The sequence below is a fragment of the Polyodon spathula genome, unplaced genomic scaffold (assembly GCF_017654505.1).
Source record: "Polyodon spathula isolate WHYD16114869_AA unplaced genomic scaffold, ASM1765450v1 scaffolds_784, whole genome shotgun sequence".
NCBI classification, from domain to species: Eukaryota; Metazoa; Chordata; class Actinopteri; order Acipenseriformes; family Polyodontidae; genus Polyodon; species Polyodon spathula.
Genome location: NW_024472272.1, coordinates 285,799 through 417,369, shown reverse-complemented (window position 1 = coordinate 417,369; position 131,571 = coordinate 285,799). Strand labels below are relative to the sequence as shown.

The window sequence follows — 131,571 nt, the reverse complement described above, 5'->3', positions numbered from 1 at the left end:
AGTTGCAGGTACGCTGCGGCTCTATTATGTGTATAGCGTAGCCGACCATTGCCGTGGTTAGGGCTCCCTCTGCCGGTGCTGTGTGAGAAGCGCTCCTTCCACGCACAGGATTTATAGTCAAAAAGCATGAATTTAATATTTGTACTGAAACTAAATGGTTATTTCTGACACTTAAAATTAGCCAGGCCGTAGGAATGCAGTATGCTAATCAGTTTGTAGCCAATTATATAATACAATATAATAAAATATTACATTTATTTTCGGTGCTACGGTACAGCCGAATGGGTGTAGGTAGCAAGTAAAAACGTTTTCATCATGTTCACATACGACTGCTGGGCTACGTGTGAATGTATTATTATTTTTTTAAACGTGCAAACAGTGAAGGAGTTCAATATTTTCTTCGTCGGGTTTCTGCAGAAAAAGTTTGGATCGCTTCTTTACAGCTCACGCGCCGGACCACCCGCTTTCCGCCTGACCAACACGCCCCAGTGACGTCACCTCGCATTCATTGCCAAGAGGTTTGGTACCTAATACAGAACAGCGTGCTGCTCATGTGGGATACCGTATCGTTTTCAAATGCAATACGATTACCCCATCTGTGGATTTCAATCTTTCACCTTTTCAAAAGTACCCCCCCCCCCACCACCCCCTTAAATCTGCCAGGGCTTGCTGTCCAAACCCACTTCTAAACCAACCTGAAATGACACGGCTTCCTAGCTACCAATTTACCTGACACGCTCCCCAGCCCAGGGCTTGCACTGCTGCTGATATATCACGTCTGATTACAGGTTCGGCTTTAACTTTTATCATCTGACACACAGCCCTCATTCCCCGGCGCACACACACGCACAGCCCTCACCCTCTCTCCCCAAAACGACCGGGCTTTGAAGTAGCTTTTAAATTGCCATCGTTCTGAGAAATGCCCCCTAATTATTATTAGCGCTCCTAAGGGTTGAATGTAAGCGCATGATTTATAACTCAGGTTACACTGCCTTTGTCTTTCTTAAAGGCTCTGTGGTATTCAAAGGGTATTTCAAGTTCTGATCAGTGTTTGAAAGCGTTCCAGGAGCGCTTCTGTTGCAGCAGTGCTCGCAGGCGCTTATTTTATTGTATTTATTTTATTATTCTTTCTATCGCTGGTTTTCAGCTACATTTTCTGCGAAGCATTTGCCGCTAAAGGAGTGCAAAGTTCCCCAGCGATAACTTTGGCTTCTTCAATTCAGAAAGTCACATGATCCTGCTGCCCCCAACCTTTCAACCCCTTTGGGTACAAACTGCACTCTGGGATAGAAAGCTTTGCAAACCGGAGGATCTGGGGCTCTGCAGGACCAGGGCTGCTCTCTACAGTCTAGAAAACAAGTGTCTTCATACTTCTTCTTCTTCTTATTATTTCAAAACAAGATATTGAAAAATAAATGCTTGTCAAATACTAAGACACTTCTAGGCTAGAAATGGCCCTTAGCAGCGGTCGAAAGATTGAAGTATGGAGGAGATCTTGAGCTGTGAATCAACAGCGGCCACTGCATGTAATTAAAAAAAAAAAAAAAAAACATTTGTAAACTTTGTAGAGGGGGAATGGGTCTTGCAGACAACAGCAGATTTCCCTCAGCAAGTTTTTAACACAATAACAAAAGTTAATGGCTTTCTGCGCCCCCTTCCCTGTGTGCTCAGCCATACCGTGTCCACACTCCCCAGCGGAACAGCCTCCCACTCCCTTACCGCATCCATCAGCCCGGGAGCTCTCGGGTCAAAGGAGCAGGGGACCTTCATTACTGCAGTGACAACAACTTCCTCTGCAGTAAATCAAACCCACGCCCCACCCTGCACGCCGAGTGGACGATACATGAAGCACGAGGAAACTTCCAGCAGCTTCAAGCAACTAGCTGTAGATGCCATTGCAAGCTTTCCCTCCTACTCTCCTAACAGCCTCCCTCTGCTCTGTGCTGGTGAAGCAGCACAGAAACAGAAAGGGAGGCTCTTATACTCTCCTAACAGCCTCCCTCTGCTCTGTGCTAGAACCTCTAAAAGACATATTTTTAAAGAGAAATAAAGTTTCTCCTGAAGAAACTGTCAACAACAAACTCAGTGATCTTGCTAGTTTCATAACAGCTGCAAATTCTTTCATTCCACGGGGGTGCCAAGCTGGAAGCGATGGGAACCTGCGTGATGCCCGCCAGCACGGTGCCTGTGATTACGAGGAGCGAGATGCACAGTAAAGCTGCCCTCCTCCGGCCGCCTGGCTCTCGGTCTCAAACCGCACATTTCTTTGACATGACGGAGGAGATTGACAGGGGCGATCTCAGTCAAGCGGCAGAGGGGAAGGTGGGTAATGACTCGAGACAGCCTGAAAGCCACTCGGAGCGAGGCAGACTGACAGATAGAAAGATGGGTAGATTATTCCCTGTTGAAGTGCAGCACCTTCAGTTTCATACCCCAAAACAACACAGGGATAAGAGACCTTTATAAGGAAACTTGCAGGCAACTGATTAAAGGCAACTGCTTAAAGACACCCTATTGGACCACAGTGCACACACGTTAAAGACTCAGCCCCCTGCTGGTGAGATGAAGGCAAAGACTCACCTGCAGATGAACCTGGCTCTTCTGCACAGCGGTTAAGATGCTCGCTTGCAGTGTGTGCAGGGATGCAAATGAAGGCTCCCATTGCATAGCATGTGGATCTGGTTTTACTAAGTTTAATAAGACACACACCTGAGCTTGTTCCCTATACACTGCGGCTTGTATTAAAACCTGGAATGGGTGATGCTGCTGTGCAATAGGAGTCTTGTTATTTTCACCCCTGGGAGTGCGTGGCTGTTGGTTTGATCCCAGCCGCTAATGCTACATTGTGTGCCCACCACCACATACCTGAAGCCAGACTGCAAATGAAGAAGCATAGTTAAGATGGCTTTAAAACTAGCTAAACTCAGAGAAAGAGGGAGAGAAGAGAGACAAAGAGAGGGAGAGAGAGAGAGAGAGAGAGAGAGAGAGAGAGAGAGAGAGAGAGAGCCATTAATCTGTTAGAGTTCACCAGTATGAGTTTTTTTTTTCTTATCAAATTCCATCACCACAGGGCACGAAAAAAAGAGACCTTCGCTTTCATGCGAAATAACCGCTAATTATCCGAGCGAGGTGATAAAAACTAAAAAGGTAATTTATATTAATTATACAGGAATGAGCATAGCAGTCCAAAACGCGACTGCATGACACTCTGCGCATAAACCACCATAAAAGTGCCAGCGGTGTGTGTGATAGTCATAAACGTGTAATTGATGCATGCGTATGGCTAGTGTGTGTGTGAGTGTGCGATCCATCTAGAAATTAACAGTCAGTAAGGTTTCAAACTATCCAGTGTGCCTGCCAAGAAAACAGAGTTTAATGCACCTCTAAGCTCTACATAGGACAGGGATTTTAAAAAGCAGAGCACTCCCACTGCAAAGTGTATTGGGCCGCGTCCCCCCCCAAGTTACCCCCTTATTCAGTAGCATGATTTTGAACTGAATTTTTTCTAAATGCTTTAGTTCTTGTTTTTTTTTTTAATACCAGAAACTTAGCTCCCACTCTGTAGAGTTTTTAAGTGAAGATGAACTTGTGCTGGAGCATTGTTAGCACGCTGTAGTACTAACACGGGCTAACTTCTCTGGATATTTACACTCAGTCCAGCAGTTAGCATTCACACAGCTGCTCTGCCACCCCACAGTGTTCCCTGATATTTCCCTGGAAAACTGTAAGAACTGTTTGCCCCGATTTTGACTCCCTTTTTAAATAAAACAGCGAGACTGAAGGTAACGGAATACCGGCTAGGCTGCACACACTGATCCATCACTTCCTCACCACCTACCCTGGCATGAGGACAGAGGCTCGGCTGAGCAGACTGGTTTCACACTGGCATGCTGTGCCTGTGTCATGCCCGGCTTACTGGATCTGTGGGAGTTCTGTATGGTGTTCAGGTTGTAAAAACAAATACTGCAAATTAACAAAAAACTGAAAAAATAAAACCCTGTATAAATGCCTAGCTTTAACACAAAGTTGTTGTGTGTTGTATGTTATGTATAACGCTGCCCATGGGTCGTGTTTGGTGTCATTTTGTTCAGAACGGTCCCAGCTCTCTAGATCCGTTGGTTCCGTGGCGTGTTCGTGTGCCGGTTTTGTTTTAGTTTCGGTCCTCGATTCGGGAGCCAGTTCTCCAGTGCCGCGGTGCTCTCCCCCTCGCCAGCCTCACGGAATCCCCAGCGGGCCGCTCGGTTGTTAAAGAGACAATTGCTTTTGGCAGATTTACCGCCGCCGCGCCGCTATTGGCCGCCTGCGTGACAGCTCTGATTTAATGCTCGCTCCTGACTGGCTGAGAGATGACAGGGTAATTTATGGTCTCCCTGCGATTGGCCGCCGGGTGCTTTTGATGTGAATTACGACCCTGTTGCTGATAGGACACAGAAACGGTGTCGTGTTACTGCTGTAAAAAAACTGAAAGACTGTTCCCCCGAGGGGAGAGAGAGAGAGAGAGAGAGAGGGAGAGAGAGAGAGAGAGGGAGAGGGAGTGGGGGGCATTTCAGTATTTTAAGTCCAGTGTTTTTACAGTACTTGTTTTCGATCGGTTTGGTTTAATATATACCTACCCATTGATCATAAATTCTACACATTGTTTTGATTTTATAAAATATACAATAATAAAGGATCTTTCTTTTTTTTTTTTGGCTTTGTTATTCACCTGTTTTAAGTTTAGACAACCTGTAAAACAGTTTCAGTTGCGACAGCAGGTATCATGTAAGGTCCATCCACAGAAACGCGTGTACAGGGTGTATGGCAATGCTGCTTTACACACCACAGGGCTGGCAGCTCACAAGGACTGTTTGGTGTTAAAGCGAGACCACACCCTCAGTAACCAGACCTGCTTTCCACTGGAGACTCTCAGGGTCTGCTTTACTGCAATCTGCTTTTTATGTTGCTGTTGTTTTCAGTTTTACAAAACGAACCGTATTGTATTTTCATTTTTAAGCCTGTAGAAATCTGTTTTAACGTGTCTTCAGTTACTTCGTGGTCTCGATGTGTTTGAGTCAATAAGGGTGCGTAGTATATTAGTAACACCTTCTTGTTTGTTATTAATTAGGCCTATATTACTATCCCCTTAAATTAAAAAATCATGATCAAGAGGGTTTACAGGGGTGCAGAACTCTCATGAAAAGGGGTTTTCTTACTGAAACCCTCTTTTGATGAGAGTTCTGCACCCTGTAACAAGGGGTCCCCCCCCCAAATCTGAAACTGTATGGCCTCGAAACGGGGGTCCCCTGGGGAGTTTGAAAGACTGAAACCCATTAGAACCAGCTTGTCAACGGCAGTGTATTTATACTGGTAGGAAGAGACAAACACAAGATGTCTGTGCAAGCCACTGGGACTTTGAACTGACACTGGAACTGTCTGAGCTAATCCCCATTTCTGGGGATTGCTGAGGCACATTCGAGTGATCTAAACGCTGCGGATTTTAACTCGGATTCCCACTCTTGTATAACGAACAGGAGCCACAAGGTTGCAGAACATCGAACCGTGCACGTTAGTCCCCTTGCTCACTTATCTGTGTAAAAACACAGGGAGGAAAAAAAACTGTGAAAGGTTCAGAATTGCATGATTTAAATCTAATGGCTTTAAATGATATTGGTGCTTAGATTCCATAAGCAACTGAACAGAGTCCATTGTGAACAAGGCTGTTAGTTTTAGAGAAAGCATTAAAAAAAAAAAAAAAAAAAAAAAAAATCTTTTTTTTAATGCAGGAGAGAACCAGCGTGAGAGGCGAGCTGTTTGTGAAGGTGGCGTGCCTCTCCTCAATGGCCTGTCCTGCAGAAATATACTGCGGACAGCAAACCCACTTTGATTACCTCGGGATAGAGGGGCACCCTGGCGGCACTATGTGTTTATGTGGACACTAAAACTTTATTCCAAGCTCGGGGGTCAGCTATTTCAGCTCGGAGGGGGGATGTAAAAGCAAAGTGTTAGCAGACGGAGGCTTATTGCAACATGCAAGCAGGGAAACAATCTTTCACTTATTTACCACCATCCCCCCCCCCCCCCCCATCTCCTGTGCTTTGGGTTTCTTTATCCTGAAAACAAAATGCGTTGACTCCCGAAGGAAAACTTTCTTTTAAAACAAGCAAGTTTTTTAAAGTTTCGATGCACACTTTAACTCTGTAACGCTCACTAGTGTTTTACTTTTGACACAATACCTCAATACCGTGCTGTGTCCTCAATTCCACTCTCAAAAGGTGTAATGTATTATATATGCAATGCAGAATGTCCTTTCTATTCTTATATAGCGGACTCCTGATACGGTTGTGATGCAGCAATCTGTCATGTCTTCGCATCAGATCGTTAGTATCAGATCGTTATCAGACGGGGATGACGTCATGATCGTCGTGCTGCTTAATTATTCCTACACAGTACAGGGTGCTGTAATATACAAGCTGATTCCCTCTCTACTCTAGTTCTACCAGAAACCTCTCACTGTTCAATAACAGCTTATAGCACCATAGCTCCCATACAATACTATATACATATATATATATATATATATATATATATATATATATATATATATATATATATATATATAGAGAGAGAGAGAGAGAGAGAGAGAGAGAGAGATAACATATACTTATACTGAGACTTGACCTGCCCTTCTGAAAAATGTGAGAACATAATAAAAATGCCAAGTCAGTCTCAACTGTTTCTTGTTTTAGTTATAAATCATATTTATTGAGATAATTCACCTTTTTTTTATTTTTAAATATGGTAAATGTTGTACAGATCACATCACACAGATCATATCTTTGTATAGTACAGCTGATCTCTTTTTCTAATGTGTCTGTTTTTGCACAATGAATCAGTTTTGGTCAGATATTATAATTGATATATGTAAGGAGTTTACACTACTGAACGCTTGTGCTACCAAGCCCCAGTAATGAGACATTACTTACAAAGGGCATTGATAGAAACCGACCAGCGCATAATACCGCAACTCATCACGGAACCTGAAAGTGAAAATCTGCTTTGTCTCCAAGACTTGAATTACATTTTTCAATTATAACTCCCACCCACCCCTGGCTCCCATAATTTACCCATCTCTGGTATAGGATTTCTCCTGAATGGCCACACCACTTTCACACTGAGCCAGAATTCAATTAACTTTTCAAGAGAGGTTTTTTTGTTTTGTTTTGTTGTTTTATGAAGAAAAAAAAAATGACAAATTCATGCAATTACCTCCTGTGCTTCTTATCTGATCAATCACAGCTATGCCTGCCTGTCTCTCTCTCTCTCTCTCGGACTGGACCCCTTCCTTCCCACTGGAATAAAAACGAGAGGACCGAACCAGAGCAGAACTGAAACTCTGAGACTCTGAACTCCTCGGGTCTGATTGATTATATACTGCTGGGTTTAACTTCTCGAATGATCTTCAGCGGCAATGCAGGCAGGCTGTAGCACTTTGGTAACATTAACACAGCAGTGTATTGGCTCTATAAGAAGCCGTGCAGGTACAGTACGGCCCGTTTCAAATAATCTGTCAGCTGTTATAATACATATGTTATAATATTATATATATATATTTTTTTTTTGTTCATCCCCCAAACCCCCACCTGAAAAAAAAAAACAGAAACCGTTCGTCCTACAGTATTTACAAATAATTAAGCGGAGCAGTTTCCCAGAGAATTTTAAGTGGGTGTCACAAACTAATTAACAGATATTTAAAAAAAAATAATAATAATGAACGGATTAAACAGTAACCTGTTTCTGTTAAACGCAGCCTCCTCGTCCTCCTCGGGTCGATATGCTCCGCACTTCAATCTCACTCATATCAATTATTTATGTATTTATGTATTTGTTTATTTGTTTGTTTGTTTTGTACTGTGTGTTGTTTCGTGTCGGGTCGTCTCGCTCCGAAAGCGCGGGAATTACGAGACCAACCGCCGCCGTCACGCTCCAGCTGTCTGCGGCTCTCGCGCTCACCGGGGCGCCTCGGACCGGAGGCGGCGGGAAGAGATCAGCTCGCTCCCGGTCATTTCGACCTTTTACTTTAAATTGATTTTATTTCTTTTTTCGCTTCGACACACTCGTTATTTTTGGTTTTAGGTACATATTTAAACGTGTTTTTTTTTTTTATTTCCCCACAATCTTAACGCGGTATAATGATCCGACATGCGGTAGACTTACGTTTGTTCTTTGTTTACTATATTTTTTTCGACAAAAAAAAAAGCCATTTCCCTGGAATTAGATTTCTCTCTCTCATATTTCTTTGGTGACATTTTAACCTTGGCATGAACGCATCAGCACTGCTGCCGGGGCTGAGAAACAGGCAAGTCCTGAGGGAGAGTTCATTACTGAGGGTGCCACTGTTCAAAGGCTAGCCACTCGCTGGACCTGTATATTATTATCATTATTATTATTATTATTATTAGTATTAGTATTAGTATTACAGCTTTTGTAGGCATCGATTGGTCAAGCACTAGACTTATATTAAAATGTATAATAATAATATATAATTCTGTCTGTCTCTGCCTTCTCTCTCTCTCTCTGGTCCCCTCTCTGTACCCGGGACACGCACGGCCGGGATGCAGCCTGTGGGAGGCACAGAGATTTTTTAATGCCGTGCTGGGAGTGATGATCAAGCTGCAGTACAGCACTCTGCTTCCTCCTGCTCGGGGAACCAGGGCTGCCAGGATTACACCCGCTCTCTCCATTAAAGCAATCCTGTCAGCTCATTCTTTGTTCTCCATGCTGATCCTGGTTTAACAGACCAGTACATTAAAAATAAAACCCCTGACCATTCACAACTCCCTCGCCCCTAAGAGAAAGGGTCCTCCCTGCAGTCCAGGGCGGGCTTGAGGCATGCAGACTGAACTGCTCCCTCCCTCACCCCCCTAAGAGAAAGGGTCCTCCCTGCAGTCCAGGGCGGGCTTGAGGCATGCAGACTGAACTGCTCCCTCCCCCTCCCTCACCCCCTCTAAGAGAAAGGGTCCTCCCTGCAGTCCAGGGCGGGCTTGAGGCATGCAGACTGAACTGCTCCCTCCCTCACCCCCTCTAAGAGAAAGGGAGCTTCCTGCAGTCCAGGGCAGGCTTGAGGCATGCAGACTGAACTGCTCCCTCCCTCACCCCCTCTAAGAGAAAGGGAGCTTCCTGCAGTCCAGGGCAGGCTTGAGGCATGCAGACTGAACTGCTCCCTCCCTCACCCCCTCTAAGAGAAAGGGAGCTTCCTGCAGTCCAGGGCAGGCTTGAGGCATGCAGACTGAACTGCTCCCTCCCTCCACCCCCTCTAAGAGAAAGGGAGCTTCCTGCAGTCCAGGGCAGGCTTGAGGCATGCAGACTGAACTGCTCCCTCCCTCACCCCCTCTAAGAGAAAGGGAGCTTCCTGCAGTCCAGGGCAGGCTTGAGGCATGCAGACTGAACTGCTCCCTCCCTCACCCCTCTAAGAGAAAGGGAGCTTCCTGCAGTCCAGGGCAGGCTTGAGGCATGCAGACTGAACTGCTCCCTCCCTGTCCCTGCTCCAGGGAAGACAAGACCCTCTGTAAACTAATCTAACATACTAAGTCTGTTCTTTTTTTCTTCATATCCAGTATAATACACAGATTTATTTATTTATTTATTTATTTATTTATTTATTATCTAATCTTCCTAGGGTACTGCAAAGTAGAGTGAAATAGTTGATTCTTCTTCTAAAAAAAAAAAAAACTTAAACACATTCGTGGGAATTCTTTTCACATTTCGATAATATTTGTTTTTAATGAGTTCATTTCTGAATGTATTATTATTACTATTATTATTATTATTATTATTAGTTTTTTTCTCTGTTAAAAGGGGTGAGCGAGCCGGCACACTCCCCCACTCCTCACAGCCCTGGCTCAGGAAGATTGATGCTCAGTGCGACGGCTGCCATGCACACACACACATAGCAACAGAACCGCATTACATAATCAATAAATGATTCAACATATTTATAGTAAAACTCTACTTTCAATACAAGGCTTCTCAATTACACACAAATATATTTTTCTTATTCTACTGTAACTACTAGATCCAAATATCCTTGGCTTCTAAACATTAAAAAAAGATACAGTTCATATTTTTAAGACCTTCCAACAAGCAAAAGCAATGGAACTGGATAGAACCGGGACCCTATTACAGCCCCCCCACCGCCCCCCTTCACTTGCAGATAGGAAGGGCCGTGCTTGAGGACTTGACCGCCATCCTGTCTCCAGCCCGACCCTGGGGGTCACCAGGGGTCACCTAGTCCGCTGAGATGAAAACAAAGCACCTTTGACCTGGGCGACCCGTGAGCAAATATGAGTGCAATGCATGTGGAGGAGAGAGAGGCAGGAAGCAACAGCAGCACTTTAATGAAGAACAGCACAGCGAAGCGGGCAGAGCCGAGACAAGGACCAGCCCTGTCAACTCACTCTGCAGATCAGAGGCAAGGTGCGGACAATTCATTAGGAAAGACTGGGTGAAACGCCCATCATTCCTTCTGTCTGAGGGGGTTAATGTAGATGTCTGTCTGTCTGTCTGGGTTAATGTGTGTGGCAGTCTACCTGTGTTTATGTGTACGTGTGTGTGTGTCAGTCTACCTGTGTTTATGTGTGTGTCTGTGTGTTAGTGTAAGTGTGTGTCTGTCTGTTTGGGTGTCAGTGTGTGTTTCTGGGTGTCAATGTCTGTGTGTCTGAGTGTCAGTGTGTGTTTCTGTCTGTCTATGTGTAAGTGTGTATCTTTATGGGTGTCAGTGCATGTGTGTCTCTGTATGGCTCCCTCCCCTCCCCTCTCTGTCACCCTGAACCCCGCCTCTGCTCTGAAATAAACGAGAGGCACTGCGGAGGTGTGGGGATTCAGGTCCCTCGCTAATTAATCTCCATCACCGCTAATTGGCCAGAACCTCGTTACTCATCCCGTCTCCCGCTGTCATCTCCTCCGCTTCCGAACGGGAACGTCAGCAAAACCAGGAGACAGGCTCTCCGGTGCAGGCAGCTCCACACGTCAACCCGGCTCACTTCACACCCAGACACTCACCGCAGAATGTGCTGCGCTCAGGAGCCTGAGATCCACATTCAACAAATAAACAAATACATAAATAGGGCAGCAGCAGCTCGGCAGTGCGAAAGCCACGGCTCAATCAAACGTCTGCTATTTTATTCTTATTATTTCTGTATTGATTTGGCAGACGCCTTTATCCAAGGCGACTTGCACATGTGCTACAGAGCAGTACAGGGTTCCAGTGCAAGCTCAGTATTGAAATACAGTGCAGTTTAGAGTGAGTGCAAATAATAATACTAGTAAAATACTATATGAACTGGGATTACCACAAGTGATATCTAGTCACGGTTCATCCATAGCTATCAAGCACTCAATAGTCTGAAATTAAGAAATGCTAGAAAAAAAAATGTAACAAATTTGACAACAAACGTTTTTGATCGAAGACACTGAGAAAGACTTCTAGCCGAAACGTTTGTCATTGGATTTTTTTTTTTTTTTTTTTTTTTTTAAGTTTCTTTTTGGATTTCTGTACCTATCACGTGATTGTTTTGTTAAGTTGTGCAGGTTGACCCAGTAAAGCGGAAACAGATGCAAAATATATACAGGGTGATTAAAAAATGAAGTTAGCATCGGATAAATAACAAAACAAAATGATGACAGAACTTGTCTTCTTCCTTTCACGTTTCCTGTAAGAGTTGATCATGGCACATTTCTAGTCTGTTCGCCTCCTCCCAGATCACTCTTTGAAAATGCTGCAGCTTGTTCAATACGCTGCAACTGGAATACTTACCCAAACCAAGCCTGCCCCTCACACTGTCCCCGGTTCAGAGGTCTCTGCATCGGCCTCCACGAAAGCATTGCACTGCTTTTAAAACTCCTCGCTTGTAAAGCTGGCCCCTGATCCTGCCTCCTTGCGTGTGTTCCTTACCCTTTACAAGCCGAATCCCGGGATCTGCGGACAGCGCGCTCTCGTGATTCCCAGACTGAAAAGCTCTAAGGGTTTATGAGGGCATTTGGTTCTCAAGCTCCTTCACTTTGGAATTAGATTCCAGATTCCATTGGGAACTGCTCCCTTCCTCCCTCACCCTCCTAAGAGAAAGGGTACTCACTCCAGTCCAGGGCAGGCTTGTGGCATGGAGACTGAACTGCTCCCACCCTCACCTCCCTAAGAGAAAGGGTGCTCCCTCCAGTCCAGGGCAGGCTTGAGGCATGAAGACTGAACTGCTCCCACCCTCACCCCCCTAAGAGAAAGGGTACTCCCTCCAGTCCAGGGCAGGCTTGAGGCAATGTAGGTCAACTCCCACAGCTCAATTTGATTGCTTTATTTTTCTCTGCAGGTAAGCAACGTTTCTTCCATTCTCGGTCTGCAGCGTCGACAAGCAGGCTACAGTTCCTGGGAATCACCTCTGATTGGCTAACAACGACCCCTTCCCGGGCCAATGGAAGCTTGCGTACATCATCGTGTGTGGATGGAACCCCATTGGAGTGTGGGTACAGGGGGGTGGGGGGGAGGGAGGGTTGGGCTTTTAACTGAAATCTCAAAAGGTTTTTCCGAAAGGGGTCTAGGAGGGCTGTCTCAGTTGTGTTTTAAGTCGGGAGGCGGGACGGGTTGCATGCAAAAAGCAAAGAACCTTATAAGCTGGATCTGAGTGGCCCCTGCTCACCCAAGCGGCCTGACTCAATCAGGGAGCTCCAAAGCAGGACGACTCTACCTGGCAGCTTGCAAGCGGACCAAAAAAAAATAAATAAATGGATTGCGGAAACCAGACAGCGGCCAAATAAACAAATAAATAAATACATAAAACATCAGTTAAAAAATTCCGTCTGGGCTGACAGATGGCGGATGGACAGAAAGTCTGCTGTTTGTCAGCGATGACCCTGCCCGGGAGGGAGCCCCTGTGTGGAGAGGAGCAGCGCGCCCTCCTGTCTGCACCCCCGCCACGCACGGGACTCGGATTTGAGGGAAACACCTTGGGGGGAAACTGGCTGTTTATAGCGCTGATCTGCAGATGGGCGGAAGCATCGAGGCTAAGGGGAGATCAACAACAGGCAGCATCATTCGAAGAATGTTTCCCACCAGAGGAGAGAGAGAGTCGTCTGCAATCCTGGCAGCTCCGGGGATCTCGCAAAGCCAGCGCGTGGGAGAATTCAGGAAGGGGAATTCCGGGAAGCAGTCAACTGTCGACCGTTCAATCAGAAAACTGCTTTTTAAAAAAACGAACGTTTAAATGAAAAAATGTACAATGTATTTTCAGCCCCCGATGCCACAGTTCGATGGAAGCTGCTGTGCTGTGATATTCTACGGATCCCAAGGATTTATCACAGTTTACGAGAGTTACTCCATGAACAGAACTGGAGCACAGGGATGAGTCAGAGGATTTCTGAAATCTGTTGTGGAATTGCACAAAATGTCCTAAAAAGCCCTTAACTGGAGCCTTTTAGATATAGGAACAGTGTGTTTTGTTGTTTTAAAATGTGTTTGCTTCTTGCTATTGGGTGACTGTCAAGGCGTCTGGAGTCCATTGTCTTCTGGTGTGCCTCACCGGTGGCCATTTTGTCTCTCCTGCATGGAGCTGCAGTGGCAGGGCTGTCTCCCCGCTGCACTCTTCAACACAAAATGGCTGCCTTGCCTCTGGCTGTCATCCCTCCACTGATGTGGCCCCTTTGGGAGTTTCTGCTGCTGGGGTTTTATTTTAGGTTCCGTGGCTCTGAACTGACTGCTTCCGCACAATGCCTGCTGTAACCGACACCAGTGTCAAAGCACAGGGGCCTCTGTGTATTAGAGAAAAGGGGGCATTGTTGAGTGCAGTCCTAAATCTGAAGCTACTGCAACGCCACTAAAACACAGATTTTCTTAAACAATAATTATTTATTACAGTACGAATTGTATTTGTGTGCCTGACTTCCAGTGCTGACGCCATACTGTCTAATGCAGGTATGAATTTATCGCTCTTCTGCAAGCATGTCCACAAAGTGTCTTTCTCCTCCATCTTGTCAGCATGTGTTACTTTATTTCCGTGACTCGTGTGTGTGTGTGTGTGTGTGTGTGTGTGTGTGTGTGCGCGCGTGTGCGCGCGCGTCGAGGGCTTAGTTTGTGTTTGTGTCCTCTTGTCGCTGGTTGGTGCGCTGCTGCTGGCGTCTTCGTCAGCATTTCCAGCTGTATTAAAGAGCTAGTTTGTAATAGAAGAGGTTCCTAATGCTCTTTTCATTGCATTAAGAGGACTGACTGGATCAAACAGCTGTGCTGGAGATGCGAGTCATGTGACTGAGCTTGCCTGGTCTTATGCGAGTTTCGGCTTGACCACTGGAGATTGTTTAGGGTACATTCACCACACTGTGGTCCCATTCTACCAGCCTCACCCCATTGTAGCTGCCCTATACTTCTGCTACAGACTATAGCATAATACAGAACCATTGCATTGCCATTATATTGCCACTGTCGGCCTGCGTTTCCACATAAGATCGCTTGGACCGGACCGCGTTTTTCTGAATTCCAAATTTAAAAACAGCTTTAATACCGGAAATTTAATAATAATAATAATAATAATAATAATAATAATAATAAACATGCAAATCTGAAAACCCTGTAGAAGCACCTCTTGAGAATGCTGATGCAGTGCAACCCAGACAGGCTGCCCTGTCATCCGCTAGCAATGAGGCTGCCAGGCACGTAAATCACCCGCTAATTCATTCCTCAACACAGCAGATTGAGCTGGAACAAGGCAATCTGCTCGCTGTCGTATTTCCTGGGCCAAATGCTCTAATGCGGGCTGGATTATGAGTAGTTCGATTCTGTAGCACTAACTGTCGAGGAGGTGCCAGTGCTACGCAAAGGTTTGTCTGAAAAGAATGAATTATTGTGGCTCGCTGTGCTTTTACCTCTGTGAAATCTGCATGCATGCCAGGGCTTAAATCACTCCGGCGTCTGTTGCTAATGCAGATTAGGATGAGAAGAACAGGAGGCTGCAGAGTTTATCTAAGATGCTTTAAAAAGCCCAATTAATCTTGCCCTATCTATTTATTTATTTATTTATTTTCATTTTCATTTTCATTTTTCATTTCAGGTGAAATATGACATTGCGCAAAAAAAAAAAAACTTAATTCGCTTTTAAAAAAAGAATAAATACATTAATAACCCCATCACCCTCCTCCCATCTCCAGCACTGTAAATCTGCACAACGCTCTGCTTACTGGTGGAGACACCTGCTGGTAGAGAGGTGCAGGTGCAGCATGAGAAAAGCAAAACAACATTTGAACTGAACCTAATGGAGTTTTCATTTTATGGAGGTTGCATATATATATATATATATATATATATATATATATATATATATATATATATATATATATATATATATATATATATGTATGTGTGTGTGTGTGTGTGTGTGTGTGTGTGTGTGTGTGTTTACTGTGGCAGACAGGAATGTAGTAACACACGCCAGGCAGCCTGCTCTTGTGCACAGGGCTCTTCTGTAGAACTGTGCTGTGAAGATATTTGCTGCTCGACATCCACCTTTCACCAGCAAGCCATTAATCAAGAGGATGAGGAGCTAATTAAACCTACGAAGGGAGCGAGAGAGAGAGAGGGAGCTACATCTCTCAAGACATCCCAAAGAGATCCCCTGGAACTGACAAAAAGGAGGGGATGGGGGAAAGAGAGAAGAGAAGGGGAGGTTTGTAGGGGAAGGCTGTTGGCTTCCTCGAAGGCTATTTGAGTATTATTTGAATGCAATGATTGTTTTTCTTCTTTATAAAGATCACGTCTCGGCTGTACAGTGCAGTCCCCGAGCAGCCAGTGTGCTCTGGGCTGTCAGGTCAGGCCCGTCGCCATGGGGACGCCTTGCTGCTGCAGCAGCTGGCTGGGGCCTAATTACAACTGCTGGTAATCAGAGCCTCCCGCTCGCCTGTCCACCTCGTGTCGACAGAGCTGTTGTTATGGTGATGAGGGACCCCTGGAGGAGCCAGGCAGGTTCCAGGGGTATCGGTCAGCCCTGAAAACAGGAGGCTTGGTGGTCCAGTGGTTAAAGAAAGGGGCTTGATACCAGGAGGTTCAAATCCCGGCTCAGCCACTGACTCACTGTGTGTGACCCTGAGCAAGTCACTTAACCTCCTTGTGCTCCGTCCTTCAGATGAGACGTAAAACAAACAAGGTCCTATTGGAAGTGACTCTGCAGCAGCATGTTGATGCATAGTTCACCCCCAGTCTTTAAGTCGCATTTGGATAAAAGCGTCTGCTAAATGAGTAATTAATTATTACTATTAATAATTATATTAACTGTGATGGAGCAGGGTCAGGAGTTAAAGGAGGACTCTTCAGGGGGGTTGATTGAAATATTTAAAATCTTAGAAGGAGCTGACACACCCACGAGCCACTGATTTGAGCACAGCCCACAAAACAGGATCAGAAGACACAACAGCTGGAAATGAAGCTGGAAGCTTCAGAGTGAGAGACAGAGGCCAGGAGAGCGTTCTTTGCAAAGAGATCTACGAGGATAGGGAACGGGTTATCAAGGGCATTACCCAGAGTGATAACCCTGCGCAGTAATAATAATAATAATAATTATAATGATCATCACTCTGCAGAAATTGCTCGCTTTAATGTGCTGACTCACTGCAGCAGGGAGTGCAGCTTGTGTCCTCGACAGCTCTAACGAGATTATCTCTGCTCAGCTACAAGCACTCAGCCCCTTCGTTACAGGAGAGCTCTGAGTTTCTCTGCTCAGCTACAAGCACTCAGCCCCTTCATTACTGGAGAGCTCTGAGTGTCTCTGCTCAGCTACAAGCACTCAGCCCCTTCGTTACTGGAGAGCTCTGAGTGTCTCTGCTCAGCTACAAGCACTCAGCCCCTTCGTTACTGGAGAGCTCTGAGTGTCTCTGCTCAGCTACAAGCACTCAGCCCCTTCGTTACTGGAGAGCTCTGAGTGTCTCTGCTCAGCTACAAGCACTCAGCCCCTTCGTTACTGGAGAGCTCTGAGTGTCTCTGCTCAGCTACAAGCACTCAGCCCCTTCGTTACTGGAGAGCTCTGAGTGTCTCTGCTCAGCTACAAGCACTCAGCCCCTTCGTTACTGGAGAGCTCTGAGTGTCTCTGCTCAGCTACAAGCACTCAGCCCCTTCGTTACTGGTGACCTGGAGAGCTCTAACGAGAATGTGTTTGAAAACACACAGTGGAGGTACATCTAGGATTTAGATTCCCTGGTAACTACACACACTGAATTCTATTTAAATCTGCTGATGTGCTTGTGAGGGCGTTCACTGCACAGCTGCGGATGTAACAATCTACTATTCCTGTCTATTTAACCCTTCAGGCATCGTGCTGTGGAGTCGGTTTAGCCATTTGTTTTGCATGTATTCTTCTGCACTGTACAATATCTGTAAATATAGATTAAAGACTCACGCACACAGACTGTTTGAGACGCTGATTTCAAAGGGCTTTACAATGACGGCAGTGTTTAGGTCAGACTGCAGTGTCTCCCAAAGGTTTTGAATGATAATGAGGATCCCAGACACGCTACCTGGGAGAGAGGTTTTTTCTTCTCTTAAATATCATAACTAATTAAGATCCGAAGCCGAGCTGCCAGCAGCGGATGATGGATGGGAGGGATCAGGCTGAGGGGCTGATTAATTCATTAATTAACCATTAAATGGGAAGCTTTCTTCCAGACAGGGGAAGGAGGGGGGGTTCCAATGGACTATACATAATTTATTACAAGACCTCAGATTGCATTTGGTGTGCAATTAGGGATGTGGCTTGACAATGGCAATGCAGACAGACAGACAGACAATGGCTCTGCAATGGCAATGGTTCTGTATTGAAGGGCAATGGTAGCACAAGCATAGGGCAGCTACAATGGGGTGAGGCTAGCCATTGGTGGAATGGGACCACAGTGTGCCGGCTACACCCTTCCCAAGTGATCTTCAGTGGCAAAGCAGTGGTTCTAAAAGATAGATGGCAATGGTTTTAGATTAGCAGGCAATGGTAGCATCAAAGTATAGGGCAGCTACAATGGTACAGTTTTCCTCCGACCCACAGTGGCAAGTCCAGATAAACTCCTGTTCCTGATTCACAGAAGCAGTGGCAAGGAGGTTCGAAGAGGGAGGAAGCTTCTGTAAAAAAAAAACACAATAAATAATAAATAATAATTTCAGTCAGGGATGATTTTCTTTACCACCGAAACACAGAAACACATAGAATGGGTTCAGGAGCGACTCTCTGAACAGGCTGCATAAAACAGCAGCAGCTGCAATAACCTTTAGGACGGGGGAGTTTTAAATGATATTTCAAAAAAAAAAAAAAAGATAGCTGACTGCCGTCCTTTAATCAAATCCGCTGACTCTACAGAAGCAAGGAGCGGTGCATATTTTTACAATTTCAAGAGACTATTATCTGAGAGGTGACGACGCTCCAGTTATCGGTATGATCGTATTACCAGCGAAGAGGAAAACGAGACTGCGGCACGACGGGCAAACTAAATACACCTCAACAGGGGGTGCAGGGTTATCTATAAGAGAGACGGCACACCCTGACGTGGAGGCGGCACGGCTAGGCTGTATCAAATGGAAATGCCATCTGTACTGTTAGTTATTTGTATTTAACTACATGTGATTACAGGAGTGCAGGGGTACCGTGGGAGACGCAAGCTGGCTTTACAGGCCTGGGGCAGTAGAAATCTGCATCAACCCATTGCTGACAAGGCTTTAGACAAGTACAGAAACACTGAATAAAATAACGCTGTACCAAAAAGGTGCAGGGCAGCTCCTGGATCCTAAAAAGTGTTTCAAATGCATTTATGGAACCAGGACAGGAGCCTCGAGACAAACATCTCCTTTCTCATGTGATTCACCCATTGAGCTCCACCTGATGTGCCTCCAGCACCCCCACAGTGGAAGGTTTAGTTTGGGTTGGGCTTGCTGGTCCAGTGGTTAAAGAAACGGGCTTGATACCATGAGGTTCTGGGTTCGAATCCCAGCTCAGCCACTGACTCACTGTGTGTGACCCTGAGCAAGTCACTGAACCTCCTTGTGCTCCGTCCTTCAGATGAGACGCAAAACAAACAAGGTCCTATTGGAAGAGACTCTGCAGCAGCATGTTGTGATGCATTGTTCACCCCATAGTAACTTTGGATATAAGCGTCTGCTAAATGACTTATTAATAATAATAATCAAATTTAGGTGTACCATCAGAACATCAACCAGTTTAACCTTAAAAATTAATACTAATGTTTCCATCTTAACTGCGGTAGAACTACCACACTGAACAGAATTTAAAAGGTACTAAACGGCATCATCTAGTGGCCTTTATTATCAAGTGCAATAGCAGCGGTTCAGTGGAGTTTTATTATCGGCTAGAGAGCAAGCATAGAAGTTAATAATAATACAGAGTCTAGTACAGTATTTACATTCAGCCACTAACCTTGTAAAGCAGTCATTTCATACATATACAGTGCAGTGCTCATAGCCCTTTCAGCCAGAGCGTGTATAATTGTACCAGGTTAAGTTTGCTATCAATGTATCTATTTAATAATGCATGCATGTATGAGTTTTTTTTTTTCAAAGTTTTGGCAGGCAACTTCTCGAACTGTGTAGAGTTCACGCAAACTGTTTAAAAATAATTAATTAGTTGGGATATTGTTTCTGGAGCTATTGCGACCTCTGCTGGCAGTAAGGTGCGATTGCAAAGGTTTTATTGTCTGTGCTGCTCCGGTCTCTCATATTCACAAGAATGCCCTTGTCGTGCTATCGGAACCTGTTTGCAGTTTTCAAATCCCTGCCGGTGCGCTTACAGCTGAGGCTTGCCACTGTCAACACGTTTACTCAAGTGCACTGCATATGCTAAAAAGACGAGGAAGGCTTCATAGAGTGCAAAAATAATAATAATTATTATTAAGCCACTGACGAAATTAATGAATTGTATGTATTTGTAAACACAAGCAAACCTTCTCCTTCAGAAACTCTTCGTTTGACCTCCTACCTGACGTTACAAACAACAGCTGATTCCCTCGACCAATGACAGGGCGCCCTGTGTGTGGGGTGGCCTTGACCTTACCAAGATGGCGTTGTCCAGGGCCGGGATCCGTGGCGGTTCTGCGATGATGTTGTTGTACGGAGTCCGGCAGGCTGGATTCTCAGGCGGCGTTAACAGCGCGATAAAAACCTCGGTCCTGCTCAGGTGATGCGTCCGGCGAGCTTTCTTATTTTACTGCGGTGTCGCTTTTGTCTGAATGCTGTCTGGCACTGTGCTGCCCGTCAGGCTGTAACGCACAGAACAAGACGCAATAACCCGCACGGCTGGCCGCCCCGGGTCTGCGGTCTGTAAGGAGTTGTTTTCAGTCTCTGACGCTTGGTTTTGCCTCACAGGTCCAGCAGCCAGCAGTTATGTGGGTTTTCCTCCAAGGCCAAGCACAGCGGCTGGGGCTCCCTCATCGTAGGCAGGCTGAGGCTCGTCAACGAGAAATACGAGCGATTCCTGCAGAGGAACTTCCCCGCTTTTCACCAGCTCTACTGCACCTTCTTCAGAGGCAAGTGGCGGGACTTCGCCCCCAGCGGAGCTCGGAGGCGGCATGCTCCAATAGCACCTGGGTTACTAAGAGGATCAGCAAACCGCTCGCATTGAAGAAGCCGTTTGTTAGTCAATTAAACGCGCTTCAAATGAAAGCAGTTGAATAATCACAGCGATTATGTCTCTAAAATGTAAATTCCGGTTCCTCTGAAGGATGTTGCCCGGTATATGGACACAGCCTATCTGTGTGTCGCTTATATTCGACACACGTCTAGATAAACGTTGGATTCAATTGTGACCAAACTTGGCTAGGCTGTGTTTAGCACAAGTTACTGAGAATCTCTCTGTCTGCCAGTCTGTTGAATGCTGTCTCCCTGCCTGTCGGCCTCAGGGCTTCGGCTGCTGCTGCAGGATGGCTCGGAGGTGCGCAAGATCAAGGTGAAGATGGCGAGGCAGGGCCTGAGCAAGGAGCAACTCCCGTACCGTGACATGGAGACGCTGCGCCAGGCGAGTCTCACAGCAACCCCAGAGCAGCCAGCATATATATATATATATATATATATATATATATATATATATATATATATATAAGTTTATATTTATCTGAATGTGTTGTCGCTGCTTTAATCTATTGCTTTGAATACAGTAAAACATTACATGTGTGCTGGCAACAAACCTTCCCTAATTTCACTTTTATTAAAAATGTGCTCCCGCAGTCGCTCGGTTCAGTCTCTGTGCAGTATATATGCACAGTTTCCACGCCGTCCACACGTGCTGCTGTAAACATGTCCACAGCGAGAGCTCCTCACACTGCCACGGAGACTCACAGAATTCCCTTCCTGTCTTTTCATCCTTAGTTCCGGAGAGACATCATCAAAGCTCTGCCTGTGGCCCTGATCTCCATCCCTCCCTTCGCTAACTACCTGGTGTTCGTGCTGATGTGAGTGTGTGAGAGTGGTGCAAGCACGGTACAGCCCTGCAGTCGTGTGGATCGGTTCACAGCTGCTCATGCTCTGTAGGAGTACACACAGCCCTCACATTTACCTCGATCAGCTGTAGAGGAGCAGGTCCCGCTGAGCAAAAATTCAAATAAATCAATCAAACAAGTAGACTTCCTCTCTGTCTCTGGAGAACCAAGCACACTCACCCTCTCCTTCCTTTCCTCCCTCTCCCGTCTTGCAGGTATTTCTTTCCTCGGCAGGTTCTGATCCGACACTTCTGGACCCCGAAGCAGCAGGTTGAGTTCCAGCAGGTGTATCACGGCCAGCGGGCCCGTCTGTACCCGCAGCTCGTCAGCTATCTCACCAGAACCGCCCCGGAGGTGTCGGACCGGGACCTTCAGAGCGAGCTGCTCCAGCTCTGCAGCAAGGTCAGTGAAAAAGACAGATATTAAAAACCTACATAAGAAATTGAGCTTGTGTAGATCTAGATCATCTAGAACCCTGAGCTTAAACTCCCAACTGCAGCTGAAAAGAAAAAATTGAACTTTTAATACAACAGGGATGGAAATCGGACTCCTATTGCACAGCAGTGTCACCCGTTCCAGGTTTTACTAGCAGCTTGATCAGCCCCCAGTGTGTCTAGCTAACAAGCTCAGATGTGTCTTAATATTAAACTCCTAGTGAAACCAGGAATGGATCAAACCTCTATGCAGTGGGACTCTTATTTTCATCCCAAAAACAAACACATGAAACAATTACGGTTTTGTAGTTCTTCTGACTCTGTACAACATAGCTTTGCAGAACCTCTAAAACTAGAATTCCTACCTGCTCGTTGCAGTGTGTGTGTAGGTGTTCGGGTTGCAGCATGTGTAATGTTTCTCTCTGTGTGTAGGTGCAGGGGGGCGCTCACCCTGGTATCAGTGAGATCCAGGCCGTGCGACACCTCTTCACCGGACCCCCCCTGGGGATGAAACGTCTCCAAGTGGAGCACATGGTGAGGGGCTTGCTTTCTCAAGCTGTTTTAAACTGGATCCACAGCTCGCCCCCCTGCTCTCTAACCTCTCTCTCCTCTCTCCCTCCCCTCCAGCGCTTCCTCAGCTCTCTCTTCTTCCTGACGTCCCGCCTCCCGGCCGCTCTGATTCGCCGCCGGCTCTGGAGTCATTCCGTGGAGCTGCTGCATCTGGACCGCGCGCTGAGCATGCTGGGATTGCACCAGCTCTCTGACCCCGAGCTCAGAAACGTCAGTACCGCCTGCCTGTCTGTCTCTGTCAGTGACAAACATTGACAAGTTTTGCATTGCCTCTGCTCGCTGTGTGTGTGATTGTGCCGGTCTGTGCTCACGTGTTGTCTCTTTCTGTGCAGGCGTGTTACCTGCGTGGTCTGAACTCCACGTGTCTCAGCACTGCTCAGTGTCGAGAGTGGCTCTCCCAGTGGCTGCAGCTCTCCACGAGACTCAAAGGTATGTCTATGCAGCGTCACTGTAATAAATAAACAAGTCAATCTCCCTCATTGTTTGCAATTCAGAATCGCTCCCCTAATGACTGTGTTAATGATTTTGTTCTGCTCGATTGAGTGAGTGAGTGGGTGTTCAGGTTCAGAATCCCCAGTGATCTGATTTTCTTTGCACGGTTTTTAGATTCTGAGGCTTCTCTGCTGCTCCACAGCATGGTCCTGCTCTCCATGAACTACCCAAGCCATTCCTGAGCGTTGGGGAGAGGTGGAGAGGGGGAGTCAGAGAGCTCCCTTGCAGCAGGAAGAGACTGGAAGAGTGGAGATTGAAATGTAGGTCCAACCAGGAATCTGGGACTCCTGTCAAACCGGAAAACATGAAGGATGACTCTGATCCCAGGCACCTGGCAGCTTGGAGCTATTTTCAAATCGCACGGTCTGGGTTGGTGGGTGGGTGGGTGCGTGCGTGTGTGCGTGCCTGGATGTGTGTGTGTGTGTGTGTGTGTACAATGCTCCTCATCAGAGGTACGTTTTTATATTGTATTCTTGTCTTTCCTGGAAGTTTATAAGAGAGAGTATCCTTTTTGTTGTTGGCCTGTTTATAATAATCGCATGCCTTGTCCTGTCGTTCAGCATCATTTCTGAGGGGATAGAACTGCTCACACGTCAATACATGGCAGCAGGGCTGACTCCGGTCCAGAACTCCATTCCAGCTTTCACAGTTCTGATTGATAAAGGTGCTTCCAGATGGCAAAGGGCATGGTTGGATCAAAGACCTGGACTGGATGTACCCAGGTGACTGGCTCCACAGTACAGTCTGTATATATAGTCTCCTATCTCTGGAACCGTTCGAGCGGCTGACTCGAAGCTGAGCAGCTGGAACAAGCTCTCTTGGGGGGAATGTGACGGGAGACTTTGAGAGAATCTTTTGGCTTCTCATTACCCGTTTTGTTCCAGGAGTCGCTGAATGTGTTTCCGTCCAGTCTGAGTGACTAATGCACCCCTGTCTGCAGAGACGAGATGTTTTGGAGTGCGACGCTGCGAGTTCAGATTGCTGATTGGAATCCTTTATTTATTTATTTATTTATTTAAAATAAACCAATCGATTTCCGTTCGTACCGATCCAGGCTGATTATGGGCATTTGCAAATCAATGTTTTGTCGTGCTGGTAAACAAGCCAGTGCTCCTCCTATCGGAGGTCTGCAGAGTCAGTGCTGTTCACAGAACACTAGGCGCTGTTTGAAAGACTTGCTTAAGGACTGGCTTTATTAGATAAACTGAACTCAACTCTGAAACCGTTTATTCATGAACTGCAAGCTAAAATTATCAAAATGGGCTTTTAAAAAACGCAGCCCGAAGGATTTTGTGAGCAGGGTCCAGCGTATCATCAGTGTGTCAGCTTGTTATCTGGAGAGAGTGTTTTTGATGTGCTGTTAGTAGCTGTGATGCGTACCCAGTTAACTGAAGCTGTGCAGTTCATCTCTATGCAGGACATGCTTCCACACACACAGAGCTCCTTACCGATTCATGTGGCTCTTCTCTGCAGCTGGAGAGATTCTGTCCTTGTTTGCATCGTGTGCTTGTTTGAGCTGCCTGTGGCTCTTCCAAGCAGGTTTTGTATTCGTGTCTGGGAGGGGGTGTTTTTATTTCTTTCTGTACAGTAATGTATAAACAATATTTAAAGAAAAAATAATAATGAAAAATGTTATTCCAACACGCGTGGCTGTTGTTTTTTGTTTGTTTGTTTGTTTGTTTTTTAAGCATGCAGTAAGACCCTGAAGTTTTGAAAATACAAATCGTTTTCGGATGAAATCCAGATTGCTACAGACACACCTACAGCGCGAAGACTGAGAAATATTCGAGCCTGTGTTCCTCACGGCTGCCAGCAGAGGGCACTGCTGCTGCGCTTTTAAACCTGATCCTCAGTGGCGGTTGTCTCGGCTGCAAGCGCACGATAACAAGCCGGTGCCCATACAGCAGCACAGCGAGCTCAATACAGCGCGTTTACAGCAGTATTATTTATTTATCAGGCAGTCGTCTTTATCCAAGGGGACTTGCAGATTTACAGGGCAGTACCGGGTTGCAATGCAAGCATCATATTTAAACACAGTGTAGTTTACAGTAAGTGCAAATAATAATAATACAATATGAACGAGGGTGCAACCATTTAGGATTATAACAAGTTATATCTACAAGGACATATTAGCAGTGCAATAGTGCAAGGATAGTGAGGAGGCTATTAATTTATAATAGTAAAAAATAATAACAACTTCTACCTGTTAAAGTAAACCATGAAGCCGAGGGAACACGAAGCCGCTTTGAGGCTTGCAGCTTGGTTTCAGGAGACTAGGTTTCAGTCCTCAGTACGTCACGCAAGACGCAAAGGAAACACCAGCATTAATAAAAATAATTGAAACACATTCCACTGCAGGAGCGTTTCTCTCCTCTGCTGAAAGAGGGCCGGGCTGGCGTGTCGATCGATTGCTCAGTACGTGTTTTAATTGAATGGTATGAACGATTGCTGCAGGGCTGGCGTTAGACGTACGCGAGGGCTGCTTTGTCGTGAGAGAGAGAGAGCGAGAGCGCTATAGCTGTAAACGTGTGCAAGCCTCGCAAAACGAGATCAAACCAGCTGGGTTTAGAAACTATGCGTGTGTTAGAGTGTGTGTATATTCGTGTGTGTGTGTGCTCTCATTACTGCATGCACACACCAGAATGCAAAAACCTACATGTGAAGCTGAGCAGTGTTTAACGAGTGATTATAAACTAACAGCCCTGGCTCCAGCCCACTACACCCTGAACAGAGCGGCTGTTACTGTAACTCTGTAAAACATCGTCCTAAAAACAAACACACACAGAGTCCGGGAGCTAGAATAATAATGAGAATGATGATTCTTCTTATGTGCAGTTATTGTTGCTGTGTTTTCAGTATCCTTGCTGTGCATCAGTGTGCTTGTGTCTCTCGTGTCTCAAGCAGTGATAGAGCTGCCAAGACACTGAGCCCTCATGCACCCTCTCGACTGGGGAGATTTCGCTGAGGCAGGAAAAGTTCTGTGGCATCTTGATTAATTCCTACCTCTCGATATATTATTGACCAGCCAGCGAGGAGCGATGAAATAGAGAGGAGAGGGAGGAGGGGGAGAGGATGAAGAGAGGGGGGTCAGGAGAAATAAGGGATGGGAGAGAGGTGGGAATAGACAAAAAGGGGGCAGAGGGTTAGGAAGGGAACATGGAGAGGGGGGATAGAAAATGAAGAGAAGGGGGTGAATGAGAGGCGTAGGAGGGAGAAAAACTACTGTAGTAGAGAGAATGAATGAGTTGGGTGTGTGTGTGTGTGTGTGTGTGTGTGTGTGTGAGAGAGAGAGTGAATGCAGTGTGTTTTTTTCATGAGCTAAGGACTGCTGCAGTTCTGTCAGACTGTGTGTGTGAGAGAGAGAGCGAGAGAGAGGGAGAGAGAGACAGAGAGAGAGAGGGGGGAGAGACAAAGAGAATCCAGCAGATATTCGTGTCGACCAGAGAGTTGAGAAACCAGCCCCAACTGGGAAAGTAAAATCCAGAAGCACAGAGCAGCGGAGCACTCACTAACTCACTGCAATGATGATCGCCACCACCCAGCAAAACATGAGCAGGGAGCTGGTAAGAGCGCACATTTTAATAGCTTATACTTGTTTGTATTCGTTATTTCCGATCAGATCGATTGCCTTTCATAAACTTCGCTCGCGGGTATGAGGATAAGACTTTATTATTATTATTATTATTATTATTATTATTATTATTATTATTATTATTATTATTATTATTATTATATTAATGTATTTATTTGGCAGACTCCTTTATCCTCTATTGTAAGTGTTCTTTTAGCAGTATCCAGGATCAGAGAGACCCAGCCATTGATTTTTATTAACCTGTTAAGTGCCCTGGTCCTTATTTAAGGCTTCTTTGTAATCTGCATCTATCTGTTGGAACCTATTTGAATTTTCTCTCTCACTGTATTATGATAGCGGACTCTAATTTTGTTAACCGCAAAAGTTAAGTCTAAATGCAATGGATCAAATTACATGAATGCAGCTCCCGTTCGGAGAGAAAAGACAAAGGATATGTAATGGGTTAATGCCTTGTCTCTTAGTGATCAGTTAGCCTAGTGTGATCACTGTGTAGCGAGCGGGAGAGACTGCTGCACGATCATCTGGGTGTAGTGAGGGATGGGTTTTGTATGTTTAAATATTCTTTTTTATTAAGTTTTATGAACTCTCTACACACAACTGACTCACTTCAAAATCTGCCCAACCCAGTCCTGTCTCAGAGCCGTCCCATTGAGAAGGCGGTTCTTTATCAGCAGGGCATCATTCAGCAGCTTTCATTGTGACTAAGAAGCAAAATGGGCTTGTTCTGTAGGAGCGTGCAAAACCTTTGGCCACAGCTATACAGACCTTTTCAAACCAAGGTACATTTTTCATCTCTAAATCTGCTTATTGGGGATCTCAATAAGCCTTGTATGGATCAATAGCCATTCGCTGGGCAGCTCAGGGTAACCCAAGAGATACAGTGATTACTGGCCAGCGCTGGACAGCTGACCAGGGCATTTTCCCAACCTCCAGCGGTTTATCAATTCTTAATTAATAGTTGAATTAAGGACTGGGACTGCTGACTGCTTCAGTAGCCACAGCGTGACCAGTGGAAGAATGCCATTATAATCCTGGCTTGCTATGGTGTCTACGGGCATCCCTTGAAAATCAGACAGGGACTGCATTTAATAACCCGTTTCGCTTGGGACTTTGAGGTTTACACCCCAGTGTCGAAGCAGGGGTGAAGGTGGAGAAGTGAAAGGATAGAATATCAGAGAGAGATTGATCTAGCGCTCTGTCAGCCTCTGGCAGCTCCCAGGTTGAAGTCCTATCATTTATTATAAGCGGGTGCCAGTGAATGAAGGGACTATCCGCTGTGTTTAATGGCCAGTCATTAGTAATGATGATTAGTGGTTCATGTTCAGGGAGCTGACAAGCGATCAACGAGACGAGTGAAGTGAACCTCTTAGCAGGCAGAGGAGGGAGGGAGGGGGGGGGGGGGGTCACAGGGCTCGCTGATACACGAGATTCTTTTTTTTTTTTTTTTTTTTTTTTTTACCAGCGATGCAGTTTTTTTTTCTGCGTGCATTCAGTCCAGCGACACACATTTAAAGCGACCTCCTGCGTGTAAATAGCTGGTAAATAGCTTTACTAACCAGTCTGTTTCAGGAGACATTTTTATTCATTTCTCAATTTGGTAGCATCATGTGATAAACGCTCGGGAAGATATATATTAAGCATGCAAATAAGAGCATGCAAAAATCCCCCTTCAGGAAAACCAGATACTGTGACATCTTTCTGTATCCACTGCCTTCCACACTGCAGCCTAGCGCTTTCTTTATCTGATCACTGAGCTCCTCAAACCCACTGCCTTCCACACTGCAGCCCAGCGCTTTCTTTATCTAATCACTGAGCTCCTCAAACCCACTGCCTTCCACACTGCAGCCCAGCGCTTTCTTTATCTAATCACTGAGCTCCTCAAACCCACTGCCTTCCACACTGCAGCCCAGCACTTTCTTTATCTAACCACTGAGCTCCTCAAACCCACTGCCTTCCACACTGCAGTCCAGCGCTTTCTTTATCTAACCACTGAGCTCCTCAAACCCACTGCCTTCCACACTGCAGCCCAGCGCTTTCTTTATCTAACCCCTGAGCTCCTCAAACCCACTGCCTTCCACACTGCAGCCCAGCGCTTTCTTTATCTAACCACTGAGCTCCTCAAACCCACTGCCTTCCACATCTAACCATGAGCTCCTCAAACCCCACTACTGCCTTGCAGCCCAGCGCTTTCTTTATCTAACCACTGAGCTCCTCAAACCCACTGCCTTCCACACTGCAGCCCAGCGCTTTCTTTATCTAACCACTGAGCTCCTCAAACCCACTGCCTTCCACACTGCAGCCCAGCGCTTTCTTTATCTAACCACTGAGCTCCTCAAACCCACTGCCTTCCACACTGCAGCCCAGCGCTTTCTTTATCTAACCACTGAGCTCCTCAAACCCACTGCCTTCCACACTGCAGCCCAGCGCTTTCTTTATCTAACCACTGAGCTCCTCAAACCCACTGCCTTCCACACTGCAGCCCAGTGTTATACCGTACCGGAGTGTACTGGAATGTGTTGGAGTGGTTGGCAGAGGAGAGTGGCGTCGCGATCCCTCTGAAGTTTTCTCTTGCCGTGTTTTGTTCTTTTTCCCATTGTGTGTTCCAATGTGTTCCCATTTCAGGACAGATCTGTTTATATAATCCTGGTCTTTGTTCCAAACCCTGTTCTAAATGCAGTGGAATGGCTCTCCAGTATTAGGATTGGGCTGAACAGCTTGATTTGCAAACACAGTTACCCTGGAAGCCCGTCTCAGCGCGATGCAAATCCAGTGCAGCAGGCAGCTCTGCATAGTTATGAGCTACAGCAGAGAGAAAAGGGCTGGGGGGGCGGGGGGGTTCTGGCAGCAATGGGATGGTAATAATTCTGGCACCGCGCCCGACTGCACTGTCTTTAAAAGCTCCCCCCTGTGACAGATGGTAATGAAAACTCTATGTTATTACCTCAGCAGGGATGTCTTTCATTAAGCCAAGGAGTGAGAGACACCGGGCCCTGCCCAGATCGTTTTAACGACCGTTGTGTTAAGGATTGTTTTTTTTTAAAGATCATTTTGATTGATTAGGTTTGCAGTCCGTGAAAATGTTTTATTTTTTTTTCAACACTGCAGCTCAGCCTATCCAGGTCAGTTTCAATGCAATCTGGACGCAGTGTTTCGGTAAGTGTCTTGGGGAGTGTATCGTTCTGCAGTTGATGCACCGAACAAATAATGTGGCTAGCCTGGCCTGGCCTGACCTCTGTATGTCTCTCCAGGACCTGGGGGAATCGAGCCGGCCGCCGCGGAACTGGAAGGGTATCTGCATCGCTGTGGTGGTCATCGTGGTGGTCATGTCCCTCGTCATACTCTCCATCATCCTGCTCACCCCCGGTAAGACCCCCAGCTCACCCCAGCTCATTCCCAATCCCAGACTGGGTGGGACAGGTGATGCAGAATCAGCTGTGGAAGTAGCAGACTTTTCAGATGTAGTGTTGAACACCAGACAATTGCAGCAAAGGATATATGTGGTTAAACCCTTATGAAAGGTTATGTTTTGTAATGTGTCTGCGATGCTTTTTTGTGCTTCACCGTGCTTTCACTGCGCTGGATCAGTTTGCTCTGTTTTTACTAAGGGAGCCTCAGATACACAGCCCTGTGAATTCCACAGCTTACAGGCTCTCATGCAATCCCTGCACACTAGTACACAGCTCTGCCCTGCCTGCAGCTCTGCCCCGCCTGCATCTCTGCCCCGTCTGCAGCTCTGCTCTGCCCTGCCTGCATCTCAGTGTGTTTTTCATTGCTCTGTTCTCTTCTTAGAAGAGTCTCGCCTCTCTCTGCAATCCCCATTCTCCCTGGAGGACCTGATGAGGGAGGAGTTCAAAGTTCACGACCCTGCTGTGACCTGGGTCAGCGGTGAGTGCAGCCCAGCTCCCTGTACCCCTGAATCCCAGGCCCCCAACCCTGACCCCCCCCCCAGATAAATCTGCCTGTGCTGTCTCTGTTTCACCAGAGTCCGAGGTCACGCTGCGCACCAGGGAGGGTCATGTGATCAAACGCAACGTGAAAACCAACGAGAGCACAACGCTGGTGGAGAACAGCACCTTCGTAAGTTATTATTATTAATGTTATTATTATTATTATTATTATTATTATTATTATTATTATTATTATTATTATTTATTATTATTAAGCAAAAGCTTTTATCCAAAGGAACTTAGAGGTGAACTATGCATCACAACTGCTTTCCCTATGCTTTACCTTGCCTCTCTGTACTTTACAATGCTTCCCTATGCTTTACAGGACCTCTCTGTGCTTTACAATGCTTCCCTATGCTTTACCATGCCTCTCTGTGCTTTACAATGCTTCCCTATGCTTTACCAGACCTCTCTGTGCTTTACAATGCTTCCCTATGCTTTACCAGACCTCTCTGTGCTTTACAATGCTTCCCTATGCTTTACCAGACCTCTCTGTGCTTTACAATGCTTCCCTATGCTTTACCAGACCTCTGTGCTTTACAATGCTTCCTTATGCTTTACCAGACCTCTCTGTGCTTTACAATGCTTCCCTATGCTTTACTAGACCTCTCTGTGCTTTACAATGCTTCTCTATGCTTTACCAGACCTCTGTGGGGTTTCCAGTGCTTTCCCATGTTGACTGTGCTCTATCACGCTTTGCTATGCTTTTACTATGCTAAACCTTTATAAGGGCAGTCACTCTGTAGCGGATCTCCTCCTAGTGGCTGATGAGTTAACAATATTGACATCAGCCTGGGACCCGCCCGTGCCTCTCCACTACAGAGCTCGCTCTTCAGCTGAAAGCTGCCGGCTCTGTCGGATGCATTTGAGAAAGCCCGGGAATTGGCTGCGGATGGGAACGCGGGGGTTGAATCCTGGAGAATCCTGTGTTTTGATTTCGGTTTCTCCCGCAGCTCACTCTCAAGGCCTCGCAGTTTCAAGTCTCTCCAGACCTGCGCTTCGTCCTGCTGGCCTACAACGTGCAGCCGGTGAGGAGCCCTTCAGAGGAGCAGCAGGCAGGCGTGAGGAGGCAGCAGACACAGCGGGCTGTTTGCACCAGTGCTGTGGATCTCCTCCTAGCGGCTGACATCATCCTGAGACCCCTATTCACTCTTAACTGTCAGAGCATTAAAAAACAAAACACACACTCTCTAGTCAGCAAATTTATTATGAAAAATAAAAACCCTAACAAACTGGAATTACAAATGAGAGAAATGTACAGTGTAGTTAATTTTTCAGGGGTGGAACAGCTCACAGAGTTTGAGAATATCGGCTTCCTAATGTGCTGATCCAGGGAGAAGAGAATGCAACACAATTTGAAGATTGAAGTGTGGAATTCGTGTTACGATGTTCTGAGTGAATACAGTGTGTGTAGAAGGTCTCATTATTATTAGTAGTATTCTTTTCGTGAGAGGGCTGCAAAGTAGAGCTGAGCTGCTCAAAGTGTGCAGAATGGTTCCTGTTATAACTGCAGACACACCTAACCCCCCAATCCAAACACCAAACCCCCCTAACCCCAACCCCCCCCCCCCCCCCCCCCCCCCAACCCTTAAACGCAGCCCTGCTCAGGGCACTCCCGGTGCAAGCAAGCAGGTATCTTCAAACCAGCCCGTCACTTTATTATTAGCAGATAATAATAATCTGAATGAAAGTGTGATTTGAAGATACTGCAGCCCCCCACCTCCCCCCCAGCCCCTCTTCTGATTACTGACATGCTTGCCCTGCAGTAACGCCCTCGCTGCGGCTCACGCGCGCACACACACACACACCCACACACACACACACACACACACTCACAGGAACACATCTCTGCTCCTTTGTAACCCATGGCAATCAATAATAACAGTGTGACAGATAAACAGCTTTTCCCTGAAGGAGCGGGGTGTGATACGAGCGCTGGGTTTAATTGAGTGAAAAAACTGCTGGCTCTCAGCAAAAATTCAACACTGCAAACCCAGATAGTGGGATGGTGTGTGTGTGCGCGCGCATGTGTGGCCGGGGGAGTTCTAGCTGATTTAGAGATTCTTCTCTCTCTCTCTCTCTCTCTCTCTCTCTCTCTGTCTCTGTCTCTGAGGCTGGGTAGCGAGAGGGGATTATGCTAATCTTAGTGTAAACAGCAGTGGCTTGGGGAGTTTTGTGATTGATTCTGTATTTATTTGTTCACTCCTTATTTAGTGTGCTATGTGGGGGGGGGGTGTGTGCTGGGGGGTGTGTGTGCTGTGTGGGGGTGTGCTGTGTGTGGGTTAGTCCCGGGGGGTGTGTGCTGGCGGGATGTGTGCAGTGGGGGGGTGTGCTGTTGGGGGGTGTGCTATGGGGAGGTGTGCTGTGAGTTGGACTGGAGTGTCCAGACTGGATGTTACTGACCTGGTCCTTTCTTCTCTCTCCAGATGCACTCTCAGTCTTTCTCAGCCTCCTATGCCATCTACAGCGTGGAAACCAGGTGAGGATGGCACCCTGACCCCAGACCTGGGGTTTAGCTCAAGCCACTTTCAGAAGACTAGGTTTCAGGCCGCTGTACGGCACACCAGGGGAGACCTGGGGGTTTGATACAGCGAGCCTCAAACTAGGGCTCCCAGTCTCCAGCAGTGTCTCAGTGTTGCTGCAGCTTTAGACAGACCAGCCAACTGTCTTTACAGAACAAGCAGCTGGAACTCTGCTATTCGCGCAGGAGCACTCAGATCTATTAAAGAGCTCATTAGTGTATGAAATTTGTCACGGGTGAGTTTGCACGGTTTAGTTCATTCAGAAATTGAATCTGTTGTTTGACAAGTCGTTCATCTCTAAAGCTGAGGGAACACAGAGCCACTTTTTCAGGAACAGCGGCTTGAAACCTGGTTCCAGGAGACCACCGGGAGACCTAGTTCGAGTCTTGCTGCTGTATGAAACCCCAAGTCTGGTGTGCCGTGCACCAGCCTGAAACCTAGCCTCCTGAAACCAAGTTCGGAGCCTCAAAGCGGCCCGTGTTCCTCAGCTCACCTCCTGTCTTGCGCAGGGGCGTTTCCCAGCACGGTTGTGCGCTGTTCCCCCTCTTTTCCTAATGGACTCCCTCGCGGTGTGTGTTTTCCCAGGGAGGTCTCGGAGCTCAACCCCCCCGAAGTGAAGCGATCCGTCCTGCAGTTTGCAGCCTGGGGATCTCACGGCAACCAGCTGGTGAGAACCGCGCAGGGGTTCGAAAAAATAAAAATCAATGGCAGATTCGGTACGACAGGAAATCTCTGCAGCGTGTCTCAATGCGGGCACAGTTACAGCAACACGTGCTTGTGGACTGTACTGTATAGAAACACAGTTGCTGCACATTTTTTTCCGGCACGCTATGTTTAGTGAATTCAATTAGTGAATATTTCTCGCCAGCAAATATTTCCGTTTTTACAGCATTGTAATACACTTCCTATTAAAACAGACAAGGCTTCGAAAAACCCTGTATATTGAAGTAACAGCATAATAGAATGAGTCACCAAAATGTGTAGCAGATCCAGCTTGTGATGACCAGCGAGGTTAACAGAAGCGAGACGGGTCCATTGCACATGGCTCTAGCGCTCAACTGTCTTCTCTGGGTTTCAGGTGTATGTTTTTGAAAACAATATCTACTACCAGCCCGACGTGTCCAGCAGCGCCCAGCGCCTCGTCTCCACCGGCAAGGAAGGGGTGCTTCTCAACGGGGTCTCCGACTGGCTGTACGAAGGTAGCGCCCTCGGCATGCCAGGGAGTGTGTCACGGGTTCATCCATCAGTTCAGTACCCTTCTGAAAGAGTCTCCATAGTAAAAGCATAGGGGTAGCACAGTGTAATACAGCACAGTGAAAGCATGGCACTGTTAAAGTATAGGGAAGCATTGTAAAGCACAGAGAGGTCTGGTAAAGCATAGGGACGCATTGTAAAGCACAGAGAGGTCTGGTAAAGCATAGGGAAGCATTGTAAAGCACAGAGAGGTCTGGTAAGCCATAGGGAAGCATTGTAAAGCACAGAGGTCTGGTAAAGCATAGGGAAGCTATGGGAAAACTGATGTAAGGGTGCCGGGGGCAGTGAAGAGAGCTGCAATCTGGGAGTTTCTTCTTAGCTTTAAAACCGTTAAGCAGTCTGAGTCACCTCTGTACGCAGCGCAGGGTCAGCAGTGCTTCAAATGAAAGGGGAGATAATGTGTGACTTCACCTGCGTGTGTGTCTCTGTTTTCTGATTGGCAGAGGAGGTGCTCCACTCATATGCAGCGCACTGGTGGTCGGGTGACGGGGCGCGGCTGGCCTATCTGACCATAAACAACTCCGCCACGCCCAACATGGAAATACCTCACTTCCTGGGCGGAGCCTACCCTTCCAGCACCCACTACCCTTACCCCAAAGTGAGCGGACAGGCAGTGAAGAGGCTGCTCTGGAGATCGCTGGTGCTGAGTGCATGGTGTACGTTGAGCGTGTTGAGAAGCGCTGGGGTCGTGATGCATCTCTTTTGCTCTCTTCAGGCAGGCCAGCCGATCCCCACAGTCAGGCTGTTCGTGGTGAACCTGTACGGACTGGCGCACACGCTGGAGCTCATCCCTCCAGACTCGTTCAGGACCAGGTGCTGTGAGGAAACGGCACCCCTGCCGCCGCCACTGGGGCTCCAGCTGCTGTGCCATTGACAAGAGGCTGGCTCTGCGTAGGAGCCTCGATGGGGCCAGTTTCATTCACCCAGAAACTCATTTTACCTGTGCTTTACAATGCTTCCCTATGCTTTACCAGACCTCTCTGTACTTTACAATGCTTCCCTGTGCTTTTCCAGACCTCTCTGTGCTTTACAATGCTTCCCTATGCTTTACCAGACCTCTCTTTGCTTTACTATGCTTTACCATACCTCTCTAAGTTTTTGCCTATGCTTTACCATGCTGTCACTGTGCTGTGTCACACTGCGCTATGCTGTCACTGTGCTGTATCACACCGTGCTATGCTGTCACTGTGCTGTATCACATTGTGCTATGCCTGTACTGTGGTACATTTTAAAGCTCATGTTTTATTTTGATGCAGAGAGTGCTACCTTCCTATGGTGAAGTGGCTCAGCAGCACCAGGCTGGCAGTGCGATGGTTAACCCGTCCCCAGAGCCAATCAGCGCTCACCATCTGCGAGGCCACCACGGGGGCATGCCTGGAGGTGAGAGGTCGGAGTTCAAGGGGTCACCTCGACCCCATACAGCTGCTTAACTCATTTCAATTTTAAAAAAAGAAAAGGTGTTTCTGACTTCAATATCTTTGTGTCTGCTTTCCCCAGAGCTTTTAAAATTCAAACAGCTTTTAAAAGTGGTTCTTTGCAATGTCTCTTACTGTCTGATTCCTTCTTCCTCTTTAGAAACACAGAATTGCCTCGGACGCCTGGATCAGTAAACCGGTAAAACACTGTTTCATATCATTTCTTATTTACCTTGGTTTGGTTGTTTGTTCCCATTAATTCAAGGTCATTTCTCGAATTAATTAACTCAATCTCTAAAACGTTAAGTCCCTAATGTACTACCACAGAACACAAGACATTGAAAAACACGCTTTTAGTATTTCAAAGACTGGCACGCTTGAGTTTAACGCACAACACAGCAATGTTACTGCAGGTGAACCCACATGGATATCCAGGCTCTGCCAGCGGTATTTATTGCAATGCCTCTGCTTCCCCAGCAGGAGGAGCCCTTGTTCTCCCAGGACGGCTCCTCTTTCTTTCTGACTCTCCCGGTGAAGCAGGGAGCCAGAGGGGAGTTCCAACACATCGCCCTGCTCAGCACCCAGGTAAGAACCCTCTCCCTGCCCAGGCCCTATCGGCAGGGCCCAGGGGCGGGAGGCGACTCAGCAGCCCATCCATCAGCACAGAGGAGTCTTTTCAGAAATGTCGCTGGAACAGTTTGCAAGCGGGGCAAATGATCAAAGCGGAAATCGTATTAATTGTATTTTTTTGGTCGCAATCCTAATGTTGTAGGTGATGGAAGTGTTTTGTGCAGGGCTGTGCTAGTGGTACTGTAACCCTGCATGAAGCCACTGCAGAGAGAGACTGTGTCCCAGCTCTATACTCTCATCTGCTCTGATCTCGCAAAGCAGTCTTCTCTATTAATAGCTGCCGAGACACAGACCAGGCTGAACAAGTACCTCCGACAGCATTAACAAGCGTAGCTATTTCCCTGGAACAAGAAGAAGCAGCGGCTGATTCTATCAGCTCGCATCTCATCATGCTGACTGTGCAAAACACAGAGCTTCTGTTTCAGGAGATGTGCAGCCGCTGTGCTGTCAGACAGAGCTGCGGATTTAACCCTTTCATTTGAACTGCTCTTGTGAAAACTGAACCCTTTGAAGTACAAAGGACGTGTGTCCCACAAATAAAAAAAATACTCCCCCTCTCTCTCTCTCTCTCTCTCTCTCTCTCTCTCTCTCTCTCTCCAGGCCACTGCCCCCACGACCCCCTCTCGCTTCTTGACGTCTGGAAACTGGGACGTGACGTCCCTCTGCGCGCTTGACGAGCGGCGCGGAAAAATGTACGGGAAAGTCAGGAGCAGGGAATTGGGGAAACGCATGTGATTGAGAGTAGAGAGTAGACATCAGCACTCAGCACTGGGATAAAACAGAGACTGCACGGGTTCAAATCCAGCTCAGGGATCGACTTGATCAACCAAGCTAGCAGGATAAACCACAGCTGGGGTTAATTACAGTATTTAACACTTTCATTATTTTACAGCTGGATTTAATTAGAGTATTTTAGAGTTGGGTTTCATGAGAGCATTTTGCATCAACCACTTATATTTAGGGTATGCGATAACCACGGACCGAAGCCACTTGCCATCCCCTTTAATTCAATTTCCTGTCTCCCTGCAGCTACTTCCTGAGTACAGAGAACTCGCCACGGAGCCGACACCTGTACAGGTGAGTGTGGAATCACACAGAGACTGTTGATGATGTATAGTTCACCCCCTAGTCTCTGTGCTTCTGTCCACAGCGTGGACGTGGCTGGGGTGTTCCGGAGGACCTGTGTGACCTGTGACCTCATCGCTGACTGCACCTTCTTCAAAGCGCCGCAATTCAGCCCCGACATGACCAGCTTCACGCTGCAGTGCGGAGGTGAGGGGCAGGGGGCTGTGGGGCTCAGAGCACTGTCTACCCTGTAGATATTCTTATTCATTTCCTGATTGTTGAGCGATTGACAGCGGCTTGTCATTGCAGGGCCGGGGGTCCCCAAGGTCTCCGTGCACCAGACTGACGACCCCAGCAGTGAGTCCTGAAGAGGGGGGGGGCGGGTTGAAGCAAGCCCTACTGCACACAATCGCATGAGATTCACCGTGCCATTCTGATGTGCTTCTCTCTCAGATTACTTCATCCTGGAAGACAACGAGGCCCTAGAGGAGGCGCTGAGGGGGAAGAGGCTGCCGGTGACGGAGTTCCGGACCATCCCCGCGGACGGCTACGGTAATAAAAACCCTGATCCCGAGCCGCGGCTGCATCTCGCTCACGGTTGTGTGCTCCTCTCATGAACTGCTCCCCTTGCTTGCCTTGCAGACCTGCAGCTGAAGCTGTCCCTGCCAGTGGGGTACAAGGACCGGGTGCGCCCCCTCGTCATCGTTGTGTAAGCACCCGTCCTCCTGTCGCAGACAGCGGGCAGTCCTTCATGGTCCGCAGTGACTGGCTCTGTCGGTCAGTTCAGAGCGGGGGGGTCACGCTCAGTTCCATCTCGAGCTCGCCTTATCTTAACGGGTCTATTGGATGAATTGGGTCGCAACAGTTTTTAAACGGGTCGTGTATCTTGAATGAAGTGCAGAAAAAACTATTCAACACGTCCAGTTGAACAAGTAATTCCATCAGTGAAGTTAACTGAGAGCTTGAGTTTGAATGAAAACCAGGAGACAATTATTATTATTATGATGATGATGATGATGATGATGATGATGCTTGTAATTGTGACTTGGTTCTGAGATAACGCCAGGATGCAGTTCTTTTGAAGAGTTATGCAATACCAGTTGTTTATAATTGCAGGGTGATGTCAGAATGCATGCTGTAAAGGAGGTAAGAGGCAAACAGGAGAGAATAGCCCCCCCACACACTTTAAACATTTCAAAGGGGTATCGAGTCAGAATGCTGCTGCAAGCTGCAGCTGATCTTCTTCCTCCAGCACTGCCACTTACACAGCGTTCCTATTCACAGTTACACTGACTGCTGGAACCTCTTGTGTCTTCCCTTTGTTTCCCCGGTGCCCTATTCAGTGACGGCACCCCGGGGAGTCAGTCCGTGACAGAGCAGTTCGCGCTGGACTGGGGCTCGGTTCTGTCCAGCTCTCTCGGAGCGGTTCTGGCCCGGCTGGATGGCAGGGGGAGCGGGAACCAGGGCCAGAAGCTTCAGCAGGCGGTCCGGCAGAAACTGGGATCGGCGGAGGTCAAGGACCACCTGAGAGCAGTGGAGTAGGTCCAACAGCAGGGGGCGCTGTTCTGCCCCTTTGTTGAAATTTACTTCAGAGCTGTCTTCTATCATTGTTGTTATTATTATTATTATTATTATTATTATTATTATTATTATTATTATTATTATTTATTTGTTTATTAGGCAGGTGACTTCCCGGTGTTACAGGGCAGCACAGGGTTACAATGCAAGATTCATATTTAAACACAGTGTAGTTTACAGTAAGTGCAAATAACACTACTAGAATACAATATGAACTAGGATGCAGCCAGTTAGGACACGTTATATCTACAAAGACATATTAGCAGTGCAGCAGTGCAAGAATATTGCATCAGCTGAGGATCCACCATTGTGGTGCTGAGGTCAGGTCTTCATTCCCAAAGCTCACTGCACACTTTTCCTTCTAAGAACTGAATGCATGACAATGTACTGAGATTTAACAAACACAGACAGGGACACCCTAGAACCATTAATGAGAAGCTCTCCGCGTGGTTTAATGTGCTTGAATTCAAACCAAGCCCCGTAGAGACTGTGCAGATAACAAGCTTGACGCTTCCCAGCGCTGTTTCAGGAGTCGCGCTGATTTCCAGGCGTGGTAATCCCGTTAACTGACACACTGAAGGCAGCGTCTCGCCACTCTCTCCGGGGCGCACTGGGCTTACTTGCTCTGGCTCTCTTGTTGCAGGTGGTTGGTACAGCAGCCTTACATCGACCGCACAAGGATTGCTCTGTACGGGAAGGTACTGCACTTACTGCATTGCAGTTTGACTCATTCCACAGAGTTGTGGACGCACATGAAGCTGCAGAGCTGGCATGGCGTTCTCTGTTGCTTCTCCCTCCCTGAAATCACTGGAGCCGCAGCTGAACAGGATCAATGCGTTCAGCTTGCCGCATGCTGCTATTTGTGGCGTGTGTGTTTTTGCATTTGTGCTGAATGCGTAAAACAGGACACACTTGATTGGAGTTTAAAACGGTACATTTGCATGCTGATTTTCCCGTGCCTGCACTGTGCTGTATTACGCTTTGCTGTGCTGCACTTTAATGAGAGAGAGAGAGCAGGTTTCCTCCTGATTGAGACTCATGCGATTGTATTGTCGGGTTTTTTTCAGGCGTACGGTGGATATTTAACTCTTAAGATGCTGGCAGCGACAGATGGTCAGTTTAAATGTGCGGCTGCGTTCGCTCCCATCACCGACTTCAGTCTCTACGGTGAGTCGTTGCAGCTTTAAAACCTCTCGTCTTTGAACGGAGAAACACAATCGTATAAGCACAAACTGCGGGAATGCTAACTCGCTGCGCGTTTCGCTTCCTCTTTCCAGAGCACGCCTGCATTTAGCTGACAAGCGAATGAGAAGAATAGCAACAGCGGAGCTGAAAACATGCTGACAGCTCAAAGAAAAGTAACACGGTTGTGTTTTGTTTTTTCTCTTTCTCTGTGGTGTACAGACGCAGCGTTTTCTGAGCGCTATCTCGGCCTGCCTTCCAAGGAGTACGGTTTGTACACAGTAAGTTTGGTGTGAGTTGGCCGTGCCGTGCCGTGCTTACCAGCACTCTCTCTCTCTCCCTGCGCCCTGTCCTGTTTTAACAGCACTGCCTCGTGTTCGTTTCCAGGCTGCCTCGCTGCTAGGGGAGGCGCACAGACTGAGAGGCGAGCGTTTCCTTCTGATCCACGGCACTGCAGACGGTGAGTCGGGTCTCTCAACTGCTGATTCTCATTGAGGGAGGGAGGGGCTGGTCACTACAGCTCTGCGCGCACCCCCTTGATTCATGGCTCAGGGGAGTTGTATTCATGACGTGTCAATAGCGCCATCTAGAGGCAGCTCACCCTCCTGTTCATTCACTGAAACAGGTTTGGCGATTCTGTCAGTCTCCTATCATATTAACTCTTTCATGCATGAAATATTGCAAAGGCTTGGCAGAATCTATTTCCAGCTATGAATTCTAATTTATTTTAACTGCATTTCGCCCCTCTGCAATGCTGATCGACCGTTGGATATATGCAGTGTGTGTGTATGTATGTATATATCTGCCTGTTCTAATCGTGGGGAGTCGGGATGGTGTGCAGGTGTAACAGTGTGTGCGTGTGTGTTTATCTGTGTGTCTCTCCTGCAGCCACTGTTCATTTCCAGCACACTGCAGAGCTTCTTCACAGCCTGGTCACTGTGGACGCCAATTACACACTACAGGTGCGCTCCGCAAGCATGCCAACAAAGAGGCTTTCCAACCGCTGTGTCTCCTGTGCCGTGCTCAATCAAAGCCGCTGTTGTTGTTGCAGATCCACCCCGACGAGGGTCACACGCTCCAGTCGGACCGGAGCCGGCAGCACCTGATCAGAACCCTGGTCCGATACTTCCTGGGCTGCCTGCAGAACCCGCGGGGGAGATCTTCAGAGCGACAAGAGGAGGAGTACTGAACGAGCCAGGCTGAACTGGACCCACACAGAACTCTGACAGAACCCAGTCCCAGCCCTCTGTAAACTCTCCTGACGATGAAACGTCAGGGAGCAGGTTTCAGATCACACCCTGGGGCAGCCAGCCCGAGCCAAACCGTATTTATACAAGTCAGATGAAACACTGACCCCCTTCCTGATAAAACACCCTAAAACTCATCACAACCCGGAATGATATAAAGGGCTCTCTTGTTTTATACACAAGATCCACCCTTCCCTACACACACACACACACACACACACACACACACACACCTTGGTGGTCAGCCAGGACTGCACAGGTCAACGTGACCGACTCCATTAGCACTCTTTCACGCGCACTGGAAAGCAATACAGATTATTATTCTTATTATTATTTTTTTTTAAACGGCTGGGAAACTAAATGTGGTTGAAACAGCAATCTTTAAAAACCTATTGAGCCCAGATCACCGGCGAGCAAAACCCCTGCGCAACTCCAGAGTGAAGATCGAGGCAGAAAGACAGGCAGTGGAGAATGTATATTGTATTTAAAGAGCGCCTTGTTGAAAATACAGATGCCTCTTTAGTGTTGCTCACATGCTTGGAATGAGGGTCTGGAGTCAGAGGAGAGAACTCGGAAATGTCAAAGACCAATCAGAAGCAGCCGGGACCCAAACACATTGCTGTTTATATCTGCTCCTGATCCAGTCCAGTCCAGTGCCTCGGCGAGTCGCTGCTCTGTGTTGTTGATCTGCCCTGGTGTGCAGCACAGCGCCCCCTTGATGACTCGCTAGTTTGATCAGACACTGTCGGGACAGTATATTGTGGAAGTCCTCTATTTTCCTGTATAAAGAGACCGTTCTCCAGTGCATCGTTTTCAGTGTTTCCCAGTTTGTGTTTTGATGTGCAAGTCCACCCAAGAGGAAGTGCTGTGCTTAGATTTCTTTATAAACACGCAGATGTCTTGCGTCAGCATGCGTTTCATTCGGGTAGCATGGATCAGCTGCCAGTTTGGACCGGGGTTTGTGTCAATTCCTGTTTAAAATCAATTCCCAATTCCCATCCCCATTTAATCAATTCCAACACACCATTGATCACAACTGAAATGAACAGCGTTCTGTTAAACGAGCTTCTCACAGACAGCGGGACGAATCACTGCAACTCAAGTCGCTGTGAGTCAGTCAGTTACACCGGCTTCACATGCAAGCAGCTGAACGATCACAGAGAGCGTTATTATTACATCTCTACACGATCAACTCCTTCGAAGGAATCGGAATTGGGCGCTTGACCTGACCCCGGTCTGGACTCGCTGGGTTAGTTGCTGTACCTCGATTGTGTTTTATATTTTTCAGATAAACTCACTAAATCCCAGCATCATATTATTGGACCTTGAAATGCATCTCTCCCTACTTCTAAAGCAGAATGCAGGAGCTGTGTTTGATGTTGCTGTAAACAGGAATGAATAAACTCTCTCTCTCACTCTCTCTATATTTATATATATAACGATGACGCATGAGCAGGAATGGCATGCACTTTCTCATATGCCTTGATGACGATGCCTTACGATTTTCAATAAAATAGTTATTTTCCTTTGTTCTATAAAAGAGTGTGGTGTTTTTGATGTATTTTAAAATCATTATTTCTTACACGCTGAGCGCGCAATTTGGGAACCAATCACATCTTTCATAAAGTAAAGTGAACACAGCAGCGTCTCCACCCCCGAGTTCAGAAAGCACGCGTGGAAGCGCCACGCAGCAGCCGGCGGCGGGGACCTCGGAAAAGGATAGGCAGTCTCGAAGATCGCCTGTGTACAGGGTGGCCGGATATCAAGCCCGCTACAGCTGTATATAATACTGGTAATGAATGGCATGCCCGTTGTTGCGCTGTACTGGACCGCACAGCGGTATCCTCTCGCTGAACTCGCTGGCGGGAGCGGTGGAAGGTCGGTTTTATGAATAAGATCTCTTGCAGGGGTTGCCCCGCCCCTCGGAATGTGCTTGTGTGCGTCACCAGGCAGTAGAACGCCGCGCTGCGGTTTGATTGATGCTCTGAATTGATCCGGCGGGGAGTTTGTATCGATGAAGCGGTAAGTGCGCAAAGGGTTAACTTTTTTTTGTTCGCTGTTTAACTTGTGTTGCTGTTTGAGTTTTGCGTTGCGTAGGTTTGCATTGGAATGAATTCATTATTGTGATTGTTTTAGACTCGTGAGGGACTTCTTGTGATTTGCATGAGTAATTTCCAAAGATAATCAATAATTAGCCAGGACAATATTTAACGAGAGGGTAACGCTAGTGTTGTTTTTATATATGTATAATATATCTATATATATACACACACACACACACACACACGGTGGATCTTTTAATTAAACAGAACATTCTGGAGTCTTGATCAGAATTTCTCAGCTGGCAGAACTTTGGGTCTAGTTAATAACTTTTTTTAATTTTTTTTTTTTAGTTTAACGAGTCACATCAAACGGATCATTCATGTATAATGTAGTTAGTGACTTTTTTTTTAAAACCCAAGTCCGGGTGTTTAAATGGAGCCTTGTTTTCCTGTATTTGTGAATGGCACGTTGTGTTTCATTGGCGGTTCCTTGGCGCTTTGCAGCGGATCGTGTGTAATGTATGAAGGACTGGAGCGTACCCGCTTGCACTATCCATCCCGCTGCACAGCTTTTTAACCAGGGTGTCGCGATGAGAAACACGGGGCTTGTTTTACACTCGAGTGATACCGTGGAGCGCTCCCGGAGCCGCACGCTTTGCTCGAGTCGCTCCCGGGGGTTTGAAGATGAAACCGTTTTGAACAGCGAGCGCTGGCTCGCTTGTGGACCCGAACGAGTTAAATGCTTTTTTTTTGTGTGTGTGTTGTTAAGGACCGGTCTGGGAGATGAAGACGTGTTTGATCGCGCTGGGACTGTGCGTGGCGGCCGCCTTGTTGCTGCAGAGTGTCAAGGGAAGGAGAGGCCAGGATCTCCACTGTGGAGGTACAGAATATATATATATATATATATTGTATATATTTCAGATTTATAATGTACATAAATATAAGAGATGCATGGAAAAAGACTCCTACTGCACAGCACTTTCACCCGTTCCAGGTTTTACTAGCAGCTTGATCAGCCCCACTGCACAGGTAACAAGCTCAGGTGTGTCTTGTTATCCTCCTCTTAACTCCAAATGGGAAATGCACATTGATGCAGTACAGTGGTGCTCCCTGTAGGGGGGGTAGGAGAGACAAGATTAGTGAGACCTGTCCTCAAACTGAACTCACATTCTACCCACCGTGTGTCTGTCCCTCTGTCCCTGCAGCCTGCCGGGCCCTGGTGGACGAGATGGAGTGGGAGATCGCTCAGATCGATCCCAAGAAAATGATTCAGACAGGATCCTTCCGGATCAACCCGGACGGCAGCCAGTCCGTCAGGGAGGTAGGGTCCCGCCTCCTCTATATCCCCCACATTGTGGGCAACTGCAGGCAGGGAAAGCAAGACTCCCTCTGTAGAGCAGTGTGATCCCTTCCAGATCTGAAATATCCACTCAGTAAAGCGTGGAATGGATCGAACTGCTGAGCAATGGGAGTCTTGTTTCCGTCACTGAATCTTAAGGTCCAGGGTATGATCCTCTCTCTCTCTCTCTCTCTCTGTCTCTCCTAACTAATTAAGCAGCAGTAAAATAGAGATTTGCAAATGGCACAGAAGCTGAGACTAAGAGGACGGTGTGTGACTGCAGTGGCTTCACTTTTCCTGTGCTGCGAAATCTTTTTGGCAGCGCTCTGTGATGCTAGCTGGCAATGTGGGCACACGTTCGCCCCTCCCCCGTGCTTACTCAATACAGTAAAAGCACAACAGAAAAGTGCCTGGGATGAGTGCAGTTTCTGCGGTGAAGGGGGGTATTCAGAGTTGACGCTGGTACCCCTGAGGCTCCCCTCTCCATGCAGGTCCCCTTCGCTCGCTCCGAGTCCAGCCTGCTGGAGGTGATGGAGCGCGTCTGTGAGAAGATGACGGAGTACGCAGAGAAGCCGGACCCCGGCTCTGGGCGCGTCGCCTACGAGCGGGTCGTGACCCGGGATGGCAAGATGATGGACCTGTCGGGGGGCAGGCTTGACACGCAGGCCATCACCAGCCTCAAGTTCACCGTGAGTAGCACCCCTCCCTCACCGGGACTCCCGTTGCAAAGCAGTTTGACCCATTCCTGGTTTTACTCGGGAGTTTTAGTCACACCTGAGCTTGTTATCTGTGCACTGGGGCTGGCTCTGGCACACACTCTTATGTGAGCTTGGTTTAGCCCCAGTGTGCAGAGAACCAGGTGTGTGTGTGTGTGTGTGTGTGTAATAAACTCCCAGTAACGCCAGGAGTGGCAGAGCTGCTGGTCAACAGGAGTGTTCTCGCCAGCCCTGTGAAGTGCTTTGGCGTGGCAGGATCAGTAAAGCCCTCCCTGTGTGTTCTGCTGCAGTGCGAGGGCATCGTGGAGAAGTACGAAGACGAGCTGATCGAGTTCTTCTCTCACGAAACCGACAACGTCAAAGACAAGCTGTGCAGCAAGCGAACAGGTAAACACAGCAGGCTTGGTCTGGAGTGGAAACAAGACTCCCGCTGTGCAGCAGTGTCAGCCGCTGCTGCTTTTACTAGGACTTTCGAGAGAGACACACCTGAGCTTGTTGCCCAGACACACTGGGGCTGATCAAGCTGGCAGTAAAACCTGGAGTGGGTGACACTGCCGTGCAAGAGGAGAGTGGTTTCCATCTCTGTTACTCCTGCAGAGTTTGCAGTGAGATGATCTGGAATTCTTTCAGTGGGCTCTGTGTGTGTGTGGCTCTGTGTGTGTGCGTGTGGGAGTGTGTGTGTCTGTCGCTCTGTGTGTTTGTCTGGATTGAAATGTTCATTTAACACTTAATTACAAGCAGAGAGTTTAAACAGAGCAGCACTTTGACTCTGTGCTTTGTGTTCTGGTGGCTTTTCATTCACTTAATTCTTTCTCTCTCTCTCTCTCTCTCTTCATTCGTTCCAGATCTCTGCGACCATGCCCTCCACGTCCCTCACGATGAGCTCTGAGGACGAGTTTTTCTTTCTGAACTTTCCGAGTTCTGTCTGAACAGAACTGGACTGAACTGACCCCTCTGTAAAACTGGTTCCAACACACTGAGCCCAGAAGATCTGATCCAGAAAGATCCAACCCAGCTCCAGCCAAGAGAGTTGCATCACCCCCTACAGAATGAGCCTGTTGTGCTTCACAAAGCCGAGTGAAACCTGCCCAGTCATGTTCCCTTAGCACACTGCATTGCACACCAGCGCTGCTGTAGTTTCCCAGATACTTTGTGACAAATTGACAAACAGGTGACATTTCAAAATCTAACATGAAACACTGTACTGTTGTTATGACTTCCTGTAGACTTTTTTCATTTTGTTTCTTTTTGATTTTCTTGATGTTAAATAAAATATCTAAATTATGTTCAGATAGTGTTTGGTTTTGGTCTAATGATGTGCCAGTCCTCGGGTTGGGGGTGATGCAATGCTTTTGGAAGCAGCTGCGTGTGTGTAATATTTGTGTGGGTTTCTGCAATGGGGACGATCTCAAGGCTGCCTCTCAGTGCAATGGCTCGGTATGAAGAAACACAAGGGCTGCTGCCTGTTATTGGGGAATGACTGTACAGTACATGTTAGCAACGAGACCCAGAGACAGCTGCCGTGATTTTACAATACTGTGCATTTATCTGTGTGTGTGTAGTTGCCGTGTGTTTGGAAGGAGTGACATTATCAGGAAATCTACATTCCGTACCAGGATCGCTCATCTGCCTGATTCTGTTTCAAAGAAAGTTTCAAATGTGATGAAACGTAATTCCTAGCAATCGTTTTTATTAGATTTTAGTGTTTCTTTCTTTATAGCGGATACGTAAAGGCAAGCCGTTTTAAAAAGCGCTTGCTCTCTCGTCCCTGTGTAAGGTGTGTGGAGTAGAGGACCTGCGATGGAAAGCATTCGCACAGGCAGAATCTGTGAAGAGTCAGGTTTAGAAACGCTGCTCACACTGGCATAGGCTGTAATAGGCTTTAGGCTTGTCAGAGTCTGTTTCCAGCTGTCAATTTACTATTATTGTTTTTTTTTGTTTTTTTTTAAGGAACCCTTCCTTTAATTGCGTGTATTTCCTGCTGGTGTTTCACTCTGGAAACAGGAGGAGGAGAGAGGGTTACGTTTTAGAGTGGCAATATTGAAGGCTGACTGTATACAAAAAAACAAAAATCATTTAATGCATGAAATACTGAAAACACCTGAAATTATTATTATTATTAGTTTCCATTGCATTATTATTATTTTTTGAACCCCTCCTCATATGAGGGGCAGCTGGGAGTTTCTTTCCAGGATAGTCGTGAAGGTCACAGAGCCCTTATATTTTTGCTGGAATGTTTTTTCCCCCTGTCGCCTGTCTCTAGAGGAAAGGTGACTCTGCCCAGCGCACTGCACCCTGCAGCGCGTCCTGCGATTGCGTGTTTTTGTGATATAAATAGCGCTCAGCTTCCAGTCCCGGCTTGTCACACTGACACGGCTGGGGTCAGAGTTTAGTCAGCCTGCTAGATCTAATCGCGTCGGAACTGCGTGACTTCTCAGACCTGAAATTTCCACTGGCAACTGCTGAGGCGCGCTGCAGAGCACCCCGAAAGTTGGGAATGCGTTATCGAGAGCAGCACCTGTGATCATTGCTGCTGCTGTGTTATAATCTCCCGCACACTGTGATTCATCAGCTCGATAGGCAGTGCTTGTTTACACTGTCCAAGGGTAGAAAACACGCCGCGTCCTTCTCCTTGAAACCTGTCAATAGCCCCTGCGACACAGTGACACCCACGACGGCGTGCAGCAGCTGCAGGGTTAATTATAGTTGTTGGTTGGGAAGCACACTGAATTATATTTAAACAGGCTTTTAAACGCTCAGGGTGCGCCTCTTGTATAGAGGATACGTGTCTCTTAACGCGTACTGTAATTAAACACGCTGTTATTGTTTATGTGTACAATATCAAACTGTTTGTGACACCTTAACACGCATGTGAATACACCAGGATCTCGGAGGAAACGCACACTATTACACGAGAAGGTTTTGTTTTTGGCTTGCTAATATTTAGTACTGATTTTAATAATTTAAAAGCAAGTGTGTGAGTGAGTGTGGGTGTGTGTGTGTTTTAAAAACTAGCCTGTAGTTTTACACACACACACACACACACACACACACACTCACACACACACACACACACACACACACACACACACACACACACACACACACACACACACACACACACACACACACACACACACACACACACACACACACACACACACACACACACACACACACACACACACACACACACACACACACACACACACACACACACACACACACACACACACACACACACACACACACACACACACACACACACACACACACACACACACACACACACACACACACACACACACACACACACACACACACACACACACACACACACACACACACACACACACACACACACACACACACACACACACACACACACACACACACACACACACACACACACACACACACACACACACACACACACACACACACACACACACACACACACACACACTCACACACACACACACACACACACACACTCACACACACACACACACACACACACACACACACACACACACACACACACACACACACACACACACACACACACACACACACACACACACACACACACACACACACACACACACACACACACACACACACACACACACACACACACACACACACACACACACACACACACACACACACACACACACACACACACACACACACACACACACACACACACACACACACACACACACACACACACACACACACACACACACACACACACACACACACACACACACACACACACACACATATTTAATTACTGTTGCAAGCAAATTTGCAGACAGCAAAAATAGGTCTCTGTAGCACGCCTGTTCTTCAAATAAGATTCCTGCCTCTTACACTTTTTATTATAATTTGTATTTAATAAACATATCTATTTCTACCACATCTCTTTAAATAACAACCCAAACCCGGGTTCGAGTCGGTTTGTGTTTCGTTACAGCGCGGTGCTGCGCCCTTCACATCGGGCAGTTTGCATGGCCAGCTATACTCCGTCGGGGTTCTGGAAGTTCCTCGCCGGCCAATAGCAATGCCCGCGGCCAGCGCTGCAGCCAATCAGCGCGTCGGTGAGAAGCGGCCTGTCGAATGATGTGCGAATGGCGTCAGGGCTCCTGCCTCCCCTCCTCCAATCAGAACCGGCTTTTCTTGCTGCAGCAAGACCCTTAGCAACCTTCAGAGGCAGCGCAATCCGGGAGGGGCACCTTCACGACCGTGCAGCTGCAGCGGCTTGAACCATTGCGAACCCGAGTCCAGCGAGTCCCTGCGAGCCCCTGCGAGTCCCTGCGGTCTGCACCATGTCCTTTCTGTCTGTCAGCAGGGCAGCCCACAGGCTGCTCAACACGAGGGTAAGAGGGGCAGACAGCAGCGCCCCCGCCCGGCTCTGCCACCGCGTCTCCCGGGTACCGTGGGGGGTCGGTTTGCATGCAGCTGCGAGATCGTGGCCTTTGCGAGTGTTATTTACACGCGGGAGATACAGGCTGGCGATAAAGCGGTAATGCAAATACGACGCGGGTTTCATTTCTGACGGGTTGTGTCCGCCGGTATGAGGCGGTAAGGAGACCGCGCTGGTAAAGCGCTGAAAGCTGGATCTGGTACAGAGAGGGCCCCGGGGTGTAAGACGGCGACTGCAGCGGCACTGGTTCTTGTTTTGTGGGTCGTGTTGGATCAGTCGAGTTTCCAGGGAAACAAAGCGATGGAAATGCACGCAATATATAGACTAGACATTGAGATTAGTGAGTGGCTTGTTGTAACTTGTGAGGGTTGGGGAGGGGGGTCATTGTATATAATACTAAACATATACATCATTTTGAATGAATCTACAAAACTAGTAAAACAATATCTTTTTTTTTTAAATTGAATTCCTTCTGGACTTTTTCGAGTTTGACCTTTTTGGTGATGACAGTAATGCTACTGTACAGGTTGCACGGGGGATGGAGGGGGGAGGTTAACACAATGACAGTCCAGTCTGTTGGAATCTAGCATTGCTATAATGTCGTCCTGGAGCATGCAGTCTGTCTGGTTATAGGTAGTTACTCGAGCAAGACCCAGATCGTGCAAGTGCAGTTCTGCTTGTGAATGAAAGCAGGTGCCTGTTCTGTAGGATATTTATCAGGAAGATGCCTTTATCCAAGGAGACTTTCAGGTGTGACAGGGTTACAGTGCAAGATTAATATTTAAACACAGTGTAGTTTACAGTAAGTGCAGATAACATCACTAGAATACAGTATGAAGCAGGATGCAGCCCGGTCGGGTTACAGCGAGTTTGATCTGCAGTGACACATCAGTGCTGTAAGGATGGTGCCTCAGCTGAGGGGTCAGTAACATGCTGCTTATCTACCGGGTGTGACAGAGGCTCATACACTCGTGTCAATGGTACCCATTCAAGCAGTCGTTGACCCTGCTTTGTTTCGGCAGGTCAAGTCAATCTCTCCAGGTAGGGCGCCAGTGTCACTGCTGTGTTTGACAATCATTGACAGATCTGTGGACCGTCCAGCGTGCTTCAGCATGAGCCAGAGCTGGCAGCTTCACTGTTTATCCTTCCTTATCGGGGGGCTTGATTAGAGACACGGGGTGTGTGCAGGTAACAAGCTCAGCTGTGTCTTATTAAACTAGGAACAGATCAAACTGCTGTGCAGCAGTTTTCAATCCCAATTCACTGTGCACTCGGACTGCATCTCTGTGGGCTAACCTCGTTCTCAAGATTGGAGCCTGGTTCAGTGCTGCTGAAGGTCCTTGTCTTGGGGAGGGGTTTAGTACAGTGTTGTATTTCCTCCTGGATTTCTGGCTGCTACTGAAGTCTATGGCAACTCTGTTCAGCAGAAACGCTGTGAACACAAAACAGTTCTATTTCTTTTATTGCGCATTTCAATCATGCCTGGTGATCACAAAGTCCTTTGCACACGCTAGATAAGGACAGCCACATGAGCCTAAATCCCGTCGCGCAGATCACGTTGTAATCGCAGAGTCAGCGTGACCGACCTCTGAGCTTTGCGTTTCTGTTTCCTCAGCGCCTCCCTCCTCACGTTTTCCAGGTGTACTGTATTCATCGAGGCTTCTCTCCTGTCGTGAAACGCAGAACTGGGAGGGCTAGCACCACCACGCCTTGCTGGGTGTTTGCTGGTTAGGCGCGCAGACAGGCGCTCGAGTCAGTGGGACGCGGTTCGCTGTGGACGCGTTCTCCACACTGCAGCAGGGTTGTTAAATGCTAACGTGAGTCTTGCAGTCTGGCACTGATATATCTAAGGGAATACACGTGTAACCCAGCCTTATAAAATAGATTCATAGATAGGAAACTTGAAGATGGTACAGTTCTACATGCAGAGACTGAAGGGGCTGGTGTGGGGGGGGTTTAGTATTGTTGGGGTTCTGTGTGTGTTTTCTTCTGGAATGTAATGCATTTCTAGTTTGTGAGGGTGTGGATGGTCTCGCTGGTCTCCTCTGGTATGAGGTGATCTCTAGTTTGTCAGGGTGTGGATGGTCTCGCTGGTCTACTCTGGTATGAGGTGATCTCTAGTTTGTCAGGGTGTGGATGGTCTCGCTGCTCTCCTCTGGTATGAGGTGATCTCTAGTTTGTCAGGGTGTGGATGGTCTCGCTGGTCTACTCTGGTATGAGGTGATCTCTAGTTTGTCAGGGTGTGGATGGTCTCGCTGGTCTACTCTGGTATGAGGTGATCTCTAGTTTGTCAGGGTGTGGATGGTCTCGCTGGTCTACTCTGGTATGAGGTGATCTCTAGTTTGTCAGGGTGTGGATGGTCTCGCTGGTCTACTCTGGTATGAGGTGATCTCTAGTTTGTCAGGGTGTGGATGGTCTCGCTGGTCTAATCTGGTATGAGGTGATCTCTAGTTTGTCAGGGTGTGGATGGTCTCGCTGCTCTCCTCTGGTATGAGGTGTACCTGGGCTGATTGAATCTGGGTTGGGTTGTCGACTCTGCGCTTGTGTTTGTAAGCTGTGGGTGTGTTTTGTTGTGCTGTAGACGTATTGAAGCTCGTTTTTAGTGGAGTGTTGAATGTTATCTTCAGTCGGGTAGGTTCTTGCTACCACACTGGGGTTCAGGGCTGACCCAGTCAATTCCTGTTTTTTTTATTTTTGAATTCCCGAGAGCCATGGCTGGCTTTGTGTTGTTGCAGAGTAGAATGTGCAGAGAGCAGCTCGTGCAGCTGATTGGCTGAAGCTCGGTCACTGGCGAATGGGATTCTAAAGCCGGGCTGGTCTGCTTTGCAAGGACACGCCCCCCTCTCCGTCTGCTGAATCTGTAGGGCACACATGGCATGCTGGTGGGGCTGGGAAACCCTCCTCCAGCGTGCTGCTGCTTCCCTGATCTGTGGAGTTTGAACTCTGCTCTCTGTGAACACAGCGATTGCAGAGAGCTGGGAACTGAGCCTCTATCGCTGAAGCAATGGCTGTAGCTCGGAACTGAGCCTCTATCACTGAAGCAATAGCTGTATCTGTAACCCAGCTGTCCTGCATGCTTGTCCACAGTCTATAGTCCCTGGTGAACCCATGTCTGCCCATCTTTTATCTTGTGATGAAGTGTTGTTTCTCGTATTCCTGCATCATCGCGTCCTCTCGCGTGTTTTGAAGTTAACGGCACGCCTGTTTTATTGTCTCTCTGCAGAACGCTGCCTGCACCCTCGTTGCTGCTAGAAATGCAAGCTCTTCAACGGTGAGTAGTTTAATTCTGGGAAGATCGTGACAGGACTGACAGGCTGCAGTTCAGTAATATAGCCGTGGTGTTTTCTGCTGGGGAGCGTCGAGAGGAGAGTTCAGTGCAAACCAGTTTGTTTTTTTTATATAGAGGATCGTCAGCTTTGCTAATGTAATGTGAGACGGCTGCAGCCCACAGCCTGTGTTCGCATTGGCGTTGCGTGCTCGTGAAGTTTGAACTGTTTTGACACGTGGATTGTTAAGTGGTAGAAATGATCTCTTTGCTTGCTCTCCGGATCAACAGAACCTGAAGGACGTCCTTTCGGATCTCGTTCCCAAAGAGCAGACCAGAATCAAGAAATTCAAAGAGCAGCATGGGAAAACTGCCATCGGACAGATCACAGTCGACATGGTGAGTGCGCGGCCTCAGAGATTCAGAGAAACCCTTTCAATCAGGGGAGAGGGAGGGAGCAGTGCAGTCTGCATGCCTCGAGCCTGCCCTGGGCTGGAGGGAGCGCCCTTATTACACTCTAAGGTCGGGGTAGCACTTCGCAGTCACAGTGCTCGTCACTCGAGCCCTCCTTGCACGGGGGAGGAGGCGGGGGTGGGACCAGTCATCAGTTCCCCAGGGGGAGGAGCCGGGGGTGGGACTGGGTCAGTTCTTGCAGGGGGAGGAGGCGGGTCAAGAACGGGACCGGGTCAGTTTCTTGCAGGGTCAGGACGTCCGGGGGGTGGGACTGGCCCCCCCACCCTGCAGGGGGTCCCCCTCCTGGCGGGGTTTGGGACTGGGTCAGTTCTTGCAGGGGGAGGAGGCGGGGGGTGGGACCGGGTCAGTTCTTGTGTAAAGCTGGTTGTTTTAAGCAGCAGCTGCTGCCCCCTGTTTTGTGGTTCATTGTTTTTTTCTCTCTTCAGGTGTATGGAGGAATGAGAGGCATGAAGGGTCTGGTGTATGAGACTTCAGTCCTGGATCCTGATGAGGTATGCAGATCACATGCTCAGCTGAACCCCTGAATTCTCATAACCCTATGTAATTAATACAGTTACAATTCATTCATTCATAGAATTACATTTTACTAATGCACTTAATAAAGTTTTCTAATCGGCTTTCGATGGCTTCAGTTTCTTTCATCAGAACTGCCCCGCCTCTCAGTGAGTCCTGTGTAGAGCTTGTTGCTCGAGTCCAGGACACACTCCACAGTGACAGTGATGGGAATAAGACTCCCGTTGCACAGCAGCTCCACCCATTCACCAGGAGTTTAACCAGACTTTTTTTTTTTTTTCTTCCGTAGGGCATCCGTTTCCGTGGCTCCAGCATTCCGGAATGCCAGGAGCTCCTCCCCAAAGCTCCGGGAGGGGAGGAGCCTCTTCCCGAGGGTCTGTTCTGGCTGCTGGTGACCGGGCAGGTCCCCACACAGGAGCAGGTGAGAGCGGTACAGGAGGGATGTGGTGACGTGCTCTTGTGATTGGCTGAGCGAGCGCGGCGTGGCGTCGTTGCTGTGCTCGCCCTGTGCTCACCCGGCTCCTCTCTGCGCAGGCGAGCTGGCTGTCGAAGGAGTGGGCCAGGCGGGCGGCCCTGCCCTCCCACGTGGTCACCATGCTGGATAACTTCCCCACCAACCTGCACCCCATGTCCCAGTTCAGTGCCGCCATCACCGCGCTCAACAGCGAGAGCAGCTTCGCACGCGCCTACTCTGAGGGGGTGAACAAGAGCAAGTACTGGGAGGTGAGAGCATTCTGAGAGAGTGTGTGTGTGTGTGTGTGTGTAGATACTAGTCTACGCCGAGGGGGTGAACAAGAGCAAGTACTAGCAGGTGAGAGGATTCTGAGAATGCGCGTGCCTGTGTGTGTATAGATACTTCCCTCTGATTCACTCGCTATGAGTAGCAGCAGTAGTATATAACTATTATTGGATACTCAGTAGAGACAGTTAGACCAGGGGAAGTGGATTTCCTGTGCCGTCTCTCCCAGCGTGCGGCTCTCTCTGCTCGGACGTCTCCTGACCGCTGTGCTCTGCCCCTCCTCTGCAGTTCATCTACGAAGACTCGATGGACCTGATCGCCAAGCTGCCCTGCATCGCTGCCAAGATCTACCGCAACCTGTACAGGGAGGGCAGCAGCATTGGAGCCATCGACCCCAGTCTGGACTGGTCTCACAACTTCACCAACATGCTGGGATACAGCGAGGCCCAGTTCACTGAGCTCATGAGACTGTACCTGACCATCCACAGGTCTGTACCCCGGACACAGGGACACACGCGCACACACAGGGACCTGGATAGGGGAGGAGTTGATTTTACTGGAGTGATTTTGGGGTATTGTTTGGATTAGATTACCCGTTTTAAGCCTGCAGTAGGCAGCGTTCAGCCCAGTCCGTTTGCACCCCCCTGCTGATCCACAGGAAGGACTGCATGCATCCTTCACACCCTCCCTGCATGCTGTGAATAGCGCTTGTGAAGCTGAACCACTGCGAAGGCTACAGGAATTGCCTGTTGTGAGTTTCTAAGTATTGCAGAAGGCTCTGTCTGTGCTTTAGTCAGCATTGTGGCATGGTTGTGCTGTAAAGCTCTCCTGTTTCTGTGCAGTGACCACGAGGGGGGCAATGTGAGTGCCCACACCAGCCACCTGGTGGGCAGCGCCCTGTCCGACCCCTATCTGTCTTTCAGCGCCGCCATGAATGGGCTGGCAGGGCCGCTCCACGGGCTGGCTAACCAGGTGAGACCGGGTCAGAACGTATTGATGACACACATACAGCTTCTGGTGTTGTGGTTCTTGCTGTGTTAACCGGCGGGGGGGTGGTGTTCCCCTGTGTGTCCTGCAGGAGGTGCTGGTGTGGCTGACACAGCTGCAGAAGGAGCTCGGTGGGGAGGTGTCTGATGAGAAGCTGAGAGATTACATCTGGAACACCCTCAAGTCTGGCCGGGTAAGAGAACTGGAAAACACCTGGGGGGGGGCTATTACAGAAAAACCTGGGGGGGGGGGGCTATTACATAGCAGGGGTGGAAACAAGACTCCCGTCACATAGCAGTCTGATCCAGTCCTGGTTTCACTGTGTTTAATAAGACACACACACAGCTGAGTTTGTTACCTGCACACACACTGGGGCTCATCAAGCTGCTAGTGAAACCTGGACTGGGTGGCACTGCTGCTGTGCAATAGGAGTCTTACTAATATCCCTGAGCAGCGTGGACCTAGGGCTCCAGCTCTCCCCTGTGAAGATAGAAGGGGCGCGTGTGCGCGTCGTGCGGTGAAGGATGAAGCGTGGTTGTTTCCCTGCGCAGGTGGTCCCGGGATACGGTCACGCCGTGCTGCGGAAGACTGACCCGCGCTACACCTGCCAGCGCGAGTTTGCCCTGAAGCACCTCCCCAACGACCCACTGTTCAAGCTGGTGGCTCAGCTCTACAAGATTGTGCCCAACGTGCTGCTGGAGCAGGGCAAGGCCAAGAACCCCTGGCCCAATGTGGATGCACACAGCGGGGTGCTGCTGCAGGTGAGCGGGGCTCCCCTTTGCTGAACACATTGGGTTACCTTGAGCGTGTGCGTGTGTGGTGCAGGGCGTGAGGTTTGGTGGACCAGAAAGGGGCTTCATACCAGCAGGTTCAAATCCTGGCTCGCTGTGCGGAACCGTGAGCAAGTCGCTTCGCCTCCTTGTGCTTCGTCCTTTGGACGAGAAGACAAACGAGGTCCTGTTGGCAGCGCCTCGGCAGCAGCCGTTGTGAGGCACAGCCCGCCCCTGGTGTCTGGAAGCTTCCGCAGAGTCACTGCGTTTTAATGATAATGCTGCTTCTCTCCCTTTCCCCCTCCACAGTATTATGGGATGACGGAGATGAATTACTACACCGTGCTTTTCGGGGTGTCCCGCGCGCTGGGGGTCCTGTCCCAGCTGATCTGGAGCCGAGCCCTGGGGTTCCCCCTGGAGAGACCGAAGAGCATGAGCACGGATGGACTGATGAAGCTGGTGGGGGCGACGTCCGGTTAAACGAGAGGGGGGGTGGGCGGGGGGGGGGGGGTCTGGGGAGTGAGCCGTTGGACAAGCAAGCAAGCAAACCCATTTGACAAAATAACGAGAGGGGGGGAATCAGGAGCCTTCAGTTAGTGACAGTACGCTTTTTAAAATGTAACTGTTTATTTTGTTTGTTTTTTTATAAAGGAGGGTCTTTATCAGACTTTATGTAATCTATCGGAAGTGAATCAGCTCTGGGCTGGTTTAATCAGAACAAGCTAATTGAAGTGATTGCGGCCGGGGTTGGTTTGCTCTGCGTGGACAATGAGAGCCGCTCTGTACTGTACTGTATTTATTTGCAAGCCACAGGTTAGTTGGTTTTCCGTCATTAGCTGTTTGCAAAGCGACGGCCGGCGCTGGCGTGCGTTGCAGTCGTGTTTCCGCTCCTCACCCATGTCCTCTGGGTGCGGGGTGCTTAGCGTGTGCTTGCCGTGTGTGGATATCCAGCGGTCTCCAGTGCACGCTCCCAATACCACATGTGAAGGAGTCCAGAAACCAACATGGACAAAAAAAACTGATACCTCTTATTAAAATAAACGGGGTCTGTACTGAACCCTGCTCCCTGTGTCGCTCCCTAATAAAACAACCCTTCAGACTTTAGCCAGCGATTTCTCATGCAGCTTTTCCTTTTTGGATTGTGCAGCCGTTGTGGGCTGAGGCAGCCTCGCCCGGGGGTTAGCTTGTCATGCCCATGCAGCTGTACGCCGGCAACACCTGGAAACCAGGTCTTTCTCTCTCTCTCTGTTTTAAGCCTGGGCAGACGAGTGCAGAATTGAAAAAATAATAACTGACAATTTGAATGCAATTGAAAGCAGCGCTGCTGAATTTCTTTTAAAACGTTAACCCTAAACAGTGGGCTTGGGAAACATATCCTGGGCAGCAAAGGGTTAAAGACCTATTTGCCTGTTCTGTCAGGCAGGGGGCGCTGTGGGGTGCTTGCTGCAGTACCGTGGCTAGTTTCATTGGCTAAAAGGTTTATGATGTCACTTTAGTGCAGGGAGGGGTGGCTTTTGATATAGGAACACGCTGGGGGGGTGCACAGTAATATTATAAAGTAAAGGTATCGATGAGCACAGAGGTGTGTTGCAGAACCTGGTTCTAATCCTCCGTCACAGTTATACAAACTCGCTAGACAGCAGCAATGTCTTTTTGTTTATGTATTTTATTATTATTATTATTATTATTGTTGTTATTATTATTATCATTATTACTTTTTTGTCGTCTTGCTGCTACCACTAAAGATACAGACACAGCTGGTGTTAAGAACAAAACAAAAAATAAGACTGCTGATTTTGAGGTTGTGGGATTGCAGCTGGTCGTGACTCCCGTCTCCTCTCGTGATAGGAGGACGAGGTGTCCTCGGGGGGCTGTGGTGGATAATTCCTGGTTCTAGTGGTGGAGCACACTGTTGAGAATCGCATGATTTGGAATCGCTTGCTCGTAATGTGTGTGGTGGTGGTGTTTTTTTTTTGATAGCTTGTATACACTCCTGCTTCCTTTTAAGCACGCCTCACAGTAAAGACTCTTCTCCGAGCTCTTTAGCTCTTTCTGTTTAGTGTTTTTATTTTACTTCCAGACCCTGTTTTAAGGCTGCAGCTGAGAGTTGATCGCTGGCTCTCTCTCTCTCTCTCTCTCTGCTTTGTGTATTAATCTTTGATTTTGTGTAAATGGGTTTGATCCCAAACCTCGGCTTGTTCTCAATAAAAACAAAACGGGGGTTTGGGGGAAGAGAAGAAAGATGAGAAAAAATAAAAACAAATAAATGTTTTTAGTAATGGCTGTCTGCTCAAGGTGTCCTTTTTATTTATCTTAATGTATCAGTCTGTGGAAACGAGACTCCAGTTGCACAGCAGTGCCCCTCTTTCCAGGTGTTGCTATGAGCAGCCCCAGTGTGTCTCGGGAACACGGGCCAGTGCTGTCGAATTAAACTCGCAGTAAAACCAGGAGTGGATCGCAGTGCTATGCAAAGGGAGTCTTCTTCCCGTCCCTGCGACGGGTGACATCGCTTCCCGTCGTTCTTGGGCAGGTTTTGTTCTGACGCTGTGAGGCAGTTGTTCAGTTTGTGAATCTGGGCACGTTGCAGTGGGGGGGGAGATGCAGCTTGTATATGCTGCGTTACAGAATACACGTGAGCCAGGTCTGTCTGTGTGAGAGTAGATCTGCAGCACTGCATCGTGGGGTAGCTCTCATTGATGCTGTCCCCGTGGAGAGGCTTCACTCCATGAGCCTGTGCTGTCGGCCTGTCGCTGCTATAAATACTCCTTCCCAGAGGCTGGGAGCCTGCTCAGGTTACCTGCCCTTTGCCCTTTGGAAAGGCTGCAGGTGGCACAGGGAGAGGGGAGAGGGGAGAGGGGGGGCCTTGACTTGACCTGACCTCATCAAGTCTCAATAGTTCTTTCTGTTCTCCCCTAACTGCACAAAGCGTCCCGTGTTTGCACTTTGGGAACACGCCTCTCGTCACACAGTAAAGCCACACAAATAAAACTCACACGCAGCCTTCTACGTCTTTCCCATGATTGGACTGTATTGTATTTTTCATCCACTTCACCTTTTTATGGTGCAAATGAACAGCTGCAGTTCTAGTCCAACCTGCCACAGAAACACCAAAATAAATAAACTGAACCTCTTCTTATTTTCTTTATCGTTCATTGATTTTATTATTCTAGTTATTAGATAAAGGAGATTGATGTTCTCTGCATGTCTTTTTACACAGTGTATTAGAAATAGAGCACAGCATTCTGTAGCAGGATGCTAAACTTTTGGCCAGAGCTGTAAGTTGCAAAGTCTAAGCTCTACAGCTGAGCTGAAGGGACCGTGTTCTTGTGCATTCTCACTGGCAAGAAGAGAGTCCATCAAATAAATACCCAAACAAACAGCAGCTAATAAATGAGATGCACGATCTCGGGGGGAAAAACAACAAACAACGCAAGCAGCTCTTTATTGTGCGATTGATTATAACTGAATTAAAAAACAAAACTAAACTGCACACGACTTTGCGAGGGAAGGATCAGTTCAAGCTGTACTCGTGTCAAAGGTGTGTCCTTTTGTTTTTAATACGGGGTGGGACAGACGCTGCTTACAGAACTGCCTGGAGGTCACCCTTCTTTCAAACACATACAAGAATACAAATGATATTATTAATAAAAACACAATAATTAAAAAGATTTTCGGATAATGAAATGCAGGGCAATGTTTGCGCTTCCCTAATCCTCAACAAGCCCGATGAAGTGCCTGTGTTTTCTGCACCAGCAAGCTCCTTGTGAAACTAAAACTATAAAAACCACACCAAAGAAAAACCCCTAAGTCAAGCAGAGCAGTGTTTGAGGCAGCGGCGTCCTCACGGCAGTGCTGTGAAGCTCGCCCTCCTGCCTGAGACGTCAGCCCGCGGGACTCGAGTTTCTCGCAGGTTTTCATTTCATTCATCGCATGGTTTTTTGTGTTGGTTTTTTAATTCCCTTTAAGAGTTTTTTCAGTTGGCTGAGCCTCTGATGGTTCGATGCAACTCCGGTTCATGAGTCTTAAAAGGCTTTGTATTCCCATCATTTCCCCAAACGCACACACAAAACAGAACAGAACAGCAGACTGGATCAGAACAACGACGACATTAAAACAGGAGCCGCTGACGTGAGACACCAGCACAGTCACTGGCATGGAAGCTGAAGGGCAGCTGGACCTGAAGACCAGTTTGGGGGGAAAACGAGAGAACGAAAGACTTGATCTTTTGCAATACCATAATAATAATAATAATAATAATAATAATAATTAAACAGAGGACAGTGTGCTGAGCAGGCTGGCTGGCTCGTTGCATTGCTCTGTCATCATACAGGCACAACCTCTCCTCGGAGGCATTTCAAACAAACCGAATTCACCTTTAAAAGCACAGCTTTGTTTATTTGAAAGCTCACAAAATCCACCAGCTGCACAACAGACTGGATCGTCACACCTCTCCGTGGCTGACCCAAAAACGGCTCACCAATGTTCCCCACTTTGATTCTGCTTCTCTCTCTCGTCACAAAACATGCCCTGCAATGTGTGTGTGGAGACATTCGTCCTGCTTGCAGTCCGAGACGTTCCTGTCTCTCTTTTCATTTCTCAACCCACACCTGTTCAGGAATTCTCTCATTATTATTATTATTATTATTATTATTATTATTATGCATTCATCTTTATACCCTGAGAATAAAAGACCTGACCTGGAAGCAACAGAATGGAATTTAGACTCCCCCCTTTCTCCAGCTGTTTGAGCCATTCCAGATTTTAGCAGAAGCTTATTAAAAACAAATATTAAAAATACCTTTTCCTCTCTTTTAAAAATGGTCCAATAGATAGCTCTTGTATGTAAGCACATTGCAAACTGTGTTTGTTACAGAGGTTCCCATCATTATAGTATATACACAATACAGAGTAGTCCTTCTCTCATGCACATGCATAGCTGTATATATATATACACACACGGTGTTAAAGTTTATACATTAGATATTGCTGTATCATGCTGCTGTTATAATAATTATAACTAGTAATAAATAAGAACTAAGAGATCGGAGGCGCGATTACGCTGTTTTGAGGATATCAAGCCCGTTCCAGTTCAGTCTGAGCCAGTCCTGGTTTCACATCAAGCCCATTCCAGTTCAGTCAGAGCCAGTCCTGGTTTCACATCAAGCCCATTCCAGTTCAGTCAGAGCCAGTCCTGGTTTCACATCAAGCCCGTCGTTCCAGTTCAGTTTGAGCCGGTCCTGGTTTCACATCAAGCCCATTCCAGTTCAGTCTGAGCCGGTCCTGGTTTCACATCAAGCCCGTTCCAGTTCAGTCTGAGCCGGTCCTGGTTTCACATCAAGCCCATTCCAGTTCAGTCTGAGCCCGTCTCGGTTTAGAATTGTTGATTAGTATTGTTTTCCAGATGAAACATTTCACGCTGAATGCTCTGTGTGTGCTTTACGAAGCTACTAACCTCAGTAGAGCTCGGCAGGGCTGGTAAAACCTGGCATGGCTCAGAAGTGCTTTGCAACAGGAGTTTAAACAGCCTGCTCCTGGCTCTGCGAGTGTGTTGTGCGTGTTCGCGGCTGTCCTGCGCACCGCTCATGGGGGGGGGTGGGGGAGGGAGGGAGGGAGGGGTGGTGGAGGTCTCAGCCAGGCTGAGCCTCACGTTTGGTGGATCTCGTGAAACATGAGCTCCCGCGGGATGCGCGTCTCCGGGCCGTAGAGCTTACCCGCTCTCCTCTCGAACGCGGCCACCATCTGCTTCACCACCTCGTCAAAGAACACTGAGGCCAGCTGGGAGTGCAGCAGCGAGCGGAACTCGAAGGAGATCTGAGAGGGAGGGCGGGAGAGAGAGAGAGAGAGATCATACCCTGGACCTTACCATTCAGTGGCGGAAACAAGACTCCCATTGCACGCTTTACTGTGTGGATATTTCAAATCTGGAAGGGATCAGACTGCTCTGCAGCGTGAGTCTTGTTTTCCCTGCCTGCAGTTGCCCACGATGTGGGAGAGGGGAGAGGGAGGGGGAGAGCAGGAGTCGGGGGTACTGTTTTGAGGACTCTGTGTGCAGGTGGAGCCGTGCTGGTGTGGCGCTGCAGGACAGTGCAGGGCGTCGGCGGGTTTTCCTGTCCATACTCACGGAGAAATCGGCCGTGCAGGTGCGCGGGTAGCCTGGGATCCCAGGGCTGAAACGCCAGATCGTCTCCAGGTGGTTGAACAGCTTGCCGTCGGTACACACTGCCTGGGGAAGGAGTGCCAGGGAGTCAGCATTAATACATCAACAAACAAAAATCAATCAATAAAAATCAATCAACACGCACCGGCTGGGAAATACACATAAAACACTGAGGGTGAAGGGTCCTTACACCTGCAAACTGGATGCCAAACCACACCCCACAAGCATCAGGGCGCCTCTGTTGAAATGCTTCCTCAGTTTTCAACACTTCACAATGATGCCGAGTCAGACAGCACTGTGTGTATAACTGTACCAGATTAACTTTCCCATCTCTATCTGCTTTACAATGCATGCATGCTTTCACCTTCTCAAACTCCACACAGCTCTGTTTAAAGATTCAAGTCCAGGTGACTCAGTTTAGACAGCTGTGTTATCACTGCTGCTAATCCTGTGACAGGGTTTAAGCAGCTGCAGCAGCTTACCTTGACCAGGTGGGGGCGTACCAGGGAGAGCATGGAGGTGTAGCACTCCACGATGGGGGGGAACCCCACCTCCAGCTGCGCCTTGGCGTGACCGGAGCGCTTCAGGACCACCACGGACTTCTTGCACCAGGGCACAAAGTGCTTGTAGTCATCCACGTTGCTCACAATGTCGTACATCTCCTGCATGGAGTACCTGCGACAGAGGAAGGAGAGCAGGGTTACCACTCGTCTCAGCTCCCCCTTTGTAAAGTCAATGAAGGGTTAAGAAATGCTAGGAGGAGGTTTTCCCAACTCGGCTGACTCCCGACACAGAGGAGTCAGGAGCTGACAAAGTGGAGCTGCGCCTGACTCTGCGTAGAAGAGATCTGTGGAAGTTGTGTGTCTGGAACAACATTGCAAACTCACACCAAGAGGCTGACAGCGTTTAGACAGAACAGAGTTCAGCTTCACACACACACACACACACAGGGATATAAAAACAGGCTTGAGAGTGAGAACGCCCACGTGAGAATCCTCTCCCCACCACCGCTCTGCTGCTCCCAGAACATTAGACAAGTGATCGCTGTCTGATTTCTGTTCAGAATCAGGTGCTGCGTTGTTGTGTCCAGTGATAATGTTGATATGTGTGTGTGTGTGTGTGTTAGTGTGTGTGTCAGTGTATGGTTGTGTGTGTGTGTGTGTCAGATTCAGTGTGTGTCAGTGTGTGCGTGTGTGTGTTTCTTTCGAATATTGAAATCCTCACCCCAGTATTCGACGCTCGGAGTACTCTTTCCTCTTGGTGGTCAGCGGGTTGGTGAAGCTGATGAACGATCTGCTAGGGTGAAGGGTCGCGTCCCAGTCTATACTGCACAGCATTCTGGGAGCCCTGGTCATCAGAATTGCACAGGAAGACAGGTACCTGCTGGCACAACGAGAGAAGCACAAGCACACACACAGCCGGGTTAAACAGGTAACTGCACAGAGCTGATCTGCTCCTCTTAGTACACATTATCAGTCCACGTTGGTAATGAACTTCGCCACGCGTGTACAAAGCGCTGGACTGACACGAGCATCACAGCAGCAGCAAGCACCACCGCACCCCATCACAGCAGCATGCACCGCAGCACCCCATCACAGCAGCATGCACCGCAGCACCCCATCACAGCAGCATGCACCGCAGCACCCCATCACAGCAGCATGCACCGCAGCACCCCATCACAGCAGCATGCACCGCAGCACCCCATCACAGCAGCATGCACCGCAGCACCCCATCACAGCAGCATGCACCGCAGCACCCCATCACAGCAGCATGCACCGCAGCACCCCATCACAGCAGCATGCACCGCAGCACCCCATCACAGCAGCATGCACCAGCACCCCATCACAGCAGCATGCACCGCAGCACCCCATCACAGCAGCATGCACCGCAGCACCCCATCACAGCAGCATGCACCGCAGCACCCCGTCACAGCAGCATGCACCGCAGCACCCCGTCACAGCAGCATGCACCGCAGCACCCCATCACAGCAGCATGCACCGCAGCACCCCATCACAGCAGCATGCACCGCAGCACCCCGTCACAGCAGCATGCACCGCAGCACCCCATCACAGCAGCATGCACCGCAGCACCCCATCACAGCAGCATGCACCGCAGCACCCCATCACAGCAGCACGCACCGCAGCACCCCATCACAGCAGCATGCACCGCAGCACCCCATCACAGCAGCATGCACCGCAGCACCCCATCACAGCAGCATGCACCGCAGCACCCCATCACAGCAGCATGCACCGCAGCACCCCATCACAGCAGCATGCACCGCAGCACCCCATCACAGCAGCATGCACCGCAGCACCCCATCACAGCAGCATGCACCGCAGCACCCCATCACAGCAGCATGCACCGCAGCACCCCATCACAGCAGCATGCACCGCAGCACCCCATCACAGCAGCCGCACCGCCGCACCCCATCACAGCAGCATGCACCGCCGCACCCCGTCACAGCAGCATGCACCGCCGCACCCCATCACAGCAGCAGCAAGCACGCCGCACCCCATCACAGCAGCATGCACCGCAGCACCCCGCTCACAGCAGCATGCACCTCGCACCCCATCACAGCAGCATGCACCGCCGCACCCCATCACGAGCAGCAGCAGCGCAAAACAAATGCACCGCAGCACCCCATCACAGCAGCATGCACCGCAGCACCCCATCACAGCAGCATGCACCGCAGCACCCCATCACAGCAGCGCACCGCCGCACCCCATCACAGCACAGCACCCCATCACAGCAGCATGCACCGCAGCACCCCATCACAGCAGCAGCAAGCACGCCGCACACAGCGGCAGATTGACTCGCTCTCTATTAATCGGCCGCGCTCTCTCCCTGCTCTCACCTGATTGGCTGCCTCGCTCGGCCTGGGTACCCGGCGCCAGCGGTCCGGCTCGCGCGCCGCGTTCCGCTCTGGAGGAGCTCGCTCAGAGTCCTCGCGCTCCTCGCGGCGGCGGTCATCATCTCGAGGAGAGAGCGCGAAAACAAACCGACCGGCTCCGCTCGGCGGGCAAGAGCCTCGGAAACCGACCCGGGACGCGGCGGACAAGAGCCTCGGAAACCGACCCGGGACGCGGCGGGCAAGAGCCTCGGAAACCGACCCGGGACGCGGCGGGCAAGAGCCTCGGAAACCGACCCGGGACGCGGCGGACAAGAGCCTCGGAAACCGACCCGGGACGCGGCGGGCAAGAGCCTCGGAAACCGACCCGGGACGCGGCGGGCAAGAGCCTCGGAAACCGACCCGGGACGCGGCGGACAAGAGCCTCGGAAACCGACCCGGGACGCGGCGGGCAAGAGCCTCGGAAACCGACCCGGGACGCGGCGGACAAGAGCCTCGGAAACCGACCCGGGACGCGGCGGACAAGAGCCTCGGAAACCGACCCGGGACGCGGCGGACACTTCCAACAACAACGACACGGTCACGAAGCGGGCTGGAGTGCCTCTTCGCGACAAATAAAAGGCGTTTCCAATCCCCGCAGTCACCCGGCTGTGGACGGCTAACTGTCGCGGTTATTAACTGACATTTCTACATGGATCTCCCCGTCTTTTATTGACCGCATCCCTGTCAAAAAACAAAACAAACGACCTTCCGCCAAATACACCGGCTACAGATAAACTGCCGGCTGACTCCTCTGTCAGGGCAAGCTACGTCACACGGTTGCCAGGACACGCCTGGAATGATGGTGCATAAGAACAAAAGTGACGTGTCCGAGCTTTCGGAAGCCCGGAAGCGCGTTTTGTCGGCAAGGCTTTCTGGGAGTTGTAGTTTCCAAATGAGCGCACGCTGCGTAACGCGTATTCTTCGGAGTGATTTTCCGTTGCTTTCACGGTTTTTTTTTTGTCACTTTTGGTTTCGAGCTGCTTCGCTTTGCGCAAATGTTGTGTCTTCACTTCCACTGCCCACGTCACATTTAGTAATTTAAATTATGAGTTTCGCTTCTTTAACGAGAAGGATAGTATTCATGCTGCTAAATACAATAAGAAATGCACACACACACATTTCAGTATAACATTTCAAACAATTATATATGAAAGCATTGCATCGATTCTATATGAAAGCATTGCATCGATTCTATATGAAAGCATTGCATTGATTCTATATGAAATTAGTGCAGTACCCGAAATCTACCCCTCTCCGCGTCGCTTCTCCTCCAAGCCGATAGGCGGGTTCCTCTCTTCTTTCGCAGTGCCCGACCCAGCCTGTATGACCCCGGTAATAAACAGCAGCACACGCCCGCACACAAGCTGTCCCTCCCCCTGCTAATCGAAACCGAGCAGCAGTTACCTCTGCAGCGCATCCCGATGAGGGAGCTTCGCCCCGGCTGATTTCGGGAGATGGGAATACTCAGCATAACTGACCAGGTGAGGATCAAACCCCCTCCCGTGCTTTCTGTAAAGCAAGGCGGGGAGAAAAGCACGGACCGTTTGCGCTGTTTTTTTGTTTTGTTTTGCAAGGGCGGTTTGCAAAGCCAGACTAGGAGGCGGTACACCGCCGGCTGAGGTTGCTCAGGAAAGCCTGGTGATGGCAGGCCCTGATCCTCTCGTTCTCTTTTGCTTTTTTTTTTTAATTGCAGATTAAAAGGAGCGGTTGCTGGGGTTTTGTTGGCTGTGTTTTGATGCGCTTTGAGGGTTTTGATTCTGGGTGAATGGGTCTTTGCTCGCGTTAATAATGCCGATCATCTCCTCGCTGTACCGCGTCTGTACCCGACAGCAGCGCCTCACGCATAGAGACGCGGGCTGGGGGTCGGTTCTGTGCGCCATCCCTCCCCCGTCCCTCTCCCGAAGATCCTGGGATATTTCGAGCAGCTGTCCGGATGCTTTTAAAAGCGTGAAGCGGTTTTGTTTGTGCGCTAGCATTGCTCTGTGGAAAGCGCAGGTGTATTTCGTTGGCTAGCCCTAGCTGTGTGTGTGTGTGCATTGGAGTGACCGCTGGTCTGGTCATCCACACGGGTCACTTCATGGTGCTGTGTTGATTTGATACAGTAACACACCCTCCTGCCGCACTGTTGTTGCAGTCCGTCTTCACGCATCCGCAGCGCGGCGCGGAAGTGTTGAATCGGTGGGTCACACCTTTTTTCATGACTCGTTTGGATAATAAGTTCGCAAGGGCCCGGCGCGCAGCCCCGCCTCATTCCGTGCAGGGGTGCGTGTTGAAGCGACGCGCTGTCCCGCACTCCGGTCTGTACTGTCCCTAGACTGAGGGGTGTGTTACTGGGGGGGGGGGGGCAATTGTTTCTTCATAGCACCCCCTTTGAACCTCCAGCGAGGCAGGGCTGAGCTTGACTCGCTACCGTTAGGAAGCGCGTCTTCGTTTAGTCTGGAAACGCCTCCTAGCTCCCTGGGGGGCTCCAGCTGGCTGGAGCTCCTCTCAACTGCACTAAGGAAGTCCTGTAATCTTGTAGGATTTAGATGAAAATTGTGAAAAATGGGTGGATGTGTGTCTCTCCAGTCCTGTGAAGATCTGTTGTTTTATTTGTCCTCCTGCTGTCGTTGCAGCCGCCGCTGGTGCAGGCAATATTTAACCGCGACGCAGAAGAGGTCCGATTGCTGCTGCTGCACAAGAAGGAAGATGTCAATGCACTGGTGAGTGTGTCTCTGCCCCTCTCCGCTCCCCCTCCCTGTGACAGGGGCCCCTGTCCCACACAGCGGCACCGAGAATATTAACTGCAAAGAACACGCAGGGAGCGGCGCTTGTGAAGTGCACCCCAACGTGGGGTTTTTAATCTGAAATAGACTTTTCTCGGCTTTGCTTTTGCAGGACCAAGAGAGACGTACCCCTCTGCATGCTGCTGCTTTTTTAGGGGATGTTCAGATAATGGACCTCCTCATAAATTCAGGTGAGCGGACTGCTTCTGCCTCCCCATATTCACTTCATGAATGAAACACAGCTCTCGTGTTGGAAGCAATGACTTGGCTGTCACCCAGGTATCATGTGGCACAGCCGCGGATGAAGGGTTAGCATCGCCTAGAACTTTAGGATTGAGACATTTTAATAATACAAAAATAACAACTATAGGACCATAATTCAGATCTTTTTATTTCACGTCAAAGAAACGACAGTGATATCTCAGAAGTCTAAGCCATGACAATGGTGCAGTATTTCATGCTGGAGTCTGAAATGTCACGTGCGTGTTGAACTGCGAAGCGGCGTGCAGTTCGGTACGTTAACGTGACGTCATTCCGCAGGCTTCGTTCCACTTTCTGAAGCGAGCTCGTTCTGTGTAGAGGGCGATGCTGAGCCCTTGTCCAGAGCTGGCTGTGTTCCGACCCGGGCTGAAATGTTTCCCCCGGCGTGCAGGAGCTGCTGTTGAGGGTTCATGCTGTTTGTGTCCCTGTGTTTCCAGGTGCTAGTGTCAATGCGAAGGACCACGTTTGGTTCACTCCTCTTCATCGCGCTGTTGCCTCTCGGAATGACGTGAGTAGGGTCCAAAAAAAACGTGTCGCTTTGCTGTGATTTATTTTCGCCCCTCCTAGAGCGCTTGGCTTTATTCCAGTCAAAGAAACGCAGATGCATGCTGCCAGCATCACCCAGCACCCTGAACCAGAGAACATGACCACACAGGGATGCAAAGAAGACTCCGTTTGCAGAGAGCAGTTGGATCCGTCTCTGCTTTTGCTCCAAGTTTAATGAGATGTGCTTGTTGCCTGCGTTGTTTTCCGTGCTGATCTGTGTTGAGTGTGTAAGGGCTGTGGACGGGTGGGTTGTGACTGCGTGTGTTTCGTGTGTGTTGTTGTGCGCAGAAGGCAGTGGCTCTGTTGCTGAAGAAGTCCGCGGAGGTGAACGCCCGGGACAAGTTCTGGCAGACGCCGCTGCACGTTGCAGCGGCCAACCGGGCCACCAAGTGTGCCGAGGCGGTGATCCCTCTGCTGAGCAGCGTGAACGTGGCCGACCGCACTGGCAGGACCGCGCTGCACCACGCGGCTCACAGTGGCCACATCGAGGTGAGGGGTGAGGGGTGAGGGATGAGGGGAGGGGGGGTCTGCTGCCAGGACTGGTGCAGAACAGGATCGGCGAATTTCTGTGTGTTGTTTGTGTATGTAATAACGAAAAGCATCAGTAAAACACTAGTTGAGACAAAATTAGATTTAAATGTAAAAAAAGAACCATTTTTAAATCCTCCTCTAGATGGTGAATTTGCTGCTGAATAAAGGGGCCAACCTGGGGGCGTGTGACAAGAAGGACCGGCAGCCCATTCACTGGGCAGCTTTCTTAGGTAAGCCCCCCGCGGCTCAGCTGCAGCTCGGTTCTGTTTGATAAAGGAAACCCCGCTCTGATCACGCTCGTCTTGTCCTTGCCAGGGCATTTGGAGGTGGTGAAGCTGCTGGTGTCTCGCAGCGCTGACGCGATGTGCAAAGACAAGCGAGGCTACACCCCCCTGCACGCTGCAGCCTCCAACGGGCAGATCGAGGTGGTCAAGTACCTGCTGAGACTGGGGGCCGAGGTGAGAGTGGGGGCGGGGCGGTGGTGAAGAGCGTACTAGGAGAAATGTTCCTGCTGGAACCTGTTAGCAGCTGCCACACTGATCAGGCAATGCATCTTGATCTCAGCCTAGACCCAGCCTCAGGTCTGTGTTGCTTCCCCTGCAGATGGACGAGCCGAACGTCTTTGGGAACACGGCGCTGCACATCGCCTGCTACACTGGGCAGGAGGCGGTGGCCAACGAGCTGGTGAACCACGGCGCCAACGTGAACCAGCCCAACGAGCGCGGCTGCTCCCCCCTGCACTTTGCCGCCGTCTCCACCAATGGGGCGCTGTGCCTGGAGCTGCTGGTGAACAACGGGGCTGACGTCAGCATGCAGGTGAGCGCTGGGGCCGGGGGGGCGCGAGCGCATTCGAAGGTGCCTGCTGGACGCAACCCCCTGTAGAATTGGGGGGGGCGCTCGCTGTGCTGTTTCTGTGTCAACCCTCTTCTGTCTCCTCTCTGTTGTTCTCTCCAGAATAAAGAAGGGAAGAGCCCCTTGCACATGGCGGCCATTCACGGGCGCTTCACTCGATCCCAAATCCTGATCCAGAACGGTGAGCCACCAGCCCGCCCCCGTGAGAGACTGCATGCTCTCTGCAGAGCTGAGTGCGGCCCTATCTGCAAGCCTTATCAGTGTTGCACAGTTATTTTTCTTTGCATCAGACTATTATAAAAATTACTGTATTTAAATAGACTTCATAAACCATTGTCCCCTTTATTTTTTCTGGCTTTGTTTCAGGCGGGGAGATCGACTGTGTGGATAAATATGGCAATACCCCTCTTCATATTGCTGCTAAATATGGCCATGAACTGCTTATCAGCACCCTGATGACTAACGGTGCTGACACAGCGAGGTGAGGGAACCAGCCTCTCCACAGCATCCCTGGCTTGCTTTCTACCCTTCAGTGCCCCCTGCCTTTCCCCCACTGGGGCTGCGTAACTCCCTGCAGACGTGCCACGCTTACTCCTGCCTCGGTTATTTTAGTGAGAATGACACACAGGCACTTGCTATGCTTCTATTTTCACACGCTCTGCATGATGTGGACCAAGGCAGCCTGTTTTTAGTTTTGTGTTTTAGATGCTCCCCGCTGCCTAGGGGTTTAAGCTCCTCTGCAGTGGGGAGTCTTGAAGCTTGTATTGAAATCTGGAATGGCTGGTGCAGCTGTGCTGTGCTGTGCTGTGCTGTGCTGTGCACGCCTCTTTATCCAGTGCCCCTGTGCTGTGCTGTGCTGTGCTGTGCACGCCTCTTTATCCAGTGCCCCTGTGCTGTGCTGTGCTGTGCACGCCTCTTTATCCAGTGCCCCTGTGCTGTGCTGTGCACGCCTCTTTATCCACGCCTCTTTATCCAGTGCCCTTTATCCAGTGCCCCTGTGCTGTGCTGTGCACGCCTCTTTATCCAGTGCCCCTGTGCTGTGCTGTGCACGCCTCTTTATCCAGTGCCCCTGTGCTGTGCTGTGCTGTGCTGTGCACGCCTCTTTATCCAGTGCCTGTCCTGTGCTGTGCTGTGCACGCCTCTTTATCCAGTGCCCCTGTGCTGTGCTGTGCACGCCTCTTTATCCAGTGCCCCTGTGCTGTGCTGTGCACGCCTCTTTATCCAGTGCCCCTGTGCTGTGCTGTGCATGCCTCTTTATCCAGTGCCCCTGTGCTGTGCTGTGCTGTGCACGCCTCTTTATCCAGTGCCCCTGTGCTGTGCTGTATGTTGCTGACGCAGCTCTGCCTGTCTCTCCCTGTACAGGCGTGGGATTCAAGGGATGTTCCCTCTACACTTGGCTGTGCTGTACGGGTTTTCAGACTGCTGTCGCAAGCTGCTGTCCTCAGGTTAGTGGATCTGCGAATCATAAATCTTGCATCCTTTACTAGCTGTTCTTCATTAAGTAACGCTAGAACTGTGAGGTTAGAATTATAATGAAACGCTGTACGATATCTTCCCTTTTCTTGTTATCCCCCCTTAGTGTTTTTGGTTGTGTTAAAACAGACTTCTTAAAGCAATTTTACATTTTGATTTTTGCAGTGTGTGATTTTACTTTCCTGCCGCAGGTCAGTTATACAGCATCGTCTCGTCTCTCAGTAACGAGCATGTGCTGTCTGCTGGATTCGAGATCAACACGCCTGACAACCTCGGCAGGACCTGCCTGCATGCGGCTGCGTTCGGAGGGTGAGTCCACAGCGCCCTCCACGGGATCACTCCGCACATCGCAGCCTCTCCTCTGCACACTTTTTACAATAGTGATTTTCAGTGTGTTTTTTTTTTTTTTTTTTGCAGAAATGTTGAATGTCTTAACTTGCTGTTGAGCAGTGGCGCTGACTTGAAAAAGAAGGATAAACTCGGACGGTAAGGCTGTAGATTATTTTCAGGGCTGGTAACGAGACTCCCCGTTTCTGATCCGTTCCTGGGTTTACTGTGAGTTTAGTAAGACGCACCTGAGCTTGTCACCTTCAGTCTAATCAAGCTCGCAGGACGACCTGGGAATGGCTGATCTGCTGTGCAGTAGGAATCGCTTTTGTTCTCTGGCGGAGTGCCCCCTGCTGGTGTGATTTTTAACAGCTCTGTTTTCACCTCCCGCTAGGACCCCTTTGCACTACGCGGCTGCTAACGGCAGCTACCAGTGTACGGTGACCCTGGCGAACGCGGGCGCCGGTATTAACGAAACTGACGATAAAGACTGCGCCCCCCTGCACTACACTGCTGCTTGTAACGTGTACCGGAGGTGAGCCAGCGCAGCGCACACAGCCGGGCAGCCCCCGCAGGGACGGCCGCTCTTCTCTTTCACATTTGGTTAATATTTAGTCTCTGCTGCTTGAGGTTATTCTGTTTTCACAGCGTGAGGTGGCCCCTCAGTCACGTGTCATCCTTTCATGACATCGTCATCTTCTTCATTGAAACGATCAGCGTTTCTTTTAATAAAAACGCGCCCGCCTTCAGGCAGTGGATTACAGTAAAGTTTGAAATCCCACGCAGCCTGTCGCGCTTGTTTTTCAGGGTCGACAGACATTGCTCCAGTAGCCATGAGAACGACGAGGAGATGGTGAAAGAATCGAGGCAGAAGGAGAATTTTTTGTGAGTACAGTAATATATATTTCTTTCTACCCGAGAAGATGTGAAAGATCTTCAACGAGATCAACGTTTAAAAGTTGGTTTCCGTCAGGTTTTTTGTACTGCAGCGGCCTCGCTGCTCTTGATCACGCTGTGTCTGCCTGTCTGTCTGCAGCTGCCTGGAGTATTTGCTGGATAACGGTGCAGACCCCTCCCTTCGTGACAAGCAGGGCTACAGTGCGGTTCACTATGCAGCTGCTTACGGCAACAAGCAAAACCTTGAACTGGTACGTGCTGGAAAACTCAATCTGAAACGCCTCCCTGGTGAATGCGGTGCACTGCAGTGTAAAAATAAACCTGCCCTTCACTTTGTAGAGACGCACTGCAAAACAAACAGCCTGATCTCAGTGTGCAGGGAGGGAAACCAGACTCTCCTTGCATAGCAGTTCGATCCGTTCCTGCTCTCACTGTGTTTAACAAGACACCCCCCTGCTTGTTAACACTGGGGGCTAATCAAGCTCATAGTAAAACCTGGAGTGGGTGAAACGGCTGTGCAGTAGGAGTCTCATTCCCGTCCCTGTCTCTCTCTCTCTCTCTCTCTCTCTCAGCTCTTGGAAATGTCTTTCAACTGCCTGGAGGAAGTGGAGAGCTTTGTTCCTGTTAGTCCTTTGCACTTAGCTGTGAGTATTGAGCATGGGTTTCAGTTCTGTCTCTGGGATTCCACCAATCATAATCATTAGCTGTAGGGTTCTGATTCCGGGCTGGGAAAGGGTTATTACCTAAACGAGGAATAAACTTGGTGTGTGTGTGTGTGTGTGTGTGTGTGTGTGTGTGTGTGAGAGAGACTGACTTAGAGCTGCAGATACTTTTGTAAGAGTTTCATATTGTTGGCTGAGTGGTAAAATCAGATGGTTTAAATTAGATTTCTAATTTAAAAACGCACTGAGACACCCCTCTCCCTCCCCCAGGCCTGTAATGGTCACTGTGAAGCCCTGCGCGTGCTGTCGGAGACGCTGGTGAATCTGGACGTGCGCGACGCGGTCGGCCGCACTGCGCTCTACCTCGCTGCGGAGAGGGGCCACGCCGACTGTGTGGAGGTGCTGGTCTGCCACGGGGCCTCCTGCCTCCTCAAAGAGAGACGCCACAAGTGGACTCCTCTGCACGTGGCAGGTACCAGGATAGTGACCACATGTCAATGAATGTAACAATGGATTAAAAAAAAACACTTCGGTAAAACCCAATTGAGGGTTAAAACCTGCATATGAGAAAGAAAACGGGGCATCGTGGATGATGGTTGTCAATCGCTGGAAGGCTTTTCTTTGCTCTGGCTTAACTGTGTCATCTCTGTCATTGATTTGCAATGCCTGGTGATCTGTGTGTTCACAGCTGCTCGGGGCTACACTGACTGCCTGCACGTGCTGATTGACAGCGGGGAGAAGGCTGACATTGACATCATGGACTCGCAGGGACAGTGAGTGGGGCTGTGTGTGTGGGGGGGGAGGGGGGGGCAGGGCTGACCTCTGTATGTAGCAATGCTAAAATAAACTTAGAAATGCAACTTTGTGCAAACGTTTTGAGTGGGAAATCTTCCTCGATGTCTTTAGCTTGCCCTGTAATAACGTATATATTTTTAAATGAAGCGGGCAGGATGATTGGACGATGTGATTTGCTCGTCTCAAGTTGATGGGCGATGGGCACGGTTTTGTGACGGGACGGTGTTTTCTCTGACGGGCTGTTTGCTGTCGCCCTGTCCTCAGGACCCCGCTCATGCTGGCTGTGCTAGGCAGCCACCCAGAGTGCGTTCACCTGCTGCTGGAGAGAGGAGCCACGGCCGACACAGGAGACAAGAGGGGCAGGACCGCCCTGCACCGGGGGGTAGGAGGGGCCAGGGGGCAGAACACTGCACTGAGGGGGGAGAGGGGCACGACCCCTTGCACTGAGGGGGGAGGGGGTGTATTTTCAATGAATCTGCAGCCTGCCTATTTTGGAGAAACCTTTTTTTTTTCTTGTATTGGTTTTGCGATGAGAAAAGACCCCAGTCCAGATCTCAATGAACACTCTGTCTGGGGGGACTGGCTGCTGATTGCTCCCCTCTCTCCCAGGCTGTGATGGGCTGTGAGGACTGTGTCTCCGCTCTCCTGGATCACGATGCCTTCGCTCTGTGCCGGGATTTTAAGGGCCGCACTCCACTGCACTTCGGGGCTGCCTGCGGCCATGTCAGCCTGCTGAGGACCCTGCTGCAGGCTGCCTTCAACACCGACCCCCTGGACTCCCTACTGGACTACAGAGGCTACACCCCCGCGCACTGGGCAGCCTGCCATGGTACTGCTGCTGCTTCGTTACCTGTAGACGTGCTTATTACTGTTGTTGTTTTGAATAAGAATTTTAAAGGACTATCTCTTTCTAGTAGAATGCATTGGTCAAATAAATAAATAAACAAATGAATAATTTGACGCCCCCTCATCTCTCGTGTGTGTTTTTCCTCTCTTTCTTTTCAGGGCACGAAGACTGTTTGGAAGTTTTACTTGAACACAAACCATTTAGTATTGAAGAGGGAAACCCTTTCACCCCGTTGCACTGTGCTGTGTGAGTACCGACCTGCGCGCCTGTCGGGGGGGGTGCACTCATTCAAGGTGCTGAACCATTCTGATCAGAGGGGGGGTCACAGTGTTATATCCCAGGGTTGTGTAGGAGGGGGCAGGTGTTAGCTGCCACACACAGCTGTAGGCGTGTCTGTGGTATAGAGATGGTGATGATCACTGTCCTGTTCAGGGATGGAAATAGACTCGTATTGCTGTGCCCCCCCCCCCCCCCCCCCCCCCCCCCCCCCCACCCCCCCCCCCCCCCCCCCTGAGTGTATAACTAACCAGCTCAGGTGTGTCTTATTAAGCCAGGAAAGAATCAAACTGCTGTGCAATGGGAGTCTGATTTCCATCCCTGGTGATTCATGGGGACAGTGTTGTGTGTTGGTTGCGTGTGTGCGTTAGTTGTTAAAGTAACTCTTTGTGTCTCTTTGCTGTGCAGAATAAATGGTTATGTCAGTGCTGCTGATATGCTGGTGGAGTCGATTGGCACAGAGATCGTAAACATCAGAGATGCCAAAGGAAGGTAAGAGGTGTGCCAGTACCAGTGTATGGCGCTGTGTGTGTCTCTGTGTAGCTCTGTGTCTCTGTATGGCTGGCTGTGTGTCTCTGTATGGCTTTGTCTGTATAGCTGTATCTCTATGGCTCAGTGTGTATGTCTCTGTGGCTCGCTCTGTGTGTGTGTGTATAGCTGTGTCTCTATGGCTCGCTCTATGTGTGTGTTTCTGTGGAGTCTGTACTGGCTCCTCTGGGCTCGGTGTGTTTCTGTGGAGTCTGTACCGGCTCCTCTGGGCTCGGTTTGTTTGTGTGTGTGTGTGTTTCTGTGGAGTCTGTACCGGCTCCTCGGGGCTCCTCTGGGCTCGGGTGTGTGTGTGTGTGTATTTCTGTGGAGTCTGTACCGGCTCCTCTGGGCTCGGTGTGTTTCTATGGAGTCTGTACCGGCTCCTCTGGGCTTGGTTGTGTGTGTGTGTTTCTATGGAGTCTCTACCGGCTCCTCTGGGTTGTAACGTGCGGTTCTGTTCCCCTCAGGACCCCTCTTCACGCTGCTGCGTTCGCAGAGAACCTGCCGGGCCTGCAGCTGCTGCTGAGTCACGGCGCAGAGGTGAACGCGGTCGACCAGGCGGGCCGCTCCGCCATCATGATGGCAGCCGACTGCGGGCAGACTGCCATCGTGGGTGAGACCAGGGGCACAGAGAGAGACGGGGTAGACACAAGGGCATGGAGAGAGAGAGAGAGAGAGCGTAAAGAGACACGAGCACAGAGAGAGATGGGGGTACAGAGACACGAGCACAGAGAGAGATGGGGGTACAGAGAGGAAAACGCACTGTGATCTGAACTCCTGGTCGTTTTTTTTTTTTTTTTGCAGATATTTTGTTGAGTCACGCGAAGGCTGATTTGACCCTGCTGGACGAGAACAAGAACACGGCTCTGCATCTGGCCTGCAGCAAGGTAGGAGGGACTGGGGACTGGGGCCTGGAGCACAGGGACTGGGGACTGCACTGCAGCAGCATTAAAACTGAACCGTTGGGGAATGTGGATGGAAAGCACTATATGTAGATTCGGTCTCTGGCGCTCAGGTTTATTAATGTGTGTTTGTAGAAGACTAACATACATCTACATAAAACCAAAGCCTAAAGCTAATATATATATATTATCTATCTCTATATATTTAGTGTGTGCTTTCTGTTCCTCAGGGACACGAGATGTGTGCCTTGTTGATACTGCGCGAGACTCATGAAGCTGCCCTCATCAATGCAACCAACGCTGCACTACAAATGTAAGTGAAGCCTCTTCCACCTGCAGCAGAGGAGGGGAAAGGGGAGGGGGGCTTGTTTTGATTCAGACATTGTCGGGTTGTACAATCGCTGTTTGTTGCACAAGTTCCATTTTTAATTGGTCTTTTAAAATCCCTTTGTAATTGGTTTGAAGTTCATCTTTCGACTCTCAGCTGTTATTATGGGTGCATGTTGCAGTGTATTGTCGGCCTTCATTTTAACGCACGTCACTTTTAATGCTTTAAGGTTTCTGAAGGAATGTGTTCTCTTCATTTTAAATTGAGCAGTTGCAGATAGGAGTCAGTGTGACCTCTGTGATCACAGTAAGACCTTTAGCGTGCCGCCGGGAGGAAGGGCTGTCCGTCTAGCCCCGGATTCCCAGAGCTTTCGTTTCCCCTGCTAACCGGGTTTGGGAGGTTTTGTTTGTCCTCTCCTGAGTGCTAGTGGGCCGGGCTGCGTGTCCTCGTTCTGGAATTGCACCTGCTCTCATGCTGTCTCCGCCCCTCCTCTCTCTGCAGGCCGCTGCATATCGCAGCTCGCAATGGGCTGGCTACAGTGGTGCAGGTGCTGTTAAGCCAAGGGGCCACCGTGCTGGCTGTCGACGAAGAGGGTAAGGGACAGGGAAAGAGAGACATTTTATCCCAGCGACAGAGAGGCCGAGCACAAGAGACTACCGGGAGCCATAGTGGTGTTGATTGTATTTCAGTTTTCGGTTAAGTATATCTGTGGGGAAAAAATACAAAGCGCTGTGTAATTCAATATGTTAACGTAACATTATTCAGCAGCTTTCATTCGACTTGATGAAGCTAAATGAGTTAATTCTGGGGGGGGGGGGGGGGGGGGGGTGCAAACCTTTTAGCCATAGCTGTTACATTATACCTTTAAAATCTCTCTCTCTCTCCAGGTCACACCCCAGCGCTGGCCTGCGCCCCCAATAAGGATGTTGCTGACTGCCTGGCTCTCATCCTCTCCACCATGAAGCCTTTTGCTCCCAAAGACGCGGTGGGGTCCCCCTTCGGGCTCAACCTGCTGAAGAACTGCGGCATCACGGCCGCATGCAGCCCCCTGCAGCCAAACAGCAACCTGCGACAGCGCGGCTACGGCAAAGAGTGCCGGCACGGAGCCATCGGGCTGGACGGCTGCTTCACCGACTGAGCGAGCCCCGGTGAAAACGAAATCATTACAGCTAGGATACAGGCGAACCTGCTTCTTTAAAACAAAACGCAAAAGAAAAGGTTGAACCAGAACACGCGCTTCACGCTGGGGGGGTCCTGACAGTGTTTGATTTCTGTGTTTATTTATTTTGTCTCCTAATGAATCGCGGTCTTTTGAAAGCAGGTTCGACTGTACTCTTTTTAAAAGGGGATGTGCACCAAACCCAAATTCAACTCCTAGGCGTGACGCCCCCCGTGAGGGGGGGGAGGGGGGGGGAGGGGAGGGGGGGAGACAAATTGCAACGACTAAACGGCCAGACACTGTAGACTGGAGTTCTTTCAAGATCGCACAAGCAGTGTTGAAAGAGTCCCAGGAGAGAGGCTGGCAATGTGTCTTAATGAAATGTTATTTAAACTGACGCTGAACTAGGGGATTCGAGTCCTGCGTATTCAGGCTTTTTGGGTTTATTGCACACCCCATGCTACAGGGGCTGTCGTATTCATAGTAGCATTATTATTATTATTATTATTATTATCATCATCATTATTATTGTGATTGTGAGCTAACTGCCGGTAATTGTGTTTTAAAGGATCCACTGCACTTTATCAGTATTGCAAATTATATAAAATGCTTTTATCAATGCTGCCGGCAGATCATTTTAAATAGACACAAGGGTTTAAAAGAGAACGATGCTAACTTTTTTTTTTTTGAACGAAGGAAAAAGTAACAAACAAACCAAGGCCCAAAGATTTTTCAAAACAGCCCCCCCCTGTTAACTTTATTAAAGAATACAGTTCCGTAGTCAGAAAGGTGTTTGACGTTAGTTTGTAGTAGAAACTCGGTTTATCTTTTGCTCTACTAAAGAGTACTGTTTGCAACCAAAGGGTTATTTGATTTAGAATTACTACTATAACAAAAAAATTAGAAATTCTCTCCAGAAGCCTGTTAAAATACCAGCCAGTTGCAGTCTGTCGCTCTTCTTAAAACGCCTGTATAAATGTGACGATGCAGTATATCAAATAAAAGGGGAATTATTCTGTACTGTTAAGCGCTAACCATTTCAATGGAAAACGAAGCCTTTTGAAGGATGTTGGGAGGCAGGCTCACGGTTTTGAAGGAATAACTTTTTTTAATTGATTTTGATTTTTTTTGTTGGAGGCGTTCCCGAGTCGTTTTCAGAAATAAAATTGTTGGCCAAAAACTATGTAGGCAGCAAGAGGGCGGCTGTAGTCCTTTTCCAAGCCTTTCCATTCAAACTCGACCGATGGAAGAGCGAGCGTCTCTTCAGACTCTGTCTGTACGTCCTCAGGCCGTGCTCAGCACGCCGATGTGTTTCCCAACTCCATGTGTTTTTATAGGGGACTCCGCTAGCGTTGCGAAAGGCTCTCCCGGGTAGGGTTTGTGATGACAGGATTGTGCTGCCTTAGCGCTGACGCCACCTGCAAACAGCTGCACAATTCTGAACCCAAAACGCAAAACAGCGCTTGCTTCTCCATCTCCTGCAAAAGCTGGTGCTGATAATGGCTTGGGATTGTGTTTCCTTTAAGAATGTCTCAGTGCTTCCTGACTAGACAATCTATGTGGGTGTTTGTTTACACTCTATTATTATTATTATTATTATTGTTATTATTATTATTATTATATCTGCAAAAACCTAATGAGTTAGCAAAACAAGCTTGAATCAATTCAGTGCATTGTTTTCTATATAAATAAAGAGTGATGCGCATTTGAAAACCACACCCCCTTTACAGTACAGTCATCCCTTAATAGATACCTGACCTGACCCAGCTTCCAGCCCACTGTGGGAGACCACAGAAACCACTTCCTTACCACTGGCTCTACTGGTTCACTTGCAGTTAGACGTGTGAGTGTGTGTGGGGAGGGGGTCTCTCGAGTGGAAGATGCACCATCGATAATCCTTGAAGTACTGTAATGTGTGATGGAGTATCAGCCTATGTAGTTTTTGCAGGTGATTTGTTAGTGTCGTACGACTAGCCTTATCTCCAAAGCCATGAGCGCGGGGAGCCGTGGTGCAGTGAAAGCGGATCGCGTAGCGCCAGCAAAGCACAGGGAGGGAGCAGGACCAAAAGCAGCAGCATTTCGCAGCGGGAGGACGCTCTGATAACTCCGCTGGGATCGCACATGAAGTAGAATTAGGGTTTTCTGCGCTGAAGTAACCCTTCCTGTACGATCGATCTGCTCGTTTTGAAGCCTGGGTCCGGGTTTGTTTTACTCTCCCAAGGCTAGCCGCGCTGCAGAGTGGTGAGCAGTTTGTGGCTGGGGGATGTTAGGCGAGTGCTGGCAGCATCATATCATGCAGTGAATCAGCTGCTTTTCTTTGATCAGCCTCTCTCGCCCTGCGAATGGGTTCCACACAGCGGGGCTTCTGCGCCAAACCTGCCCACGTTCCGTTTGCCAGCGCGCCCTTTTCTGCTTTTAAGAAAATGGGCAAAAGTTGCAAAGCTTCATGTAAACTGGGTGAGATTTAATTGCGTGCAGCTCTGGCTTATTCTGCTGGTGTGAATGCTTTGCACACCTCAGCCAGTGCTTGTCCCTGCAATTCATCCAGCAGCTTCTCTTCGTATCCGTGTGTTTAAATGATTGAGAATTGCAAGGGAGCAAAATCTGTACTGTGTATTTATTATTATTATTATTATTATTATTATTATTATTATTGCTGTCATAGAAAATAGTGTACCATAGGATAAGCTGCTTTTTTGCTTTATTTAAAATAAAAATTTAGAAATAATTTTAAAAAGCTGAAAAAAAAATTCAAACTAAAAGAACAGATCCTGACCTCGGCTTGTTGTGTGAAACAGCAATCTGTACTGTAACGAACCTCCCGGCCCGCATCACTCGTCCGTGTGCGTGTGTGCTAGATTTGTGTTGCAGATTTCGTTCAGTATTATTATTATTAAGTGCAAGAGGAAATCTAGATTAAATGTTTACAATACTGACTCAGGATATTCATGTATGAATAAATATATATATATATAATATCTCAATGAAAATAATAACCCTAACCTCAAGTAACGCCTTGCCTTGTTCCTTGCCGTTCAGCTCCTGTGCTTCACGAGGCAGGCAGCGTGATCTCTATTGAATACTGTAGAGCACACAGCACCCTGCACTGTGCATCCATGGATCTATTCCTCGCATCCGCGGCGACATTTCAAAGACCCTCACAACGACTTCGTGCCGAGAATAACATCACAACGGGGTCCTTGTTTTAAAGTGAGTCGCTGAGTTCTTCGGAGTTTTGGAAGAGAAGTTGCGGTTTGTACAAGACTTGTTAACGTGTTGATAGCTTGCCGTGTTAGGAAGGCTACAGTGTACAGGATATAACTGGAGACATTCAGAATGATGTAGTGCAAGACAGCCGCTCCATTCTCTGGAAACGTGTGTGCTGGTTGAACTCGCAGATGGCAGCGTGATGCAGTTTTGTAGAATTATTCGTTCTTTTAAACAGTAAGGCGTCGGTCGGTGTGTAGAGGCTTCCTCCTACGAGAGGCATCGGGACCTTTTCATGAAGGTGTAAGTATTGATAGCCGGGCTGTTCCTGTCCTCAAAGTTTCTTGCCCCTTTCGTATGTTTTGAAGATGTTTTGAGAGTTGTGTTTTCTCTCAGAGAAAGGGGAGCCAGGCGCTTAAGCCGTGGGATCTGAACTACAAAGAAAGGAGAAAATCGATGCTTTTGAAAACCGTTTGCCCAGCAACAGTATCTCAAAACACTAAAGTCACTTCCTGGCTGCTATTTTGCTGTATTCATTTTATTTATTTATTTATTTTACAGTATTCATCAGAAGCCCCCATTAAAAAGTCTCAATAAACAGGGCTTCAGCCAAGACTATTGATAGGGTGTGTTCTGGAGCGGTGGCGCGGGGGGTGTGTTCTGGAGCGGTGGCGCGGGGGGGTGTGTTCTGGAGCGGTGGCGCGGGGGGGTGTGTTCTGGAGCGGTGGCGCGGGGGGGTGTGTTCTGGAGCGGTGGCGCGGGGGGGTGTGTTCTGGAGCGGTGGCGCGGGGGGTGTGTTCTGGAGCGGTGGCGCGGGGGGGTGTGTTCTGGAGCGGTGGCGCGGGGGGGTGTGTTCTGGAGCGGTGGCGCGGGGGGGTGTGTTCTGGAGCGGTGGCGCGGGGGGGTGTGTTCTGGAGCGGTGGCGCGGGGGGGTGTGTTCTGGAGCGGTGGCGCGGGGGGGTGTGTTCTGGAGCGGTGGCGCGGGGGGGTGTGTTCTGGAGCGGTGGCGCGGGGGGGTGTGTTCTGGAGCGGTGGCGCGGGGGGGTGTGTTCTGGAGCGGTGGCGCGGGGGGGTGTGTTCTGGAGCGGTGGCGCGGGGGGGTGTGTTCTGGAGCGGTGGCGCGGGGGGGTGTGTTCTGGAGCGGTGGCGCGGGGGGTGTGTTCTGGAGCGGTGGCGCGGGGGGGTGTGTTCTGGAGCGGTGGCGCGGGGGGTGTGTTCTGGAGCGGTGGCGCGGGGGGTGTGTTCTGGAGCGGTGGCGCGGGGGGTGTGTTCTGGGCGGTCCAGCTGCTGCTGCTTTTTTAAATAATTCTAGAACTGCAACATGGCTGGTATGTATGTATGTATATAGATAGATAGATAGATATCTTGTGAGATTGCTTTGGCGACAGGTCTGCTAAAGTATTGCACCGGGGTTCAAGTTTGGACTCATTTTGCATTAACAATGAAACTAAAGGGTTTGCGTTGGTCTGGAAAGATTAAAGACAATCAGTAATGAAAGGGCTTTCTATTTAACCCCCCTGTCAAGGGTTCTGCTCGTGTCGCTCTGCTTCTGTTTAAATCTGCTTCTCGTCTGGTTTCACAAATATTTTGGGCCATTCATTTGTTTATTTTCTTTGTAAGCATCGTTCTCTTTTAATGAATATTCTATACTTTAAAAACAGCGCAGTTTCCTAATCCGTTATAGTAATAATATTATTAATAATCACTAGAAAATGATAACTGAGATGCAAGTCTGTTCCCTGGTGCGTTCCACTGGGGGCTGGGAGGGAACCTAAAAAAAAAAAAAAAAAAAAAAAAAAAAAACGCTTCCCTGGCGCCCTCAAGTGGCCAGTTGTGAGGTCGTCTCTATTGCAGCTTTAGTTCACCTTCTATAGCACATGATCCAGGAATTTAAAATGCTGAGTCACTGTTAGCCCAGAAATTCTGAAACCATTGTAATAAGGGACCTGCAGTTTTGATTAGATTATTATTTTTTTTTTTTTGGAGATCTAAGCCTTTCGATGATGTCATGCTTGAGGGGGTGAGGTAGGCAGTGTGATGTCATCACGAGAGTTAAGCCATTTCATTTAACTGATTACTCCTCAAATTTACTTTTTTATGCTAGTTGATCTTAACCATGATAATTGGTTTAATTTCAGCAACTTTTTTCTTGGCCATTCCCTTTAAGAGTTGGGGGGAGGAAGAAAAAAAAAAAGCATTTCCCTTTAAGATTTGCACGGATGTCATATGCAGCTAGGGCTTAAAACAAACAAAAAAAAAAACATTTAAAGGGAAGGCGATTTTATCTTTTGTTGTGGGTTTTGCAGCCTGAACCCCGTTTTAATTCAGCTCTATGATTAGAAGGCCAGTGACCTTTAGAAATGTGTGTGTGTGTGTGTGTGTGTGTGTGGTTTTTTTAGCGAAAAGATAGTTCTGTTCATCCTTTATCCAAAGCACTTGCTTTTAAAAAAAAAAAAAAAAAAAAAAAAAAAAAAAGCACTTTTTTATCACTTAGTGAAAAGCACGTTGGGGTTGTCCCTGAGAAGAAGGGAGTGAGGGGGAGAGGGTGCAGACACATCGAAGGGATGTGTTTTGAGGTACTGTACAGGGTGACGGGGGATTTCACTAGCCGTGTTCACACTCTGCAGCCGAGGGTGCGTCCAGCCCTGAAAGAGAGGGATTCTTCCCCTACTAAAGCACTTGACCTGGGGAGCCATGTGTGCCAGCGACTCTGGTGTGCACAGTATCCGGGTCAGACAGTGTTACCATCGTGTTACGGGGGGGGGGGGGGGGGGGGCGTGCCGTCTTCCTTGCGGTTTATTAGAGTTGCCAAAAAAAAAAAAAGAGAGAAATTTCAAAATAAACAAAGTAGACGGGACAGTCGACAACTGAGCCATAAAATTGCTGACCGAGTGAATGTAGGGACCGCTGTGGAGTTTTTATTGGATTCGTTACTTGAATTGAACCGATTTCCCCCCCCCCCCCCCCCCGCCCCCCCGTTTGCTGGCATGTTTATCCTGACGGCTTCCATCATGCTGTCTATCTCTCTATCTGTCTATCTCTCTATCTATCTATCACTGCCTCGGCTGTTCCTAGCATTAGGGTTAGTGTTCACATTGTTATCTTGAACTCAGTTGGTTATCGCTGATCCAAGTGATGCAGTCTGTATGCAAAGAGGAGGGATTAAGGACCAGCCACTAGGAGTCTGGTTTCCCTTCTGGTTGCCTAGCGACGGGCTCCTAGGTGATTTCTGGGACTTCTAAGTGGCTAAGATTAAGAGACTGGGGTGGGTGGTTCCATCAGGATCATCGTGGCAACAGGAAGTCTTGCACCAATCGAAGACAAATTTTAAAAATGGTGGCGTCATGCATTAGTTGTTGTTTTTCTTTTAGACTATTGTGAAGTGCTGATTGTCCAGTCATTTACAGAGATTGCTGTTCATTTATTCTGGGGGGTGGTCACTTGAACCCCCTTCTGTGTACTAGCTCAGCGGCACAACAAAGAAGAAAATGAAATGAGAAAAAAACGAGTAAACTTTTACTAAAAGCAACAAAAGACATTCTATTCAAACTGCGAGCAAATCTGAAAAGAAAGGATGCTGTACTGAACTGAACACTGTACTGAAATGCATAACTGGCAGCTGCACAAAACTGAAGGGTTGCTGCATAGCAAATTGAATAGGAGAGAAAAAGAAATGTTTACAGTGTAAAGCATGAAATGTGTGCAGGGCAAGGTGCCTGACATTCGCTCAGCGTTTTAACAGCAACCCGCAGAGTCAGCATCGCTGCTTCCTTGGGTTTATACAGAGACCATGCAGCACTGCTAATGTGAGTCTGCAGAGCGCGTGCTCCTGTGAATATCCACAGAACACGGAGCGGTCACCCAGACATTTCCTGCTTTACAGCAATGTATTTTGAGTGATAAGCAAAGGTGGGGGGCTGATACTCGGAAGTGCCTTTTTTTAAGAAGTATTTCTTGGCAGGTGTCCAATAAATCCATTGATTTTTATTTATTTATTTTTTATTTGTGTGTTTTACAATCGGTTAGAAATGTACATCCTCTGACATCAAGGGTGTGAACCTGGCAGTGAAAGTCCTGTTGCGATGGAAGTATATTTTTCCCTGCCGGTTTTCCTGGCCTCGGTCAGGCTGTAAACGCAGGGGAAAATTGTCTTCCCCCCACGTTTTCAAACCCTCTGTGCGGACTGATTGGTACTCTGCTGTAAAGGTGAAGGAAGGACAGCTTGTCTTGTTTTGAAAACCAACACGCTGACGAATGGATTTGTGAAATGCAGTGAGGAGCGAGGGTCCCGTCACGCCCCCCCCCCCCCCCCCGATGATGCGCGGGGCACAGAGCTGCCAGTCCAGTGTTCTCATTACTCATCGGGCTCCAGGGGCCCTGGTACTTGAAGGGAAATCTGCTTGGAGGCAAAGGTGCCAGATCCATCCAACCATCCCTGCTTTTTTAAAATTTAATTTCAAAGCGTTTTTCGTTCTAAGGCCTTTGTGCCTTATTGCAGAGATTGTGTAGCGGTATGGGGCGGGGGGGTGAGACTGTGGATTTCTTTGGGCTTTACCTTGAACAGTTGATAAGCTGCAAAAGCAAAAAGTTGTGTGCCACATTTCGTTTGTGCCGGAGGGCGGTAAGCCTTTAACTGGCCAAGCCCGTCGCAATAAAACGAAGCGAGTCGCAGTGTTGAGGTCGCTGTTCACTGGAGCCTTTGCAAGATCTCACTAACCTTGGTGCAAAGCCGCTAAAATGAGTTTTTCTTTGTTCAACCGCACTGTGAACCTGCCTTTCAATCCAGCCAGTGAAAGAATGAGTTTCTACCTCCTGAGATCAAAGATCCCCATTGTAATGTACAGGCAGCAGAGGAGACATTGTTAATGCTGGAAACATCTTCCAGCAAAGAACGAATTGAGATCATTGAGGGGTGTGTGTGGGGCAGGCAGCCCACGAGGTGTGACCCCTACCCCTGATTTAACAGGACCCCCGAATTGACAGCATGCAGGATTGTGCCAGACTTACAGGCCAGCCTGTGTCTTACAATTACATGGCAGGGGTTATTTTTTATTTTATGTTCTTCAAAAAAAAAACAAACCCAAAGGTGATGCATTTACAATAATGTTGAATTGGATCTTCAGCAGCGCTGTTGTATCAGACGGGCCGGAGCATCTCGTGGTCACTGGAAAGCGTCTTTTTGTTTCTGATTGTAGTGATGGAATTGTTTTTTGTTTTATACAGCTCCTTGTAATATTTGAATACTGTTTTGCAGTCAAAATCCCTGTCTGGCAAAAAAAAAAAAAAAATTCCAAATTAAAAAAACAAAGTGTTTGTTGCAGGAAACCTAAGCAAAGCAACTTGCAACTAATAGATATACACAAACACTAATGAAGCATCAGACTTTAAAAGTAACGAACAAATGCCTTCTGTTTTAAGAAAACGGGTATTGTGTTTCTTTTGTTTTCCAGCACTGCTTGGTCTAGAATTGGTATTTTACAGTCTTGCGTTTGTTTGTTTTTGAATATGCAATACCTCTTGCGTGTGTCTCTTCTCTAAATCTTCCAGAATCTTTCCTAATGATGATAATAATGATACAGTTAGAATTGTAGTCGAGGGGTGCCGGCCTTTGTTGATTTGATTTGTATTTAAAACGCAGCCTTTTCTTTTAGAATGCAGGCATGTTATAATCTGTGCATTTAATTTATCGGTCTCTTTCTGTCTGTTTGAGCACACCTCCCTTGTATTTCTGTTAGATGCTGCATCTTCACACAATATGCACACCAGCGTAGCCAGTGCGCCGCTGACAGGATGGGTGAATAATGGGTGCAACTCGAAGACGATGCTGGAAATCCGAGACTCGCTGCATTTCTCTGCTTTGGCAAAAGCCTTTTTGTCTTTTTTTGGAGGTGCAATCCAAAAGTATGTGGTCTGAGAGAGAGAGAGTGAAGGAAATAGACATTGGGCAGACACGTTGAAACCCCAGGAGCATGCTGTTCAGATGTGAGGCAGAATGGAGATGTTGAAATACAGTCTGAATGTGTAGAACACGCTGTGTGTGTTTTGGTTCCTGCTGGGAGTTGTAGCAGTTTAGCAGCTATGTTGAAGTCCGATGTAGAAGCAAAGATGGGTCGTGCTCTTAAACTTGGCCTTGTTTACAGCCGCCAAGCTTATTGAACAGACCATCGTATCGCAAATTCAACTTTGTTTTCGTTTGAAATTTCTCTGAAAGGAGCGTAGAATGGAATTAACTGTTGCACTACGTAAAATTATATATATATGTATGGGAGAAGAAACATATCAAAACAGAGCCTTAAAAAGACTAGAAATTGCTATAAAGTTTTAAATAAAATTTCAAAAAAACACAGGTAAAGGAGCAATATATTTTCAGTGCTTTCAAGCACTCGGTAGGAGAAACGCTTGCATTGTAATCTTTTTGGGTGGGGACCATTACCAAAAAAAAGTGTAGCATAGAACTACCTGTGTGTGTGTGTGTGTGTGTGTGTACGTGCGTGTATGTCTGTCAGTGCGTGCATGTGTGTAATTGTAGTAGCTGTGAATGCATGGGTAGTTTTTGAAGTAGTTGCTCTCTTCCTGTGCACATGCTGTAGCTGTAAGGTTCTTACCGAGGCATTTACTCATCACAGAGGGTTTGCAAGTAGCCTAATCATTCCATATCATCACTGAAAACTGTGTGTGTGTGTGTGTCAGTGTCATACAGCAGGGGATTCGCAGGCTTTGTGGACAATACTTCCTTTTAAAATAGCCTGAACACCCTATTAAAAAAAAAAAAAAAAAAAGTTTTCTAATAAATGTGTCTAAATCGATTACTGCGTAAACTGGAAGACACGTTCTATAGACAGTTTAAAGGTGCTGCTTTCTGTAGAAGATCTTGTGCAATGCTGTCGGAGTATCGCAGGTCTGCAGTGCTGTCGGAGTATTGCAGGTCTGCTTGTGATTAATTGGGATGTCAAGCTGATGGAGGTTTTTTAGTGAGTTGGTGTTGCAGGGAATCCAGGTGGAAGGTGAGGTGAAGTTTCAGGGAAGTTTAGGAAGTTGTAAATAGAAGACAGTGTTGATTTCGCTTGCAGTTTCTTGCATATCGCTGCCTGTAGTAAACTGCTCAGGAATAGGTCGTGGGTCCTGGGTCCCCGTTCTCACACTTTCATTGATTCAAAACCTTTTTAAAACACACCTGCCACATACAACCCTGCATTTCAACAGTCTGTCAAGCTGCAGTGCTATGCCTTTACCCTCGTATGAAATGTACATTTTGGCTGCCCTTTTCATAACCTCTTTTAGAAAGTGCCAAATAACAAAACGCAACAAAACCTGGTGTTTTTATGCAGAGGCGTTCTGATTAAGTGACCGCACCCAGTTATTCGTTTGATCACGTTTTCAGACCAAGCACACCTCCTCTTCCTCCGCCTTGAACAGAAGAATGAATGCAAATAAATATCATCTACCTGCAAATCTGTTACAAAAAGATGAATTATCAAAAGGGATGCATAACAGAGAAGTCTTGTGATTGTAGCAGCTGTGTTAGCAGTAGTTGGAATTCTCCAGCTAGATGCAATGTTTCTTTTCCTCCTTGGATCTCTGCATGCTGTGGTAACTTCTCCTGTGTGATGTAGACCTCTGTGTGTGTGTGTGTGTGTGTGTGTGTGTGTGTGTATATATATATATATATATATATATATATATATATATATATATATATATATATATATATATATATTTATATAGTTATATCGTGAGGTATATCAGACTTGTAATTGAAATCACTTGATGGTTTGCCTTTTCCCGATATTCTAGTTTACATGGTGAAATATACAACGATATGAAAGTGCAATAATTGTATCTTTGTGGTTTGTTTGTTGTTTTTCGTAAAGGTACCTGCAGTAATAGTCACGTGAACTGGATCAAGTTGATAAGGGACAGGTCTGACTCTCCTAAACTAGCAGCCTCCTGTAATATGAACTGTGTTTTTGATCAGTATTGATCCCGCATACCTGTAGCTGAAGCGAACGCTCCTGTGTATCGGTTTATTAGCCGTGTCTTTGTGTTGCACTTCGAGGCTGGTATTTTGGGCTGCGTTGCTTCCAGCGGGCTGCTGTTTACTGTGAAGCATGCGAGTGCAAAGACAGAGTGAAGGCACAACACCTCAGCAGAACCAATGAGAATTCAGCGTCCGCATCCGCCCTTTCCTAGAATATTGCAGTCTGGAGTGGAGTTAGCTGCTGTGTGAGAAGGTGCAGTCCCTAATATATACATACATATAAATGCACTAAAGGAAAAACTGAGCAATTCTTGCTTTTGACCAAATTTCTTTGTATGATCTATCTGTGTATTTTTTGTAAATGAATTGGCGCGGGGTTTGATAGGTTTCTTTTTGTCACGTCCTCCTTGCACCTCAGTCACAAAACCTCGTTTGTTACCAAGACTGGCCTGGGTTTCCTGAAGAGCAGCCGCGATAGCCGGCTTTATCAACACGCTCCCCGATGCTTCTTGTCCTTTTTGAGGAGATGTATTAAAATGTTTGATGCACTGAACCATTATTATTATTATTATTATTATTATTATTATTGAAGAATGACCAACATGTAGCTCAGATCCTGTTTGGACTATTGGTCCATTTCCCCTCCCATCGAGTCCAGGATCCCTCGCGGGTGGCAGCGCCTCCATTCTCCGTCTTAATGAATTACACAATCGACAGGGAAACGGGATCTCCTTCCCAGATCTGTTTGTGGGGACCAAAAAAAAAAAAAAAAAAAAAAAAAAAAGGGACAAGTGAAGCACAGCAAAATCTAGGCCACGAGGCGGCTGCTGTTAGCCTTGCAGGGTATCCCGGGAGTATCCAGCGTGGTCTGTACCTGCTCGCTCACCAGCTCTCCCCTCGTACCAGGGTCCGAGTGATCATACTGCCCCACAGTAATACAGAGGGGTTTACAACCTTCCCTCGCTCGGCAACACTACCTCATCCACTGCGTTCCTGCTTTTATTATCGTCATGGTTACACTTGCAATTTCGGCAAGGCCAGCAGAAGTTCGGTAATACCGGTACTTAGGAAAAAAAAAAAAAAAATGCAGCAATGGGGGGTCTTGCATCCCGCTCAGAGCTGAAGCAGTTTCCTTGTGCAACGATACAGAGTGTGAGGATTGCAAGGGCCGTCTCCGCGCCTGCGTTTAGCAGCCCTGCATGTCGTAGTCGGAGCCAGAATTGCAAGCGTTTTGAAATGCAGAAAGAAACGAACGTTTATGCGTTTTTATAGGCTTTCCCTTGGGCTGGTGGGCTTGGTTTAGACTGCCGGAGATGAGCTTCAATGTGAACAGTTTCAGGGAGAGTTTTCTTAGGGTCAGCCCTGGTCGATGCAGTCCGGGGCTCTGAAACAAAATCCTGGTGTGGCTGCTCGAACCAACCCCCTGGTACCATAAAGGGTTTAATAGCTTCACGCTTCAGCTCCCTGCCTGTCGCGTGCCCCGCTGCGCTGGCGAGGTCTTGGGGGCTCTAGAGGCGGACCTGCGCAAATTCAGATCTGATTTTTGGCGGGGGAGAGTCGGTCAGATGGACAGATTGTGTTAAAGTAAAGCTTTGGAGGTTTCTGATTCGCATGTGTGCTTATGCGCCTGGCACTCCAGCTCTTTAAAATGTGTTTTGCAATTCTACATATTGGTCTGAACTGTTCTCTGAAAGGGGCCTCGTGCTTCTTACATCAGAGGCGGCTGGAGCGCCACATGGCTGGGGGGGGGTTTGTGTGTGTTTTTTTTTTAGAAGGATGCTTTTCGTGAGTTGTAGTGTAGAAAGCTGGCGGGAGATGAGCGGCTGCTCTCGTACGTTTCATTTGGACCGGGTGCAAAGCGGGGTCCTGGTATCGCTGCTTCGGTAATGCCAGCTGGGCGCAGCTCGGCTTCACCAGCGCCTAACAGAGTTCCTATGAGGGGGCTTCTTCAGGGTAGAGTCCCGTCGTATCCCAGACATATCAACTGGACTTGCTGTTTATAAAAATATATAACACCTGCAAAGAAGGGTTACCGCACTTATCCTTAACAGAAGAAGAGAATATACAAACCATGCCAGTAATATTAGCTCTCCTTGTTTTATAAACACTGTAAACAAGGTATGTCTTGTGCTATTATATTATTCCTACCTCCATATTAGATAATTAATAATATATTCAGCTGAAATGTAATCTGTTTATTAAACTTTGTTTTTACCGTCTGCATTGTGTGTGTGTGTCTGTATTGCGCGCACACACATCCCTGCACGCTGTGTATCGATTACCACTAGAATGTGAAGCCACGCTCTCTCGGTGGTCTCCTGTGCATCCCCTCCGGTGCACTCTTGGTTCTGTTTGGTGTATTTTGATCCGTATCAAAGGAATTCTATTACTGTGTTCTAACAAGACACAAAAAAAAAAAACACCCACGGGAGAGAGAAATACAGCCTGCTATATTTTTAATAGCTGTTTTCATTTTTGTTTTATTTGGGTAGATTGTTTTATTAAAAGGTAGCCTTCACTGTGTATTAATAAATAACCTACGTGAGAAAGTTCCCCTGAAGTTAGCCCAGTGCCTTAGCCCGAGAGCTGGGTGTAACGCAGGGAAACTCGAACCGTTCTTCTTGCATCTCCTCTCTCTCTCTCTCTCATTTCATTTTCTCTCTTAACCTGGGCGCGCAGGTGCATTCTTAGCTTCAGTCCTCAGGTGTTCCTAAGTTCCACAGTTCCATAGTTCCCTTTTTCAGTTTTGTTTTTGATTTCAATCAGAAATTATTTTGAGCTTGAGTCTCCATTTCCTGTGATCCCCCCCCTGGTCTGGTCTGAAACTCTTCCACACGGCTGCAGGCTGCTTTTCACAGAGCCCTTGGCCTTCCTTACCTGGGGTAACGGGAGCTGGCCGGAGCGCTAATCCGGTTCCTGTGATAGTAGCCCCACGTGTGAAGGGTCCCTCTGGCCAGCGCTGCTCCTGTGTAAAGCTGTAATGGAGAGCGCGCTGTGAAGGGGCTGTTTATAGAGGAGGCGTGCTCACGGTGAGGGGTGTGGAAGACAGAGGTGTGGTCATGTGCACATCTGACCCAACACAGGAGAACATGCTGTTTAAAACAAAACCTGGGCACTGGAGTTTAGAATGGAGTATCGCTGCCCTGTGGGAGACGGGTGACTGTTTATCAATCTATCCAGCCTTACATATACATATATATATATATATATGTGTACATATAACACAAAGAAATCCCTGCTTAGATAACGCTTCCATTGTCCTCCTTGAAGCTGGGATCCCTGAGTAAAGTGTCTCTTTCCCACAAGCCATTCATGATGTGCGTGAGAATGCAATTCTGAAAGCACTTTGCCTTGATCTTTCATTGTGTGAGCTCATCAACGGTTATTTGTTACAAAAAAAAAAAAAAGGATGTTACATACATGTATTTAAAACCTGAAAAGAATTCATAATAAAAGAGAAATAATCTGCTTCTACTGTCTGTGAGACTTACACAAAAAAAGAGAGAAAGGCGTTCAAACTTGATTATATTTTGTACGATGTATGCTGCAGCCGACACACGTCTTGTAATTGAATGTTGTGGCTTTGGAATTGTTAATGTTTAAATAAAGTGCTATTGCTTCTACCCCCAGGGTTCAGAACGGGTTTCTTTCCGTGTCAGGATTTTCAACCCCCCACCCAAAGCTCGGCACCACTGACCAGGGGGGGTCACAACAAGCAACCGACTCGCAGTCTGATCATCACAGTGTATTTATTTCTGCAAAACGCTTCTCTGCACGACAGGCTCCTGTGTTTGCATACAAAACATCATCATTATTAGTATTATTATTATCATTATCATTATCATTATTATCATTCTTCACAGGGTTGTTTGCAACGGTTTTGTTGGTTTCTGTAACTTTTAGTTATTTTTCTTCTACCGGACAAGAACACGATTCCATGGAGGAGCGAGGCAGTTCAGACCGTCCTGAACTGGGTTCAGAGCTGCCGATAGATCTCGGAGCTGTGCCGGGTCTAGAAGGCTCCCAAGTGATTCTGCCCAAACGACAGGACCAGGCTGCCCTGTGAAGACAGGTCTCCTCCTCGCTGTCCCAAGTCTGTGTCCACCTAATTTCCAACCGTCCCACTTAAAGTATTGGTTTGGATTAACTATGTCTGCCCCTCCCCTCTCCCAGAATTGTATAGTCCTGTACAATCAACAGCTGACATTTAATATAGATTTAAAAAAAAAATTAAATGTTATCACTATGTTTTTCTTTTAAAACGACATAAAAGTACTAATTCACAGTAAAGACCCTGCACAGAGTCTTGAGAGAAACCCAGATGACAGCAGCAATACTCGGATCCTAACCCCCTTCGGGGTCGAGGGTAAAGGCGTGCACAATCTGACACCTGACAAATCACCTGTGAAAGAAAGTGCAAAAACAAGGCCGAGCGTCTCCGAGTCCCAGGCAGACGGCCGCCGTGTCCACTGATCCACACTGCTCTCCGGGGCTAGAAGTCCACGTTGATGAAGATCTTATCCTCAAACACTGCAATGCACAGCATGACAGCGCCCCCTAGCAGCAACCCGAGGTGCTGCAGCAGGAGGCGCTTTGGTTTACCCTGAGAGGAAGATTCTCCACGGAGCATCTCCGGAAGCTGGGGAAAAAAAATTAAAACAGCATGTTTAGTGCGGCGAATATCCTTCACCCTCCCCCCCAGCTGTGAAAACAGAGACAAGTGGACCTGCCCGATCGCTACAGCAGTGAAGTTCTTGTGTGTTCAATATCGCTAATGGATCATGTTTTTAACCCTGTAACTGCTGTAGATGTTTTACAAATCAAGACTCTCGCATAGCGGTTTGCTCCATTCTTGGTTTTAGTGGGAGTTTAGTAAGGCACACCTGTGCCTGTTGCCTATAGGGTGGGGCTAATCAAGCTGCTAGTAAAACCTGGAGCAGGTGGAAATGCTATGCAGTAGGAGTCTTGTTGCCATTCCTGGAATGATATCACAATACTGTCTTTCACAACTTCAAAAGCAGCATTAAAGTAAACACAGATTAGCCCCAGTCACAAGTTGTAAGCGTTGCGTTATCCTTTAATCTGGCACTTGGTGCAAAGTGCAGGGACCAGTATGATAAAAGCAATAGAGCGGGCGTGCTGAGTTAGTGAGGCGCTCGGAGCAGCTCAGTGAAAGAGCCCTCTTCACGGCACGCTCAGCACCGCTCCCCCCTGAGCAGCTTGGAGCTGCAGAGCGGAAACTCTCAAAATCGACAGGGCTGGCCTTCGCCTCGCAGTGTGAGCGGGGGGTGCATACCATGTCCACGAGTGCCACGTAGAGGAACATGCCAGCGGTCAGCGCGAAGATCCAGGGAGTGACCTCGTGGGACTGCTGGCTGAGCCCCACGCCCACTAGCATCCCCAGGAACCCCAGCACAGCGGAGAGCAGGCTGACCAGCAGCACCCTTCTCAGGGGCATGCCAGCCTGCAGCAGCACCGCAAAGTCTCCTGAGGAGAGGATGGGGGAGAGGGAGCGATTGTTAGCGATTCTGATTCGACCCGTTACAGCCCAAGCTGGTCTCCTCCCGATGCCGGGAAGGTGTGCCGATGTGGAACGTACCAAGTTCGTGGGGGAGCTCGTGGCAGAACACTGCCACGCTGGTGCTGAGGCCTCCAACTACACCTTGAGAGAAAGCCGCTCCTGAAACAGACAGGCAGGCAGACAGCATTGCACAGTTCAGCTGTACCATTACTGCATTGCTTTTGTACAGAGGTTTTAAAAACGGTTTCACAGATGCTGATTGGTGGAAACGCTGGACTCCCCTTACGCTAAGGTACCAATAACCCAGGATCTGCCCACTGTCCTACATACAGGTCACTTAGAAATACAATTCAAAGCACTGGTCTTGGGGAAACTGGCATTTCAGTATTTAACACAGATTTGCAGCCGGAAGAAGGAGAATAATAATAATAATAATAATAATAATAATAATAATAATAATAATATTAGCAGTGCGCTGTACCTATGGCCAGCCCGTCGGTGAAGTTGTGCAGGCCGTCCCCCATGATAACCATCCAGGCCAGGCTGCCAATGCCTGCTTCCTTCAGCCCCTGCACACTGTGGGAGTGGGAGTGGGAGTGGGGAGTGGTCTCTGCCGTTCTGCTCCCCTGGCTGCCCTCTCTCCGCAGGGTCCTCCCTGCCGACCTGCCCTCCTGGTCCAGGGGAGCGCCGCTGAGCAAATCAGCGTCTGCTGGAAGGGAACACGTTAGAGCCGGGAGTCCAGTCAGACTGAAGGGCATTCTCCCACTCCAGCACTCTGAACAGCCAGCACAACGAGATCAGGAGCGACTGCAGGGGCCGGGCGGAGGGTCAGCCAGCTCATCGAAACAATTCAGAACAGGGTTTGGAACAAAGAGAGCTTCGCCACCCCCGAACTTCAGTCAACCAGAGCGAGTTTCTGCGTGTGCGGAGCGAGCCTCGCCGCTCGGGTACTGCAGAGACGCTGGGCACAAGAAACAAGGCAGAGGAACCAGAGGTGTGGGCAACGAGACTAAAGCAGGTACCCACTGCGGCCTGGCTGGGACTCACCTTGCTGCCCTCTGCGCTCAAGCAGCTTCAGGTCCAGCTCCCCCTGCTGGTGGGAGTGTGCAGGCTCCTGCTCGCTGGCCTGTCTGCTGCGCTCCTGAGAGAGAGAGAGAGAGAGAGAGACAGTCCTGGCAGCAGCTTCCCATTTCTTCAGATTCCTTTTTTAAAAAAATCAATTCCCAACTCCCAACTCCCTTTCCATCAATTCCAAGGATTTGGAATCGGAATTGAAAAAAAAAATAAAACTGACCGCAACTCTGTTTCTCTCCCCCCCCCCCCACCGCACTGAGTGGAGACCCCCCTCCCCTTGTGTTGCCGCAGTCCCATCGTGCTCTCGATGGTAAACAGCAGGTAGATTCCCCCCAGAACACACAGCCCCTTCAGCACAGAGTCCTCGACCCCGGAGCCAGCCTGCCCCTCCTCCTGAGAGCCCTGCTGTGCCTGTGGAGGAGGAAAAGCAGACAAACCACACAAGGGGGGGGGGGGGGGGGGAGAGGGAACAACAGACAAAACACAGATTAGCAGATAATTAAAATCCCCACTCCCTGAACCCTGCATCACAGTGAAGGGTTTCTCAAAATTCTAGCAATACATAGTCCTAATGTTTATATATACATAATGTTTAATAGTAGTTCCTGAGCACATTCCTTTTATAGTAAAGTTAGCATGTCATGTGTCTCTCATTATGAAACAGCCCTTCTTGCTCCAACTAAACTGCACAGAATTTGCAGAGGGTGGGGCAGAACCTACGTGAGGGAGGAGGTGCAGCAGGGCGTCCCCGCACAGCGTCCCCACTGCCAGCGCCACCAGGAAGGACAGCAGGGAGCGGAAGATGGAGCTGGTGAGGAGCGGGACGAGGGAGAGCGCGAGGAGAGAGGGCATGCTGATCACCGTGAGAGCTACCGAGCTCCAGAGCAGCGCTGAGAGAGACAGAGAGACAGAGAGAGAGAGAGAGCTGGATTAGCAGTCTTTCCATCGCGGGTCTGCCTTATCTAAAGTACCAGCAGGTCGATCGAGACCACAGCTGTGCAATGAAACAGCGTCTTGTTTGTTTCAGAGCTGATTCCCGTACCCCACAGGAAGGACGCCCGTTTCTCCAGCGCCCTCACGTCCAGCTCGTCGCGGTGGTGGATGCAGACGCGGCTGTCGATCTGGTACAGCAGGGCGGGGCACAGGTAGGTGAACAGCGCGGGGGTGATGGCCTCGGCCTCATCCAGGCCAAAGTTCACCAGGAGCTGGGACATGTTCAGACACTGCCGGGGGACAGGGGGTTAAAATATCTACTTCAAAAAAGGTTAAATAAAACACAAACCTCTCCCCCCCCCCCCCCCCCCCCCCCCTGCTCTTTCACACTCTCTCAGGGGCCCGTTGGATATCTGACCAGAACCCGGCCAGGCTGAGCCGCTGCTGGACTGCATCCCTGTCTGTTCTTTGGTTCGGTTCCACTGGTTCCGGACTCACGTTTCCGTGCAGGTGGTCCTCCGCAGGGTGATCTGACAGAAACCAGTTCTCGAACCCGCCTGTGCCACTCCTCCACTGGTCCCCTGGTATCCCAGGGTGCACCGCTGCGCTGCCCTCCCGCCTCCACACTCTGACCGGGTCCGGACTCTGGCCGGGCTTCATCCTGAAAAGGTTAGGAGAATCGCGTCTTATTAAACTGAGAGTAAAACCAGGAATGGGATCAAACTGCTGTGCAACGGGAGTCTTACTCCCATGCCTGGTCTATCTAAGGTACCAATAGTTAATCCGAGATTAGTGGTGAGATTAGGGTCTGTGCAAAAGGAATCATCACAGTTCTGAAGCTATTAAACCAAGAGTAAAACCAGGAACTGCTATGTAATGGGAGTCTTAATCCCATCCCTAGGGTGTAGCCACGTTTATAATGTGGAGAGCTGAGACTCCTCTCAGTCACACTGTTCTTGCTGTGAATCAGGAGAGCTGAGCCTCCTCTCACAGTCGCACTGTTCTTGCTGTGAATCAGGAGAGCTGAGCCTCCTCTCACAGTCGCACTGTTCTTGCTGTGAATCAGGAGAGCTGAGACTCCTCTCACAGTCGCACTGTTCTTGCTGTGAATCAGGAGAGCTGAGACTCCTCTCACAGTCGCACTGTTCTTGCTGTGAATCAGGAGAGCTGAGCCTCCTCTCACAGTCGCACTGTTCTTGCTGTGAATCAGGAGAGCTGAGACTCCTCTCACAGTCGCACTGTTCTTGCTGTGAATCAGGAGAGCTGAGACTCCTCTCACAGTCGCACTGTTCTTGCTGTGAATCAGGAGAGCTGAGACTCCTCTCACAGTCACACTGTTCTTGCTGTGAATCTGGGGAGCTGCTGTTACCTGGGTGTCTCTGGAGGCTGGGAGGAAGCTGTGTCTTGCAGGGGGGGTTCTCCAGGGGGGTCCATGCGCTCGGTGCCCTGTGAGGGGGTCCCATCGTGCTCGTGCGCGGTGTGGGAGTGCGTGTGCTTGTTCTCCTGCACCTCCAGCATGTCCAGATGCAAGACGTGGTCGTGGCCCCGCCCCTCGTGGCTGATCTCCAGCACGCTGACCTCCCCCAGACCCAGGCTCCCCAACAGACGCTGCAGCCCCCTGAACGACAGGGTCTCGTTGTCCCCGTACTGCAGGAACAGCCTGCGCAGGTAATAGCCCTGGTGAAGGACAGCATCAGCACCCAGGAGACAGGGAGTTAACAAAGCGCTCCACAGTGCTTTTATTTTTTTAGAAAGGCTTTCTCGTGGGTTCTAAAGCTCCCCCGTCCCCACATCACCTCACCTGCTCTTCAATCGCCTCTTCCACAGGACTCGGGACCCCCCTGGTCCTCTCCGTGCTGGATCTCCGGACCCCCCGAGCCACTGTTGTTGACAAGTCCCAGGTTCTGGTGCCCTGATCGCCCGAGTGGTTCTGGTCCAGCTGACCCCAGCAGGGGCCGAGCTGGAGGAGCAGCAGGAGGAGAGGGGCGCGGTTTCCCAGCATGCACAGCGGGGCCAGCCTTCCAGGTGTGTGGAGAAGCATCACGTCTCTGCAAAGCGACTGAATACATACATGAAAAAACACGGTCAGACCCAACCTGCCCTCCCACCTTACACCAAGCGGGACCCCTGCGCTCAACACACCTCGTCAGAGATGCTTCCACCACTCCACAAGCACAGGATCTGACCTAACAGAAAAAGAGCAGAGAGAGAGCCCTTCTCAGAGCTGCAGTCGGGTCACAGAGCACAGACAAAACCACCGACTCTTTCCAACATACCAATCTGTGTTTGTACGCCTCTGTTCAGGACAATGCATCTCTTCATTAGTCACGCTTGGATATTTAGTCCTGCAAGAATTCAAAGTAAAAACAAAAAAAAAAAACAAGCAAATCAACCACTTACCGTTTCTTGGAATAAAAGTGCACAGAAAAACACGTAGAGATTCTCCCAGTCACTTTGCTCCAGTCCTTGATTACACAGACTCTCACAAACGCACACGCAGCGGTCCTGGGCTCTGAGGATTCATTCGTTTCCCAGCAGGGCAAGGTCCGACCGAGTCCATAAAACCTGTCGGGGAGGCGCGTGAAGTTAATCTGCACCGGGACAACAGGCAGGGATAAACAAAGGAGCTGCGTGCAAGAGTCCCCAGCGAGACCCTGCAGAAACGAACCTCCAGACCCTGCAGAAACAAACCCCCAGACCCTGCAGAAACAAACCCCCAGACCCTGCAGAAACAAACTCCCTGCAGAAACAAACCCTGCAGAAACAAACTCCCTGCAGAAACAAACCCCCAGACCCTGCAGAAACAAACACCCTGCAGAAACAAACCCCCAGACCCTGCAGAAACAAACCCCCCAGACCCTGCAGAAACAAACCCCCAGACCCTGCAGAAACAAACCCCCAGACCCTGCAGAAACAAACCCCCAGACCCTGCAGAAACAAACCCCCAGACCCTGCAGAAACAAACCTCCAGACCCTGCAGAAACAAACCTCCAGACCCTGCAGAAACAAACCTCCAGACCCTGCAGAAACAAACCCCCAGACCCTGCAGAAACAAACCCCCAGACCCTGCAGAAACAAACCCCCAGACCCTGCAGAAACAAACCCCCAGACCCTGCAGAAACAAACCCCCAGACCCTGCAGAAACAAACCTCCAGACCCTGCAGAAACATCCCCTTCACCGCTGCCTCCACACACTGTTCTGCCTCCGTTTGGATCACACCTAGCGCTCGGCTCTACAGAGCGGGGGTGTTTGCGCTTAAGCTGGCTCCTCAGTAACCAGATCGATGCTCCACCACGCGGGAATCGCTACAGCAGACAGGCGAAGCAAATGAAAATAAGGGAAATACGATGCTTCAGAAACACAGCAATGTATGGGACGGTCCGTTTCTACAAGGATGTGCTACATGTGGCAGGTCAGCACAAACTCCACGCTTGTGTTGTTTTGTTAAGGGAACGTCATCACGCCACAGCTGATCACATGACCTGTAAATGTTCACCTGCGCTCTCTTGCTCAATCGCATGGCTTAGCTGTGCCCAGGTACTTATCAAGGTCAGGATGGTTCAGTTCAGTGTGACTGCCTGGTAAACACACACACACACACCCAGCAGAGCTGGGCTCGACAGCAGCGCTGTCTGTACTCCAATTCTGCTGCAGTCACTCCAGATCCACTCAAAGATCACAGCCTGTCGTATTCACTCTGTTTATTATCGAACTTACCAAGCAATCAAACCACAGGTGCAAACAGAAGCATGCCAGCTAACTTGTTTGATTTGTTTCAAGCAAATAACGGGGGTCACCCAACGTGGTGGAAAACGCAAGACTGATGATCGAATAAATGCGCAGTTCAGCCAGAATCGCTCAGTTATATGACGCAACTTCAATCACATTGCAATGAGCTCCGAATTACGCAATCCCTATTAGAAGTGACGTCAGGTGCCCTACTTGACCACTCTAACGCCCCGCGCCTCTTGCTGCAACGCGCTTACTGTGCTGCGGGGGCAAATTTCAACATCTACAAAAAACAGGTTTTATTGTCTTCAGGGTTATTGATTACAATGCATTGTATGTGAACTGAGCACACGCCTTTTCCTGTTGTACTGCAGTGCTATTGAGATAACGCGCCTTCTCCAGGGCGAGATTTGTTTACGCAATGCTCGTGTATTTTGCTACGACTGTAGCGGCGGTAGCGGCGCCTCGTCTTCGCCAGAAAGGAGTTCGTCTCAACCGGGAGGAAACGGTGCATAAAAAGCGCAGCTTTCATTTTGAACCCGTCGCTGCTGTCCCGGCTCCTCCCGGGGCCCCAGCGCGCTTTTAAATGCCCGCCGCGCTTCTGCTGCGCACACGCCGCTCACTGTGCCCTCTAGCGGCGACTCTGAGTTTCTGCACAGGGGAGGGGAGGGTTACCCCATTCTTCGATGAGGTTAACACGCGGATATCAGATTATTTGGCATAATTTGGCACGCATTTACTTGTTCGAGATTTGCGTACAACGCCTGTGCAGAGTTAGGGAAAAATACAAACTTAAACTTAAAAAGTCGTGTGTATGCAAGTAACCAAAACGTGAACTGAATACAAATAAATGAATAAATACAGTTCTATGCGATGCAAACAGAGCCCAGCTTTCGGCTCTGGAAGCAGCCGTGTTAAGTGTGCTGGCGAGTGGTCGCTCGAAGCGATGCGACGCGGCTCGACAGCTAGCGGGACAGTCCGGGTCGATGCAGTTTTTCAAGCGACGACACAACCTGTCCATTTCCTCCGCGGTTAAAACTCTTTATCCGAGCCAGTGGAGCAGCGCGACGCGCTCGGTGCTAACGCTGCCGAAAGCCTCAGTAAAGGAGCCTGTGCGTAATGAAGCGCGCACGCATCGCCGGGGCTCGCTGTATCCTCTTGTTCAGGTAACGGTTCTTACCTGGAGGCTGACCGTGGCGATCCTGCTCCTCGGCCGGGCAGTGTCGGAGTCTCAAAGGTCTCGCCTAGCTCAGGCTACGGAGGGGGGCGCACCCAGGTCACAGGTCGTGTTTATTTGTGATCTGCCGTTTTGTTTTCAGCAGGGGGGGGGTCCGCCAGATAAAAACTACAAAGCAATCCCCGCAAGAAGAGTTGAGGACCCGAGATACTCTCCCACGCGTGTTGCGTGACTGCTTAAAAACGCTTTCAAAACTGGCCCTGACGCCTAAAAACCTGGCAATATAAATCAAACGAAGAGAGGGGGTGACCGCTTCACTGGGGAATGAAGCACAGCCTGCCCGTGTAAAGAGAGGCCATTACGCGCGACCACTCAGCGGCGTGTATAAGACCCGGGCAGTTAGCTGCTGTCGTTCATTGGACAAAAAAAAAAAATGGGTTGAATGGTTCTGTTTACTTTTAAATAGCAAGAGATGGCAATGCTAAATAATGTTGCATCAATTATGAATCTCTATGTATGCTCAAAAGAGCCTTCTGCGTTTCGGTATGTTTAACATGCGTCTGTCGTGGGAAAGTGTGTGTTTGAAAACAGAGGTATTTAGATTACATGCACACACACAGTATTGTATATATGTATAACAGAGGTATTTATATTATATGCACACACACAGTATTGTATATATGTATAACAGAGGTATTTAGATTACATGCACACACACAGTATTGTATATATGTATAACAGAGGTATTTAGATTACATGCACACACACAGTATTGTATATATGTATAACAGAGGTATTTATATTATATGCACACACACAGTATTGTATATATGTATAACAGAGGTATTTATATTATATGCACACACACAGTATTGTATATATGTATAACAGAGGTATTTAGATTACATGCACACACACAGTATTGTATATATGTATAACAGAGGTATTTAGATTACATGCACACACACAGTATTGTATATATGTATAACAGAGGTATTTAGATTACATGCACACACACAGTATTGTATATATGTATAACAGAGGTATTTATATTATATGCACACACACAGTATTGTATATATGTATACAAAAAACACACGCAAATTAAACATACGTTTTTAAAAATTGTTATTTTATTTAAAAAAACAAAACACATGGTTAACACAGTTTACAAGCCAGAGCCCTCTGCTGGCGTCAGAGCGAATTACAGATGTAATTTATAATGCACCTGTGTGTTTTACAAATAACCTTTTCAAAATTTCAAAAAAAAAAAAGATTTTCAAAATCGTAATGTAGATAAATAGCTTGAATTTGGAAACATACTTTGATAAAATCTGGACTTTTGTTTCCGGGTGAACTTTCTGTTGAAATATTTTCTCACAAAAAAAAAAAAAAAAATGAAGAAAATGACTCTGGGAGTTTTGACACCTGCGTATTATGGGATAGAAGCCAGTTCCCGCAGCAACAGTGGGCGCAAAGACGGAGGCGTGGATGTTCTTGCACAGTAGAGCGTGAATTTAAAACCCTGTTCCAAATTCTCAAGGGGAGTTACTCTGTGCTGAAGATCATTAGCAAGCATTCAAACACTGAACTGACAATGCACTTCTGGGGTACTGAAATGAGTTCCTGAGGTCAGGGGGGCACCTTCCCACTGAGGGAAGGAGATGAGTTCTCTCACACACACAGCTGGTGAGTGTTCGGGGGTCCCTGAAACCCCTATAAGGGATGGGGGGGGAAGGTGAGAGAGGGGGAGTGGCGTGCCCCAGAACCAATCATCTTTTAGCAGTGCGGCGGGTCTCCTTCCCATTACTGAGCGCTGGACCCGCCCCCGAGGGAGCTGCTGTCTGGTGATTAGACGCCCCTCGCCCACTGTTACTGCCTCCTTGCTGCGGATTGGTGGAGCTTCCTGGCGCTGGGGCGGCGACTCCGTTCTCACTGGATGTCTCGGCTGCTGGAAAACAAGGTGGAAATGAACACTGTGTGTGTGTGTGTGTGTGTGTGTGTGTGTGTGTGTGTGTGTGTGTGTGTGTGTGTTTCAGTCTCCACTGTGCTGTTTCAGTCTCTCACCTGTATTCACGCGTGCAGATCCATTGTTCTCGTGAGATGATCCACTCTGGCCACTCGACACCTAAAGCAGGTTTGAAAGCAGTTTGCTGAGCTTGCAGTGTCTGTCTCCTCCCTCCTCGCCCCCCTGTCAATCACATCTTCACCTCTGAAGGTGCAGCAGCACAGAGCAGCCCTGCTGATCCGCATGCATTGCAGCCCCCAGTGCTATACAATGCTTCCCTGTGCTTTACCAGACCTCTCTGTGCTTTACAATGCTTCCCTGTGCTTTACCAGACCTCTCTGTGCTTTACAATGCTTCCCTATGCTTTACCAGACCTCTCTGTGCTTTACAATGCTTCCCTATGCTTTACCAGACCTCTCTGTGCTTTACAATGCTTCCCTGTGCTTTACCAGACCTCTCTGTGCTTTACAATGCTTCCCTATGCTTTACCAGACCTCTCTGTGCTTTACAATGCTTCCCTATGCTTTACCAGACCTCTCTGTGCTTTACAATGCTTCCCTATGCTTTACCAGACCTCTCTGTGCTTTACAATGCTTCCCTATGCTTTACCAGACCTCTCTGTGCTTTACAATGCTTCCCTATGCTTTACCAGACCTCTCTGTGCTTTACAATGCTTCCCTGTACTTTACCAGACCTCTCTGTGCTATACAATGCTTCCCTGTGCTTTACAATGCCTCTCTGTGCTATACAATGCTTCCCTATGCTTTTCATGCAGCTCAGGATCACGCACCATCTGGTTTGTCCGGGGCAGGTACTCTGGGTTGGGTTCGCTGAAATTCGGCACTTCCGAGTAGACCATGCAAAACCTGGGGTGAAGGAAGCACAGGGGGTCATGCATCCGGGACAGGAAGACACAGCTGTGGTCCATTTAGAAACGGTGAGAGAAATACACACACACAAAGTGTTTCTCTGTGTCCTGGAAGATGTGCGTGACGAGCTTCGCCACAGAGTCAGGGAGCAGCCGTGGCTCCAGGGGCAGAGTGACACGAGTCAGGCAACAGATTGATTTATTTAGTGTCACTGTGAGAGCACACCAGCGACCAGGCAAAGAAGACCCCTGCTGCATTGCAGGGTCAGCCGTTCCAGGATTTACTGCCGGCTTGACTGTGTATCGCTAACAAGCCCAGGGGTGTGTCTCGTTAAACTCCTAGTAAAACCAGGAACGGCTCAAACCGCTATGCAAACAGAGGCTCGTTTGGATCCATGCGAAGTACAGTTGTGTTTTTGCTGTTGGTTTTACATCCTCGCCTCAGCTGTACTGCTTATTATAAAAAAACAAAGAGAGCAGGTTTTAATCTCAGACTTACTCTCCGATCTTCTGCAGCTCCCCCCCTCTCCCAGTGTACAGGGTCAGGCATCCTTTAAACACAGCGGCATACCTGCAACAGAGCGAGAAAACAAGGTGATGCTGTGGAAAGCACTGGCGCCAGCTGCATGGCAAACGAAGCAGGACGGCAGCGCGGCCGTCGCCCATCACAGTGCTGGTACCCCATGGTGAGGAGGAGGATATCTCCAGTCTGGATCAGCGCCCCCACCTCGTCCCACACAGACATGCTGATGCTGCCAGTCTTGTCAGCCACTTTGCACGTCCGTACCTCGTGGCCGTCCTTGGTTTTAGTGACGCGACCTGAGAGAGAGAGAGAGAGAGAGGGAGGTGTGAGAGGGAGGTCATCCTCAAACTCTTGTGAAGATCCAAGTTTATAAAATATCAATTTATTAAAATATTACAAGGCAGACTTTTTTTTTTTTTTTTTCAAATACAGATTGCCGTTTTTTCAAAACCACAGACTGAAATACTACACAGCCCAGGAATGAGGTCATCCTCAAACTCTTCTGACCAGTATCAGGGTCAATCCCTGTTTATAAAATATCAATTTATTAAAATATCATCATTTTCACGGTGTTTATATGCAGCGGGGGGGCGGCTCCGATCCCGGAGGAGAGCCAGCCCTGCTCTAGCTCTAGACACGGTGTTTAGTGACTATGCAGCGGGGGGCGGCTCCGATCCCGGAGGAGAGCCAGCCCTGCTCTAGACGCGGTGTTTAGTGACTATGCAGCGGGGGGCGGCTCCGATCCCGGAGGAGAGCCAGCCCTGCTCTAGACACGGTGTTTAGTGACTATGCAGCGGGGGGCGGCTCCGATCCCGGAGGAGAGCCAGCCCTGCTCTAGACACGGTGTTTAGTGACTATGCAACGGGGGGCGGCTCCGATCCCGGAGGAGAGCCAGCCCTGCTCTAGACACGGTGTTTAGTGACTATGCAGCGGGGGGCGGCTCCGATCCCGGAGGAGAGCCAGCCCTGCTCTAGACACGGTGTTTAGTGACTATGCAACGGGGGGGGCGGCTCCGATCCCGGAGGAGAGCCAGCCCTGCTCTAGACGCGGTGTTTAGTGACTATGCAGCGGGGGGGCGGCTCCGATCCCGGAGGAGAGCCAGCCCTGCTCTAGACACGGTGTTTAGTGACTATGCAACGGGGGGGCGGCTCCGATCCCGGAGGAGAGCCAGCCCTGCCCTGCGGTGTTTTCTAGACCCGGTGTTTAGTGACTATGCAGCGGGGGGCGGCTCCGATCCCGGAGGAGAGCCAGCCCTGCTCTAGACGCGGTGTTTAGTGACTATGCAGCGGGGGGCGGCTCCGATCCCGGAGGAGAGCCAGCCCTGCTCTAGACGCGGTGTTTAGTGACTAGATAACGTCGCCCCCCCGCCGGGGCTAGCCTCTCCCCCCTCTTCGGGACAGAGATCTTCGCCACAAATCACCTATACGTCGCCCCCCCCCCGACGAGGCTAGTCCTTCCTCCCCGTGCGGGGGGCGGCTCCGATCCCGGAGGAGAGCCAGCCCTGCTCTAGACACGGTGTTTAGTGACTATGCAGCGGGGGGGCGGCTCCGATCCCGGAGGAGAGCCAGCCCTGCTCTAGACACGGTGTTTAGTGACTATGCAGCGGGGGGGGGGCTCCGATCAGCCCTGCTCTAGGACGGTGTTTAGTGACTATGCAGCGGGGGGCGGGCTCCGATCCCGGAGGAGAGCCAGCCCTGCTCTAGACACGGTGTTTAGTGACTATGCAGCGGGGGGGGCGGCTCCGATCCCGGAGGAGAGCCAGCCCTGCTCTAGACGCGGTGTTTAGTGACTATGCAGCGGGGGGGGGGCTCCGATCCCGGAGGAGAGCCAGCCCTGCTCTAGACGCGGTGTTTAGTGACTATGCAGCGGGGGGGGGGGGGCGGCTCCGATCCCGGAGGAGAGCCAGCCCTGCTCTAGACACGGTGTTTAGTGACTATGCAGCGGGGGGGGGGGGGCTCCGATCCCGGAGGAGAGCCAGCCCTGCTCTAGACACGGTGTTTAGTGACTATGCAGCGGGGGGGCGGCTCCGATCCCGGAGGAGAGCCAGCCCTGCTCTAGACACGGTGTTTAGTGACTATGCAGCGGGGGGCGGCTCCGATCCCGGAGGAGAGCCAGCCCTGCTCTAGACACGGTGTTTAGTGACTATGCAACGGGGGGCGGCTCCGATCCCGGAGGAGAGCCAGCCCTGCTCTAGACGCGGTGTTTAGTGACTATGCAGCGGGGGGCGGCTCCGATCCCGGAGGAGAGCCAGCCCTGCTCTAGACGCGGTGTTTAGTGACTATGCAGCGGGGGGGGCGGCTCCGATCCCGGAGGAGAGCCAGCCCTGCTCTAGACGCGGTGTTTAGTGACTATGCAGCGGGGGGGGCGGCTCCGATCCCGGAGGAGAGCCAGCCCTGCTCTAGACGCGGTGTTTAGTGACTATGCAGCGGGGGGGCGGCTCCGATCCCGGAGGAGAGCCAGCCCTGCTCTAGACGCGGTGTTTAGTGACTATGCAGCGGGGGGCGGCTCCGATCCCGGAGGAGAGCCAGCCCTGCTCTAGACGCGGTGTTTAGTGACTATGCAGCGGGGGGCGGCTCCGATCCCGGAGGAGAGCCAGCCCTGCTCTAGACGCGGTGTTTAGTGACTATGCAGCGGGGGGGCGGCTCCGATCCCGGAGGAGAGCCAGCCCTGCTCTAGACGCGGTGTTTAGTGACTATGCAGCGGGGGGCGGCTCCGATCCCGGAGGAGAGCCAGCCCTGCTCTAGACACGGTGTTTAGTGACTATGCAGCGGGGGGCGGCTCCGATCCCGGAGGAGAGCCAGCCCTGCTCTAGACGCGGTGTTTAGTGACTATGCAGCGGGGGGGCGGCTCCGATCCCGGAGGAGAGCCAGCCCTGCTCTAGACGCGGTGTTTAGTGACTATGCAGCGGGGGGGCGGCTCCGATCCCGTATCTTACCCGTGTTTCGAGCTGTCCTCGTCGGTTGGTCAGGCTGCAGCCTCTGCCCCGGACTCGCAGCAACACGGGCGCCTCGTTTGCAAAACGTGTGATTAAACACAAACAAGAGCACAGCGCAGCACCGCTGCTTGCGCTTCAATCACACCCGCCTGGCTCAACGCAAAGATCCTCGGCGTGAGAAACGCTGTTATTTACTCGCTTGTTTATTTGTTTACTTCGCTGGTTTGCGTTCATGACGTCTGCAAGGCAAAGCGTCGACACGCCTCCTGCGTGACCCGCCCCGCGGCCGTGCGCGCTAACCAACCGGGTAGAAGAGCCGGGGCCGCGCACGCTGAGACGTCGTAAAGCGCGACCCCTGAGTCCCGAGTGCGTGGCGCGTCGATCGCCGCTAGAGGGCAGAAAACGTCACGTAAACAAGCCGGGATAATTTCCCGTAATTATTACTTCACATAAAATAGATAAATAAATAAATACAATCTAAGGTGGTAATAAAATTCATTAATACTGTTTTTTTTTATCCGACGAAACCGTAACCCAGCAACTGCAGAAATATTTAACAGCTCCGCTTTTGTTTTTTTTAATGTATTATTCTGATTGGTGAAGCCGGCATGTCGCGTACAGCTCCTGGTTTGTGACTGGAGGACGCTGCCGTCACTCTGTGCGAGGGGCGGTGTTGGCCCCGCCCCTGGTTGCGTAGCAGCGGCGCTCAGAGCCCGGATCTGCTGTCTGCTCTGTGAGGGCAGCGCTATGGAGGACTCGGCTCTTTAAACCGTGACTTTAAAAAGCAGCCGGGACCCGGGGGAAACTGCGCGGATCAGGTACGCCTGCTGAACCGGTCCTCGACGCGCATTTATTTAACGGTCCTGCGAGAGGATGGAAATGTTTGCCCAGCCCGGGCGAGTGCGTTCCGCACCGGGCAGGGACCCGTAGGAAAGCTCCCGGTCCCGCTGGAGGGCGGGGATTGAGAGCAGGCCCCTCGGAGCACAGTAATCGGATATTTTTTTAAGTAAATGAAGCTGGTTTGTTGGCGAAGGCGCTCCTCTTTGCACGGCGCCTTGCTGTTTGCTTGCGATCGGGAGCTGCGTTGTTGTTAGCGGCTGCGGGCTGTGTCTCTGAATGGATGGGATCCGCTCTTTTTAAAGCATTCCCCTCGATGGCGTTGTGCTGTTCATGACAGGATTATAATAATGATATTATACCGGGGGTCAAACCTGCCTGCATTTTCTCTGCGTGAAAAATACACACGAGGACTATCTCTCTAGGTATATCCCATTGCCAGCCACTCGCTTGTAGCATCATCATTATTATTATTATTATTGTTATTGTTGTTATTATGATTATGATTATAATTTATTATTAGTGTTGTTGTTATTAGTGTTAATCCCGTGTTTAAACCTGTAGCTCAATATATTTGTCTAGCGGCTCTTCAGTTTCAGTAGCCGGGTCGTTGGGTCTGTATTATATAATAGTTTTTTTAATGAATAATTTGTGCACTCCGTTCCCCTCCGCGTTTTGTTTTGCACCAGTGAAACTCGCTTCGTTGCTGCGCGTCTCCCTCCTCCGCGGTCTCTCTCTCTCTATATATATATTCTCTTGTCTTCTCTCTCTCTGAAACGCGTTTTTAAGTTCAGAGACTGGCTGCACGATAGCAAGCTGGGATGGTGCACTTTGCTGTTCTCAGTAGTAGCTCAACACTTCAGCACACACCTCTGTATCGCACATGGCTTTCCCGGAGCCCCCTTTCATACAGCGTGTATACAATGCTGTCGTTAGTAATTCGTTTTGCATACGAAGTGCTGCAAATAGGATCTGCCTGTGGCAGCTTTGCATCAGGTCCTGTGTGTGTGTGTTACCCTTGCTGTAGTTTCTGCAGTAAAGCTTGTGTGTTTTGTCGAGCAGACCAGATTTGTGCAGTGGTTCCAGGGAGGGAAATACGACCCCTATTGCATAGCAGTGTCACCCGTTCCAGGTTTTACTAGCAGCTTCATTAGCCAGAGTGTATAGGTAAGAAGCTCTGGTAAAACCAGGAATGGGTCAAGCTGCTACGCAGCAGGAGTCTTATTCCCATCCCTGGGCTCTGCTCCGTACAGTCGATGGAGTGCTCGTGCTGCTGTTTCTTTGAACAGGACGTGAATGAGGGGTTCTTCATACTGAACTATTTCAGAACTGCTCATATGAACACAAGGGAATTCGATCTCATTCAATAATACATTTTCTGTCTCCTCCTGTTTGTTGTTGCTCCAGCCCTCTCCAGTGTGAAGAGAGTGAACGTCAGGAGGTTTAAATGTGATTCTCTAGCGAGCCGGGGGGTTTCCAGTGACTGGGAGGATGAGAAGTGCTTCATTCTGAGGTAAGACCCTTTCTCTGTGTTGGCATGCTGCAGCGCTAGGGGCTGTAGAGACGGGCTTGTTGGAGCTGCTGAACTGTTTCAGATAGCTGAGACAAGCCCATTTTAAAATCCTGTTTGCAGGTTTGCAATCATTCCATTCTCGATTTATTTAAGCCTGGATCAGATCTCATCCCAGCCACACTGGCGATTTCAGCCAGGGTGCAGATGGTAGCCAGGTTGACGCGATGCACTGTAATGTTTTTGGAAGCTTTTCAAAATGCTTACAGATGGTGTGTGTTTCCAATACGCCCTGGGTCCAGTCCTGGAGCTGCGATTCCCGGATTGTTCAGGGAACCGTCACGCCTGCAGCTACCTGGAGGAGCCTGCTTAAGATACAGCTCCCTCCCGCTGCACCTGCTGTGAGCACAAAGAGGCACGGCTGTGAGCAAACGTTCTGCATCGGCCTGCAGAATGAACTCCTTGTGCTTCACAAAGTCGAGGTGAAGCCTGCTGAGTAATGTTGCGTTTGATAAACCCGTGTGGCGGTTAGTTCTGATCAAGTTGGCTTCGTTGCTTGAGCTGTCAAAGCTGTGTCTGAGCCCGAACCACACCTGCTGTGAAGTTTGATGTCAGCCTTGATCTGTCACTCCAGCAGTAACCAAATCTCTTTCGAAAAAACGATGTGCCTTAAATCTGTGTAATCCTATTGTCATCTTTCTGTGTAATGAAGCTCTACACTCATTGTGTGCCAAGAAAGCATTATCCTGAGTCACACCAGTGCCACTGTATAGGTTGATCTGCGGGGGTGGAAGCGAGACTCCTGACACACAGCTGAGCTTGTTACCTGCACACGCTGTGGCTAATCAGCCTGGTGTTAAACCCTGGAATGAGTGAAAGTGCTCTGCAATAGGAGCCTTCTTTCCAGCCCTGTAACCCACCTTGATATCTGAAACGCTGCGCAGCGGCTCGGTTTCCCCGGGTTGGGTGCAGCGGCTCGGTTTCCCCGGGTTGGCCTTGATTGTGGCCCATCTCCCCGCTGCAGGGTCTGCAGTCCGGTAATGCGCGATGGGCTACGATGTCACTCGCTTCCAGGGGGAAGTGGACGAGGACCTCTTGTGCCCCATCTGCAGTGGAGTCTTGGAGGAGCCGGTCCAGGTAAGTCTCCACATGTTCTTATCTTTAAAGCTCATTTCTTGGGATGTTTTTTTTTCCTTCCTTCTCCTGATCTGTCCACATCCTTCACAGGGATGGGAATAAGACTCCTATTGCACAGCAGTTTCACCAAGTACTGCCCGCTTGATTCACCGCAGTGCATGGGTAACCAGGTCAGGTGTGAATTCCACTGCTATGCAGTCTGGGTCTTGCTTCCATCCCTGCCTCAGTGCCCCTAGCTACACCATTGTGCATTCAAATGGGAATTCATCAGAGCTGACTGACAGTGACTGATTTCTCTAGGGTAGCGCTTACAAATACTAATCACTTTATCAGCTAGTGGAGACCACATTTAAAAACTCAGCACAGTCTTGAATATCCAGATTAAGCCAGGAGAGATGTGAGAGAATCGAGCCTCTAGCGTGTTTATCTCACTCGCTGTTTTCCCGTTGCTTGCTAAAAGCCCCTCTGAGTCGCAGAGCGTGTTGTCATCTTGCCAGCGCAAGCAGACTCAGACAAGGACAGGGGAAGGGATGCGTTGCATTGATCTGTGCAAGGCAGCTAAAAATAAGAGCTCAGTTACACAAACAGCTCGCAAAAGCGAGGCGGATAACAAAGGCTTGTTCAGGCAGTGTTGGTGCGTGCGCATGGGCTGTGCGTTGATGAAGGGATGACGAGAGAGAGAGAGAGAGGCGCAGCCAGGCAGGTGGACTGTGTGTGTGTATGCAGGCTGACTGCAGTGTCCTCTCCAGCTGACAGTGTGCAGGGAGGGGGATTAGAGGAGAGTTGGGGTGGGCTGGGGGACTCTCACTGTGGGATTCCTCCAGTCTGCTTCGGATTAAGGGTTTGGCCAGGAAAACCCAACAGGGATTAGAAACCGGAATGCTTCGGATCAGCGCTGACATCACGAGCGATTCCTCCTCCTCCTCTCAAGCGAAGCTGCGGTCGGGTGAGTGGGCGATGCCTCCTCTCTCTTGAGTGTAATACAGCAGGGTGCGCGCGCCTCTCTGGGTCCAGGTCGTGTTGGGCAGCCCCTGGGCACTGTGCCCTCGGGTTGGTAATGCCACACGCTTTGTTTAATGTAATGTGCCTGCATTGTAGAAGCGCTGCCTGGCTGGGTGGGGTTTGTGTGTTTTTTTTCTGTTCAGCAAGAAAGCCGAGAGAGAGCTGCTGGAGGTGTGTGTTTAATATTCCTCAGAGTTTGGAAGATTCTGTGCTTGTCTGCAGAGCGCCAGGGATATAGGCTATGTGCAGTGGCGTCTCTGCAGCATGCACACAAAAAATAAATAAATAAATGCAATTGAAGTGCATTTTCAAGTGCGCACACCTCTGCAGTGACTCTGTGTAGCCTCCCTGATTTATTACAGACTCTCGCTGTGATCTACAGCTTCACTGCTTGGTTTTTCTGTTTATACAGGCAGTGAGGTCAGGGTTTTGCAGGGACTACGTCCTTGGTGCAGGATACAGCATACATGGTACTGCAGTTTAAACACCTCGTTTAACCCTTTATACAGCAGAACCAGTTACAAAGCAAACCTGAGCGGCTCCATCTGTGTGAAGAGAGAGAGAGAAACCCTTCACAATGGATTAGTGTTGTAAATTACAGAAACAATATTAGACCAGGGATAGCGGGATGTTTTTTTTTGCTTTACAAGTATTCAGTATATGTCCGATGCACAGGACAAGATGGACAAATCCTGAGCAGTGATTGGTTGATTTCTCATAAAGGAATACACTGTGAGAGCTGGCAAGCAAGTCCCGCTATTCCAGGACTGTGAATTCGTTCTTCTCTGCACTGTGGCTCCCGACTGTAGCACTGTAAAGAGAGAGCACTGTATCACTAACTTACCTAGTGTGAGATTAAAGTGGAATCCCTCCCTCTCCTCTCTCTCCTCTCTCCTCTCCCCTCTCCTCTCTCTCCTCTCCCCCCTCTCTCTCCTCTCTCCTCTCCTCCCTCCCTCTCTCTCTCTCTCCCCTCTCCTCTCTCTCCTCTCCCCCCTCCCTCTCCTGTCTCTCCTCTCTCCTCTTCCCCCCTCCTCTCTCCCCCCTCTCCTCTCTCCAGGCTCCTCACTGTGAACATGCATTCTGCAACGCCTGCATCACACAGTGGTTCTCACAGCAGCAGATCTGCCCCGTGGACCGCACCGTGGTCACACTCGCCCACCTGCGCCCCGTCCCCAGGATCATGCGCAACATGCTGTCCAAGCTGCAGATAACCTGCGAGAACTCTGTGTTCGGCTGCAAGGCTGTGCTGCGGCTGGACCAGCTGCAGTCGCACCTCAAGGACTGCGAGCACAACCCCAAGAGACCGGTCCTGTGTGAGGAGGGCTGTGGGTGCGTACCGTCACTTTCTGACGCTCGCACCAGCACACATGAAGCTGGCTTTCTTATTTTTTGCCTGTTAAAAGCACGAGTTGTAAAAGAGGTGATCGCTGCAGTTTAGAATGTGTTTGTTAATTAATGATTGATTCTCGCCCCCAGTTCAGGGAGGCTTCGTGCAGTGTAAATCAAAAACGAAGTCTGCCCTGCTTCTCATCGTAACCGTTCAGGCTAGTGAGGATCAAATGCTGGGAGAGGAGGGAGGAGCGCACGTACCTTCAATCTGGGGCTGGGCTTAGTGTTTGGACAGCGCAGCTGAAAACCAAACGGGTCTATTTAAGAGGCATCACAGCACAAGACCCGAAAGCTTCGTGTTTCAAACGGAGCTGTTGAGCTGAGCTCGGCTGCTTCATGGTGTTGCTTCGTTTTCTCCCTCTCTGCCTCGCTCCCAGGCTGGAGATGCCCAAAGACGAGTTGCTGAACCACAACTGCATCAAGCACCTCCGGACCATGGTGCAGCAGCAATCCACCAAGATAGGGGAGCTGGAGAGGACCGCCGCGGAGCACAAACACCAGCTAGCGGAGCAGGTGAGGCACAAGCAGCACCTCGAACTGGCGCCTGCCTGTTTCAATTCAACTGCAGTGTCAGAACCTAAGCGTAACGTGTCAAATTACACAAACACTGCTGGTTTTATTTTCGGTTTCTTTTTCAAAGAAACATTTACTTGCTGCTTGCTGGGTTACAGTTCTGATTTTCATTGTGTGTGTGTTGGTGTTTTTTCTTCACAGAAACGGGATATTCAGTTATTAAAAGCGTACATGAGGGCGATCCGCAGCGCCAACCCCAACCTCCAGAACCTCGAGGAGACCATCGAGTACAACGAGATTCTAGAGTAAGGGGCTGACCCAGAGCGGGCAACGCTTTCTCAATGCGGGCCAAGAGTGTGCCGGTCTGAGGGACACTGTGCACGTCTTTAAAAATGTTCTAGTGTTTATGTTGCTTGATGTTCACATGCCTTATTGGAAAAGAGCTGAATCTGCCAAGAATGTAGAGATAGAGAGAGGGGGAGAGAGAGAGATGGAAATGGGGGTGGCTGTTTGGTCCCTCACCTGGGATTCTTCAGACAAGGTTAAAGCAGCTTTTTAAGGCCCGTTTCGAGCCTCAATCCAGGGGTGGAAATAGCCCTTTCTCCCCTTCCAGAGGAGCTTGATTAGCACAGTGTGTACAGTGAACAAGCGCGGGTGTGTCCTGATTTTAAAACTCCTGGAAGTTTATTTCCACGCCTGTAATATTGCAGCGACGAAACCCAGAACCACTCGGACACGCCCTGAAACATTAAGGGAAGCTAACTCTTTGTCTCTGTCCCTCCAGGTGGGTGAACTCCCTTCAGCCAGCCCGCGTGACGCGCTGGGGAGGGATGATCTCCACCCCGGACGCTGTTCTCCAGGCCGTGATCAAGCGCTCGCTCATCGACAGCGGCTGCCCCATGTCCATCGTGAACGACCTCATCGAGAACGCGCACGAGCGCAACTGGCCGCACGGCCTGGCCACGCTGGAGACGAGGCAGATGAACCGTCGCTACTACGAGAACTACGTGGCCAAGCGCATCCCTGGCAAGCAGGCGGTGGTGGTGATGGCCTGCGAGAACCAGCACATGGGCGAGGATATGATCCTGGAGCCCGGGCTGGTAATGATCTTCGCTCACGGAGTCGAGGAGATCGTGTAGTGGAGAGGGGGGGGGGGGGGGGGAACGGACGCTGGGCTGGGGGTCATCGTCACACACTCTCACATACCTGCATGCGTACAGAGATCCTGGAGTCAGAACCGCAGGGACAGAGGGAGTGTGGGGATATTTTTTAGTTAAAAGCACGACCTGAAAAGGAATAAATAAAGGTTCTTGTTTACCTTCTTCCTCCCTTAATAAACCCACACAGCACTTGGAAAAAGGACTTCAAGCAACAGGATCACCTCGCAGCATCTTACTTCATTATTTTTTTTTATAATTTTATACAAATGTTAGAGGAGCAGTAAATGTGACCAAATAACCTTCCGTCTTTCCTTCCTTCCAAACAGTATCAGATACGATCCAGTTTTATTTATTTTTAAATCCAGTGGCAGCTGTCTCCCAGACCGTTTTAAAACTCTGACCAATTGAAACGGAAGTGAAAGTAAATGCAGGATTCCCTGAAAACAGCAGTGCGCTCCTCGCAGGGCTGTGGGAGAGACGAGTCCAACGCGCTGCTCGCAAAGCCCCTGCGATCGTCTTCAAGGAGTTACTGTTGTGATGGGTGGAGGAGGGAGTGATTTGAGAAGTCTGCAAACCGGTGCAATACAGCTGAAGGGTTACGCTTCCACACTCACTGCAGCTTCTTTACCAAAGTCTCGTAAGGGAAACGCTGGTTGTCCCTACTTGGAACGGACTGGGAAGTAGGTGTCATACTGGACCAGTGCAGCATTCAGGAACTCTGGACTGGGAATGTCCCAGCGTTCAGGAACTCCGGACTGGGAATCAGAGACGTGTGTGTCAATGCTTCGTTCCCAGCTCTCTGTGGACTGCAGGCTGAGACGAACCAAACCAATGTGGGCTGCTTGTCTTTCTTTTTGTCCTTTTCAATTCTGTTTTTTTTCCCCCGCAATGCTACTTCATCTGTGGCCGTGTCGCTCTGTGTTCACAGTTTTGTTGAAGTTACTGCCTGGGGCTCAGACTTTAAGCATTGAATGTGATTTATCCTGGTTTTGCTTCATTTAATGTAGTAGAGAGGGTCCACGGTATTATTTAATTTTTAATGACTACCAAAATCTTACAGCCAGAGTCTTGGCATGCACAAGCTGCAGCTGTGATGTCATTATTCTGACTCCTGGGTACCAGAAAGATTCTACAAGTTTTATGTGATGTCTTTTATTTTTCTGTCTGACTGTTTCGTTCACACATGACCATCTCAACCCCTGAAGGTACAGAAGGAATCGAGCACTCGCTGTTCAAAACGGCTGCGAGAGCGCCTCGAGGAGGAGGAGGAGACTGGATCCGACCCGTCCCGGCTGCGAGAGCGCCTCGAGGAGGAGGAGGAGACTGGATCCGACCCGTCCGTACATTTGAAACCCTGGTTCATGCAAAACCTCATTGCACAAAATGAAGCCAGCATTGCTTTTATTTGTGGGACACATGTCCCTTGTACCTCAGAGAGTTAACTGGTTCCTAAGGGTGGGCTTGTAAAACCCCGGGCTGGGTGCAGGGCCCTGCTCCAGCTCTTCGGCAGTGTGCTTGTAATGGGTGACGCTCGTTCAAGCCTGGAGCAGCTGGTCGTGTGAGAGGGGTCCGGGAGCTGCGCAGAGGTGCACTAACAATCCCACGGGGGAGAGTCACTCCAAGCGCAGGGCCGCTGCAAATCTCATTTTAAAAAGTGGGTCAAGTGCTACAGACCACCGCGCATTGCTGCGTGAATCTGTACCGTGATGAACACCAGACAGTGCGAGTGGGAAACATTGTCATTAGAAGTAAGTCTTCGTGGGGGGGGGGGTCTCTCTGGTGTCCCTGTTTTCGACCCCTCGAGTTGCCTGGTTGTCTTTGAGGGAGTGTTAAGGAGTTCAATCTCACTGCGTTTTCAGTCCGGTCTGTCTAATATCTTGCACAGCCCCAGCTGTGAAAGTGTGTCATTTTAATAAATAAAAACACGGTTTGGTATGCGTGTGTACTTTCAATGAGAACTGAAATAATTATACTGAAAAAAAAAAGAGAATTCAACACGGGGCGCGTTCACATCAATGCGCGAACAGTGCTTCTGGAAGACTTCAATAAAATACGTCTCTAAAAAAATTAATCTATATCATTAATCAAAACGAGCTTTAAAAAAAAAAAAAAAAAAAAAACAAAAAAAAACCATCCAGCAATCGCTCTGAATGCAAACAGCCAAACTCGACACCGAGAAGTGGCGCTCAGCCCGGGGTGAGAACGTGTTTGTGCGCTCCGTTATTTTGCGTTTTATTTTAAAGTGAAAGTTTGGGGATCCATCTGCTTGATTTGCCGATTTTCTGCTCCTTCATCTTCTTGTGATTATTTTTTTGGAACGTGTTTCTTTGCTGTTTGAAAATGTGAATTGTGTAGCTAGCGTAGAAAGTGTGTGCGTGATGTGATTTCTGCTCCTCTGAGTTACCCATACATAGCAGAAGATCTTTAAAGAAATACTATATAAAAGAATATGTCTGCTCTAGCATGGCGTGTGCCCTGCTTCTTCGCGTAGGTTCATTACAGTATAATGAATATTGAGTCTGTCTGTCGCCCTCCTTGCGTCTTCATATCAGCTGATAATGTAGAGCTCTCTGTACAGCGGCTTCATAAGAAAGCTTTCCCCAGTGCTCACCGGAGCGCCGGACCGCCGCTTCCTCTGCAAGTCCAGGCGCTGAGAGGGGCGCGGCGTGCCTGGGGCTCTGCGGGGGTGTGGGGGTGCAGACGCTGCGCTTCGCTTCACTCATGAGAGCAGAGGTGCTGGGGACCCCCAGAAATCCCAGCCTGTAAATCACTTGTTCCTTCTATTGTGGGTGTGTGTTGTTTTTTTTTCAATTAGATCAATTGAACTTGTTTTGCAATATGTTATTGTACAAGCTATTTATATTTTAAATAAAACTTGCCAATAAAAGTGGATGACGGGCGCGTCAAGAGGTTTGCTTTGTTTTAAAAGTTTGTTGACAAACAAGGATTTGGGATCGGTTCCTGTTTTATAATTTCAATTCAGTTGGAAGGGATTTGTGTTTTAGAGACACGATAATCGCTGTGATTCTCATTTGAAGACGATTTTTTAATTGACTTGAGTCACACCGACTTCGATTTAAAGAGTCCGTTTCCACTGTGAGAAGCTTATTTTGGCTGATGCCTGCTGTTCCTCGGTGTCACCACCAGGTGGCGGTATTGCACCCGGCTGGTTACACAGAGTGGAGAGAAGGGCGGAGGAAATGCAGTAAAACTTGTAGAATCCGGCATCGCTCGTCATTGGAAAGTGGTGCCGGTTTACAGAGGTACGGTCCACTTTCGAGAACTATTACAATACATTCAGTTTACGCGTGTCACAGCTGAAGACTTTCTGTATTAATGACCGCACACTTTATATATAATACCCCGCCTATGCTAGTTCCATTAAAGGTTAAAAAAGCCCTTCAATAACAGCGTGCAGAGCCAGCGTGCTGTGTGTGGGGTTGAATCGTGAATAATGGTGGTGGTGGCCTTTGCCCTTTTCACAATCCAATCATTGTTGTGGGGTTAACCTTTGAACGGGCTCTGTATTACCTCTGAAGTTTCGTTGTTCGCGATTCTCTTGCACCCCAGGGGCGTGGAGCGGAGGAGGGTGTATTCAGCTCCATCGCAAGCTTGGTGATTCACCGCGTACTTTGGGCTCACGGGTTCTTGCCATTCTCATTTTCTTACCGTTTGTTTTGCCGGAGCGGTGCAGAATGACTGTTAGGATTCCCCCCTCTCTCCCTCCCCCTCACGCCCACTCCCTAACCTCGCCAGTGACTCATCTGTTCCAGATTCCTCCCAGCGCTGTGAATTCTGCATCGCGCTGCGCAGAGATGGTTAACCCGAAGCTCTCCGATCCCTCGGAATAAACCCGAAGCGGTAATTCGGGGTTTACAGCATCCTAACCGGGGTGTAGCGCGCCCTGATCCAGTGACTACTTCAAAACCAGACAGCAGCTTTTCTTCTGTTGCCATGTCCTTCAGCAAGCGATGCAGGGCCCCCATTAGTACAAATACGCGCATGGTCGTGTCTGGTTGACCCGTCAATGGCAACAGATTTGCAGAGCTGTCCATTAGACGAAGCGTTCTGTGGAAACGCGATGCTTTTGACTTTGAGACCTCGCAAAACTTTGGGTTTTTAAATGCAAAATTGAAAGGCGTCACAGTTATCATTTGCATAGAAGGAGAGGAAGTCTTTGTCTGATTTCGATGCTGGCAACACCTACCAGAATACTCCCTTTCACATGTACTTGCGGTTTACGTATTGTCGTTGTTAACCACACGTGGGTGTGTGTGAAATGCGCTGGGAGCTGAAACGGCCCCCCGAGCTCTTGACAGCTCCCCTTCCGAGGTCAGGGTGAAAAGCGTTCATAAAGGCTGAGCAAGAGACATCTTGAAAACAATAAAACGCTTTCGCAATCGCTAGCAAACCATTTGAGCAGCAAAACAGCGCTACAGCCGCCCACCGCAGCGACACTGGAGCCCGGCGCAGCATGCATGTTCTGCAAATATGAAGTGGGCACTAAAGGCAAAACGCGGCACGACTAACAACGAAGCCAGCACGGGTACCCGCCTCTGTAGTGCGGAATTCTTTCTGGGATGACTTTAAGCGCCCCGCTCCCCCGCTTTTCACTTTGGGAGAGGGAGAGTAGAAGCTCCCGGGATTGTATTACACGCATGCACGCCCCCGGTCACTGTCTATTTTTAGACGCGCAAAAATAAAGCTCACGTTAGCGGCAGAGTCTTTGCCACAAGCCCAGACAGAACTAAAACGCTTACATTGGAACTACAAAGTGCTGGCGTTTCAGAACCCGCTCCTAAACACTGGAATTGTGCAACTGGAATTGCTAGCACGAAAGTCTTTTTGCATTTGCATTGTCTGCAGAATCCTGCATACCAGACACAGAAACAGCGTCCCTCATTCAAATCACATGACAATCTGCCCTTTCAACGCTGCCAGCTCAACCTGCTGTACCGGTATAGAGACAGAGAGCGCAGTGCGGTCGCTGTGAAAGCAGAGCGGGTTGCGTTTGTCGTGTCTAAGGTTTATTAATGGAGTTTTACTCGGCTCAGGTAAAGAAGTTCAGACCCACAGTCCGGGATTACAGGAGTTAATATAACACGCGCGGGCGCAGGATTTGAAGAGCACGTTCATTTATTAGAGGCGTCCTTTCTGCTGCACCACTAACAGCGCCTCCGTCACTCGTGGGAAACTCCAAGAGACAAAACTAAATAAACACTATCAGGAACAAAACATGTTTGCGAGCTGTGAACCGCCCGCCCCTCCCCTTCTGAGCGTCTTCCTTGGTTTTAAATTGCATGCAAGTAAATCTTCTTCATCCAGCCGCTCGCACGCATGCGCTGCAGGTCGTCTCTAGCAGATCCGTTTAGACAGGCAGGGTTAGATCACTGGCTTTGCCTTTCTCAGGCTTTGCGACCCTGCGAGGAAAGCGCGAGTCCGAGTTTCCTTCTGCCTTACTGCACTTCATATGGGTTTGTTGTAAATAAATCTGCTGAACTCTGACAATATGTTATGTAGAAGTGCGGGTTTTTTTCTAAAGGAAAGTCACACAATTAGAAATGTGCAAACCTAACTCTACTGAATTGGCCTTGAATTAAAAACGCCCCCCACCCCCCCACCCCCGCACTGCAGTTCGGCTCATCATCTTCATACAAAGGTCAACATTTACTTACACGACCAAGGGCTTTGAATGGCTTCCATCATATACAGGGGTTACAGTTTTGTTCAATGGCTTTCATTGCAACACCCCACTTTAAAAATGGTGCCAGTGCCACTGCACACGAAATCCGAAAGTTCAAGCCAGCCTCTGTGTCAGCCGCTGTGCGGCGTGGTGTGTGCTTTCACTAACACCCTCCCGGCGCGCGTTTTGCTCTGCAAGTCCTGCAGAGGTTTGCACACGCGTGTAGGTGTGTGTGTGTGTGTGTGTGTGTGTTTGTCGTCAGCACCAAACCGCAGCGCCTCTGAGCAGCAGAGAAGCGAACCTGCACACCTGGATACCGCCTCGGAGCCTCAGCCTCAGCTTCCTGCGTGGGCGGGCCAGGCTGAACCCGGGACCGGGGCGCAGAGGAAACGCTGCAGGCTGCGGGGTTGTTTGCTGCACAGGCAAGCTCCGCTGCGGGCTGCCGGTTACAGTGAAATCACAAACAAGTCGCAAGAAGAGTGACCGCTAGGGTCAGCGGTTCAGCTGGGCCGGTCACAATATGCCACCCTGACAGAATCTGCTACCCGCAGCAATTTCTGACAATTCTAGAATGCCAAAATTTGCCATCTTGCCAGAGTATGCCACCCTTGTATAATCTGTATAGAAAAAAGCAGATGTACATTGTGTGCGTGTGTGTGTATCTCTATCTCTTTCATTGTGTGTGTGTGTATCTCTTTGTCTTTCATTGTGTGTGTGTGTGTATCTATCTCTATCTCTTTCATTGTGTTTGTGTATCTCTATCTCTTTCATTGTCTGTGTGTATCTCTATCTCTTTCATTGTGTGTGTGTGTGTGTGTATCTCTATGTCTTTCATTGTGTGTGTGTATCTCTATCTCTTTCATTGTGTGTGTGTATCTCTATCTCTTTCATTGTGTGTGTGTGTGTATCTCTATCTCTTTCATTGTGTGTGTGTGTCTCTATCTCTTTCATTGTGTGTGTGTATCTCTATCTCTTTCATTGTGTGTGTGTGTGTATCTCTATCTCTTTCATTGTGTGTGTGTGTATCTCTATCTCTTTCACTGTGTGTGTGTGTATCTCTATCTCTTTCACTGTGTTTGTGTGTGTGTGTGTATCTATCTCTATCTCTTTCATTGTGTGTGGGGGTGTGATATATAGATAGATAGATAGATAGATAGACCGAGGCTCTTGTTGAACGCTACACAATGACTCACACCTGAATGTAAGAACGCAGAGACAGAGGCGGTTCTGAGGCGGGGTTGCGGTTCTAAATGATGCATTGTCTTCCAGGTTCGGTCCTCTGAACTATACGCGGCCGGTTTAATTAATTAAGAGAACTCATTAGCGGTATTCACACGGCTCTTTGGTCAGTTGATGACGTCATTCACTAGAAATGTAGCCAACGCCCAGTGTTATGCAATATCTAGTGATGTAACATTACAAAGAGCATGCCTTGGCTTGGCTTTCTTCAGATAACCGCGTTTAACCAGCAGGACTGCTTTCAATGTGCAATAGGCCAATACTGTGTATGAATGCAGCGCGCACACAAACAGTGATATAACGAGTCTGTGTTACCAATACTGCAAGTTACACACATTGAAACACAGACAGCGCAATGATTTACCCGCACCCATTGTACTGCACTTCGTTAAGTGTAGTGTCATTCGGGTGCGTTTGGGAGAAAGCAGCTTGATCATAGCAACACCTGTTTATCTTCCCAATATCTTTATCAACGATTCGTGATCAAAGCAGTCAGTTTTATTGCGACTTCCACTCACAGATGGTCACTTGGAAGCGAGCTTGCGCGGTGTGGTTGCACGAGTAAGGGGAGGGGGAGAGGGGGGGGTTGCCCCAGGACTGGGCGTGTAGCTCCGGGCTGCAATCCAACCGCTGCATCGCTGGCAAGACGACGTGAGGAGAGAGAGAGAGAGAGAGAGAGAGAGAGAGAGACACCAGGATTTCGTTCAAGTCTGTTAAGAGCAACCACTTTTGTCTTGAAGTTTCAGTTCCTGTCTCTGCTCAGAAACACACACACCGCGAGTATTATCAGTGAGCGACAACAACAAGGGAACACGAGGAGGCGGCTTTATCAGCACATCTCAAGGTAATTATTGCATTTCTATAGCAATCAAATCACAGCCCTGACTGCATATCGCATCTTATGTAACTTAACAGCTTGTGTATCTATCTGTGTGTGTGTGTGTGTGTGTGTGTGTGTGTGTGTGTGTGTGTGTATGTACACACACACACACACACACACACACACACACGCACACACACGCACTCTGTACTTTACTGCACGTATCACTATGTGAAGAATGCGCAGTAGCGTTCGCAGCTCTGCTGAACGGATCACATCCTCTCACTAGGAAAAACAAGCCCTTTTTTTTAAAAACCGGTTGAGCAGGAAATGAAAAATACAACTGCTTTCGATTTAAAACAAGCTTTGAATGCATCTGAACCATCCTAAAATAATATGCTTCTGCATCGCGTGGTATCGCCAGGGCGCTTTGAGCATGCTGTGCATGCAAAACTAGCTGCTAACAAAACAAACACATCATCTGAAAGAAGAGAACAAGCGCAGGTACCTGGAACTGTTTACAGTGCGGGCGTCTCTTCAGCAAGTAAACCTAGACACACATCTCCACCGGCTGTCTGATTGCACCTAGAGATGTGGCTGCAGTGCGCGTCGGCTTGGCGCTTGGCCGGTGCCTCGCTGCGTGCTCGCTGTCTGTACGAAGCTTCTTCAACCAGGTTCGAGGTGTAGAATACAATGGGGGGAGCGCTGCCCGGGTTTATATATGTTAATAACACATTGAAAGCTAAAACACTGATCCACTATCAGACACGGGGGGGTAATGCAGAGTTTGCGTGTGAGGATGTTTGTGTGTTCCTGTCTGTACGGGCAGACTCTTTCACACTGTCCTGGCGTGCTCGCTGTCAGTTGTCCGCTTACAGTAGGTGTTAGTTCAGTCTGGTACAGGACTGTGGTTTCAGAAGCGTGAAACGTTGGTTAGTTGCTTTAACTGAGAGACCCGTTGGTTGCGCCTCTGTCTCGACCAGCGTCCAGAAGCCAATGAAACTGCTAATGAACGCGTGAAATGCGCAGCGCTGGAGACAGCGAAGAACCCCTTTCAAAAATATCTTTCTGGAAGCAACTGGAGCCTTCTTTTTTTTTACATAGACGTCAAAGAATCAATATTTCCCTGTAAAATGAAAGTTAATTGTGGGCTATTGAACGGGTACTAAAGGGCCTCATTTCGAGTGGTTAGAAGATTTCAAAAATGGCTTTTCTGCCGAACAGCAGTCAGAGCCTCGCGGTCCTCATTGCTGAAGTCAGTTAGACTCACCGTGTAATAAAGAGCGGAGTCTCATTGCAGTGCAGTGGGGTGATTAGGAGGTCTGTTTCTGTGTGGGAGGGGAGCTTTGACACATGTCTATTGATCTAGTTTGTATTATTGGATTTCCTTTGCTGTTGCAGCCTGCTGGCTTCTACTCGAATCTTTGAACCAGAGCCAGGAAGTGGGACCATCATTGCTTCCACCCTCCTTAAAAACATAGTCAATGTGAAGCTTTCCTTAAAACCATACTCTGCATTTACCATAGCTTACTATAGCATGCATTTAAGATGCTTTTCAATGCTTCCATGTGCTTTACTAGACCTCTCTGTGCTTTACAAGGCTTCCCTATGCTTTACCAGACCTCTGTGTGCTTTACAATGCTTCCCTATGCTTTACCGGACCTCTCTGCTTTACAATGCTTCCCTATGCTTTACCAGACCTCTCTGTGTCTACAATGCTTCCCTGTGCTTTACCAGACCTCTCTGTGCTTTACAATGCTTCCCTATGCTTTACCAGACCTCTCTGTGCTTTACAATGCTTCCCTATGCTTTACCAGACCTCTCTGTGCTTTACAATGCTTCCCTATGCTTTACCAGACCTCTCTGTGCTTTACAATGCTTCCCTATGCTTTACCAGACCTCTCTGTGCTTTACAATGCTTCCCTATGCTTTACCAGACCTCTCTGTGCTTTACAATGCTCCCCTATGCTTTACCATGCCTTCACTAGGCTTTATTAAGCTGTGCTGTAAAAGATTGCAATATTTCCTTGGTGCAGTTGTGAGATCCTGGAGCATTGCTAAAGATCCAGATGCCATGTACGTTTTCAGTCTGGCTGTTTGCATTTTTTTTTGGTGGGGGACGACCCCCCCCACCAGCACTGCGAGGGCAGGATGTGACGGGAACCCCGATCACCTGGCAAAGAGCCTGGTAACAAGGGGAACACTTTCCACGACGACCGGCCAGAGCAGATGTTTATAAGCAGAGCCATGGTGATTCCCCCACACGGAAACTCTGCATCGTCAAGACGACAGCTCAAAAAAGAAACAACAGCGCTTTGAAAAGGAAGAAAAGCTCTGTTTCCAACCGCAACTTTCCATTCACAGCAGAACAGTAAAAACAAACAAAAGAGCTCCATCGTTTTAAAGATACAGCTGACTTGCAAACGCAGAAGAGACTTCAGGCAGAGGCTTATACCTGGGGACATGCTTGAGAGGATTGGGGGCTGAGGGTCTAGATGGCCATGAAAACATCAAGTGAACCTAGAGTGGGGTCAGAGCTGAAAGACTGGGGAGCAAGCAGTGTGGTCTGTCCCTGAGGAACTGCGAGGGGCAGTGTGGGCTAGTGGTTAGAGCTGCAGGACTGGGAAAGGGGGCGCTGATCTGAAACCCGACTCTGGAAGTCCTTCTCTCTTGCCATGTATGAAAGCAGAGGTGATGCTCGCAGTGAAAGACTGCTGGAGTTTCAGTTCGAGTTGCACTGAGGAAGACAAAGCACTGCGCGTTGCACCCTGACTGGGAATGGTGACAAAAAAACGTCTGTAAATGTCAAGCGGCAAAAGCAACACAGGATGTTTTGTTTTGAGGGTATTAATAACCTCGGAATAAAAACTCTACAGCCTCCTTTGAAAAGTTTCCCAGGGACGTGCAAGCTGTGCCCTTTGCAGCGGCTCTTTAGTCCCTGATCCCTGATCCCTCTCTCTCTCTCTCTGACTCTCTCCCTCCCTCCATCTCCCTCTCTCTCTCGCTCTCTCTCCCTCTCTCTCTCTCTGACTCCCTCCCTCCCTCCCTCCCTCCCTCTCTCTCTCCCTCTCTCTCTCTCTCTCTCTCTCTCTCGCTCTCTCTCCCTCTCTCGCTCTCTCTCGCTCTCTCTCCCTCCTTCCCTCCCTCTCCCTCTCTCTCTCACACTGCAGTGGAGAGCAGAGCTGACTCAGATTGTTCTGCCCGGTCACGCCATCAGGATCGACACACAGCTGCCATGCCAAGTTTTTGTGTGTTTGCTGCATGATTTCTCTCTCTCCCCCTCTCTCATTCTCTCTCTCTCTCTCTCTCTGTGTCTCGTGATCAGTGCCCAGCGACTGTGCCATCTCCGTTCTTGTCGCAGTTTCCAGTCCTAGCGGAGTCCGGAAGGGAAAGCTGGTTTGGTTTTGGGCGGCGGACCAAAAAATAAAATAAAAACATGTCTTTGGAAGAATCCAAGAGCAAGGAATGGGAGATCCTGAGTCCTGTGGATTTCATCCAGCTGCAGCAGTACATCGACTGTGAGTCCTGGGGCAGGACAGGGCAGGACGGGGCAGGGCGGGGGATTTTTATCTAACATCATGTAGTCAAAAAAACTGCAGAATGATATCGCAAAAGTCTACCAGAAGCCATAATAGCAGTACAGTATTTCATGTTAGATTTAAAAATGTCAAATGTTTCTGCTTTTTTGTTAAGCATATGGAAAACTATAAAGCAGTACGCGATTCAATATGTTAACATAGCATTATTCAGCAGGTTTCATTGGACCAGAGGCTCTGTTCAGAGCGCAGTCACTGGGTTGGAGATTCGGGGGTTTTGGGGTGAACTCTTTGTTAGAAAGTGCTCTAAACTGCCGGGCTGTGCTTGTGAGTTTTAAGTTTTCCCACCATTGTGAAGCTGCATGTAAAAGCTCAATCCCGCAAGCTGTTGCTAAGTGATAGGAATCTCGCCTCCTTTCCTTGCCTGACGCCTCCTCTCCCTCCCTCCCAGACTCGAACCTCAAGGTGAAGGACGTCTTGAAGGAGTTCTACGGGGATGGGGTTTTGTCAAAGTATCGTCATGGGGCGGTGAGTGCAGAAAGCAGGGCTTCGAATCTTATCTCTCTGCGTGCCAGGCAGCGATTCCCGGCACCTCGTCACTTCCTGAGATTAAGGGAAACTGATCCGGAGCATTGTAGCAAATGATAGGAAGTGATTCAATCAAGCATAGGACCAGAAGAACTTCCTTTAAGCAGCGGCACTTGACACAATCTCAAACCATCTGTACTGGTACATCTGTACCAATGGCTACTCTTTCTGAAGACTTCGCTCCTGTCCAGTCACTCCCCTCCCGTTCTCTGCCCCTGCAGTGCATAGACGAGGAGGGCTTCAGGCTCTTCATGAAGACCTATCTGGATGTTAAAGAGGTCCCAGAGGAGCTGTGCCACAGACTGTTCGTGTACTTCCAGAAGACCTCTGAGCCTGGCAGTGCGAGTCGATCGCAGAGCAACCTGGCTGGTAAGCACTTTAATAGGATGTGGTGAGGGGGTGTCTTCAGGGGCTGGGTTAAAAGGCAGCTTTTTGCACTGGCTGTGTTAGGAGTGGGTTTTATTGAATCACGTATCCTGAGGGGGTGGGGGGCTGGCGAGGGTGCGTTGTTGTTCTTGTCAGCTGCGGAAGTGAGTCATCCTGAAGCGTTTTGACTGTGTTTCCCAGCGAGAGGATTCCCGTCAGCCTGTTTGTTCTCTTCCCTGCAGCTCCTGGGCAGGTCTGCATGAAGGACGTGTCCTGTTACCTGTCTCTGCTGGAGGGGGGCTGTCCTGAGGACAAGCTGGAGTGTGAGTGCCCTGGTCCTGCCGCTCTTTACAATCCCCCTCAACACCACGCTCCTTCCGCAGCAGTCCTAGGACAATGAGTTTAGCATTTCGCTGGGTCAGGATCTGGGGGTACTGTGTGTGGGATCCCCTGAATGTCCATGATCTCATATTGCGAGAGGTCTTGCCCGTCGCCACTATGAGGAAGGCATCCGAGCATTATAACCCGCTTAGTCTGGCTGTACTTCTGTAATTGGCTTTACGTCACTCGCATTTCGAGAGCTGCCCGTCCCACTTATGATGAAGGCACTAGCATTAGAAACGCCTGTCTGCTGGACTCGGTTTCTTCTAGTTTCAGTAACACTGATGAAGGCACTAGCATTAGAAACGCCTGTCTGCTGGACTCGGTTTCTTCTAGTTTCAGTAACACTGATGAAGGCACTAGCATTAGAAACGCCTGTCTGCTGGACTCGGTTTCTTCTAGTTTCAGTAACACTGATGAAGGCTTCTAGTTTCAGTAACACTGATGAAACGCCTGTCTGCTTGACTCGGTTTCTTCTAGTTTCAGTAACACTGATGAAGGCACTAGCATTAGAAACGCCTGTCTGCTTGACTCGGTTTCTTCTAGTTTCAGTAACACTGATGAAGGCACTAGCATTAGAAACGCCTGTCTGCTTGACTCGGTTTCTTCTAGTTTCAGTAACACTGATGAAGGCGCTAGCATTAGAAACGCCTGTCTGCTGGACTCAGTGTTCTCATACGATACTGTGATTGATGGCATCTCGTGTGGGATTGATGTCACTCACTTGCTTCTGCTCTTGCTGTTTTTCAGTTACCTTCAAGCTGTATGACAAGGATGGGAACGGTCTGCTGGACAGTTCGGTAAGCCTGTCCTTTTAAAATTAAACAGGCAAAAAAAAAAAAAATAGCCAACTTTGAATTTGCAGCAGTATTTTACTGATCGACTGCCACGATCTACGCTGTGCATCTGGTCCCTTGTCACGGTAGCAACGATCCAGTCCTCCATTCCGATACGACACGTTGCGGACAGGAAGCCCCCCGATTCATCGATACACCGCGTGCCCCCCTAATGCACAATGAGCCCTGTGCTGTGTCTCCAGTGATGGAGCTGCTGTTAATTCCGTGTTGGTTTCTCTGTGTCAGGAGGTTGATCGAATCATCACTCAGATGATGCACGTGGCTGAATATCTGGAATGGGACGTGTCGGAGCTGAAACCGGTACGCCGGACACCTCTTGGTTCGCTGCAGTGGGGTTTGGGTTTGTATGAAATCTGTCTCAGTAGAGGTGGGTGAGTTGCTGCTGCAGTGTGTGCTGCCTTGCTCTGCTGTAATGGAGTGCGCGCCTCCCTCTCTCTCCCTGTCAGATCCTGAAGGAGATGATGAAGGCGATCGACTACGATGGCAATGGGACGGTGTCCCTGGAGGAGTGGATCAAAGGGGGGATGGCCAACGTCCCGATGCTGGTCCTGCTGGGGCTTGAAGCGGTGAGCAGCGCCCCTCTTTCCTCTCTGTTAACAGCTTTGACAGCCTCGCTCCGGAGAGAGGCAAAAAAACCCTTTCGTAATAATCAGTTCAGCTCCAGGATGTTTTCACCTGGCTGTGATATTATCTGCAGTGTGTTCAGCTGCTTTCTGTAACTGCCTCTCATCGGGGACCCCCCCCCATCTCTCCCCCTCTCTCTCCAGACCATCAAAGATGATGGACAGCACCTGTGGCAGCTGAAGCATTTCAACAGACCTGCGTACTGCAACGTGTGCCACAGCCTGCTGGTGGGACTGAGGAAGCAAGGGCTTTGCTGCACCTGTGAGTCCCCCCCCACCCCCCCCCCCCGACTGCCCCCGGGGCGGGTACAGCACGCCACCTGTGCCCACGTGTGCTGAAGCAAACCACGTGCTTGTATTTTAAAACCTGATCGCCTGGCACTGCACTGGCACTGAAGGAAAGCCCAGCAAAGCCCTTTCTTTAACCCACTGCAGTGCGATGCAGTCCGTTTGTTCTTCAAACTCAATGTCCCTTTGAATGGACACAGGTGCCGAGGCTAAAGTGTTCACGTGTGTTTGTCTTGACTCTGCTGCGTTTTCTGCTGTGATAAAAGCCATACAGCCCGCCAGGACACTGCGTGTTGGTCATGAACTGAAAGGGAAACCCTTAGGTGGCCGTTGAAAAAAACTGGGATGGAAATAAGACTCCCGTTGCAGAGCGGTTGGATCCATTCCTGGTTTTAATATGAGTTTAAGACACACAGCTGAGCTTGTTACCTGCACACGCTGGGGCTGCTCAAGCTGGCATTAAAACCAGGACTGGGTGTAACTGCTGGGGAACAGGAGTCTTCTTTCCATTCCTGGACAAGGTTGCCAGCTAGCGATGGGGACTGAGCAGCGAAAGGACGTGTCCGCGTGTGTCTCAGCTCCTGTCCCTCTCTTCTCTCCCCATGTCTCTCGCAGGCTGTAAATACACAGTCCATGAACGCTGCGCCTCCAAAGCACTGCTCCCCTGCATCAGCACCTTCGCCAAGTCGAAAAAGGACGCTGGTGTGAGTGGAACCCCCGTTTTTATATTGTTACCTGGATGTGCCTGTGCAGTAATGAAGCTGGTAGTAAAACCTGGAGTGGGTGGCACTGCTGTGGGGTCTTACTCCCATCCTTGCA

The 131,571-nt window shown here is 49.1% G+C and overlaps 10 protein-coding genes across 28 annotated transcripts in view; 7 read left to right on the top strand and 3 right to left on the bottom strand.

Moving 5' to 3' along the window:
• The first annotated feature begins 20,048 nt into the window (after positions 1 to 20,048).
• Positions 20,049 to 23,195, top strand: letmd1 (LETM1 domain containing 1). Of its 2 annotated transcripts, none has more exons than XM_041241482.1 (9): positions 20,049 to 20,171; positions 20,360 to 20,520; positions 20,893 to 21,008; positions 21,359 to 21,441; positions 21,684 to 21,870; positions 22,335 to 22,436; positions 22,530 to 22,682; positions 22,805 to 22,901; positions 23,107 to 23,195. In XM_041241482.1, the coding sequence occupies exons 1-9, from the start codon at positions 20,053 to 20,055 to the stop codon at positions 23,124 to 23,126; spliced, it is 1,038 nt and encodes a 345-aa protein (XP_041097416.1). In that variant the 5' UTR covers positions 20,049 to 20,052; the 3' UTR covers positions 23,127 to 23,195. The 2 variants fall into 2 exon arrangements, with proteins under 2 accessions (XP_041097416.1, XP_041097415.1); XM_041241481.1 differs by having other exon boundaries at positions 23,079 to 23,167.
• On the top strand, positions 23,147 to 42,936 carry LOC121308821 (inactive dipeptidyl peptidase 10). 5 transcript variants are annotated; one of them, XM_041241478.1, is made up of 27 exons: positions 23,171 to 23,224; positions 29,662 to 29,709; positions 29,805 to 29,919; positions 30,346 to 30,441; positions 30,539 to 30,633; positions 31,457 to 31,531; positions 32,930 to 32,982; positions 33,611 to 33,692; positions 34,104 to 34,224; positions 34,723 to 34,877; positions 34,995 to 35,092; positions 35,536 to 35,659; positions 35,855 to 35,893; positions 36,172 to 36,279; positions 36,925 to 37,016; positions 37,354 to 37,401; positions 37,454 to 37,596; positions 37,699 to 37,746; positions 37,843 to 37,941; positions 38,032 to 38,098; positions 38,733 to 38,927; positions 39,611 to 39,665; positions 40,035 to 40,134; positions 40,372 to 40,430; positions 40,537 to 40,609; positions 41,038 to 41,111; positions 41,201 to 42,936. In XM_041241478.1, the coding sequence occupies exons 2-27, from the start codon at positions 29,686 to 29,688 to the stop codon at positions 41,336 to 41,338; spliced, it is 2,376 nt and encodes a 791-aa protein (XP_041097412.1). In that variant the 5' UTR covers positions 23,171 to 23,224; positions 29,662 to 29,685; the 3' UTR covers positions 41,339 to 42,936. The 5 variants fall into 5 exon arrangements, with proteins under 5 accessions (XP_041097414.1, XP_041097412.1, XP_041097411.1 ...); XM_041241480.1 differs by lacking the exon at positions 29,662 to 29,709 and having other exon boundaries at positions 23,147 to 23,224; XM_041241477.1 differs by lacking the exons at positions 23,171 to 23,224; positions 29,662 to 29,709 and adding an exon at positions 26,239 to 26,527 and having other exon boundaries at positions 30,349 to 30,441.
• Positions 42,937 to 43,044: 108 nt separating this feature from the next.
• cnpy2 (canopy FGF signaling regulator 2) lies at positions 43,045 to 46,783 on the top strand. 2 transcript variants are annotated; one of them, XM_041241484.1, is made up of 6 exons: positions 43,045 to 43,188; positions 44,208 to 44,318; positions 44,644 to 44,759; positions 45,269 to 45,466; positions 45,784 to 45,880; positions 46,339 to 46,783. In XM_041241484.1, exons 2-6 carry the CDS (start codon positions 44,222 to 44,224, stop codon positions 46,380 to 46,382), a joined length of 552 nt encoding a protein of 183 aa, XP_041097418.1. In that variant the 5' UTR covers positions 43,045 to 43,188; positions 44,208 to 44,221; the 3' UTR covers positions 46,383 to 46,783. The 2 variants fall into 2 exon arrangements, with proteins under 2 accessions (XP_041097418.1, XP_041097417.1); XM_041241483.1 differs by lacking the exon at positions 43,045 to 43,188 and adding an exon at positions 43,257 to 43,418.
• A 2,889-nt stretch (positions 46,784 to 49,672) lies between these two features.
• cs (citrate synthase) lies at positions 49,673 to 58,956 on the top strand. Its single transcript, XM_041241513.1, has 11 exons — positions 49,673 to 49,878; positions 53,149 to 53,196; positions 53,482 to 53,589; positions 54,090 to 54,155; positions 54,467 to 54,598; positions 54,712 to 54,900; positions 55,205 to 55,404; positions 55,759 to 55,888; positions 55,995 to 56,096; positions 56,455 to 56,664; positions 56,983 to 58,956. The coding sequence occupies exons 1-11, from the start codon at positions 49,828 to 49,830 to the stop codon at positions 57,151 to 57,153; spliced, it is 1,407 nt and encodes a 468-aa protein (XP_041097447.1). The 5' UTR covers positions 49,673 to 49,827; the 3' UTR covers positions 57,154 to 58,956.
• Positions 58,957 to 62,262: 3,306 nt separating this feature from the next.
• Positions 62,263 to 66,465, bottom strand: coq10a (coenzyme Q10A). 3 transcript variants are annotated; one of them, XM_041241511.1, is made up of 7 exons: positions 66,208 to 66,336; positions 65,928 to 66,172; positions 65,685 to 65,857; positions 64,055 to 64,213; positions 63,313 to 63,505; positions 62,795 to 62,896; positions 62,263 to 62,484 (listed from the first exon to the last, which is right to left on the bottom strand). In XM_041241511.1, the coding sequence occupies exons 3-7, from the start codon at positions 65,801 to 65,803 to the stop codon at positions 62,317 to 62,319; spliced, it is 741 nt and encodes a 246-aa protein (XP_041097445.1). In that variant the 5' UTR covers positions 65,804 to 65,857; positions 65,928 to 66,172; positions 66,208 to 66,336; the 3' UTR covers positions 62,263 to 62,316. The 3 variants fall into 3 exon arrangements, with proteins under 3 accessions (XP_041097445.1, XP_041097446.1, XP_041097444.1); XM_041241512.1 differs by having other exon boundaries at positions 65,928 to 66,185; positions 66,221 to 66,336; XM_041241510.1 differs by having other exon boundaries at positions 64,055 to 64,210; positions 65,685 to 66,465.
• A 153-nt stretch (positions 66,466 to 66,618) lies between these two features.
• Positions 66,619 to 79,080, top strand: ankrd52a (ankyrin repeat domain 52a). The gene is made up of 28 exons (XM_041241509.1): positions 66,619 to 67,201; positions 68,336 to 68,422; positions 68,598 to 68,676; positions 69,184 to 69,254; positions 69,581 to 69,781; positions 69,966 to 70,053; positions 70,139 to 70,281; positions 70,427 to 70,639; positions 70,778 to 70,856; positions 71,042 to 71,156; positions 72,038 to 72,120; positions 72,340 to 72,457; positions 72,566 to 72,634; positions 72,870 to 73,010; positions 73,283 to 73,360; positions 73,512 to 73,623; positions 73,945 to 74,016; positions 74,305 to 74,506; positions 74,723 to 74,807; positions 75,094 to 75,211; positions 75,439 to 75,658; positions 75,835 to 75,922; positions 76,361 to 76,444; positions 76,948 to 77,093; positions 77,285 to 77,367; positions 77,613 to 77,695; positions 78,212 to 78,303; positions 78,598 to 79,080. The coding sequence occupies exons 1-28, from the start codon at positions 67,175 to 67,177 to the stop codon at positions 78,846 to 78,848; spliced, it is 3,228 nt and encodes a 1,075-aa protein (XP_041097443.1). The 5' UTR covers positions 66,619 to 67,174; the 3' UTR covers positions 78,849 to 79,080.
• A 13,771-nt stretch (positions 79,081 to 92,851) lies between these two features.
• Positions 92,852 to 103,093, bottom strand: slc39a5 (solute carrier family 39 member 5). Of its 8 annotated transcripts, XM_041241493.1 has the most exons (15): positions 101,301 to 102,474; positions 100,732 to 100,888; positions 99,983 to 100,147; positions 99,725 to 99,768; positions 99,384 to 99,641; positions 98,952 to 99,259; positions 98,081 to 98,243; positions 97,692 to 97,872; positions 97,370 to 97,539; positions 96,917 to 97,060; positions 96,623 to 96,716; positions 96,057 to 96,284; positions 95,654 to 95,734; positions 95,351 to 95,541; positions 92,852 to 94,693 (listed from the first exon to the last, which is right to left on the bottom strand). In XM_041241493.1, the coding sequence occupies exons 5-15, from the start codon at positions 99,621 to 99,623 to the stop codon at positions 94,547 to 94,549; spliced, it is 1,947 nt and encodes a 648-aa protein (XP_041097427.1). In that variant the 5' UTR covers positions 99,624 to 99,641; positions 99,725 to 99,768; positions 99,983 to 100,147; positions 100,732 to 100,888; positions 101,301 to 102,474; the 3' UTR covers positions 92,852 to 94,546. The 8 variants fall into 8 exon arrangements, with proteins under 8 accessions (XP_041097427.1, XP_041097422.1, XP_041097421.1 ...); XM_041241488.1 differs by lacking the exons at positions 99,725 to 99,768; positions 101,301 to 102,474 and adding an exon at positions 102,493 to 103,093; XM_041241487.1 differs by lacking the exon at positions 99,725 to 99,768.
• A 507-nt stretch (positions 103,094 to 103,600) lies between these two features.
• LOC121308829 (SOSS complex subunit B1-B-like) lies at positions 103,601 to 110,972 on the bottom strand. The gene is made up of 8 exons (XM_041241499.1): positions 110,912 to 110,972; positions 109,087 to 109,211; positions 108,824 to 108,956; positions 106,046 to 106,184; positions 105,865 to 105,936; positions 105,288 to 105,363; positions 104,557 to 104,617; positions 103,601 to 104,440 (listed from the first exon to the last, which is right to left on the bottom strand). Exons 1-8 carry the CDS (start codon positions 110,970 to 110,972, stop codon positions 104,262 to 104,264), a joined length of 846 nt encoding a protein of 281 aa, XP_041097433.1. The 3' UTR covers positions 103,601 to 104,261.
• Positions 109,186 to 119,278, top strand: rnf41 (ring finger protein 41). Of its 3 annotated transcripts, none has more exons than XM_041241457.1 (8): positions 109,186 to 109,641; positions 111,068 to 111,173; positions 112,195 to 112,307; positions 114,367 to 114,638; positions 115,076 to 115,211; positions 115,413 to 115,516; positions 115,996 to 116,311; positions 117,577 to 119,278. In XM_041241457.1, the coding sequence occupies exons 3-8, from the start codon at positions 112,218 to 112,220 to the stop codon at positions 117,811 to 117,813; spliced, it is 1,155 nt and encodes a 384-aa protein (XP_041097391.1). In that variant the 5' UTR covers positions 109,186 to 109,641; positions 111,068 to 111,173; positions 112,195 to 112,217; the 3' UTR covers positions 117,814 to 119,278. The 3 variants fall into 3 exon arrangements, with proteins under 3 accessions (XP_041097391.1, XP_041097392.1, XP_041097393.1); XM_041241458.1 differs by lacking the exon at positions 109,186 to 109,641 and adding an exon at positions 109,913 to 110,085; XM_041241459.1 differs by lacking the exons at positions 109,186 to 109,641; positions 111,068 to 111,173; positions 112,195 to 112,307 and adding an exon at positions 113,093 to 113,253.
• A 4,660-nt stretch (positions 119,279 to 123,938) lies between these two features.
• dgkaa (diacylglycerol kinase, alpha a) overlaps positions 123,939 to 131,571 on the top strand; it is a 16,443-nt gene continuing 8,810 nt past the window's right edge. The window contains exons 1-10 of one of the 2 annotated variants that reach the window (XM_041241461.1): positions 123,939 to 124,137; positions 127,439 to 127,631; positions 128,101 to 128,177; positions 128,459 to 128,606; positions 128,846 to 128,926; positions 129,735 to 129,784; positions 130,067 to 130,141; positions 130,288 to 130,407; positions 130,609 to 130,726; positions 131,368 to 131,456. In XM_041241461.1, the coding sequence (XP_041097395.1) occupies positions 127,550 to 127,631; positions 128,101 to 128,177; positions 128,459 to 128,606; positions 128,846 to 128,926; positions 129,735 to 129,784; positions 130,067 to 130,141; positions 130,288 to 130,407; positions 130,609 to 130,726; positions 131,368 to 131,456 (840 nt within the window). In that variant the 5' untranslated portion in view covers positions 123,939 to 124,137; positions 127,439 to 127,549. The remainder of the gene's footprint in view (positions 124,138 to 127,438; positions 127,632 to 128,100; positions 128,178 to 128,458; positions 128,607 to 128,845; positions 128,927 to 129,734; positions 129,785 to 130,066; positions 130,142 to 130,287; positions 130,408 to 130,608; positions 130,727 to 131,367; positions 131,457 to 131,571) is intronic. The other variant, XM_041241460.1, reaches the window with a different exon arrangement.

Excerpts from the sequence above, each read along its gene's own strand:
- letmd1 (XM_041241481.1), top strand. The coding sequence starts at position 20,053 with ATGGCGTTGTCCAGGGCCGGGATCCGTGGCGGTTCTGCGATGATGTTG. Across the intron at positions 20,172-20,359 it reads AAAACCTCGGTCCTGCTCAG|GTCCAGCAGCCAGCAGTTAT; the intron begins GTGATGCGTCCG and ends TTTGCCTCACAG. Across the intron at positions 22,902-23,078 it reads GCTCTCCACGAGACTCAAAG|ATTCTGAGGCTTCTCTGCTG; the intron begins GTATGTCTATGC and ends CACGGTTTTTAG.
- LOC121308821 (XM_041241476.1), top strand. The coding sequence starts at position 26,486 with ATGATGATCGCCACCACCCAGCAAAACATGAGCAGGGAGCTG. Across the intron at positions 34,878-34,994 it reads CCCACTACCCTTACCCCAAA|GCAGGCCAGCCGATCCCCAC; the intron begins GTGAGCGGACAG and ends TGCTCTCTTCAG. Across the intron at positions 35,894-36,171 it reads ACGCCTGGATCAGTAAACCG|CAGGAGGAGCCCTTGTTCTC; the intron begins GTAAAACACTGT and ends CTGCTTCCCCAG.
- cnpy2 (XM_041241484.1), top strand. The coding sequence starts at position 44,222 with ATGAAGACGTGTTTGATCGCGCTGGGACTGTGCGTGGCGGCCGCCTTG. Across the intron at positions 44,760-45,268 it reads GCAGCCAGTCCGTCAGGGAG|GTCCCCTTCGCTCGCTCCGA; the intron begins GTAGGGTCCCGC and ends CTCTCCATGCAG. Across the intron at positions 45,467-45,783 it reads TCACCAGCCTCAAGTTCACC|TGCGAGGGCATCGTGGAGAA; the intron begins GTGAGTAGCACC and ends GTTCTGCTGCAG.
- cs (XM_041241513.1), top strand. The coding sequence starts at position 49,828 with ATGTCCTTTCTGTCTGTCAGCAGGGCAGCCCACAGGCTGCTCAACACG. Across the intron at positions 54,599-54,711 it reads AGGTCCCCACACAGGAGCAG|GCGAGCTGGCTGTCGAAGGA; the intron begins GTGAGAGCGGTA and ends CTCTCTGCGCAG. Across the intron at positions 56,665-56,982 it reads ACAGCGGGGTGCTGCTGCAG|TATTATGGGATGACGGAGAT; the intron begins GTGAGCGGGGCT and ends CCCCCTCCACAG.
- coq10a (XM_041241511.1), bottom strand. The coding sequence starts at position 65,803 with ATGATGACCGCCGCCGCGAGGAGCGCGAGGACTCTGAGCGAGCTCCTC. Across the intron at positions 63,506-64,054 it reads TCCGAGCGTCGAATACTGGG|GTACTCCATGCAGGAGATGT; the intron begins GTGAGGATTTCA and ends CCTCTGTCGCAG. Across the intron at positions 62,485-62,794 it reads CCTGCACGGCCGATTTCTCC|ATCTCCTTCGAGTTCCGCTC; the intron begins GTGAGTATGGAC and ends CCTCCCTCTCAG.
- ankrd52a (XM_041241509.1), top strand. The coding sequence starts at position 67,175 with ATGGGAATACTCAGCATAACTGACCAG. Across the intron at positions 72,458-72,565 it reads CATGCGGCTGCGTTCGGAGG|AAATGTTGAATGTCTTAACT; the intron begins GTGAGTCCACAG and ends TTTTTTTTGCAG. Across the intron at positions 77,696-78,211 it reads ACCAACGCTGCACTACAAAT|GCCGCTGCATATCGCAGCTC; the intron begins GTAAGTGAAGCC and ends CTCTCTCTGCAG.
- slc39a5 (XM_041241488.1), bottom strand. The coding sequence starts at position 99,623 with ATGCTTCTCCACACACCTGGAAGGCTGGCCCCGCTGTGCATGCTGGGA. Across the intron at positions 97,540-97,691 it reads ACGGGCGTCCTTCCTGTGGG|CGCTGCTCTGGAGCTCGGTA; the intron begins GTACGGGAATCA and ends TGTCTCTCTCAG. Across the intron at positions 95,735-96,056 it reads CACCGACGGGCTGGCCATAG|GAGCGGCTTTCTCTCAAGGT; the intron begins GTACAGCGCACT and ends TGTCTGTTTCAG.
- LOC121308829 (XM_041241499.1), bottom strand. The coding sequence starts at position 110,972 with ATGAAGAACCCCTCATTCACGTCCTGTTCAAAGAAACAGCAGCACGAG. Across the intron at positions 106,185-108,823 it reads GAGGACAGCTCGAAACACGG|GTCGCGTCACTAAAACCAAG; the intron begins GTAAGATACGGG and ends TCTCTCTCTCAG. Across the intron at positions 104,441-104,556 it reads ATCTGCACGCGTGAATACAG|CAGCCGAGACATCCAGTGAG; the intron begins GTGAGAGACTGA and ends CTTGTTTTCCAG.
- rnf41 (XM_041241457.1), top strand. The coding sequence starts at position 112,218 with ATGGGCTACGATGTCACTCGCTTCCAGGGGGAAGTGGACGAGGACCTC. Across the intron at positions 112,308-114,366 it reads TCTTGGAGGAGCCGGTCCAG|GCTCCTCACTGTGAACATGC; the intron begins GTAAGTCTCCAC and ends TCCTCTCTCCAG. Across the intron at positions 114,639-115,075 it reads CTGTGTGAGGAGGGCTGTGG|GCTGGAGATGCCCAAAGACG; the intron begins GTGCGTACCGTC and ends CCTCGCTCCCAG.